Source organism: Perognathus longimembris, chromosome 13 (assembly GCF_023159225.1).
Source record: "Perognathus longimembris pacificus isolate PPM17 chromosome 13, ASM2315922v1, whole genome shotgun sequence".
Lineage (NCBI taxonomy): Eukaryota > Metazoa > Chordata > Mammalia > Rodentia > Heteromyidae > Perognathus > Perognathus longimembris.
The window spans coordinates 54,756,285-54,893,651 of NC_063173.1; the positions used below are offsets into that span (position 1 = coordinate 54,756,285).

The 137,367-nt window shown below is 56.4% G+C and overlaps 5 protein-coding genes across 10 annotated transcripts; 3 read left to right on the plus strand and 2 right to left on the minus strand.

Moving 5' to 3' along the window:
* Nucleotides 1-1,294: 1,294 nt before the first annotated feature.
* Nucleotides 1,295-60,845, plus strand: Dagla (diacylglycerol lipase alpha). 2 transcript variants are annotated; one of them, XM_048360629.1, is made up of 20 exons: nt 1,295-1,412; nt 36,817-36,954; nt 37,310-37,521; nt 38,967-39,068; nt 39,459-39,597; nt 43,816-43,903; nt 46,165-46,299; nt 46,980-47,057; nt 48,483-48,607; nt 51,455-51,608; nt 51,961-52,044; nt 52,138-52,215; nt 52,637-52,717; nt 53,342-53,484; nt 53,680-53,748; nt 54,323-54,395; nt 55,599-55,795; nt 56,908-57,037; nt 57,378-57,565; nt 58,204-60,845. In XM_048360629.1, exons 2-20 carry the CDS (start codon nt 36,860-36,862, stop codon nt 59,192-59,194), a joined length of 3,162 nt encoding a protein of 1,053 aa, XP_048216586.1. In that variant the 5' UTR covers nt 1,295-1,412; nt 36,817-36,859; the 3' UTR covers nt 59,195-60,845. The 2 variants fall into 2 exon arrangements, with proteins under 2 accessions (XP_048216586.1, XP_048216585.1); XM_048360628.1 differs by lacking the exon at nt 1,295-1,412 and adding an exon at nt 35,239-35,499.
* Nucleotides 60,846-65,501: 4,656 nt separating this feature from the next.
* Myrf (myelin regulatory factor) lies at nt 65,502-94,368 on the plus strand. 4 transcript variants are annotated; one of them, XM_048361145.1, is made up of 27 exons: nt 65,502-65,663; nt 76,811-76,898; nt 77,009-77,272; nt 79,759-79,820; nt 80,665-80,935; nt 81,688-81,938; nt 82,023-82,146; nt 83,706-83,901; nt 84,707-84,783; nt 84,961-85,071; nt 85,475-85,565; nt 85,862-86,062; nt 86,212-86,323; nt 86,846-86,955; nt 87,524-87,684; nt 87,769-87,841; nt 88,047-88,135; nt 88,394-88,462; nt 88,826-88,906; nt 89,054-89,142; nt 89,249-89,434; nt 89,644-89,895; nt 91,595-91,682; nt 91,864-91,938; nt 92,142-92,247; nt 93,461-93,535; nt 93,721-94,368. In XM_048361145.1, the coding sequence occupies exons 1-27, from the start codon at nt 65,618-65,620 to the stop codon at nt 93,799-93,801; spliced, it is 3,429 nt and encodes a 1,142-aa protein (XP_048217102.1). In that variant the 5' UTR covers nt 65,502-65,617; the 3' UTR covers nt 93,802-94,368. The 4 variants fall into 4 exon arrangements, with proteins under 4 accessions (XP_048217102.1, XP_048217099.1, XP_048217100.1 ...); XM_048361142.1 differs by lacking the exon at nt 88,826-88,906; XM_048361143.1 differs by lacking the exon at nt 88,826-88,906 and having other exon boundaries at nt 89,057-89,142.
* A 1,980-nt stretch (nt 94,369-96,348) lies between these two features.
* On the minus strand, nt 96,349-99,440 carry Tmem258 (transmembrane protein 258). The gene is made up of 4 exons (XM_048361158.1): nt 99,354-99,440; nt 97,377-97,486; nt 96,720-96,855; nt 96,349-96,454 (listed from the first exon to the last, which is right to left on the minus strand). Exons 1-3 carry the CDS (start codon nt 99,354-99,356, stop codon nt 96,729-96,731), a joined length of 240 nt encoding a protein of 79 aa, XP_048217115.1. The 5' UTR covers nt 99,357-99,440; the 3' UTR covers nt 96,349-96,454; nt 96,720-96,728.
* Nucleotides 99,441-99,681: 241 nt separating this feature from the next.
* Fen1 (flap structure-specific endonuclease 1) lies at nt 99,682-103,702 on the plus strand. 2 transcript variants are annotated; one of them, XM_048361157.1, is made up of 2 exons: nt 99,682-99,825; nt 101,903-103,702. In XM_048361157.1, exon 2 carries the CDS (start codon nt 101,918-101,920, stop codon nt 103,058-103,060), a length of 1,143 nt encoding a protein of 380 aa, XP_048217114.1. In that variant the 5' UTR covers nt 99,682-99,825; nt 101,903-101,917; the 3' UTR covers nt 103,061-103,702. The 2 variants fall into 2 exon arrangements, with proteins under 2 accessions (XP_048217114.1, XP_048217112.1); XM_048361155.1 differs by having other exon boundaries at nt 99,682-99,821; nt 101,900-103,702.
* A 2,308-nt stretch (nt 103,703-106,010) lies between these two features.
* On the minus strand, nt 106,011-120,348 carry Fads1 (fatty acid desaturase 1). The gene is made up of 12 exons (XM_048361153.1): nt 120,045-120,348; nt 118,290-118,400; nt 117,582-117,779; nt 116,510-116,611; nt 116,277-116,405; nt 111,663-111,723; nt 109,789-109,865; nt 109,067-109,164; nt 108,833-108,929; nt 108,569-108,648; nt 108,359-108,484; nt 106,011-107,833 (listed from the first exon to the last, which is right to left on the minus strand). The coding sequence occupies exons 1-12, from the start codon at nt 120,249-120,251 to the stop codon at nt 107,782-107,784; spliced, it is 1,338 nt and encodes a 445-aa protein (XP_048217110.1). The 5' UTR covers nt 120,252-120,348; the 3' UTR covers nt 106,011-107,781.
* Nucleotides 120,349-137,367: the final 17,019 nt, after the last annotated feature.

Sequence of the window (137,367 nt, forward strand, 5' to 3'; positions counted from 1 at the left end):
TTTTAGAGGCCATTCCTTCATGAAGCACGTTACTGCCCTTTCTGCTCTCATGAATTTTAGACTTGGCTGAGTCTCCCGTGACCACTAAACCCTGCACTACATTCAGTGCTCTTTCTCTTCTTCCCCCTACCCCCTCCTCCTCTTCCTCTTTCTTTTTCTTTCTTTCTCTCCGCCCCCCCCCCTCATTTTTGGTGCCAGCACTGGGGCTTGAACTCAGGCCCTGGACACTGTCCCTTAGCTTCTTTGCCGATGCTCTACCATTTGAGCCACACCCCCACTTCCAGTTTTTGAGAGGTTAACTGGAGATTAGCGTCCCACGGATTTTCTTGCCCAGGTTGGCTTGGAACCTGGATCCTCAGAACTCAGCTTCCTGAGTAGTTAGGATTGCAGGGTAAGCCACCAGCGCCCGGATTCCGTGTCCCTACTAAGGGCTGTGCAGGCGCTGTCTGGGCAGTGGCCGGCTTAGACTCTCTTGGGAACCTCCCTTCCCCTGGGGGGTGGGGGGAACTGGGGTCCTTGAGGGCAGGGGCCCCAGGGGCTGCTTCTCCTTACACCCGCCCACTTGTGGGGTTCTGCACAGCTCATGGACGCAAGCGGTGCCCCTCGCCGAAGAGCAGCTTTCAGGAAGGCGTGTTAAGTAACTTGCAGCGTGAATGAATGGGCGTGTGTGCAGAACGGGAGGGGCGCGTTTCTTCTTTTACCCAAATTTTCCAGGCTGACCTCGGCAAGCGTCCCTCTGGATGCCGGGCACGAGGCCGGACCCGATGGGAGGTGGAGGAGAGGGGGCAGATGACGATGATGATGCGCTCCGACTCCTCGAGCAGTGTTGTCACACACGCGCGCACACACACACACACACACACACACCGGAGGTGGAACCCATCTCTCCTCCTTCCCCCAAATGAACCAGTTCTGCAGGGATTCTACTTGCTATTTTTCCTCTCCCACGCTAAACCCGGTCACGAGGGGCCTGAAGGAGGAGGGGGGACTCAGGCAGCTCTCATTACCGCATGCAATGCGGTGGGTCCAACTCCTCCCATCTGCCCACGGAGCCCCCGCCTAGGCCAGGGCCCCGCGCCCACTGCCCCCACGCACCACCGGGGCCCGCGCGCGCGCACGCAGCCAAAAGGCTCCGGCTCGCCCGGGCCTCGGCGCCGCTCCCCTCCCCGACGCCAGGGGGCGCTGCCGCGCCGCGGCCGTCGCCATGGTCACCGCTGGCAGCGGAGTGGGTTTTACGTAAAGGACGCAGCGTCCCCCCGTGGGGCGGAGGCGGCCTTCGCGCCGGCGTCGGCGCCCTGCGGAAGCGGCGTTAGTGAATCGGGGCCTTGGGGAGCCCAGGATGGAGGTGGCGGTCGCGGCGGCGGCGGCGGCGGCGGCGGCGGCGGCGGGCCGAGCCCTGCGGCGGGCGGGAGGTAAGGGGAAACCTTGGGCGCGGCGGGCCGCGAGCCCGGGGCGCGGGCGCGGGCGCGGTGCGGGCGGCGCGGCAGGCTGGGCAGTGCCCGGGACGCGCGGTGCCCGGCCCGACGGGTCCGCGGGCGGAGGTGCAGCTGCCACGCGCGCCCCGTGGCAGGTGTGAGGTCCGCAGTGCCTCGGGCACGGGGGAGGGGGGTTGTGCACGGTGACATCGTGGCACGGGTGTGGGCAGCGTGGATCCGGCCCCGGGCAGCGTGATGTTCCGGGCACGCGTGTCAGGAGACTCACCCCCGCCTGGGTGTGAGGCGGGCGCAGCCCCCCCGTGCAGGTAGGTGACGCGCACGGCGCCGGGGCTGGGTCAGGGTGAGTGCCCGGGGGACGGGAGGGGGGCCCCCCCGCCGGTGAGACCGCGCCATGGGCACACGCGCGTGGAAAAGTGCTGCCTTGGCCTGGGTGTCAGGAGGGCTCTGGCCTTAGTCTTGACACGGTCTGGAGCCACAGCTCCGGGGACAGGGGGGGCTTGGAGGATCCGTGGGCACAGCGTGATTTGAACCCCAAGAGTGACTATGAGAAATGCCTTAGACTTCGTGCGATGCCATTGTGTGTGGGGAGAACTGACGGTCCACAGTCCCTGGTGGAAGAGAGGATGGCCGTGGCCATTGCCTCTGCCACGGGGCCCAGCGTGGGTGCACTGGACTGCAAGAAGGTTGGTGTCCTTTATAAACAGATGTGAATGAGGAATACTGGGAGATCATGGTGACCCAGAACCAAGACCCAGCCAGGTAGCATGTGTTGTTCGAGGGGGCTCCTGAATCCATCCCACTTTGGAGAAGATGGGAGGGGTGAATGGCTCTCATTGGTGGTCCCCTTCCCGGGACATGTCAGAACCAAAAAGGTGCATTAAGCCAGCAGGTGAGCGGGCTCTCGATCTGTCAGTGGGTCCCTGGGCTCTTGCCTACTCGCTGGGTTCACGGGGTTCACTTCTCCCTATCAGGAAGTTGGGTCTCTTTTGATGCTTTGGAAAACCTTTCTGTCCAGAGGTCCACTTTGGAAGGGGGGTGGGGGGAAGTGATGCTTACAAAAAAAGAAGCTTCAGTCACCAGGAGTAGGCTGGGATTTTGCCCATCTTCACCCTGCTCACCAATCCTTTGGGAAGGTTTGGGTGAGGTGTCGCCTGGTGACCTACTTCACAGAAGGGCCATTTCCAGATCCCCAGAGACATTGTAGGGTGTGGAGGAGATCTTCCAGGCTTTGTGGATCTCTTAGAAAAGTGGTATTGGGTGGGTCTGGGAAAGGCTTTTAGTAATGAATGCCTAAGAAGGCTGAGAGGTTTTGGAGATGGCGGTGTGGTTGCTCATTTGCCCAAGTGATTCTACTGGATTTCCTCACGCTGGCGTGCTGTCTGGGGCGTTTGGGTCCAGATGACTTGAATTCCAGTCTTGGCTGTGTGACCTTGAGCAGATCACTTCACTTCTCAGAGCCACTTTACCCAGCTGTTGGTCACAGAGAGTGAAAGTGGGGAGAGTCCACGTGGGAACCCTCTGCAGACAAGACTGAGGTCAGGGCTTCTCCTCAGGTAAAGGGACCAGGTGGCTGTAGCAAATGGCAGTGTGGACTATGATTGGGGAGGAAGGGAGCGGAAGGTCAAGGGCCTGTCATGAGGAATTAGAGGCCCTGAGCGGTCTTGCTTCTGGTAGGAAAAGTGGGATCTGTTGACACTGTGAGTCAGCTACTGAGCTGGAGCCAGGCCCTGGGTCTCCCGAGGACGGTTCGAGTGTGGCCATCGTAACTGTGGAATCCTGGCCCACACAGAAGGAGCCTTTGGCCCTTGGGCTACAGACAGGCTTCATCCTCTGGGAAGGTCTGGGGGGTGTCGGCGGCTGACAGATCTAGGGTACCTGTGTGGGAGGGAGACTTGGGAAGTGTGTGTGTTTTCTCATGAGAATTTCCCTTGGCTCCCAGTTCTGAGAATGGTGGGGGTGGGAGTAATCATATCAGCGATTGGGAGGAAGGGGGGAAGCTGCGGCCCTGAGGAAAGTGAAGTGGATGGGAGCGTCTACCCAGTGCACTCAGGGCTTGCTGGTCCTGCAAGGGAGGTTGAGGCCCCAGACACACGGTGGGAGAGATAGATGGTCCTCCTTAGAAGGTAATCCGACAGGTGCGGTGGGCATTCTCATGACACCTCTCCTGATGTGCTGCAACATCTGGTTGAAGGCCCTTCCCAGGTAGCGAAGTTGAGCCTCTCACCCCCACCGATGGTAGCTTTGGTGCCAGGCAATGTATGTCTGCTAAACAGGGCTCATTTCTCAAACGTTCCATGTGATTGTCGGCTGTAGACAGCGGCCCGTTTCACAAGCTTTACTCCCGGAGGCAGAACGTTCTTGCCTTGTGTCCAGGCTGCAGTGTCCAAACCATGTGAGTTGAAGGAGGACATGTGCCCTGCCAGGCCCAGGGTGGTGCACTGACCGCCCCCCCCCCCCCCCCCGTGCTGGAGACTCGCCCTGTCCCAATGGCTGCCAACAAGACACTGCCTGGCATTGCAAGTGTTTTCATGGTCACTCCAGGGCTGGTGCGAGGGGCGTTTGAGGCCCTCTTCGTGCTCCTGCAGTGCCTTTCTGTGTCTTGGGGGAATGATTTGGCATGTCAGCTCCTCCCTGGAAAGCGCTGGGAAATCGAGTCCGCGCAGGAGGAAAACCTCCAGCCTCCCTGCCAGGAATACGCCGTGCTCAGGTCCTCTCAGCTCACCCTCCGCACCGCCGCCCGTTGCTTCTGAGTTGTGGCTCAGCCTTATGGTCTGGGGCTTCAGGAACCCTTTGCCGCCACCCCTTGCCATCTGCTTGGGGCGTTGGGATTCTGCCCAGCTCGGCAGGCGGGGCAGATCGAAAGATGTGGGGAGGAGGAATTGGCCTCAGCTCCCCCAAAGTACAGCAAGCTTTCTGACCTAATCTTGGGGTGGTGGTGGGAGAGAGAGGATCTGAGGCCATAGAGAACCCAGACAGGTGACCAAGATGTTGTATCCAGATGTTAGTATGGACAGACTCAAGGAGCAAGTGGCATGGGAGTGGACATCAAGTGCCCTCCAGAGCTGATGCGGGTGGTTTTGGTTTTTGTTTTTTTTCCCCAATTCTGTTCTTTTTTTTTTTTTTTGGTCCATGTTTCTCCAAAAGTTGCTTTACTCAGCTTCTGGCAACCTTTTCTTCCTCAGCTGCCCATAAATCATTATGCCAGGCTGCTGTGCTTGAGGGGTGCCAGAGAACGGGGCAAAGCCGGCCAGCAGATGCTGATTAGAACTGGGGGGCACCAGGTCAGCTGGCTGTGGCTTGAAGGTGTGTCCCCAGGCCAGAGGGAAACCTCAGTGGTTAATCACCTGTGGGTCTAGCCTCTATCTCGGGCAATTCCTCACCAGAATGGCTTTACATTACCCTCCAGCGGCGCGGGCAAGGAGCGCTGGGGGAAATATCAACGAGTCTGTGGTCAGGGAAAGATAAATCTCTTACAACCACGGCGCCCGGGACGGGGGAGGATGTGGTTTCCTCCCCTGGAGCGCAGGGCTGAAACCTGTTCATCTTCATTTTCTTTCTTCCTTTCTGATCCAGACTTGGGCGATGCTTCATCTTTGGGGTTAGATGGGGAAGTAGAAAGGGGGGAGGGGCCGGATCAGCTCTGGAAGACCCAGAAAGTTGCTCAGAAATCGTGGGAGAAGGAGGTGGATGGAAGCTGGGGACCCTGTGGGTGAGGGGGTGAGGGTGTCGTGGTTGAGGAACCCGGGGATGGGCTGTCCCCTCCACAAGGGCGCACGTGTGTGAAGCCGCACACGTCTGTGGGATGTGAGGGGTGAGGGGGTGTGAGCGGCTGCTGCCGTGGGAATTTGTGGGCTCCAGTGTCTGGCTGGCCTGGTGGCGGTGGGTGTATGTGGAATGGGGTGTTGCTGGGCTCCCAGCAGCCTCCGGAGGGAACAGCGGAGCCCAAGGAGGGGGTGGCCTCGTTGGTGGGGAAGGGACATGGTTGGGGGGGGGGGAATTCATACTTCCCGTGATTATGCTTTCTCTGTATTTCTTTATTTTTTGTCAATCACGGGGCTTGAACTCAGGGCCTGGGTGCTGTCCCTGAGCTCTTCTTGTTCAAGGCTAGTGCTCTACTGCTTTGAGCCACAGCTCTGGCTCTGGTGGTTACTTAGAGATAAGTCTCACGGACTTCTTTTTTTTTTTTTAATTTACTTACTTTTATTTAGCACGATACAAAACAAATTTAGTGGTTGTAGAAAATTCTGTTGTCCAGGTGTCCATGATTTATGAGAGGTACACATGGTCCAAATCAAAAATAATTTTCACCTCTGCCCACCTCTGCCCTTCTTTCTGCTATTTGAGCACAGAGTTAGAGACAAAACACTGTCTCACAGACTTCTGCTTGGGCTGGCGCTTTGAACCTCGATCCCCAGATCTCAGCCTCCAGAGTAGCTAGGACTACAGGCGTGTGCCACCTGTACCCTGCCTTCTCTGTATTTCTTAGAAGGAAGCCCAGGCTGGAAGTGTGGCTCTGAACCAGCCATCTGTGAACTACCTGGGGGCAGCTCACACACGCCCACCTCCTTTAGGCAGCTAAACATAGGACGAGGAGTAGCGGTGGTGACCGAGATCTGAGTCTTGTTCTCTTTCCACACCTCAGTTTCCTTATCTGTCAAATGGGGACAGTCTCCACCCCACCCCACCCCACCCCAACAGACTTGTAAGAATTCCACCAGGCATTGTAAGAATTCCACCACCAAAGTCTGGCAAGCAGACATTCCGCTCAAAGCAAGCACTCAGCGAGTGCTCTGGGCTCTGGCAGCCAGAATCCTTCTTCACCAAAAAGGGTTACGTCATGATCGGCATAGTTTAGCACAGAGGTGTGACGGGTCCTGTGTTCCTCCCTGGCCTGGAAGTAGAACCCGCTTATCTGCCAGGTAGGGTTGCGAAAGGACAACCAGTTACTCTGGCATCACCTCCTCGAGACTCAGGGGCAGTTATTTCTGGAACACCTGCTGATGAGCCTGGAGCTAGATGGCATGGATTCTGCCCTCAAGGGATTCAAAAACCTCCTGGGAAGGCACTGTATTTGTAGAAAGAAGTGGGTGCTACCGGAGGTCAGATAAGAGGAAGTCATTCGAACTAGGGGTGATCTGGGGAGACTTAGGTGGCCATGCGTGGCCTTTGACCCAAATTCCCTCAGGACCAGCAAGAATGAACGCCAGAAAAGATGCTCCTGGGGGAGGAGGCACAGGGGGTCACCCGTGGCCGGGAAGGTGAGCTGCGGCGGGAGCTGGGTCCCCAGGGTCACAACAGGGGGACCAGAGGCTGGGGCTCCACCTGCAGAAAACTTGCCAGTCACTGAGCTGTCCTGAGCCAGGGGGTAGGATCCGATACCCTCCTGCAAGAGGCATCTGGCAGCAGGTGCCAGAGGGGGAGGGGACTGGAGCGGGGAGCAGGGGGTGGGGAGGGCGGGAGGTCTATGCTGAGGAAGCAAAGTCTGTCGAGCTGTAGAGGGGAGGTAAGCAGGCTCGGCAAAAGGTGGGAGGCAGGGCCTGGAACACTGTACCGGTTGCGTCTGACCAAGGGATTTCCCCCTCCAGCTCCCGGCTTTGACCTTCAGTTAGTGACTTCTGTGGTACCAGGCCAGGGTGTGAGAGGGGTGGTGGGGTTCGGGGAGAGGGGGTGTCTTTCAAAGATCCCCACGAGGCTCTCCATCCCCGAGGGCCACACAGAGGGGTTCTGATGTTGCTGGCACTTATTTCCAGTCGTCTGATCATTTTTCTCACCAAATTACCCCTTAAAATTTTGCCTGCCTGAGTTCAGCCCAGGAGGTTACTATTCTGGGAAGTTTCATCAAAACGGCTTTCAACAGTAGAGTTCTTTGAGCTGGGGGCTGGGTGGGAGGGAGTGCAGGACCCTGGCTTCCTAGCAGCGGAACTTTTGAGGTGTTACTGGAGCCTGACACCTGGTTCTAATGCCTCCCCAGTAGACTCATTGTCTTGGTCTCTTATGGAGCCATTTAATTAATTTATGATTGATGTTCCTGGACTCCCACTCAAGGTTCATTCATTATTGATATGCCTTCATTATGGGCCCTGCCCCTCCCCCCCTGGTGGACAGACCTCCTGGAGGGTGGGCTTCGTGCCCCTGGCCCCAGAGCCCCAGGCTGGGCTTGTGTCAATCCTTTCAAGCTTGGGGTTTAAGAAGGCACCAGGAGTTTATCTATAGGAGTCTTTGCTTGGCCACAAAATAACAATGATGACAATCATGGTGATGGTAGTTTGCATCTGTGAGTGCTTCAGGGACTGAATCCAGCTGAAGGACAGAGAACGGACGTCCTCCACATGGCCTCTTCTTATAGAAGGCTTGGAGAGGGTTGAGTCACGCCTGCTCAGGAACACACAGAAGTCTGGTGGAGAGCCAGGGTCTGCACTTGGTCCAGAGTCACAGCCACACCCTGCCTCTCCTGGTGTGGGGGGGGGGGCGGGGTCGGGGGCTGCTCAAGCCACCTCCAGGAAGCCTTCCTTTGTGTCCTGGGGTCACCGTGAGATTGTGCGGGGGGCGGGGGGGCTGCACTCCTGTGTGGCCTTCCTCCCTGAAGAGCGAGGACCCAGGTGACCTCGTGCTGGCTGCGCACTGATACCGGTGCCATGCTAACCACGTGCCTCTCGGTGCATCTTGGCTCCTCTCACGCTCTTAAGCTCCCAGGGGAGCAGGTGGCATGAGCCCATTTTATAGATGACGTTTAGAAATGTGCCCCGCTGAGGTGAGGCGGGGCCTGCGCCCACAGGCTCCCCTGGAATTTGCTTCTCTCCCCATCTCCTGCTTATTTGTCCGGTCTTGTTTATAAAACGCGCCTTCCCTGCCTCCTGTCTGGCCTGTGTCAGGCTCCCTTCTTTGCTGGGGGGGGGGGGGTGTGGAGGTTCAAAAGTGCCCACTCCCATAGGAGGGGTGATTTGGGAGAGAGGGCATGGAATGTGGGGTCGGGCCCCCGTTCTCGGCACTGTTGGATGCGTTGTTTATCATCCTTTCAAAGCCTCGGCCGCCCTGTTGGTGTAGCGGCAGCAGTGATGTTTATGCTCGCTGGCTGCGGCATGTTCAAGGCTGGATGGAAGGGGCTTGGGGAAGATGGGCTGGCGGAGGGTTCAGACTTTGTGGCCTGTCAGGCCAGGGATGCGTAAGGCTGGGCGCATAAACCCAGACCGAGGCCAGCTACACCCACCCTCCAATTCACCCTGGACAGGTTGCGAGAGAATTCTGTGGTTCCCCAGCCACCAGGAACTCGCCCCAGGACCCTGTAGGACCGGGAGAGGGTCAGGAGGCCCCTAGAGGGGGTGCCGGGCCCTGGCCTGGAATCCTAGTTGGCTGAGCCATGTCTGGAAGCACCGAGGGCCCTCTGGGGTTCTGAGCCCTACTTCCCCTCGTCTCCCATGCCTCCTCTTAACTAGGTTGATGCAGGCTGGGTTTGGTGAGGAGGAAAGATGGCTAGCTCCTGGAGCAAGCAGCAGTGCTCTGCCCCCCTCCAAGCATGCGGAAGCCTGGTTGAAGAGGTGAGTCCGGTCGGTGTCCATACAGAAAGCCAGACGCCCGCCAGCCTCCGCGTGCGAGGCAGGATGCCCAGGTCAGCCGCTAGGAATCTACTGCCTTCTCCTCGGAGCTCCACCGGACCCCAGCGACAGGGCCAGGGAGCCGGGGAGCACCAGGGAGCACCGTCGAGTGCCTGGTTAGAGCCCTGGGACGCAACCCATGCTACAAGGCTGCCTGACTCCCCCCACCCCCCCGCCGGGGGCCCTCTGAAGAGGGCTGCACCCTCAGTCTGACTCAGGGCAGGGGTGGGGCAGGCCTGGCACCCGTCACTGGAAAGCTGTGGTCCGGCTGCCGTTAGGTGACGGTCTGTTTCACTTCCCAAGTTTTCTTCCTGCTGCGGGCTGGGATGACATCAGGCTCCTCCGGCACGCCCTGCGGCCAGTTACCACTCCACTCATCCACTCAGCCCCCCCCCCCCACTGCCCTGTGCCCCACTGCTGTTTCTGGGCGGTGGGGGGGGGGGGGAGCATGGAGGCCCTGAGCTCTCAGCTGCAGGGGATTTGTAACCCTCAGTGTCCCGTGTGTCTCCAAGAACCGGCTGCCCCTGAGTGCCTGGGTCAGAGGCTTCTGGTTCATTCTCTCCTGTTTTGAATTGGGTCCAGCAGAGGCCCGGGGACAGAGGCTTCCCCAGGGACACAGCTTCCTCTGAGTCTTTCACTCCTTGGGCAGGCTCCTGACCTCTCTCTGATTCCTCCGCTCCCACATGGGATCCTCTCCCCTCGATCCACATGCCAAGTGCTGTCAGTCGTTCTCAGGACTTGGCTTGAGTGTTCTCTCAGGCCAGGTGGGTGCCAAGGCTGACAGGCCACTCCCTTTCTTGGCATTCGGGCCAGCCTGCCCCACTCCTGCCAGGCCAGGCCTCCTGGACGTCCCTCTCCTGCAGCATCCATTCCACTCCGCAACACTGGCAGGCGCCAGCCGCCCTCTGGCATCTTCCCTGCCCACGCCCGGAGTTCGCCAAGGCTGGCCTTCCCAGCCTGTCCCCCCTTCACCCCCCCGGCTTCTTTTTGGTTCCTTCCCTTTGGCGCCTTTTCCATCCGGCCCTTTCCTTTGTCTAACTTTTCCTCTCCTGGGGCCTTTGTGGGAAGCCGGTTTCTTCCCAGTGCCCCTGTGAGCTTCCCTGGGCAAAGCTGCTCAGCCCCTCGGGCTGTCCTAGGGCTGGGAGGGAACCGCCTAGGGGTCAGCTCATGCATCCTAGACTTGGGGGATGGGGGGGGCGCTCTGAGCTGACCCGCTGACCCCTCGCAGGCAGGAACACAATCAGTCCTCTCTCGTGACTAGGGAAGGACCCAGTGGACACCGGGGCACGGGCACTGAGACTTGAGGTTCCAGCACACCAGCATCTCCTGGTTTGAGGACACCGAGGAGTGGGGCCAGGGTGGCAGTGGGCTCCTGGGAGCCCAGACACCAGCCAGGTGGAGGCTTTTCCACTAGTGGGGCCAAGAAATTCTTCTCATGGGCCCTTTCACTTTTGTACTTCAGAAAACAAACTTGGTCTTCATCTGCCATGTCCCCGGGACCAGGGCCAGGCGGTGAGGAGCCCGGACTAGTTCTGTCACTTGTGACTTCCCGTTAGTGACTGGACCTCCAACGGAGGTTACAGCCCTGACATCAGCCACAACAGCAACACTTCCTGGGGTGTTCTCCCTATTGGGAGTGCTTCAAGTGTTAACAACATGACACAAAGAGCAGTGACACTTGCCCCAGGCCCTTTGCTCAGGACAGTCCCGGGGTCCCTTTGGGAGGGGACGCCCGTGGTGAGCCACAGTGGAACACAAGGACAGGACCTCAGCTTTCCTGAAGAAGAGTCGCGGGGAATGTGCTAGAAGCCTTGGATTTACAGCTGGTGTCTGGCCCCTGCTTTCAAGGTTATCCCTTCCCCCCCCCACCCCACCACCACCACCCCAGCCCAGAGTTTCCACCAAGGGAAGGCCCTCTTTGGCTTCCTTCATTCCCCCGAAGCCCCACGTCCATCCCCCACGTGTGGGTCGGCTGTGGCCAGAGTCCGCTCCCGCATCTGCCTTGCAAGCCCAGCTCTCCACAGACCTCGCATCTCCTGTCCCAGGCAGATGCCTTTCAGGCTCACACTGGATCGTTCCTTACCCCGCATGCCCCCTGCCAGTGCCACTGAGCTGTTTCGGATTGTTCTCCTTGCAGCCTGCCTGCTATACTGTGCAGTTTAATAAACAGGATAATGGAGGCCCTGGGCACCTCAGGAGCTGCCTTCTCTGTTTCTTGGCCCCTTTAGAGAGCCTTACACCCTCCCTTCCCTTCCCCAGGTGAACCCCATTCAGCAGGCTTCTGGGAGCGGTAACTAAGCCAGGCGTCCGGCCCACCACCTGCTCGGTACTTTATAAAAGTTTAACCTTAATGGTGTAATGAACTCCCATCATAAAGCAGCTGGAGCAGTGCATCCTGGGATGTATAAATTATAGGAGCCCTCTGAAGTTGTAATTGGAAATGGCAGCAACTGGAACGTTGAAAGAGGCCGGCCTCACTGGGCTGAACGCAGCTATTCTCTACTTCCTTTCAAAAAGGCACACAGAACTGGGGCTGGCTGCGAAGAAAGAATGTCCTCAGACTAAACTGAGCTCCTGGTTCCTCCGCCCCAGATCCCACTTCCTGCCCCCCACTGTGCCTTTGGGCTTTGGAGGCGGCAGACCCCCACCCGGGCTGCAGACTGCAGACAGAGCAGAGGCCGTGGGGAATGAATTTGGCTTCGCACAGCCAGTGAGGTCAGCTCGGGCCTGCCGTGCAGGGGAGGACCAGGCGGGCACCATTGCCTGCAGCCTGATCTGCAGGTGAAGGGGGCCTGCCTGGGAGGCGAAGGGAGGGGACAGGCCCTGGGGCAGGGCGTTAGGACCGGCTGGCTTCCTGTCACAGCTCCTGCTGTTGGTGGTAGTGAGTCCCTGGCGAGTCATTTCAGTTCAGCTGCTGTCCCCACCTGCACCATGGGGACTCTGTACAGTCACTTGGCCAGCACTCCGCGCGGTGCTGTTTTCACTCTGGCCTATTACAAAGGAAGTTTGCTGATGAAGGCTACAGCTCAGGTCATATGGACTTCCATGTGTACCCCTGACAAGTGCCTGGGTTTCCTTCCTCCCTCCCTTCCTCCTTCCCTCCCTTCTTCTCTTTCACTCTCCTTTTCTTTTTTCCTTTCCTTCTTTCTTGCCCTCCCTCCCTCCTCCCTCTTTCTCTCTCCCTTCCTTCCTTCCTTCCTTCCTTCCTTCCTTCCTTCCTTCCTTCCTTCTTCTTTCTTTCTTTCTTTCTTTCTTTCTTTCTTTCTTTCTTTCTTTCTTTCTCTCTCTCTCTCTCTCTCTCTCTCTCTCTCTCTCTCTCTCTCTCTCTCTCTTCCTTTCCTTCTGTGCCAGTATTGGAGCTTGAACTCAGGACCTAGGCGTGGTTCCTGAGCTTTTTCACTCGAGGCTGGCACTCTACCATTTGAGCCATTCCTCCCCTCCTGTTTTTTGGCTGGTTAATTGGAGATGACAGTCTGGCTTTAGACTGCAGTCTTCAGATCTTAGCCTCCCAAGTAGCTAGGATTACAAGCACGAGCTCCCAGCGCCTGGCTTGAATCTAATTTCTCAAAAGCAGCGGGCTGCTGCTGGCTCATGGACCCGCAGTGGGCCATGCCAAGGCATGGTGTTTGGTGTTTAGCAAGTGCTTGCAGCGATAAACCATCTAGATCAGCGGTGCCCATTGACTGCATCCGCTCAGTACCAGCACCGGCCCAGGTACCCACCTGGGTGTTACTCAACCTGCACCACCACCCAGGGACAGACAAGAAACGCAAACTCTCCCTCATTGCCCATCCATTTGGCTCTGGGAAGGAGCCCTGAGTCCACGATGTGCCCAGCTCTCGAAGCCACACTTCTGCACCCTCGGGTGGGAATCCTGGGCAGGATCACTGCCAGGACAGATAGCTTTTTTTTTTTTTTTTTTTTTTGGGCCAGGCCTGGGTCTTGAACTCAGAGCGTGGGCACTGTCCCTGAGCCTCTTTGTACTCAACAATAGCACTCTATCGCTTGAGCCACAGTGCCACTTCTGGCTTTTTCTGAGTAGTCTATTAAGAGATAAGAGTCTCATGGACTTTTCTGCCCGGGCTGGCTTTGAACTACAACCCTCAAATCTCAGCCTCCTGAGTTGCTAGGATTCCAGATGTGAGCCACTGGTTCCCAGCAGCAGGGTGGCTTTGAGTGTAGTTTAGTCAACCCTAGCACCAGAGCACCACAGGTTCAGCCAGAGTGGAATGTGATAAAATGCAGGTTCCAGGGCCCACCGTGGTCTCCATGATTGAGGTATGCTGGATGAGGACCTGTGAATCAGTATGTATGTCTACATATTTCCCTGATTGATAAAAGCAGACCGTTGAGAATAACCTGAATGTTCATTAAGAGGATGCAGAATATTAGCAGTCAGGAAAATAATAGAGAATCCATCTTCTACCTAGATAGTTGAGTCTTCTGTTGAGAGTTCAGCATTTAGAGGCTATTATGGTCCACAGCCTGCCTTCTGGAGCCTGCAGAGTACTTTGCAAAGTCTTCCCAAGGAATCTGCTATTAGCTGATGGGCTTGGTATCTCGTACAAGTTCAAGTTCGAGTGTCCCTGGGAATCATTTCCTTCCTGAGAGTTGTGGTGAAGGGAAGAACCCCCACTCCCTGCTCCCCAACCCTGTGCATAAAGTGTGGCCACAACCAAGAAGTACTCAGACTTTGGCTTGGTCCTGCTGTTGAACCTGGAGCCCAGAGCAGCCTGGCCCCGGGCCTCCCTGCAGGGGCTTTCTTGCAGCTAGAAGAGGGAAAAAGCCTGAGAGTTGAATGAATAAATTATAGTCATTCTACTGTAAGGCATGAAGATGGCGATGAAAAAAAAGGTTAATTTTTAAAAAGGAAGTTCACTTTTCTAGTTCTGTGGCATGGGAGGGGAGTGGTAAGTATGGCTTGGGCAGAGAAAAAAGAAAGACTTGGAAAAACGTTAATGGTTTCCTAGAGAGATCTCAGGTGATATCTATTTTGCTGTGTTTCTTCTGGCTTCTATTTTCTAGGTAGAACATCGTTCTGTAATAAGAAGGGGGGTGGGGGGAATGTGAGCATAAATCCATCGGGTCCCACGTGGCGACATCCCAGCCTCCCAGGCCCGGTCTGCCTGCATGCAGGGCTGACCCTCGCCCTGCTTCTCACCTCCGGGAAGTCCTGCGTGCTGTCTCTCCTGTCTATTCCTCTGTGCAGATGACAGGGAGGGAAAGTCAAAGCAGGCTTGCAAGACTCTGGGGACAGAGTGCTAATTTCATCACGGTGTCACCCAGATACCCAAACCTCAACTCCAGAGCCTAGGCACATAGGCCGCCTTGAGGATGCCATGGTGGATGAACGAGGCTGTCAAGAACAGGAAAAAGCCCAAAGCGTTGTGCTCTTGAGCGGCTCGGTGCACTGTTGTGGGCTCAGGGTCCTTATCTGTAAAGTTCTGGGGACTCGGGAGGCCCTGGACTCTGGTCTTCCCTAGGCCTTCAGGCTCTGATTTGGGGAGTTGCTCGCCTTCAGACACCTGCCACCCTGCCTGGTTTTTGGAGTAACTTCTGCTCGCTGTGACTGTCTCTCCTGTCTGCCCCTGTGAGGTCTGAGTGGCCACTGTGGCCAGGCCCTCCAGGCCAGGGCTTGAGCAGGGACAGCCAGGCCTCCGTAGCTATAGCTGCAGGATGGAGACGGGTGATTCTGGGACACAGGTGTGTCCCCTGACTGCACAGGGCTGGGCCTCTGAGCCATCCTGAACCTGAGGTTGGCCTCCCTCCCCCCCCCCCCCCCGCCAAGCCCCTCCCCACCCCTCACACCCTACACCCCTCTGCGGCCTCCTGGTCAGGTGTCTGCCTTTCATTCTTTCCTAGCCCCGGCTGCCTTGTGAGCTCCTGCCAGGCTTTGTGTCTGAGAACCCATTCCATCAGCCCCAGCAGCCTGGAGTCTCAGTCCTTTGAGCTACTGTTTTCCATTGAGTGGCTCCGTGGGGAGGGAGAGAGGGTGGGAGAAATCCATTCAAGCATTTGTTTGAAAGACATTTAAGTAAACCCAGGAGATTTGTGTGGTCACATGTTTTCAGTCTTCTTTCAAAAGAGCGGATGGGTTTCTGGATCTCTCCCACCACCCACTTCCTTGCCTGAGGAGTGCAAGAGGCCTGGGCTTCAGGAAGAATCACAGGGAGGGGGAAAGCCCAGCCCCAGCCTGAAGATCAAAGCCGGTGGGGAGCAGGAGAAGCCTGAGCATGAGCTCTGGCTGCCCAGGGAGCACAGGGCCTGGATACCCACAATGCCAGGAAAGCACCTCTGGGCCTCTGTGCACCCTCAACCTGTTACCACCAGAGGCGTCCCAGAGCAGGAGTCGGAAGCTGTGGTGGTGCTCAGCACCCAGGTCGGGGCTGAAGCATGAGGCAGGCTTCTGCTGGCCAGGGGCCCTGCACACGAGGTGAGAGAGATGAGCCATCCTTGCCTTCCTCTTGCTACACACCGTGGTCAGCTCTGCTATTCGTCTTCTCTGACGGCATGGCTGAGCAGTGAGTGGGCCCCAGCCTGGCATTGGTCTTAGGCAATGGTGCTCCTGGGTCTGCTTTCCCACCCTGGTCTTTGAACTCAGAGCACCCCATGACCTCACTGTCCTCATATACATGGTGGGAGGGGGTATAGAGTAACAAGGAGGAGGAGGAAGGAAAAACCATCCCCAGGCAGATCCAGCCAAGGCAGATCCAGCCACAGCCACCAAAGGCGGCCATGCTTCTTCTGTGCACCTCGTGCAGGCACAGGGAGCTGGCGGCCAGGTGGCCCTGAGCACCAACCGGTCTGGTGGGTTTGCGGACCTGGCCATTGCTCTCACTTCTCCAGGGCAGAGATGTCTTGCTCTGAGGCTTTGTACCTGTCTCTCTCCAGCCTTTCTTGCCCCTTTGCCTAGGGAGGGCGTTGGTATTGGCCTTGGCTTTGGCCTCCTCTCCATCCTGTATCCTTCTCTGGATCCAAGACAGCCGTCGGGGTTCTGGCTGGGGTGCTCATGGCCCTGGCAGGGCTCAGCTCCGGCTGTGACTTCTGCATGCCCTGGCCCCGCCTGGCTCCCCTGTCAAGGAGCAGGAAATGGGGGGTGGGGGAGCCCAGGTGTTCCTCTCGCCCCCTGCGGGAGGAGCTGGACGCCCCCTCTTAGGTGTCAGCGAGCAGAGCCTCCCCAGCGGTGGTGCTGGTGCGGGTGCTGGGATTTCCCTGGCTGAGTCACCCTCGGCCTGGCTGTGCCTCCGCCACCGAGGCAGGAGTTATTTGTGAAGGTATCTGTGGTGACAGCGACTCACACAGAGTCCTAGGATCGGGGCAAAGTGGGGGGGGGGGCTCCCCTTCCCTGTAGGTTGTGGGCAGCTCCCCTCCCAGAGCTCCCAGTGCCCCTCACTCCACTGGGCTTGCCACCCCCAGGTTCCAGCATAGGAGTGAGGGCCAGGGTCCCAGCATGGCTGGCTGTTCTCACAGATCCCCTGGGCCAAATGCCTTCCCCCATCTGCTCCTGCCAAGAGGCTGGGGGTGGGGGGTGGGGGGGGGAAATAGGGAAGCCAGGGATGGCTGCTGGAGGAAGAGGCGCATCATAGGCGGGCGGGTGGGCCAGGCCCAGCCCTGTGAGAGGCAGGAAGAGGGGGTCAGCACAGCGACCTCACCAGGGCCAAGGACCCCAGAGAGGAAGGAGAGACTGGAAGCTCTCCCCAGTCCCCCTTCCCAGGCAGACCCGCCCGGGTCTGTGCACACTGGGGGCACGCAGGCGCCGTCAGTAGGACGTAGGACGGAGGTGTCGCAATCACGGCGTGGGGGGGGGCGGGGGAGGACGAGCAGACAGAACTGGAGTGCTTGGTGGCTTGCTGGCAGGCCTGTGGGGGTGGCAGCCGCGCTGCTGGGACAAGCTGGGGGTGGGGTAGGATGTGCAGTTCTGGGTGCCTGGCCCCAGAGTCCCTGCCTCCCTGTTACCAGTGAGCAGGGCTGCCGGCCGGCCCCTGGTTTCTTGGGTTGCGTGGCAGCCTCCCCGGGTGACATTTGCAACCCTGGCATGGTTTGGATGTGGCAGGCTAGCTTCTCGGCTCCTACCCCACCGGCCTGGCCTGGTGAGAAATGCTGCTGTTTCTCTTGGCCCGGTGCCAGGGGGCAGCTGCCGCGACCGTGACGGCAGAGTGTCTAAATGCCCGCCGGCACATCTGGCCAGCCGATCTCGCTCATTCCTCCGCGTGCAGGCGCAGGGCGGGGCGTCCCAGGAAGGAGCTGGGCTGGGAGGCCCTGCTCAGCCTTCTGAGCCCTGCCTGGTTCTAACATTGGCGCACCGAACAGGAGTATGGGGAGCACCAAGGCCAGCATGACACCATGGGGGGAGGGAGTGGTGGGGGGGGAGATGTCCGGTGAACTTTCCAGAACCTTCTGCACTGGGCCTGTGAAGGGTGCTGCTTTCAAATGAACTGTATGGAGGCACTTAGTAGGACGGCATGGCGCTGAGGACCGGCGATAATCAAGTGGCCAAGCCTTCCCTTGGACCTGTATTTCTTTTGCCTCTGGGAATGATCAGGTGACGAGTGATCATGGCCAGAACTTCCCAGGACTGGGAATACATAAACACACAATAAACAAATACACCATAGCTGACGTTATTATCCTCGTTATTTTCATATTTAAGTTAGCATCGTTGACTGTGGACTTGCTTCCCCAGAGCTGGTGGCACCCCTAGAAGTAGCGGGCTATGCCTCGTGTCCTGGGCTGGGTCCCTGGATCCTATCTGGTAGAAACAGGTCGGGCAGGGGCAGCCCAGTGGGTCTGAATGGGTAGGACAGGCCCTGGTACCTCTCGGTGGCCTCTGCCGGCTTGGCTGAACCGCCCACTCCCATCTGCAGAGGGGCGGCGCCGCCCTCCCGAGTTGGCTGGGAGACCTCGCGAGGAGCGCGTGTTCTCCGAGCATCTTGCTCACAGCAGATGGCAGCCACAACTGCTTTTCTCCCTGCAGTTCCGGTGCACTTCCCTTCTCTTGCTCACCCCCGGTTAACTTTGGTTTCTGCGTTTGGGAGACGAGGAGGCAGCCTGCAGGTCCCCAGAGCCTCTTCTGGTTGTGGGTGAAGTGTGGTGCATGTTGGGTGGGCTGTTTCTAAAGGAGCAGGACCCTCATACTCACACCGGCTTCCTCGGGGGTGCTGGTTGCCCGCTGGCTGACTCGGAGGCTCTTTGACCCAGTGTGCAGGCAGCGTGACCTGAGCCCGGCAAGGAGGCGGGGTTGGGCCTTGTACAGCTGCTAGACACCAGGTGCTGTGTGAGGTGCCAGGGACCAGGAGATGCTATGTATGCAGGGAGCCCGGAATAGAGGACACTGATTGGTCCATCTGGAGCAGGGGCGGGGCTGAGGAGCTGGTGTATTTGGGTTAAGCCTGGAAATGCTGAAGCATTCCCTGGAGGACAACATTGAAAAGGGCATCTTGGGCCGAGAACAGCCGTGCAAAGGCACGGAGGCCCGAGAGCTCTCTGCCCGCAGAGTAGTCAGCGGTGGTACATGGCGGAGCAGAGGAAGAGCACGCTGCCTTCTCTGGGCCTGCTGTTCACTCTCACCTCAGGACAAGATTCAGTTAGGGTCCTCTAATCACAGAAGCCCCAGACAGAGCCATGGCGGCCCAGGTTTTTCTCTGTCCTGGTTTGGAGCAGCCCTGCTAGCTTGTCTTTTCCTCCTGGTCGGGTCTTGCAGGGGTGGGGTGAATATCTGTCCTGATTCCACCAGCATCCACAATGTGAGGTGCTTGTTCGTGCCGAGCCCTGTGCTGCGTGCCCCCACACAGGTGTCACTTACACAACCCTGGCCCCAGCAACCCAGCCATTGCTCAGAGCCCAAGCTGCCTAGCCAGCCTGTCTCCTATTGGGTCCTTTGCCCTGTCACCTTGCTCTGAGCAAGGGTGTGAGGAAGGGAGATGGCAAGAGCCCAGGCCCTGCCCCTTCTTCTCTATTGCCCACTGTCCCGCCCCTCTTTGGGCAGTGTGGTAGGAAAAGACCAGCACTTTCTTCCCTAGGTCACCTCCTCCCCCAAAAGACGGTGGCCAAACGTGATGGGTCCCAGAGGTGGCCGCATGCGGGACCACCTGCACACGTGTCTGGTGCCGCCTCTGCTGGCAGAGCGGAGGTCCCAGTGTTCGCTTCTCCCAGCCCTGCATCTGCCCTGTCTCTCACCCCTGCCTGGCTGTTCACCAACGACTTGCCCTTCTAGGAGACGGGCGGAGCTGGGTGAGGGTAATAAGCAGGTGGCCCATGGCTTCTGGGCACCCAGCATTTCTGCAGGCCTCATATCTACTGCTCCATTAGCATCGTGCCCACCCCACCCCACCCCACCCCCGGCCCCACCATGGCCTCTGTCGCTGCCCCAGCAGGGCCTGCACTCGCCCACATAGAGCATGTGACCTTGCAATGCCCGGGCCTGGCATGCCTTACATGCCTGGGCAGCAGCAGCAACAGCAACAGCTGGACTGTCAGGGAGGAGCAGGAAAGGCCCCCAGAGCCCTGTGCTAGGGCTCTGACCCCCAGAGCATGGGGGTGAGAGGCAGCATCAATGAGACTTTTGTAATGGCCAGGGCTGAGGACCACATGGCCCGAACCAGGAGCCCGAACAGACACATCTGCTCCTGACTTTCCCAGAACGGCCTATGTGCAGGCCTGCGTCCTCTCTCCCAGCAGGAGATGCTGCCTTGAGTCAGTGCATCCCAGTCCTGACCTTCTTTTCACCCCCTTTCAGATGAATTAGCCCCCGGAACTTAACACTTGAATTTCTCCAGTGTCTAACCTGCCTCTGAGGGTCTGGCCTTCTGCCACCTCTCCTAAGGCCGGTAGCTCATGGCCGGTGGCTCCTTGAGACCTCTGGTTGAAGGCAACAGATTAGCCATCCGTGCCTGGGGAGAGATGGATCCTCAGGGCCAAGAGGGGACCCTGTTTCTCTCACAGCTGGGAGTCCAAGATGTAGCTTGCATTAAACAGGCAAGGAGCTAGGTCCATCTCTTCCTGAAGCCATCCTGCCTGTAATCAGCCTCAGGGGGTGGCTCTGATCCTATTAGAAAGGAACTCCCTATTTTTAAAAAATAGTGCCAGTCCTGGGGCTTGAACTCAAGGCCTGGATGGATACTGTCCTTGAGCTTTCTTTGGCTCAAGGCTAGCACTCTACCACTTGAGCAGGTTATTTTGGTTTTAGTAGTTTAGTGGAAATAAGTATCGAACAGACGTTCCTGCCTTGGCTAGATTTGAAACACGATCCTTAGATCTCAGACTCCTAAGTAGCTAGGATTACAGGCGTGAGCCACCAGTGCCCAGCCCGGGGTGGGGGTGGGGGGCGACTCGTAAGTACCACATTGGAGTTGCCAATGTGGTGACCCTCGGCAAACTCAGGGTTGTGGCCTGTGTCCTCTTCTACCACTGGGTACCTACTTTCTAAGTCACACTAGGACAAGCAGGCCACCCCCAAGAGCCGGGGCTGTACCCTCCATGGGTGAAGGCTGTCACCTGATGACAGCCTTCCCCGGTGGGGACCGCAGCAGGAGGCCGCCTGCTCGCTCCCAAGCTGGCCAGGCCACACGGGCTGGGATTGAGGAGGCAGCGGGGCCTCGTGCCCGGGAGGGGATGCCAGGTGCCCCAAGGCCGCCCCTTGGCAGAACTTGGAAGAAAGAGAGTTCTGGTCTCCCTTCTTCAAGGCTGGGGGAGGGCTGGGTTGGGACATAGAATTGAAGACGGATACAGGTTCAGCCATTACAAAAGCCTCCTCTTCAGGCCTTTCTTCCTCTGTCCTGTGGTCATCCACGACAGGTAAGGGGAAACCCCAGCTGGATGCTCCCACCAGCAGCACCCACGGTTTGTTTATCCCCCTCTTTCAGGAACTGGGGCACCGAGAGAGAAGCTGCAGCAACGTGCCCCTACCTGTGAAGTGGCCGGATCCGGTTCCCACTTGCATTCTCTGACCCCAAGCCCTGAGCCTTTCCCACTCAGCTCCCGCAGTCAAGTGCTAATAAATAAGCGCGGTAATACATAATTAATCCTACCTCCATCCCTCTGGCCTTTTCTCTCAAAAGCGCTCTGAGCACTTCCCAGACGTGATTTCATGCATCCTGCTGGGGACCCCAGGAGAGCTGCAGGGAGGGCTGGCGCTGCAGAGACCGTGGAGTGGGGGGGGGGGAGGGGGGAACCCAGCCCTCCCCTTCCCAGGCTCAGCCCTGACACCAGCCCACCACCTTCCCTCCCTTGGTCCTCTGCCTCAGGGTGGGTGGTGCTGGCCCAAAGACTCACCTGCTCTGCTCCTCCGGCCTCCTCAGGGTTGTGCAGGTGTGAGTGGGAGGTGGAGAATGGGGGGGGGGGGCAATGGGGAGCTCAGAATCAGCAGGAAGTGGCTGAGGTTCATTACAGTGCTTTCCTGCTAAGAAACCTTCTGACAGCTACCGGGCCTCACATTCCCAGGAAGCTGGGGGAGAGGAGATTGGGGTCATGGGGAAGGAGACAGAGGGAGCCCCCAGAAACAGCCCCCACAAATCTTCCTCCCTTCCCTAGTGGTCAGGGAGGTGGTAGGTGCTCCTCTCTCCTCATCCTTGTCTGGAGAAGGGACTGGGGCTTAGAGCCTCACCCGGGTTCCGTGGAGTCGCAGAGGGGCTAGTTTCCAAAGGTCTTCAAAAATAGAGACCCTTGCCAGGTGTGGGTGGCTCACGCCTGTGATCCTAGCTACTCAGGAAGCTGAGATCTGAGGATTGTGGTTCAAAGCCAACCTGGAAAGGAAAATTTGTGAGACTCTTAATTAAAGCCAGAAGGGGAGCTGTGGCTCAAGTGGTAGAGTGCGAACACTGAGCCAGAAAGCTCAGTTCAAGTCTCAGGAACAGCGTGCGCGCATGTGCACACACGCGCACACACACAGAGATTCTTATAAGACTTGGCCACTGTGATGATTGCTAGCTATCTACCCTCCACCACCACTCCAACCCCAGGCACGGCAGGGTCCCTGAGAAAGCCAGCAGCTTGCTCAGCCTCCACATTTTCTAGAAGCAGGAAGAGCAAGCAAATCCTAGGGAGGCCATCTGGTCAACCCCTCGCTCTCCATGCGAAGACCCCCAGGATCTCAGAGACAGTCCTCTTCCTCCCTGCTTGCAGAGGTGGCTGCAGTCAAACTTGCTCAAATGCCCAGGGCTGGGAGGTAGAGGGGAGCCTCGCGGGTCACTTCAGGGGAGACCTCAGGCCACAGGAACTGGTTCCCAGTGTCACCGCAGGCCAATCACCCAACACTCCTTTCTGCAAACATTGCCTTCCACCAAAGATGAAGATGCTGAGTTTGTTCCCCCACCTGGCCCACAGTGCGCTGGCTGAACCCCAGTGCCTGTGCTGCAAAGCTGCTGCAGGGCCAGGGCAGGGTGGGGCTTTGGATCTCAGCATTGCATCCGGCAACGAGAAGAGAGCTCTAAGCTGGCAATCTGGAGCTTTGGGCTCTGGGCTCTGCTTTGCACTGGCTCCTACACGTGATCTGCCTCTGCCCCTTGGGGCTGTGTTCAGAAATGGTGGCCCCTCCAGTCGCAGGGACTTGGTGAACTACTGCCACCTGCCAAGCCATTGGCTGGGTGCTGGGGACACGACAGGGAAGACAACAAAAGAGACCCCTGCCCTGTTGAGCTGTACCCTGATGGAGGGGGACCACACGATTAACAAGGCAGAGGTAGATGGTGCTAAGTGCTGAGAGGAAAATGAAACAAGAGTCATGCCAAAGGGGGAGGGGCATGCTGGCTATGTGAGACAGGGTGATTAGTCCAATGAGGGGCCTCTGAGCTAGGAACTGAATGACACAGACAGCTAGGGATGAGGTGGATGTGGGGTGAAGGCAGAGACATTGAGAAAGGATACACTTGGCTCATTGAGGGAAGGGAGTAGGCTGTGTGCTTGGGAAGGGGTGAGCAAGGGGTGTGGAAGGAGGTGAGGGAAGGCAGAGTCCAGGTCCTGTAGGGCCCTCTTAAGCTTAAGAGGGAAATTGCTTTGTGATGGACATTGTGAATGAGTGGAAGTGGTGTGTGTATGAGGGATGGATGGATGGATGGATGGATGGATGGATGGATGGATGGATGGATAGACGGACTGATGGATGGATAGAGCTTGAATGACTGAATGGCTGGACAGACAAGTGAGTAGCTAGGTGGATAGTTGGATGGATGGACAGATGGATGGGTAGACAGATGGTCTGATGGATTGATAGAGTTTGAATGACTGAATGGATGGACAGACAAGTGAGTAGTTAGGTGGATGGTTGGATGGATGGATGGGTGGGTAAATGCGTAGGTAGATAGATGGATGGATAGATGCTTGAATCGATGCTTGAATGAGTGGGTGGATGGATAGATGGATGGATAGATGGGTAGGTGGATGGATGGATGGATTGATGGGTGGGTGGGTGGATGGTTGGGTGACTGGACAACAGATATAGTCTCCAATCACCTCCCTATAGGGGCTTCCACTTGCTCTGATTGTCCTTTGCCTGAGATCATCGCCGTGGTCAGGTGTGGGTCCCTGAGGAGCAAGGAATGGTGCTTGGGAGGTGGAGGCAGGCATCCCCAGGTCTCTGTTCCAAAGATGCCCCGCCAGAATCAGGTCCCCTCTGTCACTCTGCCACTCATCATATAGACCAGAAAGCCAAGGTTGCCCTTGGCAGTACCCTCCTCTGCCACTGCTTGGTCTGATGAGTGTCACTCTGGGGCCCTCCACATCCCTCCAAGTTCAGGCCCAAGACCTGGCCCATAAGGCTTGTTGGCCAGGCTGCCCTATGAGAATTCGGACTTCCTCTCTCTGCTCCTGGCCTGGTCTTGCCTCTGCCCACCATGCCCCATGAGCGGACGCCTGTGGAGGTTTATCTTGTCTCTGTCATCCACTCCTGTGTCCTGTCCACTCTGGCTCAGCTCCAGCCTCAAGACATCTGCCCTTACCAACTTCTTCAGGCTCCAGTGGGCCTTCCGTGACCATAGAAAGCAACAGAAGTGCCCTTGTGTGTGGAGATGAGGACTACAGGCTGCATGGGGCCTGGGCTGGTGCACTGCCATCCCCCAGACTCCTGGCACATAGTAGGCCCTCTGGTTGTCAGATGAGTGCAGGATCGCTGCCTGCAGGAATTTAGTTTTTATCCAGGCTGCACCAGTGTTCACGCCACTCAGGACCTGACCCTGGAGCTCTTTCCTCTCCCAGCCTGCTCCTTATACCAGAAGTGCCCTTATAGCCACCAGGTCTGGGGACCACCCCTGCCCAGTGCTCCTGGGCCAGCCAGGCCTGGGGCTCGGGGCCTGGGTTGTCTAAGCTCTCTGGGAAAAGGAAGAGCTCTCTCAGAAGCAGGCTGAGCTTTCTAGTGGCCCCATCAAAGTAGAATATGGCCCGTCAAGTTTCCCACAGTGGTGACAAGCGTGGAAACCAGGTTGAATCAAGAACCCTAGAGGAATCTTGAGACCGAGAAGGCAGTCAGAGGCTTCAGGGCCTAGTGACTTTAGGGCCTTCACCCCTGAGCAGGGCTCCAGTGAGAGCCAGAGGTGGGGGCTCTGGTGGGTGGATGGACAGGGGGGGTCTCCGTGGCCAGTTGACCTCCCAGGCTGGCCTTAGTGTCCTGAGTCCCCTGCCTGTGAAGTGGGTAGAAATCCCTATAGGAAACTATTAGGGAGCCACAGCAATGTCCCCCAAGGCCCAGAGTTTCTTTTTACTTCTGGGCCAACCATCCAACTCTAAGGATGCTCTCGTCAGACAGGATCCACTGGAAAAAGGGAGGCGGGCGGGGGTGGGGGGGCCCAGGAGGCCTCAGAGCCCACGATTCTAGGTCATCTCCTGCACCATCCGGAGACAGGAGTGGTATTTATAGCTGCCAGCGGCCACTGAGGGTGGAGAAGTCAGCACGGGCTGTGACGAAGGCCAGGGCCCCCCCCTCCCACCACCATCCCCCACGCCTGGGAGGTGAAGGGAGGGCTGTGCCTGCGGAGGCAGCAGGCATTGTCACATCGCTGCCCCGAGCCCCGGAGGAGACGAGGTGCCACTTTCAGCCTGGCAGGAGCCCCGGCCTCCGCCAGTCTCGCCAGGCCCTCGTCTGGCTTGCGAGCCCCAGGTGGGCATCCCATTAGCACTCAGCGCCTGCCCCGCCTGCCTCCCCCATGGTGCATGCCGGGGCCCCTTCTTGGCAAGGTTCGTCCTCTGGTGCGAGCGAGGCCTGGCTGCCCTCCCTGGGGCGGGCAGGGTCGGCACAGAGGCTGCCTCTTCCCACCGGAGGGGCCAAGGGCACTGGCCCCAGGCCGACGAGGACACACTTGCTAAATACCTGCCTGTCTCCCGCCGCGCCTGCCGCGGCCTTGCTAAGTACCAGCAGAGTGACACTGGGGCTGGAGCGGCGGCTCCGGCTCCTCCTCCCCCTCATGCCCTGCCACCCTGGAGCCACAGTGTACCCAGGCGGGGCCACCCAGCTCCTGAGGGCAGGTCCCCTGGGACACGCCTAGCAGCTGCTACCACTGGCATCAGGGATGTTCTGGGCCATCCTTTGCCAATGGAGAACGCAGCGAGAACAGCCTAGGTCCAGCCTTGGAATGGTCAGGCAAGACGCTGCCCCTCCTGAGGGGTCACCTCTGTCACAGAGACCGGCTTCCCTCCTCAGCTCCCCCCACCCCTCCTCGCCATTTCCCTCCCCCTGGGTTTCGCAGAACCTCCTGGCCCAGAGAAGAAGCAGGTGCAGGCCAAAGCACACCCCCAATCCCAGCCTGCAGTGTGAACGGAGAAGATGACACAGGCACCTCAGAAAGTGGACCGTGGGCTGGAGGTTGGGGAATGCTAGGAACACAGGGAGAACTCTGGAAGCAGGGGAGAAAATGCCAAGGAACCTGGACAGTCCTGGGGGCCAGGTTTTCCAGCCGGCAGAGATGAGCTGGGGGGTGTGGAGGGTGCTGGCGTTGGTGGGCAGGTCCGAGGTGGGGGGGTAGGCTGCTTGGTGAAGAGCTTTATGGCTAGTGGTTGAGAGCTTTAATTTTAGTTAAGAGGCATTTAGGAGCCATAATACACTTTTGAAAAGGGGACTAATTTAATCAAGATCATGTCCTTGTAGCGCAAGCACCCTGTGTGTGGCAGAGCCTGTTTTCCACACTTGGGTCACCAGGGAGTCCCTGTTATCATGGTCGTCATCATTATCATCATCCTCCTCACCATCCCGCTTACAGGACAAGCAAACAGCAGTTGACTCATCCAGGGAAGTGGCTAGCTCCTGCCTTGTGCTTTGAAGTCTTGGCCCAATGCGAGGCTGAGAAAATAGAGGCCCCAGATCAGCATCCAAGTTCGGCCCTGCCCTCGGCGCCCAGCCCCTGCTCCGGGGCCTGTGGAACTTGTACTTGGGTCCGGCTTTGCGCTGCTCACGGGTGGGACTGGGAAGTCTTAGGACTCCCGAGTGAGGCGTGGCTCAAGGTCAGTGGGTTTTTTGTCCTGTGACCCCTTTTATGTTTCCTGGCTCAGTCGAGAGGGGAAGACACCCAGGCACCTATGCAGAGCCCCGAACCCCTCTTTTCTAAAACACAAGGCATGAGGGGCTTGAGGGTTCATCCCGACAGGTGCTTTGGGACATGAGGCTGTTTATTTCAAGACCCAAGTGACCGGGAGCTAAAAGCAGCTCCAAATGACATGGACTCCGAGCCCCAGAAGCCTTGTCTGCCCTTCCTCCAGGGCCCCCCCTCACTGAGCACAGAAGCAAGGAGAGCCACCCAGGGGAGAAGACTGGCCACTGCCTGGGTGCTGTTGATGGCAGCAGATGCTACCTGCACCTCTGAGCGCCCGGTGGCTGGGAAAAGCTGGCCCCTGGTGTGGCCCTCCGGAGCTCTGCAGACCTCCTCCCCTGGGAACAAGCTCGTGTTTCGCTGTCACTCGATCTCCGCTGGCTTTGGAGATGCCCGGGGAGTGGGTGAACAGAAACCCAATAGCCCGAGTGGCCAGCTCATGCCCTAGATGGCTGCGCTTCCCCCATGGTGCCTGATCTGAGGACCCGAGGCCCACACGGCCCCCGTGGTCTGGAGGCTACCCCCATCTCTGAGCAGCCTCAGCCTGAGGAGATTCAGCGGAGGTGTCAATCACTCAGAGTATGTGGGGGGGGGCCTGGGGGGGGAGTCCCAGAGGGGAGGAGTCAGGCTAGGTGTGCCCACTTAGCACCTCATTAACAGCCTCATGAGGGGGCCCCTAATGAAGTGGAAGGTGCTAATCCCTCTTGGAGGTGTCACCAGAGGACCAGCAGTCTCTGCAGAAAGTGGAGCTTTCTGATGAGCTGCCTTAAAGGGGAGGGCAGGAAAATCTGAGGAGCAAAAAGCCCCAGCAAGAGGTTCCAAGCAGGGCAGGCTGGTGGTGAAGCTAGACTGGACAGGGGGCTTGAGGGGCGGGCATCATGAGATTGGGCAAAGCTAGACTGCTCTCTCTCTCTCTCTCTCTCTCTCTCTCTCTCTCTCACACACACACACACACACACACACACACACACACACGACATCTCTGCAGATTATTCTTGGATTATTCCGAGCAAAAGATCTGTGGTTTGAGCTGTCCCGTGGGGACTGGTTCCCATCTCCTTGATTTGTGGGGTCAAGATAACAGTGCAGGGGCTGGGGATATAGCCTAGTGGCAAGAGTGCCTGCCTCAGATACACGAGGCCCTAGGTTCGATTCCCCAGCACCACATATACAGAAAACGGCCAGAAGCGGCGCTGTGGCTCAAGTGGCAGAGTGCTAGCCTTGAGCGGGAAGAAGCCAGGGACAGTGCTCAGGCCCTGAGTCCAAGGCCCAGGACTGGCCAAAAAAAAAAAAAAAAAAAGATAACAGTGCAGGTAAGAGATTTCAAAAATTTGCGATAATTTTTAACTTTTCTTATGAAGTAAAAAAAAAAGATAGCAGTGCTCCTTGGAGATACGGGAAGGTAGGTCAGGTGCGAGAGAGAGCCCAGTCAGACCCACAGGGGTCAAAAAGAATAGGGAGCCATTTCTGCTTGGGAGAGCTGACCTAGATGGAGGAGAAGCAGGGACCCCGGCCACACCTCAGGGCAAGGGGCTTGGTGGCATGGAGCACACTGGGAAGACCTGATGGATAAATCCCAATGGGAGCCCCACCCTGGCCCCAGCTTCCCTTGAACGGGGCTCTCTCCGTGTGTGATTGCATTTGCTCCTCATGGTTCTTAGAGGGAACAGAACAGCCTTGGAGAAGTGGGGGGTCACAGACACAGAGAAGTGATAGAACTCAAGATTTCCTCTACTTGGGGGTTGAAGGAGCAGCCACCCTCTATGCACCTGGGAGAGGAAGGGGCAAGGGTGAGCCAACAGAGGTGGGCTAGCAGCGCCGGAGGAAGGCAAGAAGACCACCGGGGCAGACAGGAAGGACCCAGTCCGGATGCGAAGAAACAAAGCCAGGCCTGGTCATTGATCCGAGGCCCTGCACTAGGAAACCTGTGCACTCACGCAGGCCTTGAGTCCCCGGCTGTGGAGAGGCTGGAGGGGGCTGGGGTGAGAGGAGGGCCTGGCCTGGTGGCCCTGGGACACCCCGCCCCTCTCCCCACGCCTCCCTCCTCATTCCCAGCAAGCCGGCGCCCTTCCAGAACAGCCAGCAGGAAGCGAAAGGCCCCAATTGATTCCTGGGGAGTTGGCTAGTGGCAGTGGCACGGCCGGTGGCAGATGGCAAATTCTGCTCATTGTAGAGGACTGGAAAATAATTAGTGTGAGAAAGAGAGACTGGAGCCTGGTGATAAATTGAGCCTAGGGAGGGCCTGCTGGTAGGGGCTGAGCTCCGAGGCTGTGGAGCTTCGTGCCTGGATCCGTGGCGCACTGGGCACATGAAACTCTGTGGGCTTCAGCCCCCTCATCCATAAACTTCTCTAGGTCCCTTCAAAGTACCCACAGAGGAAGTCGGGGCACTGCTTATGGTTTGGGTTTTTTTAGGGGGGGCTTTGTTATGGGGGGTGGTGTTTGTTTTGTGCCATTACTAGGACTTGAACTTGGGGCCTGGACACTATCCCTTAGCTTTTTCTGACCAAGGCTGTGGCTCTTGAACCACGGCTCCATTTCTGTGGGGGGGAGGGGGTTATTGGAGACAAGAACTACATGGACTTTGAACATCTATCCTCAAATCTCAGCCTCCTGAGTCGCTAGGATTATAGGTGTGAGACACCTATACCTGGCCATGATATTGTTTGGTTAAGTAATTAGTAATAATAATAATAAAACATGTAGCCAAAAAATGGTTGGCACTGTTGGATCTGTTTCTGAGGCCAAGTGAGGACAGGCATCACCCCAGTGGGTCAGTGGCCCGTTCTGGCTCTCAGATGGCTCTTTGGTATGGGAGGGTCTCTCTGTCCACAGCCCACGTTGAATACACGGCACGCAGCACATACAAAGCCTGACTCTGGCTGGCTCGGAAGGTCGTTCACTTCTCGGGGCATCAGTTTCCCCACCCATGGCCTGACGGGGGATGATCATCTCTTAAGTGGTGAGGGGTGGAGGAAGTGCAGCCCGGTCCTTTCAGAGGCAATTCTGGAGTGGGGATGAGGAGGGTGCCCCCGTCCTCTGACCTTGGGGTGCAGCCAGCCCCGGGGGCCAGGGAGTGTGAGGACCCCTCTTGTGCTGAGATCCTGCCCCGGCCCCAGGCAGGCTTGGCTCTGCCTTCTGTGCCAGCACAGCTGATGTGTGAAACGCAACAGCTTTCAGGCCCCTAAGTTGGGTTGCACACACCCGGGCACAGGCTGGTGGCGCATGCGGGCCCCCAGCCCACGCCGCGTTCTCTGTCCTGTCGCCTCCTCTGCCGCCTTCTCCCTTCCTGTGCTCTCGGAGGCCAGCCCCGACGGGCTGCAGACCTAGGAAGAAGGGAAGGCACCCAGGAAGGGGGACCCTGGTGTTTGTGGGTACCCGAGAACCAGAAGACTGACTGGCAGGCAGAGAGAAACTCAAGGAGGCCATTTGGCATCCCAGTGGGGGAATCATTTCTTCTCCTGGCCTCAGTTTCTTCACTACAGAGTGCAGCCTATGAATCGGGCTGAACATGATGTCACAAGGCATGTCCCCGGCGGTTTCCTCCCGGCCTCCCAGGATGCCCTGGGCTCAGCGGCCCCCTCTGTACTGTGGAGATCCTCTCTCAGTCACGCTGGTCTGATTATGTGTCTGGGGTCAGGCAAAGCCCAGGGAGCTCTTTATGGGCCCTGAGGAGGATGAGGTCAGAGGCCAGCTCCTGAGTCCAGAAGCAGGCAGTTGGCTGAATCCACTGCCTCAGACTGCATGGAAAAGTTGAGACGAGGTCTCTGAACTACGCTGCATAGCCTTGGGCAAGTCACGTTCCCCCTCCGTAACAGAGATGCCTCTATCTCAGTGTTGTTAGGAAGATTAAAAGAGCTCCTGTTGGAAAGAGGCTGAGCCATGCATGGCAGGCCATTCTGGAGTCTTAGAAGAAGCTAGCTCCCGAGTTCTCCCTCGCCCCATCCCCGGGGCTGCCCACAGTCACCCACACTGCGTCGTGTTGATCTCGTCCCTCTGCTCTGTCTTAAGTCAGCGGAAGGGTTGCCTGGCCCCCTTGTCCAGCTCTGGGAAGGAACTGTGGTTCACTTGCCACTGAAGCCTCAGCCTGGCCAGGCTAGGCGCTGTTAGCACGCTCCACCCCTTTGGGGGTGGAGCCTCTCCTCTGTGGGGCCCCCACCTGTCCTGCTGGCTGCCCGGGGCCCAGCTCCACTGCCATTAGTCATCGTCTGTCCCCACCTCAAGACCATGTGCCCCCACCCCCCAAGACTAGCCAAGCCCTCAAACCCAACATAGGTGCTCAGCGCCAGGCAGAGGAGAGCTTCATTGTGGGTATGGGAGCCCACGCTCTCCCCTCTGGCCTCTCAGCCCCTGGCCAGTGGCCCTTAGCATCCAGTGATAACTTTGCACGCAGCGACTGTGCAAGTCATCGCAGAGCCCAGCAGTCGCTCTTCACTCAGAGGCACTGAGACCCAGGACTGGAAAACACGAACGGGGAATGGCTAGGCCCAGGCTGGCCAGGCAGGTTGTAATGGGGTGGGGGTGGGGGGTGGGGGGGGCGTGTCTCTGGATCTGTGAGTCCTCTCCTTCCTTGGCCCGACTGGCCGTGGGGGTCAGGAAGAAGGTGCCAGCTGCCCACTGACTACTGGAGACGGGCGCACGGCTGATGCGTTCCCTGAGATTCGTTTCCCCCGGCAGTAGAGGGTGGATTTTGTAGGCTTCTGCCGGGCTGTGCGTCTCTGGGAGCTGGACGGACAGGGTCTCCGCTCTGGTTCCCTGCAGGATGCTGCGAACCAAGTCACTCTGGGAACGTTGAGGCAGGGGCTGGCTCAGCGACACCGGGGACACACAAGGTGGGCATTTTGGGAAGAGCTTCAAGCCAGTTCCTTCCTGAGCCTCAGTTTCCTCACCTGTAAAAGCTATGGGACTGTCCTGACACCTTCTAACTTGACAACAATCCCGCCTGGCTAAGGGCTCTGGGGGGCACAGGAGTAGCCAGCGCCTACTGCCTGCTGAGCTCACTGTTTCTTTCTGAAGGTATCAGGGTAAAATCTTGGAGCTGCAGTCTCTTTGCTTGTTTCTTTCTTTTCTTTTTTCTTTTTTTTTTTCCTGGTCTTGGTACTTGAACTCAGGGCCTGGGCACTGTCCCTGAGCTTATTTTGTTCAAGGCTAGAGCTCTACCACTTGAGCCACAGCTCCACATCTGGCCTTTTCGGAATAGTTTATTGGAGATAAGAGTCAGGCTGGCTTCAAACTGTGGTCCTCAGTCCTCAGCCTACTGAGTAGCTAGGAATACAGGTCTGAACCACTGCTGTCCGGCTCCCCGTTCTTAGATAGTTAATGATGGAAGAAGTGCTTGCCTGTTGTTGCATGGGAAACTGGGTGGGTCCCGTGACAGTGCTGGGTACTTTTCTTAGCCTTGCTTTAGAAGTGAGGAAACTGAGGCACAAAAAAAGAGAAGTAACACGTGCAAGGTCACACGGCAATCCGTGGCCGACCCCAGCCTCGGACGCAGTGTTTTTAGGGTGTGTGTCCTTAGCCCCCCTCCCCTCTCTGCAGCCAGAGGGCAACACCGTCACCCTGCATTGCCCTTTGGAGAAGGGCAATTTGGAAGGCAGTTAGCCCAAGACGGATGCCACATGTGTCCCCCTAGCCCGGGCGCGGCAGTCACCTCCCCTTCAAGTTCCACCTCCAGCCCAGCTTGATGCCTGATGTCCCCGGCTACCTCTGACCAAGTAGGACATCTCATGGGTCACCCCCCCTACCCCAAGCCCATCGTCCTGTGCCCTCTGGATGGGCCGGGGGAGGACACCACAGCAGGCGGGCGACCAGTCCTAGCTGGAGCTCTGCACAGGGCCATCAGAAGTGCAAATAGCCCCCCACCTCCTCCCTACCCCCCCAGATCTCTACTCTGGGCTGAGACAGGTCTGGGAGGCCCTTAGCGTGAAGGTCAAAGTCCAGCATGGTGGGGGGGGGGGGGTGTTGTTGGTGGTAATTGCCTTTCATGGCCACAACTCATAGCCCAAGGCCCAAGGATGTAGATGCTTCCTGTAGTTCCAGCCGCAGTCCCCGCCTGGAGGCTCACTATTCACACAGTGCTGCTCACCCCCAAGCTTTACCAGGGCCCGTACAAGGTCCTGTACCAAAGTCTGCCAGGCACGGCAGGCGGTGAGACCCTCAGACCCCCAGACTGCCAGCAAGCTAATGGGGGGGGAGGGGGAGCGGCATTATGTGTCCAGGCTGTGTGGAGGTGAGCAGCCTGCAGACCACCTTGGAAGAGACCAACCCGGGGATGGGAGGAAGCAATCACGGAGGTTTCCAAGAGGAGGTGACTTTTGGCTGGCCTAGAAAGATGAGAAGAGCGAGCTCAAGGGTGACCAGAAAACCAATGGCGTGTCTTTGGAGGACGATCAACTTTTTTTTTGGGGGGGGGGCATTTCTGGGAGGGAGGGTGGATGCCAGGAGGGACAGGAGAGCCTCCCTGTCAGAGCTTCAGGTAGCCTGAGCAGCAGAGTGTGTGCACCTGATCCTTGATGACTGGGGAGTATCAGTGGGTAAGGGATGCCTGGATTCAGAGGGGGCAGGGCACCTGCCCAAGGCTGCACAGCCCTCGGGGGACTGAGCCTCTTGGCGGCTCACCTGAAGGGCTGGCCTCGGTCCTGTAGGCCTTGGGGGTGTCACAGCAAGTTGTAAAGTGTATTGCAGGGGGGATGTTTGCATTGGTAGGAGAAGGAACTGCCGGGATGGTTGAGACTTCACCCAGGGCCCTGAGTCATCAGAGTCGAGGGTCTAGGGGGACAAAGAGGCCCCTTGAGGCAAAGTTAGTCACTCCATCTGCAGGAGGGGTGCCCTTGGTACCCCCCTCATGTCTGCCTGGTGCGCTGGGGGTCGGGAGCCAAGGTCTGAGAAGGCCCCATCATTGCCCATGGGACCCCCTGCCGTCAGGTCCCCATCCTACCCCAGACCCTGGGGGGGGGGGTGTTGAGGCGGTTTGGGGGGTGGAGGAGGGGAGCTGGAGAGGATGCACATCCCCAGGCCAGGAAGTAGCCTCTTCCCGCCCCCTTGGGGGGACATTTCCTTGCGATGAAATCACAGCCAGAGCCAGGGAACAGGCCCCCATTGTGACGGGCCGGGGGTCTCCAGAGAAAAGGGCCTTTCAGGCTCTTAAAAACAGCAGCCCTGAGATGTATGAATCTTCCCAGAGCCTCCGCTGCCCCTATGCGGCCCAGACTTGCAGACTCCACCCCCCCACCCCACCCCCAACGACCACGACCTGTGGGTGACCAGCCCGAGACGCCAGTGGCTAGCCAGGGGCTCCCACGCCCTCCCTCTGCCCCGCGTGGCCTTTGGCCTCCCTCCAGCCTGGCCCAGGGCTCTGCAGATTTCTGTGGTCCGTGCCAGGGTTTCAGGAGCTAGGCAGGACTGGCATTTCACAGATGAGGCAACCGAGGCACAAGGAGGAACTCACGCCATCGCGCAGGTGAGACAGCCTGGATGACAAACCAGGCAGCCTAGGCAGGGGTCCCTCCCTTGTGCCCAGGCCTGGTGCGTGCTGGAAGGGGCGGGGACCCCGTGCCTGTAATCGGGCACCAGTGTGGTTGGCCCCACCACTGACCGTGGCTGTTAGCCACAGGCTGGTGACACCCTGCTCTTGACCAGATCGCTCCCACGTCTTCCTCTTGCGGGGCCCTGCCTTCCTTTCCCAGCCGGGTAGGGCAGGGGGCTCCCAGTGGGTATTCTTGGGGTACCTGCAAGATGAAGAAGTAGACTTTTAGACTTTTCGAAGGGAAGGGAGACAAGAGGAGGGGCCCCAGTGTCCCTGAAGGGCTGTCCTTGCAGGGTACTGGTGGCTCAAGCCTGTCATCCTAGCCACTCAGAGGGCTGAGATCTGAGGATCGTAGTTCAAAGCCAGCCTGGGCAGGGACGTCTATATCACTCTCGTCTCCAGTGAACCACCAGAAAACCAGAAGTGGAGCTGTGGCTCCAAGTGGTAGAGCAAAAGAGCTCAGGAACAGCACCCAGGCCCTGAGTTCAAGTCCCAAGACTGATGGAAGGAAGGAAGGGAGGGAGGGAGGAAGGAGGGAGGGAGAGAGGGAGGGAGGGAGGAAGGGAGGGCTATCCCTAGGGTCCTTTTGACATGAATGCTCTGGGCTGCTAGCAGGGGCAGAATGGGGGGCAGTGCAGGCAGGCAGGCCCCTCCCCCACCAGCCCCTCGAGGTGGGCAGTCCTGTGGTCCCTTCTCTTTGGTAACAGGATTGGGGCACAGTGCAGAGCTCTCTGAATACCTATCACTTGCATAGGGGGTGGGGGCTCCCGACACCCCCCCCAAAGCCTGACCCCCACCCCCACGCAGCCTCTGTGAGCCACCTGCAGGCTGGGTGCAGGCGGGAACACCAGCTGTTGGCAGCAGTGCCCTGCCCCAACCTGGCTGCCACCCACGGGGCCCCAGCCCCTCCCTCCTGTCCCATCACATCCAGTCCGAGCCGTGAAGTTGTCACCGACAAGGCCAAAGCCCTGAAGCGACCCCCCCCCCGCCCCCGCCGCCGCAGACCCCAGATCCCCTCCACACACACACACACCCCTGGCCACCCCAGCACCGCAGCCCGATCGCCCCGCATCCTTCTCCCCGCTTTCCCAGAATCGCTCCGACTCCTCCTCGAGAGTGGGATGATGTCACTTCCTGAGGGGGGAGGAGTAGGCACGACCCCAGCGGGCCAGCCCGCCAGGCCGCCGGCTCCCCGAGCAGCCCGGGAGCGGCTGCATGAAGCTGCCGCGCCACGGAGAGGGCGACAGGCCGGGGAGGGCACGCCGGCCCGCCACCCGGCCCCATGCCCCCTTGCCCACCCCAAGGCTGTGCTCCCAGGCCAGGGAAGACTTGCCTACAGCCTTCCCTAGAGATGCCCGTCTCCGAGGACACACGCTTTCCCCGGAGCCGTCAGCCGGGAGAGGAGGAGCTGCCGCCCGCCGCCCCTGGACCGGGCGTCATGTAAGCCTCTGGCAGCCTGGTGGGGGGGGGCGGGGCAGCGGCTGCCTGCCGGCGGGGTGCTCAGCCGCCCACACCAGGGGCCCCTCTAGAGCGCGCAGTACAGGAAATCTGCCTTGACCAACCCTCCCTCCCACCATGCTACCCATCTGGGGGCTGGAAAGGGGGCCCCTAGGGTCCTGGGTACGGAGCTACTTTGGATCCGCCAACTTCGGAGAGTTGGGCACGGGGCAATGAAGGATTCTGGGCTCGGGGTGAGCATGCAGTTGCATTGCTTTCCCTCCACGGAGGGGCAGAAGTCGCCCCAAGTACTCCTGACCAAGTCACCCTCTATCTATCTGGTCCTTCCCGCCCCTTGTGGCAGAGGGCGCCGTGTGTCAGGTGACCAAGCCAGAGGGCAGTTTACCAGGCTCGGGCAGGGCAAGGAAAAGAAGACCTCATTCAGCCAAGACTTACTGAGCACCTACTGTGTGCAAAGCCCCGGGCGTGACCCTCAATCACATCCTGCCGTCCATCCCCAAGGCCTGCAGGCCCTCTCCGGGCCTGCCGTGCTGTGCCGTGGGCATTTCTTCTTGGCCCTTGAAGCCTGGCCCCAAGGACAGTGCACTGGGCCAGGTCTCCTTGTAGAAAGGAAATAAGGGGTGTGAGGGCCAAGGGCCCCGTTGATGCCACACAGGAGGAGGAGGTGGGCCTGGCCACTGTTGGGGTGACTTCAGGCAGCATTGCCAGGGTGGGGGACAGGAATGACCCTAACGTAGCTGAAGTCCCTGTGTCCTACTGCTGAGGGCCTTGCTGTTGGCTATGGGTGTTGACAGGACCGGAGGCAGCTCTTCCTTGGGGACGGGTCAGAATGGCCAGTGCCTGGAGGTCCCCTGGTGATGGGTGGGGACTTGGGGGGCCTGTGTCCCAAGTCACTGTGCTGCTGACCATGGCTGGGACTGGCCCAGCAGCTCTAGACGAGTGCCTTGTGTGTCCCAGCCCTCCTGGGTACTGCAGGCTCGTGTGTGTGTGTGTGTGTGTGTGTGTGTGTGTGTGTGTGTGTGTTGGTACTGGGGCTTGAACTCAGTGCCTGGGTACTGTCCCTTAACTTTTTCATTCAAGGCTGCCACTCTACCATCTGATCCACAGCTCCACTTCTAGCTTTTTGCTGGTTAATTGGAAACAAGGGCCTCTTGGACTTTCCTGCTCTGGCAGGCTTCGAACCTCAATCCTCAGATCTCAGCCTCCTGAGTAGCTCCGATGACAGGCATGAGACACCAGCGCCCAGCTCTCAGTATTTTGGTAATTTTAATTTTATTTTTTATTACTGCTTGTTTTCAGGAGGTGAGCGCCAGGCCCGCTGAGCCTCCCCGAGCCCCCAGCCATGCCCGGGATCGTGGTGTTCCGGCGGCGCTGGTCTGTGGGCAGCGATGACCTTGTCCTGCCGGCCATCTTCCTCTTCCTCCTGCACACTACCTGGTGAGCCCCTGGCTGGGGCCACGGACCTGGAAGGAAACTTTCTGGCCATCTTGCTCCTCCCTGCCTGACCCTGTCCTGCTCCCTGGAGAAACCACTGGGGTTCCCTGGACCCTTGGGGGCAGTACCCACATAGAGACCGCTCCCCGCCCTTTGTGGATGCGGCCACCCCTGTACTGAACACGATCAGCACCTGCTGTGTCCTCATGCTGACCGTGGACCTCTCTGTTCTTATTTCTCACGGTCTTGGGGTGGGCGGGGGGTTGCTGCTGTCCCCTCCTTCCGCTGAGCCCAGGCTGGGCGGGGCTGGCTGGGGCAGGCCGAGGCCTCAGGCCCCGCTGACCGGGGCCCTCCGCAGGTTTGTGATCCTGTCCGTGGTGCTCTTTGGCCTGGTCTACAACCCGCATGAGGCCTGCTCCCTGAACCTGGTGGACCACGGCCGCGGCTACCTGGGCATCCTGCTGAGCTGCATGATCGCCGAGATGGCCATCATCTGGCTGAGCATGCGCGGGGGTATCCTGTACACGGAGCCCCGCGACTCCATGCAGTACGTGCTGTACGTGCGCCTGGGTAAGGGTCGCGCGCCTCGGGCCGGGGCTGCTCCACGCCACCCTCCGCCTCTGCCTCCTCCTCCCTCCCGGGCTCATGTGTCCCTTCTGCCCCATAGTCACCGGGCACAGGTCCGAGTACCAGACACCCCGAGCTAGCTCAGTGGTGGATTAGACCCGGGGGGAGGGGGGGTAGGTGGAAGCCATTCCCCTGTATGTTTTGTCAATAAAGTTTTATTGAAACACACCCACGCCCGCATGTATCCTCTCGAGCTGCTCTGATTCTCCTGTGGCAGAACTGAGCACTTGCTTCTAAGTCTGTAGAACCTCAACGTCTAAAACATTTGATCTGTGGGGCTTGAACGTGGGGCCTGGGTGCTGTCCACTTGAGCCACAGCTCCATTTCTGGCTTTTTTGTTGCTTAGTTAGAGATAAGTATCTATGCTCAACCCAGCTGGCTTCAAACCCCGAGCCTCAGACCTCAGCCTCCTGAATAGCTAGGATTACAGGCCAGCCTCCCAACTTCTGTTTTAAAACCCTGAGCATCTCTGCAAAGCTCTGTGATCCTTTCCAAACAGCCCCACCCACTTCTTGGGCAGCTCCTCCCCGCCCCCCAGGACCGCCCCTGCCCCATCCCAGCTGCCTCTCCCACTTCTGTGTATTAACCCAGGAGCCAGTAGTGGCAGCCTCATTAGGTAGATGCGGCCACTGGGTCCCTGGGAATTCATGAGCTCTCTCAAGGTCGCACAGCTAGGGAAATGTGGAAGTGTCTGAGCTGGGATTTCAACCCAGGCTGTCCAGATCCACAGTCTAGGCTCTCAGCTGCCACATTGTGCTGCCCTCGGTCAGCTTTCCATGTTTTCTTCTCAATCCCAAATCCAGGCTCTGGGTTTGGTGGTGCAAAGCAGCCTGGTTGCTAGGCCTCCTTCCACAGCACGCACATCCCGCACCGGATTCCAATACCCTGAAAAGACAGAGAGGCACAGGACGCCCGTGGCTCACGCCGATTTTCCCAGCTACTCAGGAGGCTGAGATCTGAGGGTCACAGTTCAAAGCCAGCCTAGACAGGAAAGTCTATTAAGACGCCTATCTCCCATTAATCATAGAAAAAGCCAGAAGTGGAGCTGTGGCTCAAGTGGGAGAGCACCAGCCTTGAGTTGAAAAGCTCAGGGACCGCACCGAGGTGCTGAGTTAAAGTCCCAGTAATGGGCACATAAATAAACAAAATAGGAAACAAAATAGGCAGAGGTGTGCATGTTCCTTAACCACCTTTGTAGTCGCCTTCACAGGGCAGACCGAGGCTCTGAGGGCCCAAGGCAGGGGACCAGGACAGACAGGAGGAGGAGGGCCCATAGGGAGCCCCCACCCCTCGCTCCTGCAGTCAGAGGGCTCAGGCCAAGGTTTCTGGGCCCTTCCCTGCTGGGCAGATGGCGGCCACCCTTCAGCCAGGGCCTGCTCTCCTCGTAGCCATCCTGGTGATCGAGTTCATCTACGCCATCGTGGGCATCGTGTGGCTCACCCAGTACTACACCTCCTGCAATGACCTCACTGCCAAGAACGTCACCCTGGGTATGTGTCCCTCCCCCTCCCCCTCCCCCTTTTCCCCCCTCCCACCTCAGCCAGCTCTGGGGGCCTGGCGACTGGACCGGTGTGGACAGAACGGGGCTCTGTATGGGCGGACAGGTGCTATGGGGGTGCCAGCCGATCACCTGGACGAGCCACTGCCTTGAGTGGGCAGCTTGAGCTCAGCTCCTCCTTAGTTGCCCGCAGAGCTGCCCGCTCTATGCCGGGGTGGGACCTGGGGCTATGTTTGCGGAAAGTCGGGCCAGTGGCTTCTGAGCCTAGAAAATACCAGGGGCAGGAAGTGACCAGGGAGTCTTTCTTAAACACGGCTGATGGCCCAGGGGCGCGTCCCCAATACCTGCACCTCCTGTCGCTTCCCACCCCCCCCCCCCACAGGGATGGTTGTCTGTAACTGGGTGGTCATCTTGAGCGTCTGCATCACCGTCCTCTGCGTCTTCGATCCCACGGGCCGCACCTTCGTCAAGCTGAGGGCCACCAAGAGGAGGCAGCGGAACCTGAGGACCTACAACCTGCGGTCAGTCCGCCGGCTGAGCAGAGGGTGGGCAGGTCCCCAGTGGGCTCCGCCGACCGGCAGCGAGGCAGAGCTGAGGCCCAGCCAGGCTGCGGGTGTGGGAGAGAGACTTCGCTTCTGCCTGCGAGTCACAGGGCCTGCCCCGGCGGGGGTGTCTGGAGCCTTACATGAGGTAACATAGACAAAACAGTGTGGTGGGTAGCATGCAAAGCCCACGCCTGTGACCACTCCGGAAAGGGGGGCAGTCGTGGCATCATCAGCTAAGAATAACAATGGTGCCACGAGATGGTGGCTCACGCCTACAATCCTGGCTGCTCAGGAGCCTGAGATCTGAGGATCACGACTCGAAGCTGGCCCAGGCAGGATAGTCCAGGAGACTCTTATCTGTAATGAACCAAAAAAAAAAAAAAAAAAAAGCCAGAAGTGGACCTGTGGGTCAAGTGGAAGACAGCTTAAGCAAAAAGAGCTAAGCGAGAACGAAAGGCCCTGAGTTCAAACGCCGGCACTGGCATACTCTCGCGAGAAGAGTAACACTGTTATTACAGTAGGAGACAGCCAGGCATTGACCGAGCAAGTGACTGCAGCCGTGAGGTAGTTGGCATTGGCTTTCTCATCACAAGGATGGAGAAACCGAGGCACCGATTGGTGATGAGGCTGGGAAGTAGGCCTCAGCGTGCCTTCACGGCTCTCACTTGTCCAGTAGGCTATGGGCTGCCCAGGTTTCAGACTCAGAGGAAATGAATCAAGGAAGACTTCCTAGAGGGGGTGAGTTTTGTGTGGTGTTTTTAAGGAAGGGGAAAGCTGTGCCAGGGCAGAGTCAATGAGGGAGTCTGTGGCTCCTGTTAAACAAAAGGGTGGGGTGCGCCTGTAACCCCTGAGAATCAGACTCGTGACCTAGGCCCCACGCTGCGCTCTGCAGAGGGGGAACCCGTTCATCCCTTCTACCAGCCCAGCCCAGTCGTGACCCACTGACAGAGGTCGTGGCCGTGCCAGGTTGTGCGGTGGGTGGTGGACGTGGGTCTGGATCTGGGGCTCAGTGCAGCCGCCTCTGTCCTTGGCAACCCCTCAGGGCCGGCAGCAGCCAGGCCCCGCCCCGCAGGGCTCTTCCCCACCCCCATGCCTCCACGCTGGGCTCCCCACGGACTTTCTTCCACGTCAGCTCATCAGAACCACACCCAGGCCTGGGCTGGCCACCACCCAGCCCCAAATGTCAAGTCCCAAAGCCAAGGCCCTAGAGCCGGTTGTCCCTCCCAGCACCGCTGACCTCCCCCCCCCATGCCACTCTGCTTGGGCATGCCCCCACCCTACCTAGTTTCAGGGCGTCCAGGGACCCAGAGGTAGCTGGCTTTCCAGACTCTCAGGTGCTGCCTTGAAAGCCCAGGGCAGCCAGCACCTCGTCAGGTGGCCGGGACAATTGCTATCATTTTAAATACAACACTTTCCATGGAGCCCACCGGTTGTGGGACGCTCAGACCTGTAATCCTAGCTACTCAGGAGGCGGAGATCTGAGGCTCCTGGTGCAAAAGTCCGCTGAGGCAGGAAAATGTGGGAGATTTTTTTTTTCTCTACTTAGCAAAATAAAAGCCAGACCTGGAACTGTGGCTCAAATAATAGGGTGCTAAGCCTTGCACACACACAAAAAAGCTAAGTGGCAGCACCCGGGCCCTGAGTTCAAACCCAGGTACAGGGCCACTCCTCCCCTCCAAAAAAACCAAGAAAGCTTTCCACGGCTTCTAAGCCCTAAGCCGTGAGAAGGCGGGTAAGAGGCCAAAGCCCGCAAGCCCTCTACCTGTGGGGGTTTCCTCAGATCTGAGGGTCCTGCCTGCTCACACCTCCCAGGCTGTCCCCCACCGGCTCTGAAGCTAACACGTTTTGTTTTGTTTTGTTTTCCAAGCCGGCAGCTTCCCAGTATAGAGACACGCTCACCCTGCCACCGCCACTTATTTTGGTTTGGGTTGGATGTCGGGCATATGTTAAAGGCCTTGGCCCCAGCTCTTGCCAGCGAATTGGCGGAGGCTAGGGAGAAGGAGAACTTTTCCCAGCCCTGCTCCCCAGAGCCCCGGCCTTGGTTTTTTGTTGTTTTTTTTTTTTTTGGCAGGAATGTCTGTCCCTCTTCCACTTTAGTGGACTGTTGGAAACCATGACTTTCTGTCCAGACTCTGTATGCGGGCCCCCTACTTAACCAAACCTGCCGCCAGCCTCACACCCTAAGATAAGCTGCCCCCTGGTGTCCATAAAGGGTACTGCAGGGACGGTAGAGGGTCCATGTGGCCACAAGCCAGGCAGCAAATTTTCCTCCGATGACCTGTGGGAGCCCGGTTAAAAGATCTGGATGCACTGAGACCCTAGCCTGGCCACTCCACTGTCACCTCATCTAGTCCCTGGAAGATAAGACATTGGCTTAGGATACAAGGCTGCCTGAATCCCCAGGGGCAGCCGGTCCTAGGACCAGTTCCTAAGCACCCACCTCCCATAGCTCTGGGTCTGGAAAGCTGCCTGGTGGAGCCGGGGTGAAAGAGCACAAGAGCGGTGCGTGGCTGCATGGGGAAACCAAGCAGCTCAAGGACAGCCGGGCCCACGTCACTCTGGATCCCTGCTGAGGGCCCTGAATGCACTGGAGGGCCAACCCCTCCTGCCCCATGACGGCCCCAGAGTTGGGATGGCACCCAAGCCACCCAGCCCCATGCTCAGTGTGGAGACTGCTATGGGTATTGGATGTTGGCGCTGTTAAGTTCCCCTAAGTAGAATATAGGAGCTTCTGGACTCCTTTGCAAGAAAAAGCAGGTCTGGGGCTGGGGATATGGCCTAGTGGCAAGAGTGCTTGCCTCTTTTTTTTTTTTTTTTTTTTTTGGCCAGTCCTGGGCCTTGGACTCAGGGCCTGAGCACTGTCCCTGGCTTCCTTTTTGCTCAAGGCTAGCACTCTGCCACTTGAGCCACAGCGCCACTTCTGGCCATTTTCTGTATATGTGGTGCTGGGGAATCGAACCCAGGGCCTCATGTATACGAGGCAAGCACTCTTGCCACTAGGCCATATCCCCAGCCCTTTTTTTTTTTTTTTTTTTTTTTTTTTTTTTTTTTGGCCAGTCCTGGGGCTTGGTCTCAGGGCCTGAGCACTGTCCCTGGCTTCTTCTTGCTCAAGGCTAGCACTCTGCCACTTGAGCCACAGCGCCACTTCTGGCCATTTTCTGTATATGTGGTGCTGGGGAATCGAACCCAGGGCCTCATGTATACGAGGTAAGCACTCTTGCCACTAGGCCATATCCCCAGCCCAAGTGCTTGCCTCTTATACATGAAGCCCTGGGTTTGATTCCCCAGCACCACCTATATAGAAAATGGCCAGAAGTGGCGCTGTGGCTCAAGTGGCAGAGTGCTAGCCTTGAGCAAAAAGAAGCCAGGGACAGTGCTCAGGCCCTGAGTCCAAGCCCCAGGACTGGAAAAGAGAGAGTGAGAGAGAGAGAGAGACAGACAGAGAGAGAGAGAGAGAGAGAGAGAGAGGAGAGAGAGAGAGAGAGAGAGAGAGAGAGAGAGAAATAGCAGGTCTGTCTGAGCGTTCTGTCATGACCCCTGGAATGAGGGGACACACAAAGAGACCCAGCACAGCTGCCCCCCTTCCTCCCCCAGGGCTCCTGGCTGAAGCCTTGGGACCACAGAGCAGTCTTTTACTTTGTGGAGTCCTAGCTCTCGAGCACACACACACACCCCCTCCCAGGGGCATGGCCTTGAGTCAGTCTTCCCAAAAGTCAGGTGTTCCCTCCCCTCCCCCGAAACCAACAGTTCATGGTTTTTATTTTTATTTTTTTCTAGTCCTGGGGCTTGAACTTGGGGCCTGGGCAATGCCCCTGAACTTTGTTTTTTCTTTTTTTCCTCAGGACTGGTGCTCTACCACTAGAGCCACAGCTCCACTTCGAGTTTTCTGCTGGTTCATTAGAGCCTCACACACTTGCCTGCCCATGCTGGCTTCAAACCCAAATCCTCAGATTCCAGCCTCCTGAGCAGCTAGGATGACAGGCGTGACCAGTGCCTGGCCGGCTCATGATTTAAAGCCAACAGGCTCCCCCCTCCAGGAGTGTCTCAGCCCGCTGACACCGGGGTCACTGACCACCCAGCCTTGGCTAGGCCCGGGCCCCTCTCTCCCCCCAGGCCTCCCTGCTGCAGCCCTTGAGGAACAGGCTGCATCTGGGCCCCTGACCCGGCACACACGGCCTCTCTCCATCCCCACAGGCACCGCTTGGAGGAGGGGCAGGCCACCAGCTGGTCCCGGCGGCTCAAAGTGTTCCTCTGCTGCACCCGGACCAAGGATTCCCAGTCAGTAAGTACTGGGCCCCTCGCCCTGCCATGCAGACCCTTTTATCCCTTTGGCAAAGCAGAGTGGACAGGATCGGGCGGGAGGAACTGGACTTTGCATGTAAGCAGGTGACGGCCTGCTCTCGTACGGCAGCCTGTTCTCCATTGACCGCCTCCCCGGCCGGGAAAGCAGCTGTCCACTTGCTTTTGTCAAAGGAACAGAAAGACACAATGCCTTTAGTTGCGGACAAATGCTCACGGGTCAGGCAACCTCCAGGCGGAACAGCAGATCCATTTGTCAGCAGCAAATGATCTGGAAAGTCTGGACTCGCGGTCAAGTGCTCTGTGCAGTGCTGGGCATCCGTTCCGTTGATGCAGACCGAGATCCAGGCTCAGGAGCACCGTGGAAGGAAGGCCGAGTCAGCCATGGACGACCCCCCGAGGGTGGGAGAGGAGACAGGGACCGCGGAGATGATTTAATCTTGTCACTCATTTTGCAGATTAGGCAGCTGGGGCTCAGATAAGGGTGCGGTTTGCTCTGTCTCCCTGCAGCTGCTGAGTAACAGAGCCGGGGAGGTCTGGGAGACCACCTGTGCCTGAGGCTGAGCGCCTAGTGCTCTCCTCGGAAACCACGGCAGCTCCTGGTGAGCCTCGTGGTTAGGGAGGCCTTATAAGGAGGCGCTGGGTGGGTGGGGAGCGCCAAGGGTGGGGGGGGGGCTCTCTGGGGAGGTCTGAGCAGTCCCGGGCAGTCCGATGGAGGCTGGGCCTGTCAAGGCCAATGGGAGGCACATGCCCTCCTCCTGGGCACATGTGTAGAGATGGGGTTGCTGCAGAGCTTAGAGCAAAGACCCCATGTCTCAGGGGAGCCCCTGAGCACCGATCCAGGCAGATGCAGACAGTAGACACGGACTCCCCTAGGGACAGGGCTGGTCCATGCTTTTAAAAGAACAAATAAGCCAAAACGAACCTTTGGGGGAAGGGACAGTACAGGATTGAACTCAGGACCTCATGCTTGCTAAGCAAGCACTCCGCCATTTGAACCACCAACACCAGCCCCTCTGCTTTTCCTCTGTTTTTTGTTTGTTTGTTTGTTTTTGGACAGGGTCTATAGCTTTTGCCCAGGCGGGCCTTCAACAGTAATCCTACTTCTTCCTCTTAAGCAGCTGGGATTACAGGCATATACCACCATACTTGACTCGAGTGATTTTTGTTTGTTGTTGTTGGTACAGGTACTAGGGATTAAACTCAAGGCCTGAGCATTATCTTTTAGCTTTTTCTGTTCAAGTCTGGTGCTCCACTACTTGAGCCATGCCCTACTTCTGGCTTTTGGGGGCTTAATTAGAGATAAGGGTCTCTTGGACTTTTCTGCCCAGGCTGGCTTCAAACTGGGTCGCTCAGGTCTCCGCCTCTTGAGTAGCTAGGAGAACAGGTGTGAGCCACCGCACCCGGCTTCTGAGTGCTTTTCAATCCATTTTTTAAAAATCTGGTGTTTACATAAACCCTGTTTTCAAGTCTAGCGCCTCAGTCCCTCTGGCTGCCAGCTGGAGCTGAGCAGTGGCCCACACTGTGTGTGGCCTTGGGCCTTTGACTCTTCAACTTTTGGTCTCTCTCTCTCTCTCTCTCTCTCTCTCTCTCTCTCTCTCTCTCTCTCTCTCTCTCTCTCTCTCTCTCTCTCTCTCCCCTCTCCCCTCTCCCTCCCTCTCTCTCTTTCTCCCCCACGTGCCAGATATTTCAGCAGGAGACCAGTGAGGCACACAACCATTTGCTATGACTTGGTTCCCCCTTGGCCTCTCCTGGGGCTCCAGGCCCTGGGACAGTAGGAAGCGGGGAGACTCAGATCCTCTGGGCATCATAGGGGACTCAAGACCCTCAAGGCTCCACAGAGCCCTGGGCGGGGGCGGGGGGGGGCTCCCAGGATTGTAGATGCAGGGGGTGAGGGCCAGACACTTCCTGTGGCTTCTCCACTTGACCCAGCCTGAAGAACAAGCTGAGCCATTGCAGCTGGTTCCTAGGCTGGGGAAAGGGCAGTGCCCTGGCTGGCCCTCGGGCTCCGGGGACACTTGAGCTATGGGCTGGCCTCCACGGCAGAGGTCTGGGCAGCGGAGGAGGCTCAGTATGGTTGACTCCTGCCAGGCCAGCAGGAATGGGGGCGCTCGAGGCCCCAGCTGCCCAGAGCCCACCCGGGTCAGGCTTGGTCCGGCGCCTGCCCTGGGGGACTCACGCGTGGTCTCTCGGCCTCTCCTGTCCCTCCGCCACTGCCCCCTGCTGCCTTCCCGAATCTCACAGGATGCCTACTCGGAAATCGCCTACCTCTTCGCCGAGTTTTTCCGGGACCTGGACATTGTGCCGTCCGACATCATTGCTGGTTTGGTGCTGCTGCGGCAGCGGCAGCGAGCCAAGCGCAACGCGGTGCTGGACGAGGTGAGGACCCGCTGGGGCCGCCTCCCTATCCCGTCCCCCCTCCTTGCCCCCCCCCCCCGCCCCATGGCCCTCTGCCTCCTGGGCCCTTCCAGTCTCCTCGCCCTGGGTGCCTCCTGTTTGAGTGACTCCCCCATCTGTACTGTGTCCCTTTTGTGCCAGTACTGGGGCTTGAACTCGGGGGCCAGGGCATTGTCCCTTAGCTCGTTTGCTTAAGGCTAATGCTCTACCACTTAAGCCAGAGCTCCACTCCCAGCTTTTTGGAGATAAGGCACTTTGCTGCCTGGGCTGACTTTGAACTTTGATCCTCAGATCTCAGCCTCCCGAGTAGCTGGGATTACAGGCATGTACCACCATGCCCTACCTTCCAAGGATTTCTAATCATAGGAGACACCTGATGACCAAGGCTAGCCCAGTGCTTTTGGCCTCTGGCTTTGCTGATCTGTCCCTGCCAGCACCCCAGTTCTGGCTCAACCAGTCCGTCCCAAATCCCTTCTCCCTGAGTGTAGGCCAGCAGTGTCCCTCGGGGTCTGGTGCTCTGGGTGGAACGGAAACAACTAGAAACAGGAAGCCAGTGCTGAATGCTGGATGCCATCTGCTCACTCTCGGGGCCCCGAGGTCTCTGGGAAACAGGTAGAGCCCAGGGTGCAACCTCTTCTCTCAGCCCTGTCTGGATTTTTCAGGCAAACAATGATATCTTGGCCTTCCTATCCGGGATGCCAGTGACCAGAAATACCAAGTACCTGGACCTCAAGAACTCGGTGAGTCGCAAGGCCCCGCCCCTCCGTCCCCGCCCCTCCAACTGCCATTAGCTCACCTGATGTGAGGGGAGCCTCCCCTCACATCACCCCCAAGGGTGGGCCCTGAACCCCTTCACCGGGCTCTTACGCCGTGAGACGTTAAGTGCTTCACAGGCGAGCTGGGATGTCCTTGCCGCCACTGCTAGTGCAAAGTGCACTGGGTGTGGCATGCTTTCTAGAACCTTTTCTCAAGTGCCTTGAGTAGAAATCGTGGGGATTAAAGGCTCCCAAGGAGCCCAGCCCTTGGCCGTGGGGCGCAACCTCACTCCGTAGCCAGCAACAGGAAGAATGGCCTTGTTGCTGGGACCTGGAGCAAGGCCTCTTCCTCCTCAGCCCGTCCCTGCCCAGAGCTCCGGTCCTAAGCCCAGTCCCACAGAGCGCCAGGCCCGGCGCCCGTCCAGGAGGGCTGGAGCAGCTTCAGCCTTGGGTGGTCTCCGTCCGTCTTCCAAAACAGCCCGGGCTCCCATCTGCTCCACTCCCCAAAGCGGGCACAACAGGTGCTCCTGCCAGCCATCTCCATCGTCCGGCCCGGGGGCCTGACACTGCCCTCCTAGGGGTGGGGCAGCGCCGGGCAGAGGCTGCCAGGGCCCCGCCCACCGGGGAGCTCAGGCATGGCAGAATCACCCCTGGGGTACCAAGGAAGGCCTGCCGGCCTGACTTCTCCAGATGACTAATGGCCCTCGTTCACTCTGACATGGTGACTAATTCCCTGTAAGTGCCACCATCCTCCAGTGCCCAGGGGCACGCGGGACTGACTGACCAGGACGTTGTGGTTACCGGTTCTGGTGTCTCTCTCCAGCCCCGGGGTGCTGATAGCACAGTTTTTCTGGGCCTCAGTCCCCCCCCGCCCCCCCGGGCTTCCAACTGGCACCTTTTTCTCCAGAATGATCCCAATCTCCTTGAGTCAGCCTCCCCAGCCTCGGAGGCTGAGACTCCCTGAGTCAGGCCGGAAAGAAGCCAAGGGCTGGAGACGTCGGACAGCTCGCAGCAGGACGCCTCCAGCTGAGGGAGGGCCCCTTCCTGGGACCCCATTGCTAGAATGGGGCTGTGGGCCACGCCTGCTCCCTTCCCCCACCCGCCCTCTCTTTCCTGGGAGGGGAAAGAAAAAGCCAGGAAATCGATCTACTGCTCCAAGTGATTTTCTGTCACCCCGTCATTAATTCTGAGATTGGAGCTACCAGGACAGGACTCGGGAGAATTCATGCCCTGGGTACATGGAGATAATTAGGCAAATGTGGTGTCGGGGCGGGGGGGGGGGGGGGGGGGGCGGGACACCCTGCCTCCTCCCCTCCCCCTCCCTGCAGTCCCACCCCTCAGGGAGCAGCCAGGCGGAGGCCATAGGCAGAAGGACTGGGGGCCACCGTCCCCATGTGCCTTGTCTTCCAGCACGAGATGCTACGCTACAAGGAAGTCTGCTACTACATGCTGTTCGCCCTGGCGGCCTACGGCTGGCCCATGTACCTGATGCGGAAGCCGGCCTGCGGCCTCTGCCAGCTGGCTCGCTCCTGCTCGTGAGTACCCCGCTGGGGCCCGGACTGGAATCGCACCGTCCCTTGCAGCCTCAGCCTGTGAAACGGGGTGACCGAGACACTGACATGAGATACTGCACTGTCTACACTGCTGGTTCTGTTCATTCCCTGCCCCTTCCGGCTCTCTCTGTACACATACACGCACACACTCACACACACACACACACACACACACACACACACACGCCATCCATTTCCCTTCTATTCACCTCTCTCCATCTCTGGCTCCCCTCCCTGGGCACTGCCTTTCAGGAAGAAAACTGTCTTGGGAGTAAGGCCCACTCTATGGAAGGTTCTAGAAAGGCATGGGAAGGTCCTTTAGCACAAAGCTCCAGTTCCCCCTCCCCCGCCCCCACCTGGGGAAGGCCTCAGTCGCAGATCTGGCTCCAGCCTGGCTCTGCCCTTGGCCCAGGCTCAGGGAGTGGGGGCCGGGGGGGGCCTGCTTTCCTAAGTGGGGCAGAGAAGGGCTCCAGGAAGGACCCTCAGCCATGCCAGGGAGAAGCAGGACAGCTCCCTGGGCTCCTGTTCCAGAAAGGCTGGCCTCTGGGTCAGCTGCTTCCTTACACCCCACCCCGGGGGCCACCGCAGTCACGCCTGCCCTTTCCTGGGAAAGCTGCTGGCTCTTGGGACTTGGTTCTTTTTTTCTTTTCTTTCTTTCTTTTTTGTGGTCAGTTGAGGGGCTTGAACTCAGGGCCCGGGCTCTGTCCTGGAGTTCTTTTGCTCACCATTAGCACGCCACCACTTTGAGTCACAGCCCCGTTTCCAGTTTTCTGGTAGTTAACTGGAGTTAAGAGGAGTCTCACAGTCTGGGCTGCGCTTTGAACCATGGCCCTTGCACCTCAGCCTCCTGAGCAGCTAGGACTGCAGGCATGAGCCACCAGCACCAGCAACTGCCTTCTTTTTCTTTCCTTGTGCTGGTACTGAGGCTTGAACTCAGAGCCTTGCACTCTCACTTGGCTTCTTTCACGCCAGTCCGGTACTCTTCCACTTGAGCTACACCTCCACGTCTGGCTTTGTTTTGGTTCCTTGGAGATAAAAAGTTTCACATCACAGACTTTCCTGCCCAGGCTGCCTCTGAACTATGATCCTCAGATCTCAGCCTCCTGAGTGGCTGGGATTACAGGCATGATCACCAGTGCCTGGCTCCCTCAGCCTTCTCTGTCCTTGGCCCTGGGTGGGTCCCGTTAGCCCCTGTCTGGAAGGACCCAGGTACGTGTAGAGCGGAAGGGAGGCAGAGCTGGGACTGAGGCCCAGGCCTGCCGCTGAGGGGAGCACTGGGGAGCGAGGAATGGGGCACCCTTCTCAGCACCTCAGTCCAGCCCCCCACTCATACAGCAGAGGAGGCCAGGGTTCTGGCGGGGGCAGTGCCCTCCAGGCCTGTAAAATCAGGAAGTGACGTGCCAGGAAGGGCTCCGAGTCCAGTCCTAAGTCCAAGGCTGCATCACTGCAGAGCCAGGCTCCGCCCAGGGGACAGAGGGCAGGAGTTCGGGCCCACCATCGCCACCGCCAGCACTTGGCCTGGTGGCCTGGAGGCTGCCGGTGACTGGCCCGGCTCTCGGGGGTGAGGGGGAGGTATTCTGGTGGATCCCACCCCCAGGCCTATTGGCTTCCAGACTTTGGATTAACTCCAGAGTTTCTCCATTGAGAAGCAACAGTTCCACGACCCTGAGAGAAGAAGAATGCCTCCATCTCACCAAACCCTTGTGTTCTTGATAGACTCTCACTCCGTGGGCAGTTTATGACAAGGGACAGCTCCGGGTCACCCCAGTGCTGGGCTGATCTGTTGGAGACAGGCTCCCTCTGGTGGCCTCATGTGGAACTGCAGCCCAATCCCGGGGCTCTGCTCAGAGCTGGCTCAGCCATCCTCTTTGGGGAGCCTCAGGCCCCAGCAGGACCAAGCTCCTTACGCTAGGCGAGGAGGACACCACGGTGGGGTCTGGCTTGACTTCTCTTTAAAGGGTCACGGTGCTGCTGTGGGTGAGGGCAGCCAGGCAGGTAACCAGCCTCTGGGAGGGGCACGCAAGCAAAGAGCGAGGGAAGGGGGGAAACAGGCAGAGGGTGGTGCTGAGCCGGAAGGCAAAGTGCAGCTAGTGAGAGTGATGGGAGGATGTGGGGGGGCCTGAGAGGGCGGGAGAGCTGGTACCAAGGCCTGGGCTTGGGGCCGGAAGTGCTTGGAGATCAGATCTGGAGTGGGCTCTAGAGTGTGTCTGTGGCATTTAGAGTCCAGGACTGGTGAGTGCAGACAGGATGCATCGCTGGAGGGAAGAGGAGACTCAGGCTAGACTTGGGGCCCTTGGTGGCAGAGGACAAGCCAGGGAGGAGGGCCAGTCTTGGAAGGGACCAGGAGAGGAGGCGTCTTCAGCCAAATGGAGAGGGGTCTATGGGTCAGGGCCTTCTGAGAGAGCCAGCAGTGGCCGGTGGATATAGCAACAGGATGGTCACCGGGGACACAGCAAAGACAATTCTGGAGATCAGATGGGACTATGTCTACAATCCTAGCTACTCAGGAAGAGGAGGGATCTGAGGATTGCAGTCCAAAGCCAGCTTGGGGAAGGAAAGTCCATGAAACGTATCTCCAACTAAGCACCAAAATGCTGGAAGTGGAGCCGTGGCTCACGTGGTAGAGCTCCCACCTTGTACTAAGAAGCTCAGGGACAACACCCAGGTCCTGAAGTCAAGCCCCAGGATTCACGCGCGCGCGCACACACACACACACACACACACACACACACACACACACACGGAAACTGAGCCCGATCCAGAGAAAATGGAGGCAAAAACTGCCCCTCCAGGGTCCATGACCCCAAGCTCATGGCCACCCCCCCCCAGATGCTGCCTGTGCCCCGCACGGCCCCGGTTTGCCCCCGGGGTCACCATCGAGGAGGACAATTGCTGTGGCTGCAACGCCATCGCCATCCGCCGTCACTTCCTGGATGAGAACATGACGGCGGTGGACATTGTCTACACCTCCTGCCACGACGCGGTGAGGGCCGGGCCGGGCTGCGCAGCGCACTGGGGGCGGGGGGGCGGAGCGTGGAGGGGGGGAGGTGTCCTCAGCAGGACTCGAGGGGCCTGAGGTGCTGAGGCCATCCTTCCAGGCTGGCTGCCCGCCGTGAGCTGGGCTGAGGCAGCCCCTCCTTTTCCACATCCTGGGCTGAGAAAGTGGGTGCCGACCCCACAGCCAGCCTTCAGGAAATGAGAAAAAAGCAAGGAGGCTGTGTATTGGGGTCCCCACTGGTCCCCGGCAAACCCCCCCCCCGGGCCTTGGCCAGCACGAAGGGGCCCCCTGGCCAGAGGAACCGAGGCTCTTGGGCTCACGGGCTGCCACCTCTTAGGTCTACGAAACCCCCTTCTACGTGGCAGTGGACCATGACAAGAAGAAGGTGGTGATCAGTATCAGGGGAACCCTGTCCCCAAAGGTATGCTGCCCGTGGCTCCCCGGGGGCCCCTCAGAGCCTCCCCCCCATGTTCCCATCCTCAGCCTCCTCTCACCTGCCTCCTCTCTCCCCAAGGATGCCCTGACTGACCTGACCGGCGACGCTGAGCGCCTCCCCGTGGAGGGGCACCGAGGCACCTGGCTGGGCCACAAGGTACCCGCGCTGCGCTCCTGGGGGGCCCTGGCTTTCTCTTCCCCGGCCCTGGGCCTGTTGGGGGTGTGTGTGTGTGTGTCAGTGTCTGTGTGTGCGCGCACACATGCACACATGTGTTCCTGCTTGCTGAACTACTGGGAGAGACCAGTCAGAAAGTTGTGTATTCGTCTGGAAGGTTCCTGTGGCCCATCCCCTGGTACCCCTCACATCAGCCCAGAACAGGAGAGCCCATTACCAGGAAGGCAGAAGGGCCTGGGGCCAAAGTCACACCAGTGTGTCTTGGGCCTGCTGCCCTGGGAGCCTCAGGCTCCTCCTCTTCAGGATAGGAGCCTGGGGTAGGGCAAGGCCTGGGGTAGGGCAGGGCCCGTGGGCCTCGGTCAAGGCTCACCTGCCGCCCACCCTGCCCGGCCCCTCTCACCAGGGCATGGTGCTGTCCGCCGAGTACATCAAAAAGAAGCTGGAGCAGGAGATGGTCCTGTCCCAGGCCTTCGGGCGAGACCTGGTAAGGCTTCGTCCATGCCCCGCAGCGCAAGGGAGGAGGGGCAAACCCTGGCCACACCCCTGCCTCCCCCCCACCCCCGCTCTGCCCCTCAGACTGCTCCTTGAGAGGTCCCAGTCTCCCCATCCAGTTACCCAGCCTCAGCATTGAGCCATTTGTCCCCATAAGAAATTTTAGTGGAGAATTCAAAATATAGAGCAGAACGACAGCGTTACGCTGCCAACTCTGCTTGGCCATCTGAGCCTGGCCTTCCACTCCCTGCACAAGGCGGCAACGGAGGCCCTGCCGGCCGCCCTTCCCTGGCCCCGCAGACCACGCTGGTAACTTAGGGAAAAGGGAGGGGGACAGCATACAGGATAATCATCATCGCAATAAGGCATGCCTAGGAGGGGATAGAAAATCAGGGAGGGCTTCCCCAAGGAGGAGCCGCTGCGCAAGGGTTTGAAGGATGAGTAGGAGTCGGTGCAAACGGTGTCCCTAAGCAGGCAGTCTGTGGGGACCAGGCTCCGTGCGGGACAGACTTGATCCCAGGACTCTGCAGAAAGCCCTCTGCCTCCCTGCTGTCCGCTGGGGCCCTGAGCTGGGCCGGCAGCAGGGCAGGGCTCTCAGGCTTTTCTTGGTGCCCAGGGCCGCGGAACCAAACACTACGGCCTGATTGTGGTGGGCCACTCCCTGGGCGCGGGCACCGCTGCCATCCTGTCTTTCCTCCTGCGCCCGCAGTACCCAACCCTCAAGTGCTTCGCCTATTCGCCCCCCGGGGGCCTGCTGAGGTGAGCACCCCTGGGCTTGCAGTCAGGTGGTGTGACCGGAGCCAGTGAGAGCAGGGAGAGTGGTGGGCCCCACACTAGGCATGGGGCTCAGGGGCTTTGTCCCCAGGGGTGTGGGAGCTCCTGCCACACACCCCCTCCAGGCCTGATCACCTGCCTTCCCCCTACCCCCCACCCCACCCCGGACTTCTCTTGCAGCGAGGACGCCATGGAATACTCCAAGGAGTTCGTGACTGCCGTGGTGCTGGGCAAAGACCTGGTCCCCAGGTGAGCCCCGCCCTGTGCCACCTCCCTAGGGATCCTCCTACCCTCAGCACCGCCGCCTCCTGCCTGTCATCCTAGCTACTCAGGGGACTGAGACCTTAGGGTCACGGTTCAAAGCCAGCCCAGGCAAGAAAGTCTGTGAGACTCCTATCTCCAATGAACCAAAAAATAAAAATAAATTAAAAAGCTGGAAATGAATTGGGTCAAGTGAGAAAGCATCCATCTTGAGGGAAAAAGCTCAGGGATAGCACCCAGGCTCTGACAGAGTTCAAGCCCAGTACCAGCATGCACACGCTCGCATGCACACACGCACCTACGTGTGCATGCACACACACACACACACACACACACACGGACACAGTCGCTGGCACTCATACCTTGCCTGGCTCCACCTTTTCTCCTCTCCCCTCCTTGGAGGAGTAGACTGCGTGCTACCCCTCTGAGCCGGTAGATCGGCCGTGTTTGTGGGAGCCAGGTATGGGCCAGCTCCCACGTCCCCCATGCCCCTCCCTCGTTCCCCTCCGCTCCCCTCCCGGGCCTGGGCAGGCCAGGCTGACACCGCCTCTCTCTACCCCAGGATCGGCCTCTCCCAGCTGGAAGGTTTTCGTCGCCAGCTCCTGGATGTCCTGCAACGCAGCACCAAGCCCAAAGTGAGCTCCCGCTTGGCACTGGGGCCTCCTGGCAGCCCCGGCTGTCCCTGTCCCCAGTTCCCTGCTGGCCCCCTGGGACAAAGCACCAAGGGCCCTGCTGGGGGGGAGGGGTCAGGAAACTTCAAGCCCTCAGTCCCATCCAGCCCCTGTCGTTGGGCAGGTGGGGAAATGGAGGCCCGGGCCCAGTGTGGGAAGAACCTGCCTTAGTTCATGTAACACGCTGCCAACCGTGTGAGGCCCGAAGAGTCAGGACCTAGTCCACGGAGCTGTCTGAACTCGGGTGGTCCTTGAGCGTCCATGTCTGGAGTGGGCAATGAAAGGCCCATTGTAACTCCTGCGAGGTGGCCCAGGCCCCAGGAAAGCTAGGGTGCTCTGTGGGGGGGGGGGTGCAGGTGGGGGGGGGGGTGCAGGCCCAGTCTGTTCTGGTCTTCTGCCAGCTCTCCTTGGTCTCTACCAGGTCATGAGGAATCCTCATAGGCCGTTGGCACCAGGAAAGGGAGGGCGAAGCTGGGTGCCATGGCCCTTGGCATAGGCCAGAGCAGCAGGAGGCCTACCCAGACTGTCCACGAGGTCTCATCAGGGGTGCCCTCACCCTCATTTACTCTCTCAGCCTGTCTGTGTTGGTCCCAGCCCTGATGCCTGTGACCTTCCGGCAGTCAGAGCCCGGGGTCTGGTGCCAGGTGTTGGGTGCCGGGCAGGACAGCCTGGAGGACCTGGTTCTGGGCAGGAGACATTGGTTCCATCAGAGCTCGGCCTGGGCGTTCCTTGTACCTGGAGTCAAGTGTTCTGGGACTTGACCCCGGATGTGGCCAGGCCTGGCGGGTACAGCCTGACCAAACTGAGGTCAGGTCTGCCTCCAACTTGCAGAATGATCTAGAACAAGTCCCTTCCCTCACTGGGCCTGTCTCCCATCCACTAGATGAGGGCTTGGCTGGTCCCCCAGCCCCCTTGCCAGCCATGAAATTCAACAATTCCATGTCATCTGTCCCTGGCATCTTATTGGCCATCTGGCCACCGTACACTCCAGTCACCGCCTCTTCAGGTGGGCACCGACCTTTAATGCTCTGGCCACTGTCCCCTCTGCCCCTGCACCATCCCCCTCCCCCTCACCTGTTGAGCCCTCCTGAGCACCCCGGGCCCCACCCAGACAGCCCTGCTGAGCCCCTGCCGCCTCTCTCCTGCCCTCCCTCCCCCCCCCCCCAGTGGCGGATCATCGTGGGGGCCACCAAGTGCATCCCCAAGTCGGAGCTGCCTGAGGAGGTGGAGGTGACCACACTGGCCAACACCCGGCTCTGGACCCACCCCAGCGACCTGACCATCGCCCTTTCAGCCAGCACCCCGCTCTACCCGCCCGGCCGTATCATCCACGTGGTCCACAGCCACCCCGCGGAGCAGTGCTGGTGGGTGAGGCCCGGGGCTCCTGTCCCACGGCCGCCAGGGTGCGGACAGGGCAGCACCTGGGCTCCTCTGTTTCAGCCTCCCAGTCAGCCTGTCCCTGGTGTTCCAAGCGGTGCTCACCGGGCTCTTCCGTGGATAGTGGGCCCAACACTGGTGGCTCATGCCTGTAATCCCAGCTACTCAGGAGGCTGAGATCTGAGGATCCCAGTTCAAAACCAACCTGTGCAGAAAAGCTTGTGAGAATGAGTATCTAATGAACCAGCAAAAAAGCTGCAGGTGGTGGTGTGTCTCAAGTAGTCGAATGCCAGCCATGAGTGGGGCAAGGTGGTGTTCAAGCCCCAGCACAGGTGCACGTGAACACACCACGCATACACACACAGAGTGGATGTTGGTCTAGGGATGTAGCTCAGTGGTAGAGTACTTGCCTAACATATGCAAGGCAAAAAATAAAAAAGGAAGCTGGGCGCCAGTGGCTCACGCCTGTAATGCTAGCTACTCAGGAGGCTGAGATCTGAGGATCACAGTTCAAAGCCAGCCGGGGCAGGAAAGTCTATGAGACTCTTATCTGCAGTTAATCATGGAAAAAGCTGCAAGTGGAACTGTGGCTCAAGTGGGAGAACACTAACTTTGAGCACAAAAGCTCAGGGACAGAGATCAGGCCGAGTTCAAACCCCAGGACCAGCGCGGGGGGGGGGGGGAAGCACAAAGCCATCCTGGCTGCTCTCTGTAGGGCCCAGGCAAGGGTGGGCCCAGGCCCAGTTAAGAGCAAGAGAGGAGCAGAACCCAGAAACAGACTTTATCAACTTCACACTCTCGAAGCGTGGGCCCTGGGCCCCGCCCAGTGTTCACTATCGCCCTTGACAAAGAGCTGGGTGCTAGACCCCATGGGTCTGTGCCTCAGGCGTGTTTCAGGTCTAAAGCAGCAGGGGGTTATGTGGGGTTCCCAGGCTGAGAGCAGAGCAGATGTGAGGAGGCCTGTAGCCCTGTGGGCCAAGCGGGGCATGGGGTCTTCAGATCCATCGTCCAACACCAGCCCTGCTAAGCAAAGACACAGGGAAGAGCCACCTGACACGCCCCCCCCCCCACTTCCCTCTGGCCCTCGTGTCCCCCTCAGCTGCTGTGAACAGGAGGAGCCCACATACTTCGCCATCTGGGGAGACAACAAGGCCTTCAATGAGGTGATCATCTCACCTGCCATGCTGCATGAGCACCTGCCCTATGTGGTCATGGAGGGGCTCAACAAGGTGAGCTGTGGGCTGCCTGGCCTCAGCAGCAGTCAACACCCCACATTGCCTTGGGATGGGGAGGCCAGGAGACTTCCCCCTGCCCTGTGCCAGGGCCTGTCCCTGGCACAGGCTAATGGGCAGCCCAGAGGGCCAAGGGAGGTTTCTGCCTCCTCAGCTCCTGGAGGTTGGGAATAGGACAATCAGTTCCACTTGTGGGCCAAGCATCCTGTGTCACGTCTCAGGCTTGCCTTGAGCAGAGCCCCTCAGGAGGAGAAGGGGGGCCCACTGGGCCCACCACACTGCTCTGGGAGCTTCATGCCTGTGGCACCTCCATGCCAGCCCTGCATCCTGCCCCCAGGTGCTAGAGAACTACAACAAGGGGAAAACCGCGCTGCTGTCTGCTGCCAAGGTCATGGTGAGCCCCACTGAGGTGGACCTGACTCCTGAGCTCATCTTCCAGCAGCAACCCCTGCCCACAGGACCGCCCCTGCCCGCCGGCCTGGCCCTAGAGCTGCCGGCCACGGACCACCGCAACAGCAGTGTCCGGTAAGTCCCCGGCCCCCTGCGCCACCCTGTCCCTCCCTTCCCCAGGGGCTGTGATGTGGGGGGTATGCACACTCGGGTGTGCGCACATCCTGTGTGCGTCCTGGGCTGAATTTCTCCCTCTGCTCGGCCTCTCCTGTTCTGCTCCAACCAGCAGCCTGCCATCACAGAAGGGGTCTGTGTCTCAGGTTTCCCCCATGTGGGCTGGGGGCCTTCGAGGCACCACACAGACAGACGACTAACATGTACAGACTCACTCATTCTCACTTAGACTCAAACAGATGGGCACTCACACGTGTGTATATGTGTGGACTCTCATTGGGGCCTGTGCAGCCATAACATATGTGTATGTACCATTTTTAGCCATGAGTGTAGAGATTATTACATGCACACGTACAGATCTACAGGACACACTTGGACAGGTAGATATGCGTGTGAATGCACGAATTACCTGTGCTCCGCACACAGGCATCACACACACGCCCTGCCCTGGGTGCACGGTGCCCCACCTTGTCCCCTCCTCGGTGGGGGACCGAGGGGCTGACTTTGCACACACACACACCCTGCCCTAGGCGCACGGGGCCCCTCCTGGCCCCTCCCCGGGTGAAGGAGGGGCTGACTGCGCCCCGTGTCCCCCGCAGGAGCAAGTCACAGTCGGAGATGAGCTTGGAGGGCTTCTCCGAGGGGCGGCTGCTGTCGCCGGCGGGCGCGGCGGGCGCGGCGGCGGGCGCGGCGGCGGCGGCGGCGCGCGCGGACCCCGTGGAGCTGCTGCTGCTGTCCACGCAGGAGCGGCTGGCGGCCGAGCTGCAGGCGCGCCGCGCGCCGCTGGCCACCATGGAGAGCCTGTCGGACACCGAGTCCCTGTACAGCTTCGACTCGCGCCGCTCCTCGGGCTTCCGCAGCATCCGGGGCTCGCCCAGCCTGCACGCCGTGCTGGAGCGCGACGAGGGCCACCTCTTCTACATCGACCCCGCCATCCCCGAGGAGAACCCGTCCCTGAGCTCGCGCACCGAGCTGCTGGCCGCCGACAGCCTGTCCAAGCACTCGCAGGACACGCAGCCGCTGGAGGCGGCGCCGGGCGGCGGCAGCGGTGACGTCACGCCGGAGCGCCCGAGCGCGGCCAATGAGGACGAGGACGGGGCGGGCGCCGAGGGCGGCGGCACGGCGCCCCCTGCCGGCGCCGAGCTGGCCCTGCACAACGGGCGCCTCGGGGACTCGCCCAGCCCCCAGGTGCTGGAGTTCGCCGAGTTCATCGACAGCCTCTTCAACCTGGACAGCAAGAGCAGCTCCTTCCAGGACCTCTACTGCATGGTGGTGCCCGAGAGCCCCACCAGCGACTATGCCGAGGGCCCCAAGTCCCCCAGCCAGCAAGAGATCCTGCTCCGGGCCCAGTTTGAGCCCAACCTGGTGCCCAAGCCCCCGAGGCTCTTCGCGGGCTCGGCCGACCCCTCCTCTGGCATTTCGCTCTCGCCCTCCTTCCCACTCAGCTCCTCCGGGGAACTCATGGACCTGACACCCACAGGCCTCAGCAGCCAGGAGTGCCTGGCCGTGGACAAGATCCGGACTTCTACCCCCACTGGCCACGGGGCCAGCCCCACCAAGCAGGATGACCTGGTCATCTCAGCACGCTAGCACTCCACAGCCGCTGCCAGCCAGGCCCTGGCCCGAAGCACAGGGCCCCGTGCGCCCCTGGTGGCCATCCCAGGCCGGGTAGCTTTGAGGAGAGGCCCCAGGGGGGCCAGCTAGCCTCAGGCCTGGGGCATTGCTGCTGAGCTGGGGGTCCACATCCCTACCTCAGCTTAGGACCCCCAGAGCCAAGGTGGCTGGAGAAATAAGGTAGAGAGGAAAAGGATGAGGAAGGGGTTAGGGCAGCCTGCCAGGTAGGCAGGCCACACTCAGCCCCCTAGCCTGACTTCCCCACAGGGCACCCAGACACTCTGTGCTGGGACAGGCGCTGAGCAAGCTAGCTCCCCCTCACTGCCCAGGGCCTAGGACAGAGCAGTACTCTCCCATGATTCTCATATGCCCTGGCCACTCTCCCCAGATCTGGTGCCTGCTGGCCAGCCCCCCTGGGGGGACACCCCCACCACCACCACCTAGGTGGCCCACAGTGTTGTACTTGTTTACAGAAACTGTCAGGCTTGGCTCCAGTTATATCCTGGGCTTATATATCTGAGCAGGGCCTGAGGCTGTCAAGGAGCTGGGAGGGGCCCAGAGGAGGTCAGGGTCAAGATGGTCCCTTCTCTGCCTGGTGCCCCTTGTGCTGGCCCCTCCCATCCACAGATCCTGGGCCTTGCAGTTGGCTTCCTCCCTTCCTGGCTTCCCTTCTGCCCTAGGGACCCTGGCCACCAAAGGGTGATGGGCAGTGCTGTGACCACCCCTGGCTGCAGAGTCACGGCCCTGGGAGGAAAGAAGGCAACCAGAGCCCCCCTCCTCTAAGGGCCCCACTTGACCCCCTCTGTGTCACCCCACCATGCCTAGGCAGCACCAGGCTGAGATCTGAAACCAAGCAGCCTCTCCCTCTCCCCACTGGCCTGGTGGCCTCCTGGGCCCTGGGCTCTCACTCTGCCATGTTTTATCAGTAGAAGTGGGGCCAAGAGTGGGGCATTGTGGAACCTAGCTGGGGACCCTCTGCCCAGGGCCCAGGAGAGAGCCCAGGAGGGCCAGGGGCTCAGGGGCTGTTGCTAAGTTAGGCTGAGCCCCGCCGCCTTGGGGTTCCCTATGGGTCTAGGAACGCAGTTGGGGCTGTGGGAACCCGGCCTTCCCCTCCCCCCAGCCAGGCAGGGGTGGGGGAGGTGTGCATGCTAATGTCAGGCGTGTGTGTGCATGCGCATGAATGTGCACCATTCCTGAGGAAGGGGCTCCTGGGGGCTGCCTGCCCGCCCACCTCCTGCCTGCTGCCCCTCCCAGCCTGAGAAAGCAGCCCTGGAGCCCGCGTGGGCCCAGGAGGTGTGCAGACTGCCCTGCTTGTGCCTTTGTCTACTCAGAGGCATGGCCCCACCCACTCTGGTCCCATCTGGCCTCCGTGGGCTGCCAAGGCTTTCCCAGCCAAGACTCCCCCTCCCACCCAGTGATCACTGGTTTTAGGCCTGAACCCCAACCCTCAACCCTACACACAGCTGAGGCTGGCCTAGACAGCTGCCCACTCCAACCGAGGGGGACAGAGACCTGGAAGCTGGGCCTTCCCTCACTCTCTCCCACCCTCTCTGGACTCCAGGCCTCCCTGTGCCTGGCCATGTGCTATGGAGGCAGAGCCTCCGCCCAGCACCGAGCAAGACAAAAATAAATAAATCACAGATTCAAACGTCAAGACAAAACTCATCAAGAAAAGTTCCAGCAAGCCCTTGGGCCAGTTAGCAGGGCAAGATTTGGGCCTGGCCTTTTAATTTTCCCCTCTGCCAGGGTGGATCTGGGGACCTCTAGGCCCAGGACTGAGCCATCAGGGACAGACCGCCCACCCCCAAGACTGCAGCCACACCCAGCGACAGGCTTGGGGCTGGGGCAGGCTCGGACTCAGCCCTGGACCCCAGGGTCAGCCCACCCTCCCTTACCTGCCCCCTCCCTGCCCCTGAAGGATGGGTCTGCTGCACGTCTCTCCCATGTAGTCCAGGCCGCATCTTGGGGGGGTCTGAGCCACCCCCCTGGGCCCAGCTCAGCTCAGACCCCCCACACACACACACACTGTCCCCCAGACCCACAGCACAAGCTCTCCCAGCCACGCGCTGGCCTGCCCTCCCTGGGACATGGGTGACCTCCATATGCAATCCGTAGCAAGAGGCTGGGCCCCACACACCCTCCCAAACTCTCTACGTGCCATTCTCCCATGACCTTTTTTTTTTGTACTTAATGTATGAAAGATCCACACTAATATTGCTGTACAAAGGAGAGACAAATTAATATAGCTTATTCTATAAATATATCTGTATATAAAGGTTTCTGTATATTGTATAGAACTGTGTATAAACTGGATGTAGAAGCATACGAGCCCTCTGGAGTGATCTCTCATCAGGGGACAAGGACAGGGTGGGGACCTGCTAGGAGGGTCACAGCAGGGTGGGGGTGGAGACTACACCTCTGTAGCTGCTCCCTGGACCCACCGCAAAGCCTGAGGGAGACCCAGCCTCTTCTCCCCCTCCCCTAATGCAGATGTGCTTCTCTGGGCTATGTACTGTCCAGAACAGAGAGGTGAGCTATAACTGTGTGACTCCACTGGCTCCAGTGGGTTCACACCCGTAATCCTAGCTACTCAGGAGGCTGCGATCTGAGGATTGCAGTTTGAAGCCAGCCCAGGGAAGAAAAGTCTGTGAGACTCTTATCTCCAATTCATCAGGAAAAAGCTGCAAGTAGAGCTCTGACTCAGTGGTAGAGCTCCAGCCTTGAGTGAAAAAGTAAAAGGACAGCACCAGGATGCCCCAGTACTGGCACACACACACACGCGCGCGCACACACACACACACACACAGTACTGGTTTATAGGGTTGGGGTGGGGCTAAGTGTCTGGAGATTTTGCCTGCTTGAGCTGCAGCAGTGCCCAGGCCCAGAGCCACAGTGGGAGTTGCCCCAGGGGGCAGGGGTGGGGCAGAAACTCTGGGCACCCTCTGTGCCTTAAGTCCTGCCAGTATGAGATAGGCCAGAGCCTTGCTCTCCACCCATCATGGCACTGAAGATGTGCCTGCTTAGTCCCTTTTCCCTCCCTGAGGGTTCTGGAGTTCAGAGGAGTAAGTCACTTCCCAGATTACAGAACCAGTGCTTGGAGTACTGAAATTCAAGGGCTACTCAAAATTTGCTGAGAGCATCCCTAAAAGGTCACAAAACATCTGGCCATCCCTTGGAGCCCCCTGGCTCCAAGGTAGTGCGACATGAAAGTGGCTGGGGACCAGGCCTGGGCCTCCTGCCAGGCCCCAGGTCCAGCCCTGCCTCCTCCGTACAGCAGAGGGCACTGTTCTTCCCACCTCAGCGGAGTGTGGCACTGGCCCACCTCCCCCTTCTCCACTGAGCCCAGTCCCCCAAGTCTTGAGGGAACCCCCCCATTTGGTGAACCCCTGTGAATGATAGGACAGTTCCTGGCCTTGGAGTTTGCCTTCTTCACAGCCTCTGGAGCAGGAAACATGCCTGTTCCTGGCCACTCAGGAGATGGGGCCGTCCGGGGGCCAGGATCTTGGCCTCCCAGTCTAAGACTCCGGCTTTCCCTCAAGGTCCTGGGGCTCCTTAACCAGCTCCAGCGCCACCCTGCCAGTCTCTGTCTTCATGGTGGCTGAGTCCTTATGTCTAGCTGCGTTGGAGCTCTGGTGATTTTTGTTGGTGGTGGCAGTGGTGGTGTGGGTGTGTGCACATGCACGCACACACATGTGCTGGTACTTTGGCTTGATCCCAGTGTCTCAGAGCTACTCCTTATTTTTTGCTCAAGGCTGGTGGTTGACATTATACCATTCAAGCCACATCTCCACTTCTGACTGATTCATTGGAGATCAGAGTCTCATGGACTTTTCTGCTCCAGCTGGTTTCAAACCTTGATCCTCGGATCTCATTCTCCTGAGTAGCTAGGATTACAGGGATGAGCCATGGTGCCCAGCTGGGCTGAGCCCTGTTATTTGAGATATTTCAGCCTCTCGACTTCTCTCAGCCCAGGCACTTTAAGGACAGCTAAGCCTTTGCTCAGTGTCCTGGTAGAATGGGTGGCAGGGCCTGAGCTCCCCCTCACCAGATCAGTGAGTGCCCATGGGTCTCATGCCCCCAGAGATGGAATAATCTATTTTCTTAATAATGAGGCAGATAAACGTGTCTCCTGCTTATCCGCAGCTGATCATGGGGGAGCAGCAATGTTTGACTCGCCACTGGGCCCTCAGGTCCAACTCTGAAGACAAATCCATTACCAGGTGCTGGTGGCTCACTCCTGGAATCTTAGCTACTCAGGAGGCTGAGATGTGAGGATCACGGTTCAAAGCCAGCCAGGGCAGAAAAGTCCATGACACTCTTATCTCCAATTAAACCAGCCAATAAGCCAAAAGCAAAGGAAGGCCTGGCTCAGTGGTAGAACAGCCCTCTGGAACAGAAAAAGTCAAGCAAGAGCAGGAAGCCCTGAGTTTAAGTCTCAGGACTGGTATGAAAAGAAAAATAAATAAATGCATCTTCCCAAACTGCAAAGTGTGGGCGAGTGTCCACTGACAAGGCCTGGTCCTGGGGGGGGGGGGGGCGGAGGCCAGCGTGGAGAATAACAATTGTCTTAGGGAAGTCTGCAGAGGGAGTAAACCTCTGGATGCCTGGGCTAGAAAAGAATGAGTGGCTCAGTGTGGCACGGTCCTCCCTCAGTGCTGCCCCCACAGGGGAGGGGGGGCAGCCATCAGCAACACACAGCTGGGCCTCCAGCAAAATCCCATTCTATATACCTAAGAGCAACAGCTCGGAGAGGCCCCCAGAAGGACAAAACCTCATTGTGAGGCACCCGGAGGCCCAGCCACCCCCTCCCCCGAGCCCAGAACTGTCGTGGCATTGACCCTCCTCAGTGGGCCACCACCAGCCTGCTGACTGGGCCACATCTGGAGCTCAGGCACTGGCCGCCCCTCCCCCAGTGCAGACCATGGAGGAGAAAGGAAGAGGAGAAGAGGGAGCAGCCCACCACTCTCTCTCATCCAGTCCCCTGCATAGCCAGTCTTGTGTCCCATTCCCCTCTGCCATTCATTGCCAGGCAGAGTGGAGAGTTCTAAGCTGGCTAGTCTGGCATCTTGATCCGCCCCCAGGACGCTCCCTCCTCCCTTCCTGACCTCTCTGGGGGCTCCATTTTGTCGTCTACCCAGCAGTGGTGGGGGGAGGGTGGGTGAGTCTTTGCCCCTGGGCCTGGCTGAGTGGAAAGTCGTGGATTCACCCACCTTGTACAGGGTTCATTTGTTGGATCTGGTCTCTGTTGCCAGACTTTTCCCACTCTAGGATTCTGTAGTTTCCCGACGTCATCATCCATTCCTTGAACACATATTTAATGGAGAACTGTGTGTCAGGCCGTGCTCCCTGGGTGTTGATGCTACAGCAGTGACTCTACAGAAGAATCCCTTCCCCTCATAGGCCTTCCATTCTGGACTGAGAAGGATAAGAAGAGAGACTAAAGAAAAATCTGCATGTAGCCGGGCAGTGGTGCTCACGCCTGTAATCCTAGCTACTCAGGAGGCTGAGATCTAACGATCAGGGTTCAAAGCCAGGAAAGTTCATCAGACTCTCATCTCCAATGAACCCCCAGAAAACCGGAAGTGGCGCTGTGGCTCAAAGTAGTAGAGCCCCCAGCCTTGAGGGAACAAGAAGCCAAGCTGGGGAGAGCGCCCAGGCCTACATTTCAGTTGCCACTCGACCCTGCTAGACAGAAAAAAGATGTCAGAAGGTTCTGCCAGACCGTGCTCCCTCAGACAGGCCTGAAGCTCTTTCTGTAAAACTCAGATGGTGCCCGTACCTTCTTGGTAAGGGTCTGTAAGAGCTGCCATGGCCGCTGCGGAGCGCCAGGGCAGGCTTGGTGCCAAGGGAGGTTCTTCAAACGCAGGATGCTGCTGAAGAGAGGGGGGTGAGTAACGGAGAGGAATGCGGAGGCCATCGCTGAAGTTTGGCTCCGAAGCCGCTGACCCCAGTGATACCTACAGAGCTGGCGCACTTTCCCTCTCCACCCTAGCCCTGGCCCTGGCCCTGGCCCCGGGCCGAGCGTTCCCTGGAGGCGGCGCCGCGTCCTGCCGCGTGGAATTGCCGGCAGGGGGCGCTGGGAGCGGCAGCCGGGGCGGAGCGCGGACAGGAGGCGTGGCCATCGTATCGGGGCGTGGCCAGGGCAGCAGCGCGGGGAAGGGGGAATGGGTGTGTCTGGGAAGAGGGGCGGGGCTGTGGCTGCGGAGCGGGTACGGGGCGGGGCCGGGCAGAGGGGCGGGGCCGAGGCCGCTCCGAGCGAGCGCACCGCGGGCAGTGCGGAACGCCAGCAGCCGGGAGCCGAGCCGGGACGACCGCGCGGGCTGCGCCGGCGATGCCGCGCCCCCGGGCTGGGCTGTAGCGGGGGCGCTGCGGCTGGAGCGCACGCCGGGCAAGCCGGACATGGAGGTGGTGGACGAGACGGAGGCGCTCCAGCGCTTCTTCGAAGGTGAGAGCAGGCGGGCTAGCGGGGCGGACTCCGTCCCCCGGGAGCGGACGCCGGGACCCCCAGGACGCCTCCCCCGGGCAGGGCCTCAGCCCTTCGAGCGTGGCCCGCATCGCGGGGGTCTTCACAGGCGTGGGCTACCTCTGCTCCATCCCCCGGCCACGCAGCTTCTTTGGGGCTGTGTCGTCCTCCCGGCTCTGTCCCCCTCTCTGGCGGTCCGGGACCTGTGATCCCCTTCCATGCTGACGCCGAGAACCCCGCACACTTTCCCATCCGTAACCTGGATCCCCATGCACCAGACCTCCATCTCTCTAAAGGCTGGTTGCCCGGTGCCCAGCCTGCTGGCCTCCCTCAGCCAGACTCCCACGGCCTCCCTGCTGGGCTTCCCCGGGCTGGGCTGGGACCACCCCCCCCCCCGGGCTTGTCATGGGCCATGGGCAATGCCATTTCTCCCCATGGCTGAAATTACACTGTTTGGGGCCCGAGGGGAGAGGGCTGTTACTGGGGTTTGAACTCAGGGCCTAGGCACTGTCTGACCCTTAGCTTTTTTCACTTAAGCCTGGTGCTCTACCACTTGAGCCACAGTTCCACTTCTGGACCTTTCCTTTTTTTCTTTCTTTTTTTGTGTGTGGTTAATTGGAGATGAGTCTCACAGACTTGCCTGCCCACACTGGCTTCAAACCTCTGTCCTCACATCTCTTCAACTTCTTTCCTCACATCTCAGCCGCCTAAGTAGCTAAGATTACAGGGGTGAGCCACAGTGCCCAGCTGAAATTTCACTTTGAAGCAATTGATCCTCCCGGACTTGAGGCAGGACCTCCCTCTCCAGCATGCTTCCTAGGCCTATAATTTTCTGTACACACACATACACACACACACACACACACACACACACACACTGTTCTAGGACTTGAACTCTGAGTCTGGGTGCTGTCCCTGAGCTTTCCTGCCCAAGGCTAGAGCTCTGCCACTTGAACCACAGCTCCATTTCCAGCTTTATGGTGGTTAATTGGAGATAAGAGTTTCAAGGACTTTCCTGTCTGGGCTGGCTTTGAACTGTGATCCTTAGATCTCATACTTCTGCGTAGTTAGGATTACAGGTGTGAGCCACCAGTGCTGGCTTGGGATAGAACTTTCTCTTTTTTATTAAATATTTTGTAATTTATTTATTAATTAAACACAAATTTTTTGACAAGGTGTTGTGCAAAAAGGGTACAGTTACATAGTAGGGCAGTGTGTACATTTCTTGTGCTATCTTACAGCCTGTTTTTCTTTCCCTTCCCTAGGTCAGGTAGACATATATACAATACACAGTGTACCAAGAACATACACAGTAGCCACGTGGCCTACGCCCAAGAAAATTCGCCTAGGGCTTTAAATGTAATGTCGACATTAGACAATATGTCGACAGTAGTCTTGTATGAACGTACATACATAGCTTTTGAGCTATTGTAGGGATAGAACTTTCTTGAAGCTGGTATCCCCTACACCAGCTACCTCTGCTCTTGGAGATGCCCCCCAATACTGAGAACTGCATCCCACCCACCAGCTCCCTTAGACTGCTCTCCCAACCAGTCCTGAGAGCTATGCCTCTTCCCAATGAGGAGTGACCCCACCCTATTCTCCCTTTAACCTGAAGAGACCCTCCCTCCCTCACGGTGGCATCTGTGCACACCCCATCATGTTTTCTTCACCCCACCCCCACCTCAGTTTTAGAAATGTGTTCTTGTGTCTATCCACCTCCCCGCTTTTTATGAGCAGTCCCTGCCTCTCCTCCAGGGCTGCTCCTCCTTTTTTGAGTACTCAGGAGGGAGGGGAGGAGGTGTGGAGGGGAGGAGGAGAGGAGGGGAGGTGCAGGGTGATGTCTCCCAGCCCACTAGATGCTTCCTGGGACAGTGAGCCAGGACCACTGGCCCCTTGTGTCCCTCGCGGCTATCTTGGGGATCCTAGTTCCTATCCCCAACCTCTCCCTTGGTCCCTAAGTTCCTATGCTGCTCCTTAGTAGGCAAAGAGCCTTCCTTGGGGAGGATCTGTCCGGGCACCTGCTGTCCTGGGACAACAGGGTGCAGGGCTAAAAATGGGGTCCGGGTTTCATGCTCAGTCCCTGGTTTCCTGAGGGGAGTCCCTTGGGTAAGAGAGGACAGCCTTTATCTGCCTCGGTTTCTCTCTGTGTGAACCGGGGAAGGGAGGGGGGGCTTGGCAGGAACCTTTGTTCTTGCTAGCTGAGCAGTCAGGCCAGAGCATCCCTAAGCCCCAGCTGCCCCCCTGCAGGACACCCAGGCAGACCGACTGGGACTGTCAGAGGATGGGTCCCCAGGCACCTGGACTACTTGAGGGTGCTAAGTAGCTCTCCCTCAGTCCCAGGGGCTCTTATTCTCCACAGACATTGTCCTCCAGCAACCTTTTAGGCGGAGCCCTTGGAAAAGGGGATGAGGTCCCCAAGTAGTGGGGAGAAGACACTGGTCCTTGATGGGTATAGAACCGACTTGGCATGCCTGGTACCTGCAAAACACCCAGACGACCTGTGGGCCACATCCCCTCAATTCCTAATGATATCCCTACACTGCTTCTCCTGGACCCCTGCTCCTGAGCCAAACACCTTCCCTCCTGGCCTGCAGGCAGGGTGGGGGGTGGGGGTGACGCCATGGCTCAGCCATGCAGCTGCCTGGTGGGGAGGTTGCCCTGCTCCCTCCAGAGAGATAAGAGGAGACTCAAGAATGTCTGTGGGGAGCAGGGTGGGGTGTGGGGCTGGCTGCCCAGGAGGGCCGGGCTAGGGAAAGCTCCAGCATCTGAGCTGGGGGCAGGGTGGTAGGCACTGAGGACTGCTCTCTGAGGCCATTTGGAATGGGAAGGCTCCCCAGAGCATCAGGGGATGGGGTAGGTCGGGATGGTAGGGTCCCCGTGGGGGTGTGGCATCCCTGAGAGTGAGCGCAAAAGCCTGAGTGGGAAAGAACTAGGAGAGGGAGTGGGAAGCGGTGCTTTGTGCGTGTGTGTGTGGCTGTCATTTCTGAGCTCATGGTGGGGGGGACCCCATGTATTCTCACACTCTGGACAGGGGACCCCTGGAGTCCTGTCCTTGTCCCCTTGTGGGCTTGGTGGCTCCCTCTTAGACAGTGGACAGAGGGCCCCAGGCTTTTGGCTCTGGGATGGGAGACAAGAAGGGGTGATCATGTCAGAGACACCCCCCCCCCCACGCACATACACACACACTAGACCTGGTGTGAGTGCCTTCAACACAGGCCTGGTCCTGCTGGACGGGTAATGGGACTGGAGGGCTAAGGCGCTTTGGGCCTCTGGTGGGAGGCCGGGACAGGGCGGCCCCTCGAGGCTGGTACAGCCGGGCCCTTGTGACCATCCGGCTAATCCCCTCTCGAGAGGCGAGGACGGCCCATATCGGCGGGCACAGGGCCGTTAGAGGGAACCCTCCTGGCAGGATGCACTGGCTCTCAGCAGGTAACGGGGATTTGGGAATAGGTGTGTTTCTCATCACCTAACTGGCAAGGTCATGAGGGCTGTGTGACTCTGGGCAAAACCTGTGCCTGAAAAATCAGAGGTGGTGACAGAGGTTGTCATGATGCCTTCAGCCCCGGTGAGCCCCCTCTCTCAGTCCTGAGAAGTGGGGGACACAAGTAGGACTGCCTGAGTCTGGAGGGGTGGGCTGGCCTCCAACTTGAGGGTATGAGAGGCTGGGATGAGCAGCAGTGCCCCCCCCCCCAAATACAGGCGTGGAGGGGCCTTAGAGACTGCTGGGGATTTGGCTTGCAGCAGATGTAAAACAGCTACCAAGAATTTCGGGGCTGCCTCCTGGCCTTTAGGTGGGAAGGCTGGGTCTCCACTAAGGGTTTGGGGGCCTCCATCTAACCTCTGGAGTCTCCCAGGCTGGATGGGGAGACCTGGGCCTCACCCCTGCTGACTCTGAAGGGCAGCCTGGGCTGACTTCCTTCTCTGGCCTCAGTTCCCCCCAAGTATGGGGAGTTGATGGGATCCAAGCAGGCTTTCGGTGTAATCATTTCACATGGCCTATGACTGGACATACAAGGCACACACTGGGAGCTGGACTCTCCAGAGCCTCAGGAGCAGGGTTTAAGAAACTTCTCGCTCTGCAATGGGCAGGATGAGGTATAGGGCCAGCTCCTTTCCAACAGATTAAGAGGGAGGCTCATAGACAAAGGGGTGACTTAGCCAGTCAGCCCAAGCTGACTGGCCCCCAGCTCTCTCTTCTGCCACCGGGCCTGGGGGAGGAGCTACTTGAGGACAGCATCCTTGCCTCCCCTCTGGAGGGCCCAAGCCTCAAGAGGAGGCTGCCTGGTGATTTGAGAGGCTCCCACCTGTACAGAAGTGTGGGCTGAGGCAGGCCGTGTGTACTGGTGGCTTTGGGATCCTGTCGATCGGTTGGTTGGTCTGTCTGCGGTATACCCAGAAGGAAGTGGGTAGAGTGAGGGGTGGGATGAGATGGCAGGGGCGGGGGAGGGGGGGAGGCGGAAGGCTCCTGTCCCAGCTCCCATCCCTGAGCTGAGTGGCCAGACCCAGCCCTTGGGCCCTAGGCCAGGTGAGAGGGGAGATGACCCCACAGTCTGACTCATCCTCATGTCCCCACCCCCTGCACTGGGCCAGAGGGGTGGGCAGGAAATGTCCCCAACCAATGGAGGTCACCCTGGAACAGAGCGCTGGGGTGGAGGGGGTGCGGTGGGACACAGCTCTGGAAGGGCCAGCTGAGGTCAATGCTAGGGGTCAGGAGCAGTGTCACCAGCCCCTGTCCTTGGGGCCTAACCTGAATCTGAGGGTCTTCATAGCGTGTTCCTGGGGAGAGGCCTTTGGCAGAACCAGAAGGAGACAGACTGGCCGCTCTAGGCAGAATGGCCTCTCCCTGGGGACACCCCCCCCCACCTCAGCTCCTAAGGGGTTACAGCACTGGAGGGGGGTGGCTGGCAGCAGAGACTTCTGGGTAACAGCCCAAATGGGGGCTGCCGATTGGCTGCTGCCCTTGGACTTTGCCCTCCCTGATAAGGCCGGGGCAGAAATCATTAACTGAATCATTAACTTGGGGTGGCCCCACCTTGCCCAGGTAGCCTGCCTCCTTTGATTTTCCTCTTTCCTCCTCCCCAGAGCTTAGCCACTCCTCTGGACCTCAGTTTCCCTCAGTGAGGGGCTGCTCTCCCCTCTCAAGGTCTCCAGGCCCCACTGTTGCTAGGCACAGGCGATCTGTTGGCTGGGCGCAGGGAGGACAGTGGATTGGATTGGCAGGCACTCTGTGCTCTGGGCTTGTCCTTGCCACTCACGACGCCCCCTCGTCTCATCTGTAAAATGGGAACTCGCTTGTCACCCTCATCAGTGGTCACCTTGGAGGAGACTCTGGGAGACTGGATAAGACAGGGCCTGCAGTGCCCGGCCTGGCTACCCCTCCATAAATGGCATCCGATGCCTGGTCCAGAGCAGGTGCTGTGTCCCCCAGGGTAGGTTGTTGCAGTCCAGACTCAGGCTTGGGCCCTGATAGTCAGCACTGTGTGTTTCAGGAAGACTCCCCCCCACCCCCCAATCTCTGATCTCCTCATTATTCCAAGGGTGAGGGGCGCCATCCACCTGTTTGGTACATTCCACATGCAGAGGGACTACACTATGACAAGTCTGGCCCTGGTGCTGGTTTCTGGTCCTCACCATGTCACTCTCCATCCCAGAGATGCAGAACTTGTTCCCGTGGGACACGGGACCTGGGTGGGCAGCCGCCTGGAGTTCTGGGGGGTGGTGGATGGCCTCTCTTTTCTGAGGCAGGATGGACGCTCACTCAGGGTGGCACCAGCAAGGCTGGGGCAGGATCCAGTCAGAGAAAGGGGCTCTTGCTGCATAACTGAGGTTCAGCCAGCCTCTCGGGACCTCAGGGCCCTGCACTCATAGGGTCAAAGCTGTGCACGGCCACACCTCCAAAATGCCAGGCCTCAGAGTGCGAGGGAGAGGACGAGCGGGCTCATGGTGGGAGATGGTTGGGTCCAGAGCCCCCCACCGGCCCCGATGTCCTGCCCCCACTTCCTGGTTGGAGTCTGGGGGTGGGGTGGGGGGGCGAGTCTCATCTCTGCCCTGGTCACTTGGATGGCCACACCCATGACTTGTTGGCTCATTTGGACCTGCTGGCAGCCAGAGTGGAGAGGGCCTGCCCACAGCCACACCAGTGGGGAAAGGAAGTGGAAGGGGAAAAGAAGGGACAAGGTCCTTGTGGGGGACCCTGATTGGCCCGATGGAGCTCTGTCTGGGGGTGGGGATGGCTGGAGCCTGCCTTTCCTTGAGCCAGGTTCACTTGTGCACGTGTGTGTATCATCTTCCGGAGAGGTGGCATGCTTGTACCACACCAGGGCCTTTTTGGCTGCACCATCTGGAGCCTTTTTAAATGCATTGGGCTCTCCTTCCCTATCTTGTCATCTGTCCCCTAGCATGTCAGCTCCCTGGGGGCCTCAGGTCTGGCCTGGTTTGTTTACCACTGTGGCCCCGAGCTTAGCTCTCTGCCGGACACATAATGGAAACTTTCCAGATGGGTGGAGGTCGCGGCAAGTGTGTGGCGGTGTGCAATGTGGTCAGGAGAGCATGTTGGGGTGTCACAGACAGGCGGACGTCACTCTGGTGGACCGCTGTCTATCCCCGTCTCCGCCCCCCCACCCCCGACTTCAGAGCCACTACTCAGTGTGGATGGCCTTCCCATTCTAGGTCCATCAGAGGTATTGGGCGGGGGGGATACAAGTTGGTCCCTTGGTAAAGGTTCTGGAAAAGTGTGGGTTTCCTAAGACCCAGCCATCGCTGGTGGCCTCAGTTGCCCTGAGCTGAGAACCAGGACCATCTTGGAGCTGTGAGCTCCATTCGTGTCCCCCTGAGGACCAGGGGGCAGGGAGCCGCAGGCCGGCTGTGGAGCTCTTGTATGCGAGAGTTGCGAGGAAACAGAAACAGCTGTGACTTGGATTTGAAGACCTGGGGTGCGGGGGGCAGTGACCCGAGAGCCATCCATGTCTTCCATCCAACATGGCCACTGGACCCGATAGGAGAGTCGGTGCAGAGTTGCGAAGTCTCACTGCAACGATCCCACAGAGGCAGGTCGAAAGTCCTGATCAGGGAAGGCGAGAGCCCTTGCTGGTGGACATGGGAGGACAACCCGCCCCCGTGGGGCTGGCTGCGGCTGGGGTCACTGAGGGGGGACTGCAGGCCTGTGTGTACGCTCTGGGCAGGTGGCAATATCTGGGGTTCATGGCGTAGGATATCGGCGTAGTACTGGTCATGCCTTGGACAAACAGGACAGGTGGGGGCCTTTGAGGGTCTCAGAAACTTGCTTGTGGGAAGGCTGAGAAGGATGGGTGCCACCTGGGCTGAGGCGGGCTTGAGGCTCAGGCCCACCCCATGATGCACCCCATTGGTCAAAGGGAAGCCGAGGCTCAGGGTGGTCAGGTCCCTTTCTGAAGGCCACACAGCCGTGCCAAGTGTGTGACCCCAGTGGCTGCCTGGAGCCAGGGCGCATCTCTGATTCTGATGCCATGAGGGAGCACGCAGCGTCCAGGCCTGGGCCCCCTCATGCCCTGTTCATCCCCAGTTCAAACCCACCCGGCAGGCCTCTGGCCCATGGATGCTCAGGTCTTTGCCCACCCTAGCCACAGCCACGTGGCTGAGGGGATTTCCGCCATGTTTGGGCATGAATTGACAAGTGCTCCCATTGACTGGCAGGGGAGGGGGTGGGCAGGGCACAAGCCTCCCACTGTGCCGTGTCCCCACCCTCCCCCCGCCCCCAGGACAATGGCCGGGACTCAGCCAGCAGCCACAGCTGGTGCTGGGGGTGGGGGGGGGCATGAGCACGAGGAGGGGAGGCAGGGAGGGGCCGGGCATGGAGGGACCACCTGGGGCCCAGCCTGCCCCGTGCCCTGCACCTGGCTTAGGTCCCCTCCCCGCCGCCTCTCCTCTCCTGCCCAGCTGGGCGGCCTTAAAGGGAGGAGGGGAGAAAGGGAGGACTCTACTTCCCCAGCCTGCCTGCGAAGGGGCAGAGGGGCAGCGTCGAGCTCCTGTTCTGGGCAGGTGGTAAACAGCCGCATGACCAAGGGCAGGGAGGAGCGGGACTGGAGGAGCTCCTGCCTAGTCCCGGACCCAAGGCCCAGCACGCCCCCCCAAGTTCCTCAGCTTGCCACGTGGGCACACTCATTCCATGTGTATCTTTGGCACACCTACTGGGTGCTAGGATCCTTACACCCCGGAGAGCAGGGGTGGGGGATAGATAGCCAAGCTCTTGCGCTTGGAAGCCATGGGCAAGGTACCAACCCTCAGCCTCAGTTTCCTCATCTGTAAAGTGGAGCGGCCACCCACCTCATAGGAGAGGTTGTTAGGAGAGTTCACTAGGAGCCACAGGAAGGGTACGGTCAGAGTCAGGAGCACCGGCCACGCTGTGGACACTCGCCCTCCCAGGAAGTATGACCTGGAGAGGAGAGGGGACAGTCTGATTGGGAAGTAGAATTGAGGCCCAGGGGGGGGACAGTCAGAGGATCTTCCTGGAAGGAAATGAGAGCCTGCCTGTTGCAGCCGAGAGAGTTGCATGTGCAAAGGCCCTGTGGTGGAGGTTGCATTTGCCCTTGGCTGCAAAGGGTCTGGATTCCTGAGAGTTGTGCAGAGGGAAAGTTTGCAGGAAGTGCTGTGACCAAGAAGAGAGCCACCCATGCTGGGCCTTGGGCAGGGAAGGGCTCAGGGTTTGTCCCAAGTGGTGGGACATGGTTGGAGGCTCTGAGCTGGGGAGGGTCTGTGGGGGGGGGGACAGAGGTGCTGGTTGGCCACCTTATGGTGCCCCTCTCTGCTTGTGGGGCTTTGGCAGCCTGCTTCTCAGGCCCTCTCAGGGGATGTCTTGATGATCGGGGTGGAACCCCTGCCTTCCCCTGACCCTCAGGGGATCCAGTGACATTCCAGGGGCTTGGGGCCACGGTGGGGAGGGGCACCCCAAGAGCATCCCAAGCCCTTGTTTGCGACAGACCCCCGGTGTAGGTGGTGGGGTGGGCCGAGGGTCGCTGCCAGATGGCGGCTGGCTATACAGCATGGGTCAAAGACAAGACAGGCCTCCAAGGCAGGCTTCCAGCGAGAAGAGGTGGGAGGGAGGGGGTCGGCATGCCTCGGGAGGCCCTTCAACATCTCCCCCAGTCCTGCGCCCACCCCTACCCTGCCATCAGCCCCCTGCTCCCCCCTCCGTCCACCCGGCCCCTGGCACGGAGGGTCCCTCCTCCCCCTAACCACATCTGGTTCTTGTTAGGGTCTCCCAGGATGCCTCTGGGGGGGGAGGATTAGGGGCGATTAGGAGTGCTCCTGGCCGGCAGAGGAGGAGGAGGAGGAGGAACAGGAGATGAGGGCTGGGCCTGTTATAAATAGCAGCATCCTGACTGCAACAGCCCATCATTCATTCACTCTCCATTCCAAGTTCAGTCTCAAGAACCTGCAGCTTGGGTGGTGGGGTGGGGGCGGGGTGGGGAGGAGCTCCAGTCCCTCCTCCTGACTCGCTGCCTCGATGGCTTCATCTTCCCTTCCAGCCATTAGGTGGGACTGCCCACGTGGGCCGGGCAGGGGTTGGGGGGAGGCCCGGCACCTCCCCACACCTCCCCTAGAGTCTGACCCTGTATCTGCGGTTGATTCCTCTTTGCTCTGCCGTCTTGGGCAAGATTCGAGCTCTCTGAACAGCGGTCAGGCGCACGGAGGTGTTTGGGAAGTCAGCTACAGAAAGCATTTAGAATAGTGCCGGGTCAGTCAGTAGGACCTGTCCCCATAGCACTGTCACCGTCACTACTGAAAGCCAGTGGGACGCAGTGACTTGGGACACCAAGAGCTTGCAGGTATCACATGCACATGAGCTCCCAGGGCTCAAAAAGCAGGTGGCACACAGTAGGTGCTCAAGAAACGGGAACTGCGGTTGCCAGGGGAGGTTGGGGTGGGACCGAAAGCTGGGGCTGCATCGGGGTCCTTCCCAGCTCCGCAGGGTGCAGCCTCCGGTCCTGCATGGTAGGTGACCTTGGCTACCAGCTGGCTGAGCGGGTGGGGGTCAGCAGGAGGGCCTGGCCTGTGCTAGCAGCTCGTGACTCCTAGGAGGGCTTAGCTGCTCATTAATCACCTAAGCGGGGCTCAGCATTCTTGAAATGCCAGCTGGGGCCAGGGAGGGGACTGGGCTGGGGGGCTTGGGGTCCCCAGGGCTCTCAAGGCTGGGAAGCCATTCCAGTTGCGGAGTTCCCAGTGGGTGCTAGAAATCACCTAGCTCCGCCCTGCCCAACGAAGTGCTCGCTGCCCACGCCCCCATTCTACCAGTGAGAAGACTGAGGCTCCCTGTGGGCTCAGCCCGCCCCCCCCCCGGGTCACATGACAGGGAGTGGCTGAGCTCTGAGCTGAGATTCACTCCTGAATTGCCTGAGCTGGTATGGGGTGCCCCCCCCCCAACTCCAGATCCCAGAAGAGCGTGGGCCGGCCTTTGCCTCGGTGAAGCTGGCCGGCCCAGGTCAGCAGTGTGGGTGGGGCCCGTCTTCCATTATCAAGGTTGACGCATCTCCCTACGTCAGCCCCCTTATCACCTCACCCTCCAGCTCCCCACACACACAAGGTGACCCTGGGAGAGAAGAGGCCAGCACCACCCCCTCTCCTCCTACAGGATGCCCAGGAGTCCTGGGCCACCTTTTCTGAGTCTTCCCCGTCACAGGCCCAGGGCCGGCAGGGAAGGCCCAGGAGCGAAGGCCTCACGCCATGCCTGGCTGGGTGATCTGCGGTGGGCCGTGGGCCTGGCTTCCAAGGGTGGGCTGGGTCCAGGCATTCCTGATTCTAGCCCCCTGCAGCTGGGGGCTAGGCTGCAGGGGCTCCTCTAGTCTCTGGGCCTCCAAGATGTAGGCTCCCACCATGCAGGCCCCGTGCCTCCACGCGCCCACAGTGGGGCCACCTGCCACCGATCACGGGGGACAGGGCAGCGCACGCCCTGGGTCTGAGCACCTTGTGAGAAGACCGAGGGCGGAAGCCTCGGGGATGCTGATGAGAAGCAGAGAGTTGCTTCTGTCTCAGCTGCTGGGGGTGGGGAGGGGGGGACAAGAACAGCTGGCCTCCTCCTGGGATACTAGAGGATGGTGCCCAAGGCTTAGGGCTCCACAAGGCACCACCTCAGCCCAGCCCTTGCCCTGCAGGCCATGACATCAGCGGAGCCCTGGAGCCCTCCAACATCGATACCAGCATCCTGGAAGAGTACATCGGCAAGGAGGATGCTGCCGACCTGTGAGTCACCCCAGCTGCCCCAACCCGCCCCCCCTCCCCCGTGCAGGTCCTGAGGCTGACCCCTGACCCCCCGGGTCCCCCGGAGACTGAGCCTCCTCTCTTCCCCACAGCTGTTTCCCTGACATGGCGGCCCCGCCTGGTGTGGCCTCCTACCCCCACGGGCAGCCCGCCATCCCCAGCTCCAGCGGGCTTCACCACCTGAGCCCCCCAGGAAGCGGACCCTCCCCGGGGCGCCATGGCCCCCTCCCACCCCCAAGCTACAGCACCCCACTCAACTGCAATAACAACAACGGCATGGGGGCTACTCCTAAGCCCTTCCTGGGGGGCTCTGGGCCCCCCATCAAGGCTGAGCCGAAGGCCCCCTACGCCCCAGGGTGAGTGAGGGCAGGAAGTGGGCGGGAACAGCATGCAGGTGGTGGCAAGGGCCCAGGTACTGGGCTGCCTTGTGGGGAGTTGGGGCCAGGGGGGACCCCAGGCTGAGGGGCTGCGTGGGGGGTGGGGGGGGACTTTGTTCTGAGGCAGTCGGCAGACACAAGTGTTCTGAGCAGGGCAGTGATGAGGGCCGGGAGAAATGCTAGGAAAAAAAATCTCTCAAAAGAGCAGCGTGCTGAGGGGAGGGAGTGGGTGAGTCCGGCCACGGGACCTTTCATACACACATGCACAACCATGGGATACCCCACACGTGGCCACGGGACCTTTCACACACGCATGCACAACCATGGGACACCCCGCACATGGCCCCCGTCTGTGTGTCCCAGAGAATGTGGGTGGTGGCTCAGGTGTGGTCCTTCAAGTCCCCCCGGACCCAAAAAAGGCGTGTGGAGCCAGGGCCCTGTCCCCGTCCTGCCAGGGCTCTCTGGGGAGTCTAAGCTCTGACCCAGCCCTGCCAGACTCCAAGGCAGCCCCCAGGCTCATGCTCAATGGTTCAAGGACTTGAGGAAAGTTCTGGATTTCCTGGATCAGAGCCCGGGACCTGTCTCTGCTGAAAGAAGCCTATACTGCTGGTGCCAGCCCTAGCCCTAGCTCTGGCTCTGCCTCCAGCATTTGCCAGTGCCCTGCCCTGGTGACTTATGATCTTTGACCTATATCAGGTCATAGGTGAGCCCCATATGTTTCCTCCACAAAGCCACGATGGAAATGAAGTCTAAGTGGGTACCATGCAGGATGGATTATGATCAATGATAGCCTCTCTTGAGACCCTAGCTTCTGGGAGACAGAAATGGAAGCCAAGATGCAGTCCCTAAGCCCCCAGCCCTAGGATTTACTAAGCATCTTCTAGATGCTCAATACCTCCATTGGGGTGGGTTCGTCTGCCTTCCCCAAGAGCCAGCTCTGGAGGTCCCAAAGGCAACTCGTGACAGGACTCCAATGGCTCCTGGAGAAAGCGGGGTTTGTCCAGAGCCTTCTGGGGGTCCTGAGACCAGGTCTGCTCCCAAGAGGGAGGTGTTCTAGGTGATGGTGGAGAAAGAAAGATTACTTAGTACACCACGGGGCAGGGCATGGTAAAGCAATGGCCCTGCATGCGTATGTCTGTGTTTATCGCCCAGCCTTGAAACACCAAACCAAACCCCACCAAATAGAGGAATAAGGAGAAGTCACAGCTTTTTGTTGTTGTTGTTGGTGGTGGTGGTGGTGGTGGGTGTATGTACTGGCTTGAACTCTGGTCCTAGGTGCTGTCTTTTAGCGTTTAGGCTCAAGGCTGGCACTCTACAATTTGAGCCACATCTCCCCTTCTGGCTTTTTGCCAATTAGTTGGAAATAAGAATCACAGACTTTCCTGCCTGGGCCGGCTTTGAGCCCAGATCCTCAGATCTCAGCCTCCCGAGTAGCTAGGGTTACAGGCGTGAGCCACCTGCACCCGGCTTGATGACAGGGTTTTATGAGGACAAAATACAAGGTCCTACGAACTTGGGGTATTGATTCCAGGGACTGGAGGCATGGCACATTAGAGAAAGCCAACACCATGGTCACAAAGTTCAGGAACAGGTGGGAGATGGTGTTGGAGCTGGGTCGGTCGGCAGGACTGGAGGCTGTAGTGAGGGGTGTAACACTCTCCTGTGTCACCCTCACAGAATTCAGTGTTAGGTCCACATTCTTGATTCAGTTACACAGATCTGTAAATGGGGGCACACAGGTGGTGGTAGGGGCTTATCCAGGAAGGGACTGTAGGATCAAGCTGTGTCCATGAGAGCTTGCTGGCCTTTCTGGTGTTTCCGTGGGCAGAGTGAAGAGGAGGCCAGGGGTAGCCACATTGCTGGAACCCCAAGTGGCCACAGCCTCTCCCTGGACAAGCATAGGGTTTGTGCAGGACGTGTTGACCTCTGGGGCTGGAGTTTGTTCTTTTCCCCCGAACCACTGATAAAACAAAACTTGTAAGAAAAAACTAAGCCCAGGCCTAGCAGAATTGGCTCCCTGCCCGGCCCACACCTGCCCCTGGCAAAGTAGCCCCCAGTGACCCAGTGAACCCCACCCCAGGTCCAGCTCCAAGGGCCTCAGGTCTCCAGACAGCTGAAGGGCCTGGTGGGTCCAAGAAGGGCGGTCAGGCAGGCCTGGCCCCTGGGCTGGGGTCTGTGGCCTTGAATCTCCAGATTGTCTTCCGGGAACTGGTCACTAACTGGCCTAGAGTGGCCATTTGGTCTGAGGGGATCCGGGATAGGACTCAGGAGCCCCCTACCTACAATTTAGCCCTAGGCCCAGAGGTAGGTGTGAGGAGACCTCTGTGCTCCAGCTCTAGAGGGTCTGGGGACCCTCTCTCTAGAGGCACTGTCCAGAGCTTAAGGGCTGGGGGGCTCAGCTGCTAGCCCAACTGCCTCTCTCTCTCTCTCTCTTTCTCTCTCTCTCTCTCTTCCTCCCACTCTAGCACACTGCCAGACTCGCCCCCAGACTCAGGCTCCGAGGCCTACTCCCCCCAGCAGGTGAATGGTGAGTCCAGCCAGAAGCGCCGCCTCCCCCTCTGGGTTTGGGCAAAGTGGTTAGGGCTGGTTGGGGCGGCCTTATCGAGGGAGGGAGGGAGGGAGGGAGGGAGGAGGGCAGGAGGGGGCCAGCCACTGCCCAATGGGCCAGATTATCGCTGGCCAAATACTCCCCTGGCGCTGGCTATTGTTTCCCCACGAGCGGGTGGGGAGCCTGGCCCTGCTTCTGCTGGTGATGCCACCGCCTGGCCGCCCGCGCCATGATGGACGCGCCCTTCGGGGGTAAGTGGACAGCCGGGGAAGGCTGAGGGTGCAGACTGAGCATGGGCCTGTCGTCCGCTGGGCCCACCTCACCTTACAGGGTGCTCAGGGGGTGCCACGGCCCCCAGGCGGTCAAGAACAGAATGGCCGTGGGCAGCTGACTCCCTGAGCCTGAAGAGGGGTCAAGAGTTCTGTTTATCTTACCAAAACATCCCTGGAATGCCTCCGGGGGAACAAAGGGAGCTGCAGGCCCCCTGGAGCCAGGAGAGGGGCTGCTTACAGGAAGGAATCCCGACTGACCACAGCCCTGGGGTCCCGGGAGAGTCCTTTCGGGGACTCTGATCTGAGAGGACTTGGGGCTGGAGGCAGGCCGAGCCTGGCCAGCCCTGGGGAGAAGCTGGTTGAGATGGGGAGAAGGGCAGACACCCCCTGCCCAGGCATTTGCTTCCCTCCCCAGACTTTAGCAGCCCAGCCTCCTTAGCTAGCCTCCAGGTATGACTCAGGAGGGGGCCAAAGACCCTGCCTAGGGAGAAGAGGGTCCCCATGCCAGAGTTCAGTCTCTGATGCCCACTCTCCGTCCATCTCTCCCGCAGACCCCCATCTCCTGCGCACCATAACCCCAGAGACCCTGTGCCACGTGGGAGTGGCCTCCCGCTTGGAGCACCCGCCCCCACCTCCAGCCCACCTGCCAGGCCCCCCACCACCCCCACCTCACTACCCTGTCCTGCAGCGGGACCTATACATGAAGGCTGAGCCTCCCATCCCCCCCTACGCTGCCATGGGGCAGGGTCTGGTGCCCACAGATCTCCACCACGCCCAGCAGTCGCAGGTGCTGCACCAGCTGCTGCAGCAGCACGGAGCCGAGTAAGACCGGGCAGGTGGGGTGGAGGTCAGTGTTGTGGGGTGGGGTGAGGGGGTGAGGGTCTGGGCTCATCAGGGTGGAAGGACAGGGGCAGGAAGGGCAGGGGCTCTGCAGGTAGGGCAGAGGCTGGTGCTTTTATCCCCATTGTCCAGCAAGGCCATAACCAATCGCCAGCAGTTGCCTTGTGGCACCGATAGGCCAACCAAGGTTCTGAGAGGGGGGAAATGGCTTGCACAGAGGGTGGAAGTAGGGAAGGGCAGAGCCAGGACCTGACCCCGGGGCCTGAACACTCGATCCCAACAGCAGTAGCTTTTCCACCTGTCTCCAGTAGTCCTCAGGTTTCTGGAAAGGTCTAGGCAGGGACTCCCTACTGACAGTTTGGCATAGTGAAATGGTATCAATTATTGAAAATTGATCAAGGATACATTCTGCTGGCTGCGACAGTTTTATAAAGCAGAAGCGTGCTGCGGAGATGCCCCCAGAATCTCTCCACTTAGCTCCAAGGAAGGGCTCTCTCCCTGGCCTTTGTGGTCCAGGCCTTCTGGCCTCTTTCTAACCCTGGAGATCCCCCACCCCGCGCCACCCCCACCCACAATGAAGAATGACACCAAGGAGAGCGGTCCCCAACAAGAGCCATGTGTGCATGAGCATAGCTTGAAGAAATAGGGTTGGAGGGGGGAAAGTGTGGGTACTGCCCAGTAGGAAGGGGTTCAGGGAGAGATCATCACCATGTTGCACACCTCTGTCCCCCCAGGCTCCCCACACACCCCTCCAAGAAGAGGAAGCACTCCGAATCCCCCCCCAACACCCTCAATGCTCAGATGTTGAATGGAATGATCAAGCAAGAGCCGGGCACCATGACGGCCCTGCCCCCGCACCCTGCCCGGGCCCCGTCCCCACCCTGGCCTCCCCAGGGCCCCCTCTCACCAGGCCCTGGTTCCTTGCCCCTCAGCATTGCCCGCGTCCAGACACCGCCTTGGCACCCCCCGGGTGCACCCTCCCCAGGTAGGTGGCCAGCCAACCCTTGGCCCTTGGAGAGTGGAACCCGGTCATCAGGGCTCCATGTGGGTGTTTGTTCCTGCCGTCCAGGTCTCCTGCAGGACAATGATAGCCTGAATGGCTCCTACCTAGACCCTAACTACCAGTCCATCAAGTGGCAGCCACATCAGCAGAACAAGTGGGCGACGCTGTATGATGCCAACTATAAGGAGTTGTGAGTGACTGAGGCCCGCACTCCCTCATTCCTCATTTTGGGGCGTCCCAGGGCTCTGCTGAGTTCCTCAGTCATAGACTGGGAGCACGTGGGCACAGAGTGGCCCTATTTTGCGGAAGAGCTTTCCTCTAGGAGGAGCCAGGATTGTGCTTGGCCTGCCTGACCCCTCGTTAGGCCCAGGCCTCCCTAGGGAGAGGGCATCTGCCAGGGCCGGGCTTGGCAGCCAGGTCAGGAGGAGGTGGGCGGGTTTGTGTTGTGTCTGCCCCCCTCCGTCCCCGCCTCCTCCACCCTACCCTCCTGCATTCCAGGAAGGTAACAGGAAATGGAGTGTGAGTGGGGAAAGGCCCTTCCAGAAGCCCCCTCCCTGTGGAAGGAAGAGGTGGGGGGGGGGAGAGACTGGGTGGAGGACTCCCAGGCATTCCCGGCCCACCCTCACTACCCAATGGTTCCCAATTGCCAGCCCCGCTGGGCCCCACTGCCCACCCCTCGCTCCCCCAGGCCACAGGCATAGCAAGGTGACCTCACCACCACAATGGCCTGGGCCACTCCAGCCTCCTAGAGTTGGGTGCCCCAGGCTGTGGGATTCGCTGGGGAAGGGGTTGTCCACTCCCTATGGCTAATTGTCTTATGAGGTCTGGGGAGGGGTCTATACAGTGCCTTCCCCATGGCCTGGGGAAGAATCTCCTACTGTCCCCTCCACACTTCTTGGGCCAACCCTGCCATCCCTCCTCCAGGCCCAAGGCTCAGGGAGTGGGCGCGCAGGGAGCCAGTGTGCCCGAGGCACTTTCTGAATGCTTTGCTAGAGGAGGCAGGTGGTGAGCCTGGGGAAAGGGGTGCTGGTCCAGGCTTTGCTGTAGAGCCTGGCCTGGCCCCCAGCCTGCTTCCCTCAGGTGAGCATCTTCTTCCTGCCCAGCTCCCTCCAGGCACGTCCCAGGCTCTCCTGGAAACCCACCCCGGCACCACTGGTGCCTGGGGACCTGGGGGGAGACGAGCTGAGCCACAAGCCAGCCGTCACCCCCTAAAGGGTCAGACCCAGCACGCCATGGCAGCAGCAGATGGCAAGCTTCAGCTTGTGGGGGAGTCCAGAAGGGCCCCTCTCCCTGTAGGGCAGAGCAGAGGGGGTCAGAATGAGGGTGTCCTGGGGGTTTGAGCACACTGGTGGGCCGGGGCCGGTGTGTGGCGGAGCTGGCGCCTGGTTCCACCGTTTCCACGGCAACCAGCTGTCAGGTTCCCTGAGGTTCTGCAGGCGCAGCCCCTCCCACCCCATCGCCCATGAGGGAGGGGGCTACCAGCGGAAATAGCCACGTAGTACGTCCCTCAAAGGTCTCGCCTGCGTCCCCCCCCCCCACTACCTAGTGGTGCCCCCCCCCGCCCAGGCATGTAGAGGAAAGACTTGTGTCTCTCCTTTCGAAGACTCAGTTTCTGTTTCTGGAAAATGGAGCCAACCCATTGTTGGTTTGAGGATCATGGGGTACAGGCTAGGAAATGGCCCATCTTCGGGGGCTCCTCTGGTGAGTGAGTGCCCTTACCCACCTCCCCCCCCACCCCCACCCCCGCAGGCCTATGCTCACCTACCGCGTGGACGCTGACAAAGGCTTCAACTTTTCGGTGGGTGACGATGCTTTCGTGTGCCAGAAGAAGAACCACTTCCAGGTGACAGTGTACATTGGCATGCTGGGCGAGCCCAAGTACGTCAAGACGCCGGAGGGCCTCAAGCCCCTCGACTGCTTCTACCTGAAGCTGCATGGAGTGAAGGCAGGTTTGGGGGTTGCGAGGAGATGATGGCCAGGACGCTCAGGAAGCCGAGAGGTTCCAAGATGAGGGGAGCACGCACGAGTGCCTGTGTCTAAATCCCACCCCGCCTCATGCCAGTACTGGGGCTTAAACTCAAGGCCTAGGCACCGTTCCGGAGCTTTTTTTCCCCTCTCAGTGCTAGCACTCTACCACTTGAACCACAGCTCCGCTTCCAACATTTTAGTGGTCAATTGGAGATAAGAGTCCTATAGACTTTCCCGTCCTGACGAGCTTCGAACTGTGATCCTCAGATCTCAGCCTCCTGAGTGGCTGGGATTACAGATGTGAGCCATGACACCTGGCTCCACTTCTCCCTTGTACTGACAAGTGTCCGGCTTCCTAGCCCTCTCCCTCTCTTACACCCTGGGAGTCCCAAGTGTGCATCCCCAGCCAAGAACCATCTCTGGCCATCTGCCATGTGCCTTCACCCTGGCTGTGCCCTGCCCTTCGTGCCCATAGCCTCTTCCTTCTTCCATGCCTCTCCCTTTCCTTGGGACATCTTCACAGCAACCCAACCCGTTACTCCTGGCGGACTCCACCCTGTGCCCTGCCTAGGGACATGATTAGCTCTTCCAAGGTGTCTCCAGATGGGGCTGTGTGTACACTCAAGGCTGGGGAATGGGGAGGGTGGAGAGGGGTGTGGCTACTTTGGGTGATGAGGCTGTTCCCCTGTGGGTTCCAGCTAGGCCTGGGTTCCAAGGGTGAAAGCAGGCAGGGCTAAGCGGGGACCTCACCCTGCTGTGTCTTTGCGCCCCGTCTTCCGCAGCTGGAGGCCCTGAACCAGTCCATTAACATCGAGCAGTCGCAGTCTGACCGGAGCAAGCGGCCTTTCAACCCTGTCACGTGAGTGTGTGGTGACCCCCACCCCCACCCCCGTGGATGAGGTGCCTGGGAAGGACCCACCTGGGGGCTGGAGAACTGGAGGGGTTCATCCTAGGGGAACCCTGCTTGCTCCCAGCCAGGGCCTCTCCCTCCCTGTTGTCCCCCAGCCCGTCTGAGCAGGCTGCCTCTTCTCTTCAGGGTCAACCTGCCCCCTGAGCAGGTCACCAAGGTGACAGTGGGGCGGCTGCACTTCAGTGAGACCACGGCCAACAATATGCGCAAGAAGGGCAAGCCCAACCCTGACCAGAGGTGAGCAGCCGGCCCTGACCCCAAGCCCCCACTTCTCAGCAGTGACCAGGGCTCTTTCATCCAGGAGCACGCCAGGCTCAGGGCTCTAGACCTCCCCTACCACCCTTTGCAGAGCCCGCCCCTGACTTAGGGACGGGACGGCAGAAGCCTGGCTTCTCCAATCAGGAGCCGCTCCGTGGGTTCCTGGGGATTTCTGCCCCCTAGTGGCAGCTCAGGTTCCTCCTCTGTAGGATACCAGGTTAATGTCAACTCCTTTTTGGGGGGGGGGGGGAGGGGGCAGGGGGATGAGACAACCAGCATGGGGAACTATGTCTACCGGGAAGGATGGCTGGGCTAGGTGGGTAGAACCCAAAGTGCTTCACCCACTCACCCCCACCCCCGTCCCTATCTCTGTGTATGCCAGGTACTTCATGCTGGTAGTAGCCCTCCAGGCGCACGCGCAAAACCAGAACTACACGTTGGCTGCTCAGATCTCAGAGCGCATCATTGTGCGGGTGAGGGCAGAGGCCTCCCCAGAGGGAACTAAGACAGTGTTTGTGAATCCCACAGTGGGAGGGTGGGGGCGGGGGCATGCCTGTCGCCCTCTGTGAGCAGCAGTGTTTCCTTCACAGGGAAGCATGGAGGTGGCTCAGACCCGGTCACGTCCCGGGGGCTGGACGGCTTATGTGGGGCCTGGTGGAGCCAGGAGACCCGGGCTGGACTAGGAGGGGTGGTGGTGGGTGGGGTTCTGCCTCTTAGGCCCTGCAGGTTCCTGATCCCCCAGGACTGAAGCAGCCCCCACTTGTCCTAGGCCTCGAACCCGGGCCAGTTTGAGAGCGACAGTGATGTGCTATGGCAGCGGGCTCAGATGCCCGACACCGTCTTCCACCACGGCCGAGTGGGCATCAACACCGACCGGCCAGACGAGGCGCTGGTTGTGCATGGCAACGTCAAGGTCATGGGCTCGCTCATGCACCCCTCAGACCTGCGGGCCAAGGAGCATGTGCAGGAGGTGGGGGCAGGGCTCCGGAAGGGGTGGGGCTGGGTGGAAGGGGAGGCTGCCCTCGGAGCTCACCCTGTGACCCCAGCAACAGGTCCCCACTTACCTCCCTCTGGATGATCTCCAAAGGGAGGTTCAATCTGGGCCCGGTTTCCTGGCAGGTGGACACCACAGAGCAGCTGAAGAGGATCTCACGCATGCGGCTGGTACACTACAGATACAAGCCTGAGTTTGCTGCCAGTGCGGGCATCGAGGCCACCACGCCAGAGACTGGTAGGGACCCACTGGGTGTGGGTTGGGGATTGGAAACCCAGTGATCTTGGGCCTCTGCCCACAGGCTCTGGCCCTTCTGTCCCCCCTGAAATCCTGCCTCCAGAAACCCTTCCCCTTAACCCCTGGAACTGCCTCCAGAAAGCTCACCCCTCTAGAAGTCCCTAGAATCACGTTCCGCCCTCCCCCCCGCCCCCAGGTCCTGGAACCTCACTTCTTGGTCACTACAGAGGCCCATGGCCCTGGATCCTTGCCCAGTCTTCCCTTTCCCCCAGAATCCTGCCTCCACCCTCCCAGAACCATGTCCCTTCTTCTAGCATCCCTACTTCCAGGATCCTTCCCCACCCGGCAGCCTCAAGCCTGGCCCTGCGGGCTCTGGGTTGTCTGAGCGATCTCTACAGCTCCAGGGTGCCAAGGCCCAACTCTCTATACCTTCGCCATTCAGGTTGTCCTACCCCATCCTTATGCTGGAGAGATGTGGGCAGCCCCCCACCCCAACCTTTGGTGGGTCCCACCCCTCCCCAGGTGTCATAGCCCAGGAGGTGAAGGAGATCCTGCCGGAGGCAGTGAAGGACACAGGGGACATGGTCTTTGCCAACGGGAAAACCATAGAGAACTTCCTGGTGGTAAACAAGGTGGGCTGGGTGGGGAACAGGAGGGGCCCAGGGGCACTGCGGGCTGGAGGGGGAGCAGCCCTCTCCCTACCCCACAGAAGGAGGGGCAAGTATTCAAGGTGGAGAGCGAGAGGGAGACAGCCAAAGGTCATTCTCCTCCTCCCCCATGTCAGTAAGACACTGACACTTTGATCTCAAGGCCTGAAGGTGGGACTCGCTCATCTTCTGGCATGTTGGAGATCAATCCTCATACATGCTAGGCAAGTGCACTGCCACTGACGTGCCCAGACTGTGCCCTGAGGAGACAGGGCACATGTTTTACACCCCCCACCCCCCCAAATGTCAGTCAAGTGCCCAAGAAGGCACCAGAGGTGGCTGGTCACAGGGCCGAGCTCGGGCTCTGAAGCGTGTGGGGTTCTCCGGGCAGTTGGGCCGGCCTGGGCAGGTGGGCAGGAGGGGAGCCGTGGGGCCGGAGTGGACAGGCCCAGGCCCAGGCCCAGCCCAGGCTTCCGTGGCTGTGGATTGTTGGGCAAGGCTCCCGCCCCGTGGCTCCCGGGCTGTGAGCCCTGACGGCCCCTTGTCCGGGCAGGAGCGCATCTTCATGGAGAATGTGGGGGCTGTGAAGGAGTTGTGCAAGCTCACCGACAACCTCGAGACCCGCATCGACGAGCTGGAGCGCTGGAGCCACAGGCTGGCCAAACTGCGGCGCCTCGACAGCCTCAAGTCCACGGGCAGCTCCGGCGCCTTCAGGTGGGGGCCTGGCTGGGAGTGGGGGTGCGAGTGGGTGGGACTCCCTTCTCAGAGGCACCCTTGACCTTCGTGTTCTTGCTGCAGCCATGCCGGAAGTCAATTCAGCCGAGCAGGCAGCGTCCCCCACAAGAAGAGGCCCCCCAAGGTGGCCAGCAAGGTAAGGGGGGGCACACTCCCCATGGCCTCCCTTTCCAGCAGGTACCCCTGCAGCCTCCCTGACGCCCCCCCCCCCTCGCCTCAGCCCCTGTCTGCCTCCATCTTCTGCCTCACCTCTGGGAAAGTGGATGGTGCTAGGATTGGGTGGAACGGGGCAGGTCCCCTAAGTCTGCCTCTTCCGCTCTTCTCCTCCTCCGGGCCCTCAGGCGTCCTCGGTAGTCCCGGACCAGGCCTGCATCAGCCAGCGCTTCCTGCAGGGGACCATCATCGCTCTGGTGGTGGTCATGGCCTTCAGGTAACTTAACCCCCCCCCCCAGTGGAGCTGCCTGGTGGGGTCCGCCGCAGCTGGGCCCCGGCCCCAGGGGTAGGGATGGCTTGGGGAGGGCTCAGGAAGGCAGACTGCTTCCCGCGTCTCCCCTTCCCGGAATGGGGAGATCCCATTCCAGCTGGAAGTCCAGCGCCTGGGGCCCAGGACCACAGGGCCCCCCCACCCCACCCCACGGAGCTGGAGGGCCGCCCAGCTCTGACTGTGGCCCTGTTTTGTGGCTCCCAGCGTGGTGTCCATGTCCACACTGTATGTGCTGAGCCTGCGTGCTGAGGAGGAGCTGGTGGATGCAGACGGGTATGTCCCTGGAAGCCAGGCAGGGCTCTGGGGGGCAGCCGAGGGCCGGCCACAGGCACCGTGAAGCTATCAAAAGGGGATTCCATCACACACTCATTGCCCACTGCAGGCTTGTTAATGTGGGAGGGAGGATCTCTCTGGAGGGTGGGCAGCCATTCCCAGTCCCTCTGTGGCCTGCTTCTCCGGGGAGGCCATCATGGAGCGCTCTAGTAGAAACAGGAGGTGCAGGGAAGGAGGGCCAGGGCGGGACCTTAGGCTCTGCGTGCCACTGTTTACCTCTGGGCTCTGGGGACCATCTCTGATTGCATCTTCTCTCTCTCCTCCCTTGCCTGCCTCCCTCTTGGTCTCTCTGTTGTCCCTTAGCTCTTTTGCCGTGTCCACTTCCTGTCTTCTGGCCCTGCTCCGGCCCCAGCACCCTGGGGGGAGTGAGGCCATGTGCCCATGGTATGTGTCTGACCAAGTACCCATCCTCCTCTGACTCCTGGGCCCTTCTTCCTGCCTCCTTTCCACCTGCCCTCTACCTCCTCCTCCGTCCCGGGGACTCCAGGCCTGCCTCCCAGCCCCTCTGAGCTCAGCCCACCCTTCCCCCAGCAGGTCCAGCCAGAGCTTTGGGGCCACTCAGCTCCGACAGTCCCCTGTGACCACTGGGGTGCCTGGCGTCCAGCCATCCGTGCTGCTGGGTGCGTGCCTGGATGGGGCTGAGGGCTGAAGAGAGGGACAGGACAGGTGGCTCTGCGGGGGGGGGGGAGGGACACCTCCAGCTCATATAGCCCCTGGCTTCCTCAGTTACCACCAGCCCAACCAGCTCAGCCCCAGGCCCCCCTCTCCGCACCTTGGACCTGTGCTCCAGCCAGCCCTGCCCTGTGGTCTGCTGCTCTGCGCCCACCCCCGGCCCTGCCTCAGAAGCGAGCCTGGGCCCCAGCTCTGACCCTCGTCCCAGTGCCAGCCCCAGCCCTGCCACCAACCACTCAGGTATGACTACCTGGGGTCACCTGCATCCAGAGAAAGGGCCCCAAAGACTCACTGATGGGAAGAGCTCCTGAAGACCGGAACGGGGGCTAGGAAAGGATTGGGGAGTCTCCCTCACGGAACCAAGAGGCACATGGGGTTCACAAAGGAAGCTAGCTGGACAGGAGGCAGCTGCGCCCCTCTTCTCAGCCTGTCCCTGGTTCTGTTCACAGGCTCCAGCCAGATGGCCCTGCTGCCTGTCACCAACATCAAAGCCAAGTCCTGGGGGATTTCAGCCAATGGCATTGGCCATTTCAAGCATCCCAAGAGCCTGGAGCCGGTGGCTAGCCCCGCAGTCCCTTTCCCCGGGGGGCAGGGCAAGGCCAAGAACAGCCCCAGCTTCGGTTTTCGTGGTCGGCCCCGCCGAGGAGCCCCCGAGCCTAGCGTGGGCTCTGCCCTGCCCACTCAGAGCCAGGCCCAGCCAGGTACTTACCACACCCCAACACTTCCTACTCCAGCCTAGTGGGGCTCAGTGGCCAGGGCCTCATTTCAGCCCAGTCATGTGGCTGCCTGAGCATAGAACTGTCAGTCAACATAGTTTTACTGAGCATGTACTAAACCCCAGGAATCAGGCAGGAGCCTAATCTCGCGCCATTCAATCACTTCAAGAATTCTATCCTGTCTGCCCTGGCTCATTTGTCATTGTGGCCGAGTGAGGAAGGTGCTGTCCAGGGTCCTCCCAACTTTTCCTCCAACTCTGTGTGTGTGTGTGTGTGTGTGTGTGTGTGTGTGTGTGTGTGTGTGTGTGTGTGTGTACTGGGGCTTGAACTCTGCCTTGCACTCTCATTTGCTTACTACTTAAGCCACACCTCCACTCTCGGCCTTTTACTGGAGAATCTCAAAGATGTTTCTACCTAGGCTGGCTTTGAACTGTGATCCTCAGACCTCAGCCTCTTGAGTGACTAGGATTACAGGCCTGAGCCACCAGCACATGCTCCAACCTTTGGTCTTAACAAAGCTAGTTTTCCGACTGGCCTCTGAGGCACTGAGGCTGCCTTGCATTGCGGGGGGGGGGGGGGGGGGGTCCAGCCCTGTGGCCGGCAGCTCTGAACTAGGATGGAAGTCTTTTCACCCTCACTTGGTGGCATTTGTGGATTAAAAAACAAAAGCATGGAACTTGTGGCTTACACAGGCTGAAGTTCAAAGTGAAGGGGAAGCCCCAGGGGGAGAGGCTTCTGGGACAGATGTGTCCTGGGCCCAGCACTGCAGGTAGCGGGCAGTGAGATGTGGCCCTGCCCTAGAGCTAGCAGAGACGGAGATGTGACAGCATGGTGTCACAAGGCTGTTCAGGGACTGGTTTGCGAGTGGGGAGAGTGCGTCATCTGAACAAGGGAACAAGCAGGGAGGGGACCAGGGAAGGCTGCCTTACAGGAGGTGCTGCTGGAGTTGTCTTTGAAGGACATTGGAGGTCTGCCCCAAAGTGGGAAGAGTGTGTCTGATACCTGCCGCTAGCTGCTCAGCTCAGGGCATTCTGGGTCCTGCTTGGGGGTCCTTGGGTTGGGCTTCAATGAAAATGCTGAAAATGTGGTGCCAGGGCCAGCCATCCCATCTTCCCAGTTCCTGGCTCCAAGAGTCAGCAAACCCAGGAATGAAGCGCCATGAACAAGAAAGCCTCGTCCCCTCCACCCGCCCCCACCCCCGCCATCGCACGCTTCAGTCCAGTATCAGCCAGCCAGGCTGGCGGGTTCGCTTGGTAACTGCCGCTAGCAGGGGTGGGCTGGCAGATGTCCAAGGGGGCTCTGTGGCCGGGAGCAGCCCGATTTGTGCACAGGGCTCCCTCCCGGCCAATGTCACCCTCCCAGGGCACCACCACTGAACCTAGAGTGGGAGAGTGAGTGCAGGCAGGAACAGAGGCCTAGGAACAGACTCCTGCCTACCCCTGTCCAGGGATACCAAGCTGTCTCTCTGATTCCCAGCGTTCTGGTTCAGGGGAGCAGGCACACCTTAAGCTCCTGGAAACTACCTGCTCCAGGACTGTGGCGAAAGAGACATGCAATGGCCCCAGACATTGTGGCGGTCTAGAAACAATCTGATGCTCATTCCCATGAAGGTGTGAGGAACACTTGACCTTTGTGTGTGTGTGTGTGTGTGTCTCCTGTTTGGTCCCCTTCCTAGCTGTTGCAGACCCTGTGCCCTCCCTGACCTCCATCCAGCTTCTGGAGAATTCCATGCCCATCACCTCCCAGTACTGTGCCGCCGGGGATCACTGCAGGTAGGAGTAGTTCCCTCCTGTCGCTCCAAATAGGGTCCTCAGGCAAGGGGACCTTAGGTGGTGTCCAGACCTCAAGCCCTGCGGGGGGTGGGGGGGACCTCCTCCACCAGGCAGGGCAGCCCCTTTCCTCTGAAAGGCTCCCGTGCAGATGGAGGCTGAGGCCTCACCTTTGCCCCCTCAGGCCTGGAAACTTCACCTACCACATCCCTGTCAGTGGCAGCACCCCACTGCACCTCACCTTGACCCTGCAGATGAAGTAAGTGGACCTGGGGGAGATAGAGGGACGAGTGTGGGAAGAGGCCACGCCCAGAATTGCTCAGTGGTGGTGATGGTGGTGGTGGTGGGCAGGGCCTCTTGTTCGACGAGGTGTGTGCTTCACAGGCTGGGTGGTGCTCATTTCAGGGGTGGGGTTGGGGTGACTCAGAAGCCCAACTCCCTGATATCTGGGCCTCTCCCCAGCGCCTCTAACCCCGTGTCCGTGGTGCTGTGCAGTCTGACGGCCAGGGAGGAGCCGTGTGAGGAGGGGGGCTCTCTGCAGACTCTGCACCCCCACCAGGACACCCAGGTAGGGGCAGCTGGGGAGCAGGCTGGCCAGGCCTCTTCCTGAACGGTGTCTTCAAGGCCTGAGAAGAGGGGGCCTGGGTGTGGAGGAGCCGCAGCCACGGCTGGCGGCCGGGGCGCTGGGAGCTGGGGGCCAGGGGAGGCAGGCTGGGTGCCGCACTGGAGGAGCCAGCAGGCTTCAGGCCCAGGGCTGCCTCGGCGAAGGCTGGCTGGCAGACTCTGGCTCCTCCTTGGCCCGAGAGGCTGTGGGAGAAATTACAGGAGGTAAAGGTAGTTCTGGCCTATTAGTGCTGCTGTTTTTTTTAAGGCTTGAACTCAGGGCCTGTGTGCGGTCCTGTAACTTTTCCCCTCAAGGCTGATGCTCTACTGATTGAGCCACAGCTCCACTTCTGACTTTTTGGTGGTTAATTGGAGGGGAGATAAGAGTGTCATGGACTTTCCCACCCAGGCTGGCTGCGAAGCATGATCCTCGGATCTCAGCCTCTGGAGTAGCTAGGGTTCCAGGCATTGAGCCACCAGGGCCCGGCTCCATGTGTGCATTTGATCAGCGGGTACTGACTGAGGCCTCTGACTCAGGCCCTGTGCAACCAGGCACTTGTCCCTCTCTAGCGAGGGACAAATCATGGTAAAAAAGAGTTACAATCAGGGCTGGGAACATGGCCTAGTGGTAGAGTGCTTGCCTCGTATACATGAAGCCCTGGGTTCGATTCTTCAGCACCACATATATAGAAAAGGCTAGAAGGGGCACTGTGGCTCAAGTGGTAGAGCGAAAAGAAGCCAGGGACAGTGCTCATGCCCTGAGGACTGACAAGAAAAAAAGTTACAATCGTACAGGGCAAGGGAAGGGAGAGAGAACACGGAAGAATAGAGGGGCTGCCAGCTAGCTCCTTCCTTAGACATGGAGCTTGGACCTGAGGCCAAGCCCTAGCCTCATGACTCCCTTTCCTTATCTGTCAAGACAGGGTTCATGAGGTTCTTCAGGAATATGGGGGTGAGGGGACAGTGACTGAGAAGGAGACAGGACCCAGGGAAGGTGACTGTGGAGAGGTTGCAGGCACATGTGCAGTGTGGCTGCCATGTTCTGCAAAGCAGAACAGCCTCAGGCCCGCTCTTCACATATGCACACTGCATATCCTGATGGCCCCGGTGAGAGGGACGCTGGTTAGGATGGGGCCGGGGCTGCTCTGACTGCCCCCCGCTCTGCCTTCTTCCTCCAGGGCACCTGTCATCAGTGGCCAGTGACCATCCTGTCCTTCCGTGAATTCACCTACCACTTCCGAGTGGCAGTGCTGGTGAGCGCGGCTACTTTCCCCCAAGGCCCAAGTCCTCCGGGTGCAGGGGGTGGGGGCGGATGGGGGGAGGGGCTTGGGGGAGAGGAACAGGGCTCTGCAGAGTCTAGGGCAGGGAGTATTAGCCACAGGGTCACCTGCCTGTACCCCTCGAGCTACCTCACCTGTCCCACTGCTCTTCCACCCAGGGCCAGGCCAACTGCAGCTCAGAGGCCCTGGTGCAGCCAGCCACAGACTACCACTTCCACTTCTACCGCCTCTGTGACTAGCCGTGCGGGGCCGGGCCCCGCCCTCCACACTGGATGCCATGGTGTTAGCCTGGAGCCTGCTGCCCCGCGGCTCCGGGCCGTGCCCGCACTGCTCTCCCCGCCTGGGGAAACTGGAAGTCTTCACACTGGAGCAGCTGTGCCTGCTGGCGGCCCTCGCACGACCGAGGGCGGGAGAGATGGACGACCCTCGTCCTGGGCCGGCCGGTCCAGACCCAGTGGCCGGCAGGGGACTAGGGGAAGCGGTGGCCCTGACTTCTCCAGATCCACTCGTGCTGCCTCCGCGTCCGAGGTGGGAGAGAAGACCCGCCAGGAACTCGGGCCCACCCCTCGAAGACGTGGCTGGAGGCTAACGTCCATCTTGAGCAGGCAGCCCGTACCCTTGGTGCTGTTTGTTCCCTGGGGGACAGTGTGATAGTGGATTTAGGGGTTTGACTGTTACGCTGGACTCGGCATTCTAAGCTTTAAGAGCATGGCTCCCCGGCATTCCCAGGGCAGCCAAAGCAAGGCCAGCCCCACAGGGCTGGCGACGACCAGCGACCGCCTGGTGAAACCACCCACAGTCCTTTGCAGGCCTAAGAGGAAGGGCAGTAAGCCGGGTCAGCCTTGGACCCTGGAGCTTGGCATGTCCTCGAAGGGGTGGCACATGGTGGCCGTCATTCTCTCTGAGCAGTGGAGCAGGAATCCCTGCAAGCAGCCGGCTGGCCTGGGCTGGGCTGGGTGCAGATACTGCTGTCATGAATGAGGTCCTCACTAGATGCACTTAAACCAGGGCAGGAAGGGGTGGAAGGCTGGAGCTTTGGGGCGACGCCCGCCATGACAAGGCTGCGGCACTGGTCCCTCCCAGGAACCCCAGCCATCCATCCCATCCCAGTGTAAGGCTGGATCCCCCCCCCCCCCCCACTGGCCCGCAGTGGCCTTGTCTCCTGAAATCCAGAGGCAGGGGCATGGCACCCTTCCTGGGCTTGGCGTCAGGCTGGAAGGGCTCAACGGGCCCCACCTCTGCCAGGAGCAGAGCAGTGGATTTAGGCTTAGGAAGAAGTTTTCTCTAAGTGCCAACTTCATTCACCATTTTTTTTTACCAAGGCCTGGAACATTCCAAGGCTACACGCAGGCTCATGGGAGAGTGTGGCAGTGACTTAGCAAGAAAGGGAGTGGCCATCCTTGTTCTGTGCCGTCCTGCCATCTCTTTGGGAACGAGGCCTTGCTGCTCTCCTGCTCCGAGTGGGAGGCTTTCCTGTGGGGGGCTCTGGCCCCCTTCTGCTGTGGATCTCAAAGCACTTATCTTCAGGACAGGGAAGCACTCGAGGGGCTCAGGGACAGCAGGCTTGCCTTCCCCCTTGCCTCCTTGCCCCTTCCCAATGTGGCTCAACCTCCTGCCATAGGAAGCATGGGACTCCCTGCCGCTCTCAGAACGCTCTTTGGCCCACAGTGCCTTCAACCGCCTCGCCCCACACCCATTAACTGGATGTTGGGGTTTCCTCACCAGAGGGGTACTCTTGGATTGCAGCCCCTCAGTCCTTAACTGGAAAGTGGCCCTCCATTGGCCCCTGGAGTCCCCGTGGACAGAGCCCGGGTCCCACGGCAGCTGGCTGTTCCTATGTCTGAGGGAGGGTCCTCCGTGCAAGAGTTGGGGTCAAGTCCAGGCTCCAAGCTGCTTGAGGGGGGGTCAACTCTGGACCAAAGTTGCCTTAAGCCCAAGGTAGAAAAGGGCTCAGGGAGGGTGAAGGGGCCAGCTGCTGGAGGTGGACGGCCGGGATGGCCCTCCCTGGGTCCCCCTGGCTGCCCGCCCTTCCTCTCTCCTCTCCGGCACCTATTCCCTAGGCCCTGGGCGAATTCCCTCCTAGCTCCAAGCTGTACATAGGCTTCCTAGCAGACCCCTGCCCACACAGCCTTAGTGACGCGCACACGCACAGAGCGCCCCTAACGCCCCGTCTTCTCCCCGAGCGCTGACTCATATTTATCGTGTACCCAGTCTGACTCTGAGGTGGGCAGAGGGGAGCCGCTGAGGCCTGCTTGCTCCCCGTCCCCCTGGATTGTCCTTTTCTGAAGGAAATATACATATATAAATAAATGTATAAATACTGCTTTGTATCCGAGCTCGCCTCCTCTCCCTTCTTGCGACCGTCTTGGTGGGAGAGGACGTCACCTGCGGGGCTGGAGAGCTTCATACAGCGTCGGCCTCAGACATCCCTTGCCCCGGCCACATCTCCCTGGCATACCTCTCCTGCCCGTCGACCCGCCAGCCCACCTGTCAGCTGATGGAAAAGCGGCCTTGGGAGGGAGCGTGGTGAAATCATCCAGCCGGAGCAGGCTGGTGGAGCTCCGAGGAGGGGATTAGCCCAGCACAAAACCCGACAGGTGCTTATAGAAATTGAAGAGGGCAGGCCTGGACCCCTCCTATCCACAGGTAAAGTCCGATGACAGGCTATCCCAGCCACACAGGCAGTCCGGCCCTGAGGCAGAGCCACGTGTGAAAGGTGAGGCTAGGGCAGTCTTGTGAGTCCCGGCCCCACGCACCCAACACCCAGAAAAGACAGGAGATAGCACTGTCACACATCTGCTTTTATTGGAAACAGCAGGTGGGGCTCTTCCAGCAACAGTAAAAAAAGTTAAATTACAAAAGCAGGGATTTGGTGAAGCCTCTGGTGGGTACCTGAAAAAGGGCAGGGTGTCAAGATTAGCCAGAGCCCCCCGCCCCCTACCCCCCACTCCTTTTTATGAAACCCTGTGCTCCTTGGAATAAGCTGACGGGTGCATGCCGGGCAGGGAAAGAGGCACATGTGCCGAGGGTCGCCAGCCATGCCACTGAGTCTGGACTATGAAGTCTTGCAGGTGAGAGCCTGCCAGAGTGGTGGCTACAGGAGGCTTCTCCAGGTTGTACCCCAGGGTACAGAGTGTACCACCCTGTCACCACTTACCGTGGAGGCTCATACATAGATGCCAACCCAGAGGAGGAGGAAGAGGACTCCAAAGCCCATGAAGAGCGAGGCCACCAAGGAGATGAGGAGCTCTTTGTAGATGTCCCGAGTGTACTTGGTGGAAGTAACCTCATAACTGGGCAGGGCTGCTAAGGAGAAGCACTGCTGGACTGAGGATACAGGAGGTTGTCCAACAACACCACAAGCTGTAAAACAGGGGCTTTCTGGGAAGCTTATCTGGCTCAGTGTATCCAAGAGATTACTTGAGAGCTGGTACTCCGTACCATCAACATCCTCTATTCTCTCTGAGGAAATCAGACCCCCCCCCAAGGGCCACGTCGCTGGTCTCAAGTCATAAAGCTCATGGGTAGTAGAGCCAGAACAAGCTGGTTCAGGCTTTTGGAGAGCTGAGCACACTCTTCCTTATTCCAACCTCAGCTCTTCTAGGACAGGCCCTCCTAGAAGCCTGAAGAGCAAACTGAGCTCACCTGAACTTGACCAATAAGAGCATGCCCCATCCTTGAACATCACCAACCTTCCCTTTCCCTATCTCATACCAATGTACAAAACTAGCAGGGTGCACGGCCCTCACATGGTTTCTTCCTTAGCTTCCCACATCACTAATCCTGGTCTACTGACTGCTCAATAAAAGGATACACGAAGAACCAGGCAGTGAAGAACATGCCAATGGCCAGAAGCACCACGGTGAGATGGGGGAAGACAGCTGGGTTGACAGGGCTGGTGTATCTGCTCATGGCCTCGAGCTCCTAGGAGAGGGCAGATCAGAGCTGTCACAGAATCCCATCATCTGTCTGGGGAAAACACTGAGCAGTCTTGTGCTGCTGGGACTGCCAGAGGCTCATTTTAGCTCGGGAAACGCAGGAATCCTTCAAGAACAGACATCAAGCAATTCCTTGTTGGAATGACAAATACACTGGCATCTTGAAACAGAGGTGGCAACTTCTCTGTAGTATAAGACAAGAGACAGCTAGGAATGAGACTTTGTCATGAGTGGTTGGCTGCAAATCAATGGTCCTCAGCAAATTCTGAGGCCAATGTCCACTATGAAAAGGTGATCGATGGTATAGAATCTGCCTGGGGAAAAAAAACCACACAAAAAGTGTACCTACCATTTGTGGAGCTGTATGGACCTGTGTCTATAAACTCCACACTACTATCCGTGCTATAAAGCAGAACCTAGATTAACACCCAGATCACTACTTCTAATTCAATTGCACAACTCTCACTAGTTATGGAATCTTAGGATCCACCAGCAAAAGCCATCAGTTAAAATTCTTGCTCTAGGGCTGGGAATGTGGCCTAGTGGTAGAGTGCTTGCCTAGCATGAATGAAGCCCTGGGTTCAATTCCTCAGCACTACATACACTGAAAAAGCTAGACGTGGCACAGTGGCTCAAGTGGTAGAGTGCCAGCCCTGAGCAAAAAGAAGCCAGGGACAGTGCCCAGGGTCTGAGTTCAAACCCCAGGACTGGCAAAATAAATAAATAAATAAATAAATTCTTGCTTAGATGTGTGTGGCACTCTCCATGACTCTTGCCATGTGATGACACACTGTACCACCTAAGATTCTATCATCAAGGCCAACTGCAGATGTGCCCCCATGGTTTGGACCTCTGGAACTGTGAGCTAAAATAAACCTCTTCTTTAAAAGAAAAAGAAATTCTGTCTCTACTGAATCATCTGAGTTCTCAGTAAAGTGGTTATAATCAAGTCTGTTTCACAGGGCTGCTGTATGATTTAAGAAAGATGAATAATGACGCATCTATTCAATGCCTGGCATAGAGTAGTTTGCTCAATAGGTTTGTTTTTGTTTCCTTCCTAAGGTTGCCCAGCCGTTTATGAGATAATGCCCGTGAAAGAGGGCTATAAATGTAAAGTTCTGTACAAATGTTAGCTTCCATTGTCACCCATCAGCCAAGGCTGCGCAAATCCAGAACATAACAACTCCACAAGAAGTAAATGGACCCCATTGTTCTAAGAGACACAGGAATTCAATTCAGTAAACAATTATGTCCCCCTGACCCCCCTGAAAGCGATAAAGACAATTGCTGTCCTTTATTGAGCTCCCAATTGCAGGCCCTGTGTTTGACACTGGGAATACAAAGATGAATAGACATCATCCCAGAGCTACAGGCATGTCGGATGGTAGTCACTAGGAGGCGTGGCAGCTCACAAAGAAGTCCATGAAACGTGGCACTAGGTCTGCACAGACTGGGGGCTCCTAGGAGACCGTGGCCAAGTGCCTCGCTGAAAAAAAATGACATATGCCCAGGACCTCGTAGGATGAGTTCAACGGGCGGATCTTTCCAGACAGAGATAACAGATCACAGGACCCAGAAATACGAGCTGAAAGGTACTTACAGCGCTCCCCACACCTCTCACCCTTACAATCACGGGGTGGGTAAACTCAGTGAGATGTAAATCTCAGCCCCAGGAGTCCCACGCAAGAGGCCTTTCCCGCCCCCACACCCCAATTCTGGCCTGGGGTTCAGGGGCATCCCGCCCTCTGGAGCCCAGGCGGCGGGGGTCTCCGCGAAAGAAGGTGTTGTGTGGGGGTCGGACGCTCAGTGGTCCCGGACCACAGCCCCGTCGGGAACTCCCGTAGCCCTCTCACCATCTTGCCCTGCTCAGTGTATGCTGCGTCTCCGCCAACCGGAAGAACACGTCGGCGGGAGCTAGCGCCTAGCCCAGCCGGAAACGGAAGTGCCTCGCGCAAGTGGCATTGTGGGAAATGTAGTCCCGAGCTTCCAGATGTGGCTGGAGCCGGGGCTCTAGAGGCCTGCCTGGTGTAGGTAGAGCAAGGATGGACGGTGGGAGGAGGTAGGACAGGATCACCGAGAGGGCCAGCTGTCTCCGAAGTAACGTCCCTGAAAACGGACTCCGAAGAGGTGGGCCGTGTACTACCCTCCCCAGAAGGCAGTGCGCGGCGCGCGGGTCACGTGGCGGCAGCGCGGGCTTTGGAAGACTGCAGAGTGTGAGCGGCGGCCGGCGGCTCCTGCGGAAGAGCGGGGCTTGAGACCGTCCTGGACGCCACCGCTCGGACCCAGCGCTGCCTGCCGAGGTCTCGCGCCCCATAGGCCAGGTGAGACCCCGCGAGTGACGCCTCCGACGGAGACGGGGTCCGCTGTGCACGGGGCGCCGCGGGGAGCCGGGGCCCTGGCGCGCGCGGGGTTCCAGGTCGGGAGGCCCCCGCCACTTGTTGCAGGCTTCTGAACCTCCCCTTTTCCACCTGGAAGAGGATAGTGGCGTCCACCTTATGGGATTGTGGTGTCGTTTTCCGCGTACTAGGAACTTCTGAAACTGGGCTTCCTGCCTTCGTCTGTGTGGGGTAACCTGGCAGACCGTTGTTTTCTTTGTACACATTGAAGCAGAGAAGCCAGGGTGAGGCCTGAACCGAAGGACCGTTGTTTTCTTTGTACACATTGAAGCAGAGAAGCCAGGGTGAGGCCTGAGCCACAGAAATTTCAACCTAGGGCTGAATGACTACAGCATACTGGCCCCTAAATTAGAGCCTTGGGTGGGTGTAAGTACCGTGATACCACATTTGGACTGTAGCAGGGAGAAAATACAAAGGGAATTCCCAGCAACATTCTAATAAGTCAGAATCTAGTAGTAAACTAAAGGGAATACGGAGGATAAAGAAAACAGTGTGTGAGACAGCCCCTCCCCTCCCCATTCAGATATATTGTTCTTGCTAATCCTTTGAGGATGCTTCATGGGTCAGAGCTTCTTTGGAAAACAAATGAGATGCACATTGCATTTGCTTAACTGATATTAATGCTGTTCTTTAGGACTTTAGGACTCAAGTCTACCATTAAGGCCTCTGGACTCTTAATGCTGAGCCATGTACTTGATGCATTTTTATGTAGCAGTATGCTGGTTTAAGCCATTGCCTTATCCACAGAACTTTTACTTTAAAAAAAATTACTTTATCGTTGTTTTAGAGGTGATATACAACGGGATTACCTTTACATAGTCAGGTAATAAGTACATTTCATTCCTTTTGCATAGTATCATCTGTTCCCTCATTCTCTCTCATTCCCTCCCTCCCATCTCCGTCCACGAGTTGCGTGGTTCACTTCCATCAATGTCCAGGGCAGCCAGTGGGCTACCCTGCTATACTTTTTCACCCGTTTTCCACTGATTCTATGCCCTTCCCCCACCTTCCCTCTGATGTGCACGTGTATGCTCTGTATATGAGGTAAAGAATATAGAGTCATTAGAAACCAAAAACAAATTAAGAAAAGGCCCTTTGTTTCCTTATCTTTGGAGTTTGTCTCAGTATATATATTATTTATATATATTTTATATATATACATATATATATGATTAGGCATTTGGGTGTTACAGCTTGGTGCTCTTCTAAGACTATACTCTTTTGGTCTCACTATATATGGGTGGCTAGAATCCTGTATAATTCTGTTATCCTGTTGCATTTTAAATCTAACTTCTGCATATCAGGGAGAACACGTGCCATTTGTGTCTGATCTTGATTTACCTTGTTCAACATGATTTGTTCTAGTTCCATCCATTTCCCTGTGAATGACATTATTTTATCCTTTATCCTTTCTAATGGCTGTATAAAACTCCATTGTGTATAGATACCACATTTTTTGCATCTACCTATTTTGTGGGGCATCTGTGTTTCCATGTCTTGGGTATTGTGTCGTATAGCAATGAATATGGATATGCGGGTGTCATGATCATATCCCAGCTCACGATGCTCAGGGTAGAGGCCAAGGAGTGGTATAGCTGGGTTGCAGGGAAGGTCTATGTTTAGTTTTTTGAGGAACCCCCAGACTGCTGTCCAGAGCGGTTGTATTAGTTGACATTCCCACCAGCAGGGCTTCCTTTTTCTCCACATCCCCACCAGCAACTTGTAAGTTTTTTTAAAAACAAAACATCCACAGTATCTCATTCCTCTAAGCACCAGATAAGTTTCTGATGTAGTAAGCCTTAGTGCTGAGTGACTGCTAAACTATAAGTCTCTTGAGCGAGGGTTCTGGTCTTGTTCATCTTCTCTGCTTTGCTGGCTTGGTGCCTTTTTGGGGGAGCGGGGTTGATGAATTTGATTAGACATGAAGTTGGTGAGATAGCACCAATTATAACCTGTGCTCCTTGTACATCTTTAAAGTCCTCTCACTCATCTTTGTTTTGTAGCAATCACTCTGTGTTGCCATGGGAATTCAAGGCCTGGCCAAACTAATTGCTGATGTGGCTCCCAGTGCCATCCGGGAGAATGACATCAAGAGCTACTTTGGTCGCAAAGTGGCCATTGATGCCTCCATGAGCATCTATCAGTTCCTGATCGCTGTTCGTCAGGGTGGGGATGTGCTCCAGAACGAGGAGGGGGAGACCACGAGCCACCTGATGGGCATGTTCTACCGCACCATCCGCATGATGGAGAATGGCATCAAGCCCGTGTATATCTTTGACGGCAAACCACCGCAGCTCAAGTCAGGTGAGCTGGCCAAGCGCAGCGAGCGGCGGGCGGAGGCTGAGAAGCAGCTGCAGGAGGCTCAGGCGGCTGGGGCCGAGGAAGAGGTAGAAAAATTCACCAAACGGCTAGTGAAGGTCACCAAGCAGCACAACGACGAATGCAAGCACCTGCTGAGCCTCATGGGAATCCCATACCTGGATGCCCCCAGCGAGGCCGAGGCCAGCTGTGCTGCCCTGGTGAAAGCTGGCAAGGTCTACGCCGCGGCCACCGAAGACATGGACTGCCTCACCTTCGGCAGCCCAGTGCTGATGCGACACCTGACAGCCAGTGAGGCCAAGAAGCTGCCCATCCAGGAGTTCCACCTGAGCCGGATTCTGCAGGAGCTGGGTCTGAACCAGGAGCAGTTTGTGGATCTTTGTATCCTGCTGGGCAGCGACTACTGCGAGAGCATCCGGGGCATCGGGCCCAAGCGGGCCGTCGACCTCATCCAGAAGCACAAGAGCATCGAGGAGATTGTGCGGCGGCTTGACCCCAACAAATACCCGGTGCCAGAAAACTGGCTCCACAAGGAGGCCCAGCAGCTCTTCCTGGAGCCCGAGGTCCTGGACGCAGAGTCCGTGGAGCTCAAGTGGAGTGAGCCAAACGAAGAAGAGCTGGTCAAGTTCATGTGTGGTGAAAAGCAGTTCTCTGAGGATCGAATCCGCAGCGGGGTCAAGCGGCTGAGCAAGAGCCGCCAAGGCAGCACCCAGGGCCGCCTGGATGATTTCTTCAAGGTCACCGGCTCGCTCTCCTCCGCCAAGCGCAAGCCACCGGAACCCAAGGGCTCTGCTAAGAAGAAGGCCAAGGCCGGAGCCGCGGGGAAGTTCAAAAGGGGAAAGTAAATGTTTCCCTATGTGGTCCTTCCTTAACTCCAGAATGCCTGCCTTAGACCCCCAAGAGCTAGAGCTAGCACCTTCCAAGGGGCGGGGTGGGGATCCCATTGCTTTTTCAGTGCTGCCCTTCTCAGTTGTGTTTCTCTCCCTTTACACTTGAATTAATGGCAGGAAGGCCACAAGAGTGCTTTGTGTTTTTATTTTTTGGGTTTAGCTCAGGAAAGTGTGTTGGGCTCAAGTCACTTCTCAGGCAGCTTAGTGGACACTGGACCCATTATTAGGTGAGAAGTTTTCAAGAAGGAGCTAAATGGTAGGCATGAATAGACAGAGAGGACTTCCTGGTTGGCCAGCTTGTGGCTAATGGGAAGTGACTGCGAACGAGGCTGCTTCTTCCTCACCCTGCAAAGAGCCCGCAGGAAGGTCTCTGCTTAGCCTGTGGGAAAAGACAAGCAGAGCACAGTAGTCTCAATCATGGGCAATAAAGGTTGGCTTACTGTGAGGCAGAAATTTGAACTTGCTGTTCAGAGGAGTAAAATGTTCTGTGGCCTTTTGAGGCATCTACTGAGTTGAAACCTTGGGATAAGACATTGGTTTGTGTGTGTTGTTTTTATTTTGAAGCTATGAAGAAAAAGAATGAATAAAATTGTATTAGTCACCTTTGAGGACTTTTGCATTGCTGGCGGGGATCCTTGGGTGGTTTGAGCATGACCAGGAGGTGGCGCCACGCTCCATGCAATGGCGGTAGCAGGTCTGGCGCATCCTTTGCAGGATGCAGTTTGAGTAAGTTGATCTCTGATGTCCCACCTTCTTGCTCTGAGGCAAAGAAGCTCCTTTGGGAAAGCTTTGTAATTTACATCAACTAGCTCCCTAACAGCACTTATTTTGCCAGTTCTCTTACCATTCAGAAGCCATTCTATGATATCTGAATTCTGGTTGCTGTTTCCTAGAAATGAATGTTTTGAAAACTTTAGAGTTTGGTGGAAGCTACCTTCTAGAGTTTGGGGTGTTTTTTTTGTTTTGTTTTGTTTTGTTTTGAGGATTAATATCACTGCCGTTTGAAGGGAATTAACTGTCCAAAATGTGTCTTGACATACAATGCACAAAACTAATGCCATTGGTTCCTAATCTAGGTTTTTTGTTGGTCATAGGGCGTGAACTTGGGGCCTGGCTGCTGTCTCTGTGCGCATGGCTAGTGCTCTGTCACTTAAAGCCACAAGACCACTTCTGGTTTTCTAGTGGCTCATTGAAGCTAAGAGTCTTACAGACTTTTCTGCCTGGGCTGGCTTCGAACCATAATCTTCAGATCTCAGCCTTCTTAGTAGCTAGGATTACAGGCGTGAGCTACCAGTGCCTGGCTTGGTTCCTACCCTTTGAATGGTGCAAACAATTGTCCAAGTGAAATCTTAGGTAAAACCTCAGGATGAGATTTAGCTGAGGCAGGATAGTCTTCCCTAACAATGGCCCCACAGCAAGATTGAGACACCCCCTCCAAGACATACATTCTACCCAGGGAAGGAACTTAGGTCACTTCTACTTCAGCATTTTTATTTTAATTTTTGGTGCTAGTACTGGGGCTTGAACTCCAGACTTGGGCACTGTCCCATAGGTTTTTCACTCGAACCACTGCTTCCTTTCCTATTTTTTGTGGGGGAGTGGGGAAGTCCTAGGGCTTGGACTCAGGGCCTTAGCACTGTTCCTGGCTTCTCTTTGCTCAAGGCCAGCACTCTTCCACTTGAACCACAGCACCACTTGTGGCTTTTTCCGTTTATGTGGTGCTGAGGAATTGAACCCAGGGCTTTGTGCATGCTAGGCAAGCACTCTACCACTAAGGCACATTCCCAGCCCCCCCTTTCCTATATTTTGTTTTTGTTTTGTTTTTTGCCAGTCCTGGGCCTTGGACTCAGGGTCTGAGCACTGTCCCTGGCTTCTTCCCGCTCAAGGCTAGCACTCTGCCACTTGAGCCACAGCGCCGCTTCTGGCCATTTTCTGTATATGTGGTGCTGGGGAATCGAACCTAGGGCCTCGTGTATCCGAGGCAGGCACTCTTGCCACTAGGCTATATCCCCAGCCCTCCCTGGATTCTTTTTGCTCAAGGCTGGCACTCTACCACTTGAGCCACAGCGCCCCTTCTGGCCATTTTCTTTATATATGTGGTGCTGGGGAATCGAACCCAGGGCTTCATATATTCAAGGCAAGCACTCTTGCCACTAGGCCTTATTCCAGCCCTTTCCTATATTTTAATAGTGGTTAACTGGAGGAGTCTCATGGACTTTATTGCCCTGGCTGGCTTTGAACCGTGATCCCCAGATCTCAGCCTCCTGAGTAGCTGGGATTCCAGGTGTGAGCCACAGGTACATGGCTTGAGCTCCATTTCCTGACTTAGAATACTTGGCTGTAAACTGTAGTAATGATGATGGGTAGCACTAAGTAGGGGTGATCAGACTTCACCCCCTCAGCACAGCAGCACTCACTGGCAGTATCCAGTGATAGGTTTTCTTTTAAAATCAGAACTACTTGGTCTTGTAGAAGCCTGCTCACCTGGAGCTCTGCATGGATCTTCTGCAGGATCACTTCTGCCTGGAAGGTTCTATTGTTTTTGCTGAGAGCTATTTTAGTAGGCAGTGCTGTGGAGTCCAGCTGAGGCATTGTGTTTGCAAAGGCAAAGAGGACCTAGGGGAATGAATCACGTAGAAACTGGAAATATTGATGGGTAAGGGCACCGAGGAGGCATTGATGCCCACAAAAGCTGGCAAGCAAGTGTAGCTAAGTAGTCCAACACTCCGCAGGTGTTACTGGAAGGACAGTTCTTTGCTTCACCTAACCTTACAGAGTCGTGATCCTCAATACACACATAACGAAGCTTCCATAAGGGGCTTAGGGGTGACAGTGGTTTGGAAAGAAGCACACAGGTGAACACAGGAAATGTAGGGAACACGTGCTGACAAACAGCATGGATTTAAAAACCAATCGTTTTTATTTGGTCAACATTAACTTTATGTTTTAGCTTTACTTCATCAGGATGTGCTAACAATGACATAGAAGACACTGACATTGGGCCCAATTAAAAAGAACACCTCATGACAGGAGAAAGGTGAAAGTCATTTAAAAAAAACAACAACTTTTGAAATCAGAGTCGTAAAACAGTGAGGTATGTGGACTGCCCGTCACCATCTAAGACGCAGGGCCAGCTTTTCCTCAGCAGTCCATCTGAGACTACCCGCTTTACTATTTCTAGTCTTCTGTCACTCCATCTCCCTGTGACCGTGTGAGGCCACACAGGTGAAGGCCGAGAAGGCCTGGTCTTGGCACAGTAGAGCAGGTGCACCAGTGTTTGCTCTGACTGGTGGCTTGTGCCCAGAGCTAGCTGGCATGATTGGCTGGTGCCACCATTCACATCCCAGGGGGCAGGGAACAGGAATGTAGAGGGATGAGCACCTATTCTGGAGGGAGATATTTACATATTCCTATGTTTGCTTTGGGGCCAAGTGTTCAATGGTTCTTATCTTTTCTGACCAGAGGATTAAGCAGACTGTTTCGGTGTTAGACTGATAGGCTTTGGGAAAATTATCCTAAATTCCTATCTGATCTTGACAGTAAGATGCGGAGCAAGAGTGGACAGAGACCTGACTGCAACGACAATCATAAACCAGTGTGTGAACCTACTACAACTAGGAAGTGGTTTAACCCAATGCTAGAATTTAGGGAATACAAGTTGTTTTTACTTATCACTCATACACTTTATGACTCAAATTTTTATCATTTGTGCTTGCGTCTATTTTATTAAACATGGAATTACAGAGTGGGAAGCAAATGAAACAATGGGGAAGCCCACTCGTTTCTGGGGAAGAAAGCAAACTCTCCCCTCTCCTCCTTGCAAGGAGCATGCTCCCAGTCTTGGCAGATGTCTGTTCTAACCAGAGGTCAGAAGAAGATCAAAGGCATTTTTCGCACCACCCAATGACTTGTCTATCTGCTCAGCAGAAAAACATGCCTCTCATTCCCTCTGGAACCAGGGTACAACACAAGCAAAACCAGAGGTGCCAGGATCATCAGCCCAATGACTCCCAAACCACGCTCCTGGCCTTTGCCCTGGCTGCTCCTAAGCTGGAAAATGACTTGTGGCAGCCCCAGCTAGATGTGGGTGGACACCTGGCCAGGGCATCAAGCGGAGCTCCAAGACGAGGGAGGCTGGGTCAACACTGAAAATTCTACACAAGTGACTCGAAGCCTTTTCACATCTTGCTCTAAGCATTCAGCTACTCAGTCTGAGGTTAGCAAGTGGGGAGTGAGAGTGGAGAGGGAGACATGCCCCCATACATGAGTTTTAGGGTACATTTGCCTGACATTGGGCTCAGGAGGTGTCCCCTCATCTGAACCCTCCCCTTTTGCCCTTTGCTCACGAACTGTATTACCAAAGTAGAGAAAAGAAGCAATCCTGGGGCTTGGCTCAGGTGCTAGAGTGCCTGCCTTGCAAGCCTGAGGTCCTGAGGTGCAAGCCCAACCCCACCACCAAAATAAGAAAAGAAACAACACAACAGACTTCCACTCCCTGGGGGAGTTGTTCCAAGTGCCCCCATACCCTGCTAGTCCTAGATCTGTGCCTCTAAGGCAAGGGGGAGGTGTGAGCCCAGATCTTTCTGTCCCTGAACCCACCCTCCTCCATAAGAACCAGTGGTGATGTCCCTCGTGTCCCTCTGCTTTGGCTCCAGTCTCCCATGCGGAGGGGTCTGTTACTGGTGAAGGTAGGCGTCCAGCCAGAGCTGCCCTGACTCCTTCAATGAGCTGCAGGCACACAGGAGGGGACAGTGAGGCAGGCAGGCAAAACAGAGCCCACCAACAGTGGGGCCCAGTCCCAAGAAGTGGGCCCTCTGACCACCTGGAGGCATTCTTCCCTTTGATTCTGTTTTTGTTGTTTTTTTGTCAGCCCTGGGGCTTGAACTCTGGGCCTGAGCGCTGTCCTGGAGGTCTTCAGCTCAAGGTTAGGACTCTACCACTTTGAGCCACAGCACCACTCCCGGTTTTCTGGTAGTTAATTGGAGCTAAGAGTCTCACAGACTTTCCTTCCCTGACTGGCCTTCAACTGTAATCCTCAGACCTCAGCCTCCTGAGTAGCTAGGATTACAGGCGTGAGCCACCAGCGCCTGGCTTTCCCCTTTGATTCTTTACACCGTGGTGTGGGCTGTGGCACTGAGATCCCCAGAGAGCTGGTCCTGAACTACCTTTGTTACCTTCCTGTCACCCCCACAGGCAATATCCCTGCCCCCCCCCCACCACCCTGTTAACCCCGTCCCTCCAGCCAATACTCACTGGACAATGTCGGCGAAGGCCGAGAACAGAGGCTTGGACTGGTATTCGATGCCATACTTGTTACATAGGGACTGCACCAGGGGTGCTACTTTGTGGTAATTGTGTCGGGGCATCGTGGGGAAAAGGCTTCAGGAAGGCAGGAGGAGAGAGTCAGTGCCTGGTTCCCCCCCCCACTCCCCAGCCCTGCCCCCTTCCTGCTTCACCACTCACTGGTGCTCGATCTGGAAGTTGAGGTGCCCGCTGAACCAATCGTTGAAAGCAGATTGGTGGACATTGCACGTGGCCTGGAGCTGGAGGTGAGGGGAGAACGTGACGCAGTGGGAGAGGGAAAGGTGGGTTCTGCCTCTCCAGGGGGAGCTAGCTGCTCACTCCCTTCGTCCTGCAGGACAGATGCCTCAAGAAGAGGACTTTGCCCATGACCCATGTTTTCATTAGTTGTGTTCTACCCAGGTCTTCTGGGTGACTGGCCCTTACCTGCGTGGAGACCCAGTCCTTGTTCCGGTCATGATCAATGTGCATGGGAATGTGGTTCATCTGTGTCACCCACACGAACCAGTTGCTCTCCAGGAACCTGGTGGATGTGGCATTCAGACACCAACAGGACAGGCAGAGCCCAGGGTTCCTGCCCTTCCACCGACAACCACCCCTGCTGCGCCCCAGCCAGCCCCTGTGCCTTCCTGTGCCAGCCCCGCCTGCCTTTCACGCTACCTGACAATGAAGAACAGGCCCAGGAAGCCTTTCAGCCCCAACAGCGGCATGTATGTGAGGAAGACTCGGATGTAGAAGGTGGCCATCCAGGCCAAGTCCTGCGCAAGAACACCAGCGATTCTTCCCACCTCCTGTCCCCAGGCATGCGCAGCCCTTGGCCAGCGCCCTCCCCCATGACTTCTAGTGCCACTGTACCTTTCTTCTGGAGGCACTGCAGCCTCTTGCCCACCCCCTTCCCTAGGGTTCACAGGGTCTCCCTGCCTCCAGCTCCTAACCTGTCTAACTGCTCACAGAAGGATCTTCTGGAACCATGGCCCTATTCAAGCCAGTGCTCTGGCAAAGTCCCAGTTCCTGTCCTGCACCATCAACCAAGCACCACAATGGCTCCAGCCCCACCACTTGTACCCAGTGGGCCAGTGGCCGAGCTCCTCCTTCCCCTCCCAGCTTCTCTGCCCAGAGCCAAGAGTCAGACGTCTCTGTCTTCCCCAGGATTCTCTGCTGGCTCTGGCCCAGCCCAGGACCGTCAGGGACACTGACTGCAATGTTGGGGAGTCGGGTGACCTACCAAGCCCAGGTCACATTGTCCTGCCCGAGTACCTTACACCTGCTTCTACGATCTTCTCTCAACTGGACCTGGAAGCGGGACGTGCCACCTGCAGAGCCCCGTCTCCCGCAGGGCACTGGAGAAGCTAGCAAGAGGGCCATGGGCCGTGGATACTCACCACCCATTTCTTCCTCTGAACAACAAAGTAGAAGATATACCACTGGAAGTAGAGAGGCAGCAAGGCTGGAGGCCCAACTGGAGGACAAAGGAGACAGGGAGGAGCCATAAGCAGGGTCACAAAAGGGCTGTCATGGAGAAAGGGTCCTCAGCATGGCTGCCTCCGGTGCCCTTCCAGCAGCTCCAACACAGCAGGCACTGAGGAGGGCATGGATACAAGCTCTCCATGATGGTGCCAAGAGAGGAAAGTATGGGAGGAGTTCCCCTTTCCCGGAAACTCAATCCCAGGCTTGGCACACAGCCTTTGAAAAGACACTGCTAATTCCCCCTGCACCGCCTGGGCCACAGCCTTGGCTCTGAGTCACCTGCCTTAATCCTGACTGCTCCACCAAACTGGTTTAAGGGGCAGCAAAGTGTGTGTGTGTGTGTGTGTGTGTGTGTGTGTGTGTGTGTGTGTGTGTGTTAGGATGGACCTTGCTGGCCCTCCCAGACCTAGAGACGCACCTGATGCTATCTTTAACCCCACCTACCCACAGTGGAGCTGGTCCTGGAGCTTGAACTCAGGGCCTGGCTACAGTCCCTGAGCTTTTGTATTCAAAGTTCACACTCTACTATTTGAGCCACAGCTCCATTCTAGCTTTTTGGTGGTTAATTGGAGCTAGGGGCGTCACAGACTTTCCTGCCCAAGCTGGCTTCAAACTGTAATTCTCAGATCTCGGCCCCTTTAAATGTCTAGGATTTCAGGTATGAGCCACCAGCGCCCAGTGACTCCTGTATCTTGATGTGCTCTGGATTTTTATATTCTTTCTTATGGAAGCCTCTGTTCTACCCTTCTGCTCTATCCACCTTTCTCAGTAGGAACTGTTGATGATAAATAGTTGGGATTAAATTCCTTCAAACTTATTTATTTTGCTGGTCCAGGGGCTTGAACCTGGGCCTGGGCTCTGTCCCTGAGCTTCTTTTGCTCAAGGCAAGTGTTCTACCACTTGAGCCACAGCACCACTTTAGCTTTTTCTGAATAATTTACTGGAGATAAGAGTCTCATAGACTCTCCTGCCCAGGCTGGCTTCAAGCCATGATCCTCAGATCTTAGCGTAGCCAGGGTTACAAGCATGATCCTCCAGTGCCCAACTGCCTTCAAACTTTAAAAGGAGTTTTAAAAGTCCAATTTTGCAGCATTACGGAGCAGACTTTCAAAGCAGGAAATACAGAGCAGGTTCTAGAAAGAGCTTACGTGACAAATTCTTTTGTTCACAAGCCATACTCCCGCTCAGCGATGAGGAATGGGCCCTGTCAGTTTACCATGACATGACCTCCAGTCTCTGTTGGACAAGGCTGAGCACTTTAGCAAGGGATCCAGGTACCGGCGGCTCACAGCAGTAATCCCAGTGACTAAGGAGGCTGCAATCTGATTGTTACACTTCAAAGCCAACCCAGGCACACAAACTGACATTCTTTTGAAATAGCCAATCAAAAGACAGAAGTAGAGGTGTGGAAAAGCACCACACAAGTGCCAGAACACCAGCAGTGAGTGAAAAAGCCTAAGTGAGAGCCCAAGGCCCTGAGTTCAAACCCTAGTATTGGTGTGTGTGTGTGCGCGCACATGTGCACACACACACTCACTCTGACACAGACACAGTTCTAGCAGGCGGCCCCTATAAACAACTCGGTTTCTCATGGGAACAAGGTTAAGACAAGAACCCATTTGCCCCCAACCTAAATGAGTAACAAAACTGTAGCCTGTGGCCTTTGCTCAGTGGAGAAGGCACCTGTTCCCAGGGTAGTTGGGGAGCCATGTGCTCCCTCCCCATGTCCCTCAGCACCAGCTCCCCAAGGCCACTCCCTGGGTGACTCACTGAGGAAGGTGGTACTCACTGAGGAAGAAGTACTTGTGCTGGTGGTTGTAAGGCATGTACTTTTTCTTTTGTTTCCCAAGCTGTGAAGCAGAGCAAACACAAGGCAGCAGTTATCATTCACAAACCAGTCACTCACACCCCTCCTGTAACCTAACCACACACCACCACCCCCAGAAGCGGAGGCTTATGGGAAGGTATCCACAGGCCCAGACAGGCCCAGCAGCTGGAGCAAGAGGCATGGGCCGCCCTCAGTGGAGGGTCACATGATACAGCCCACATGAAGCATAAGTTGCCAACAGATGTTCAGGACTTAGCACTATAAGGTCCTTCCCAGAGGGCTTCATGCAGACATCCCCACCTCATTAAGTCTCCACCCAGTTACCTGGGTAACCAACAAACCTGGAGGCAGTTACCTCCCCCTTCCCGAGGTCATATCCTAATCCACCTGGCCACACCCCCCCACCCCCCCCACCCCCATCTTAGATAAGGCAGGGCTGGGTGGGGGTCGCCCCTTCTCTCCCTTCCCTCTGGCCGGGCATCATGTCAGCCACAGGTTAGCAGTTCAGTAATGAACTCTTCTCTCCTGCCTGAATAAAGCGTGGCGTTCTCCTTTACCGGCTACCTACTTTAAAAACCTAACAATCACATTCATCTAAAGACTGTCCTGAGCTTCCCAGGTTCCCCCACCTCCGCTTGCTATCTCCCACCTTGTAGTCTTGGGACATCAATGTCAGCAAGGAAAGCTATCTCACCCTTGTGTGGGTAAGTACTTGAAATATGTCTAATCTCCATCAATACCTTTTGATCTGGATTTACATTTTAAAAGCCATTTGAAAGCCAAGCAAAGTCTAACAAGTATTTGTGCAAAGGTTACTGAGCACAGTAGGCCGACTGAAAATTCCGGCCAGTGCTCTTCAGTGGACAGTAATTTTGTAAGCTGGGCCATGGAGGGGATAGGCAGAGGCCATGGGACCAAATGGTCAGTGCAGAGCTCCAGAGTGGAGAGAACCTCATCTGCTGCTCTCTCCGTGGTTCCTGAATTTCTTGTCCCAGTTAGTCTTGGCGACCAGCCAGAGTTTTGGCCTCTCCTCTCACATCCACCCCAGTCTCAGGTCATCCACTGAAAGCCTGGGCTGCACAGAACGCTTGAACTAGACAAGCATTCCTTGTAGATGCCAGATTCATTCAGCAAGCATTGGAGGGCCTACTCTGCCAACTACTGTTCTTCATGCTGGGGTACAGAGCTGAATGGCACCCTTCCTGCTCATACAATGCTTGTAAGTTAAGGAATGGAAGCTCAAAGTAATATACAGACTGCAGACAAGAAACATGGACAGAAAAGCAGCGATTTGGAAAAGGTCCACAGGTCTGACCCCAAACTTCGACTTAATGTCACAAAAGGGCAAGCAATGTAAATGCTCAGGGGAGAACACTTAAAAGCAAAAAGAACAGCCAGAACAAAGGCTTTTGGGTTGTCTAAGAGTAAACTCAGAGGGAGCCAGGCCAAGGAGCACCTCGGGAAGTAATGAAGTCCAGAGGTGTTGCATGATCCACTTTATGCTTGAAGAGAGAGAGTCATCTGGCCAGATGTGTGGAAATGAATCACAGATGTAGAATCCTTCCCAGGATACACCAGACTAGATGCTAGTTTGACATGGTTTGGGCTCGGTCAATGGGAAGCTATTGGGAGGTAATGAGGCCTTCAGAGGTGGACAGCAGTGGGAGGGAATTGGGTCGCCAGGAACCTTCAGAAGAGGTGAATGAAATTCTTCTTGTGGGAGCCCCTCGTTGACTGTCTTGGAGTGGCTTGCTAAGAGCCTGTCCTGGCTTCCTTATCTCCTTGGGTGACTATTTCTTTTTTTTTTTTTTGCCAGTCCTGGGGCTTGGCCTCAGGGCCTGAGCACTGTCCCTGGCTTCTTTTTGCTCAAGGCTAGCACTCTGCCACTTGAGCCACAGTGCCACTTCTGGCCATTTTCTGTATATGTGGTGCTTGGGAATTGAACCCAGGTCCTCATATATACAAGGCAAGCACTCTTGCCACTAGGCCATATCCCCTGGGTGACTATTTCTTACAGGCACTTTGTCATGGCACCTGCCATGAGATTACTTATCAGAAACCCCTCTCCTGAACTCTCGGGGGCTATGAAGAATACCCAACCCAGGACATTTTATTATAGCAATGGGAAATGGTCTAACACACCAGGGGAGAGGGGGCAGTGGAGCTGCAGATTTGATGGAGTTGGGCTATATTCTGGAGGCAGGGAAGTAAATATGGCTTGCTGATAAGCTGGAGAAGGGGACAAGTCATGCCAACCTAAGCAACAGAAACTGAGAGGAGGGCTGGGAATATGGCCTAGTGGCAAGAGTGCTTGCCTCGTATACATGAGGCCCTGGGTTCAATTCCCCAGCACCACATATACAGAAAATGGCCAGAAGTGGCGCTGTGGCTCAAGTGGCAGAGTGCTAGCCTTGAGCAAAAAGAAGCCAGGGACAGTGCTCAGGCCCTGAGTCCAAGCCCCAGGACTGGCCAAAAAAAAAAAAAAAAAAGAAAGAAACTGAGAGGAAGCCCAGAAAGGAAGCATTCTCTTAGCATGATGAGCAGAGAAACTACTAGGTAAAGGGGCCCCTCCGCTGCGGCCTCCTCAGTTGGCAACCAGAGGCCCTTAGGATTCCAAGAGCTTTGCCTTACTGGATTTAGATGCCCGGAGGTCAGAAGGGTTCTGTTAAGGGCAATGCCCCTGGCACCTCCTGTCCTCCAGGAGAAGTGGGGGGTGCAGATGCCGAGTTCCCAGGAGGGACCAAACTAAGCCCAAGCAACTTATAACAAACACATGTTAGGCTAGGAGGAAAAAAAAGTGGAGTTACTTTGGTTCCCCAATCATGGCTGCAGACATGTGTCCTCAAAACCCAGTACAAGCAAGCCAAGTAGGCAGTGGTAGGAGATTCTTTTCACTTGGCCTCCCCACTTCTCAGCTGTAGAGACAGCTCAAATGCAGACAACTGATGTTGCTAATAAGTAACCCAGGCTGTGCTCAAAGCAGCTGTGGGATCCGGGAAGGGGCCGGGGCAGGTACGTCCCCCGGTGCAGGGCTGACCCTCACACAGCACCGGACAGGAAACAAACCATAAGGAAGTTGATGCTGGGGCTGGGAATATGACCTAGTGCTAAAGTGCTCGCCTCATATACATGAAGCCCTGGGTTCGATTCTTCAGCACCACGTTATACCAGAAGTGGCGCTGTCAAGTGGTAGAGTGCTAGCTTTGAGTAAAAAGAAGCCAGGACAGTGCCAAAGCCTTTCTACAGCACTGTGCTTCAGGCCGGAGGGAGTTAGGACAGGCTGCCTTGAACTCATGCCTGAATCCCAAACATATCCCATAAGCGATGCATTCCTGGCAAGCTCAAATGTCATTAGGTCGGGGGAAGGGACCTGGCAGAACTCTTGATGGCAGCATGGAGCCTGGGGACACAGGGTTTTAAATTAACTTTCCAAGGAACTCTGCTGGCCTTTGGAACTTTAAACTGCTTATACTCCCTGAAAACATTCATTAGGTCTCCACTCCCAATCACTCTTCCTTCAGCAGCTGCATTCTGAGACTTGCATTCAAGGCCTTGTGCTTGCTAGGGCAGGCACTATACTACTTGAGCTCTACCCCTAGCCCTGCATTCTGGTTTTTACTCATAACCTCAGATTTGATAAGTTATCTGGAAATCAGGCTGGGAAAAAGTCCACTTCTCCCTTGGTATCCATGGAAGTGGTTCTAGGTGTTTGAATTTCTTCTACGAAGAGGCATGCGATTTGGAAATAACAGAAGCACAGCCATGCAGGATACTTTACATGGAGTCCCATGAGGCTAGTGAGATAAAGCTCTGATTGGTTGCTTTATGGTTTTTTGTTTTGCAATGCCAGGGATTGAACCTAGGACCTCACTCAGGCTCTAGCGTTCTACCACTCAGCTATACCCAGCCCACTCCAATATACTGTAAATCCTCTCGTGATTACTACCTAACACAATGTAAATGCTGTGTAATTAGTTGTTCTGTGTTAAGAAATAATGACTATGAAAGGTCTGCATGTTTGGTGCGATGCAGCTTTTTCCCACTGAGTATGTAGATGCATGGTTCCTTAAATGCCCGGATGCTGACTCAAAGCATATGGCTGGCCAGCTGCTCAGTGGAGGCATGGTCCCAGAATGGGCATCAAAGCCAAGTGAGAGAGACTTCCCCGAATGGGGAGGCCTTGCAGCACGAAGAGAAAACACAGTCCAAGAGAAAGAAGCACCAGGCACTGGAGGGTGGGTGGTGACACCTGCCTGCAACAGGGTGTCAAACAGTCCCCTGGGAGGCATTACGCATCGTGTGCAAGAATGAGCAGGGGCCTGCATGAAGTCTCCTGTTACTCTCTGGATCGTATGCAGCATGTGGTGAACTATTTTCCCATAGAACTCACAAGAAGGGATGGTGACTCTCTCCTGGATGACCATGGGGACTGCCTGTCACCTTCCAAACTTCCCAAGGTCAAGGACCTCAGTCAGCACAGCCCATTGCCACCTACACTACCAAAACTACTGTTTTCCCCAAAGCCCTCCAGACCGGCTACTCTCCCTTCCCCAGGACCTTTGCACCTCCACTCACCTCCACAGAAAGGACTTTCCCCAGGGCAAAGAAGAGGGGATGCATGTTGATGTCTGGGTCTTTGCGGAAGCAGTTGGGCTTGGCATGATGCTGGAAATGCATGTGGTTCCACCAACTGGCCGGGGCTCCCTACAGGTGATGAAGGAAGAGGAGGAAAACCTAGCATCAAACCCCCCAACACACCCCTAGCCCTTTGTTCCCTGGAGTTTCAAAGAACTGCCCACACCACTGACCTTCAAGTGGCCAATCACGAAATGATGCAGCAGGTGGTTCCAGGTAGAGGTGCCAAACACTGACAGATGCCCAAAGTCGTGCTGCAGCCACCCAGCCTGGGCCTAGGGAAAGCAAGGTCAACACGGGGCGTGGCTCATCCACCCACAATCCCTTGGGCTGCCCTCAGCAGTCCCTTCAGCCTCATCCCCCAGACTGTGATGGCCGCACTCCCCCAAGAGGAGAGAAAACCCAGTCCTCGATTCTGCCTGTCAGACCCTGACTTGCATGTGTGTGGAAGCAAGTTAGTTTCCCCAGCTCTGAAGTCCAATCAACATCCACAATACAGTAAGAACTCAGAAGCCAGGAGAAGGCTTGCTGAATGAGTTCTGACAGCCAAGTACAGGCCTAACGATGATTATAGCATGTCCAATAAAGTCAGGGTAGGGAGAGAACCAAGTACTGGTGAAAAGTCAGGATCTTAGTTCTTGGTGTACTTGGGCTATAACAGAACCCTGAACTTGAAGTTTCAGAGAACAGATTCTACATGAAGAAGGGAACCATGTGAAGAGCATGGAAAGGGAAAGAGAGAAAATGAAGATAGCCACATGGTCTATGAGCAGGTAAGAGCCATGGCTGGCCAGCCAAAGTGGCTTACACCTGTAAATCTAGCAACAGAGGTGACTGAGATGAGAAAGATCAGTTTGAAGCCTGCGTGTGCAGGAAGTTTATAAGATCCCATACAACCAATCAAAAGCTCATGATGCTACACTCCTATCGTTCTGGCTAGTAAGTAGAAGGATCACAGTCCTGGCTAGCTTCCAGGGGAAAAAGTGAGACCCTAGTTAAAAAAAAAATCACAAAAGCATAAAGAACTGAGAGTGCCATGTGGTAGACTACCTGCCTGGAAAGCACATGGCTCTGAGTTCAAACCCAAGCACTCAGTGCCCAAATAAAAAGACAATAGAATATGTATTTTCTTTCTGCATCAGCTCTCCTGACTATCTTAAAATCTGCAGGCAGGATTCCTGGCCTTCTGAAAGCTTTCCCCACAATGCCAAGCGTTGCTCTGCCTGATCAGCCGAAGGCTCTCACCTGAACTGTGCTGAGCAGCACCGCACAGAGCAGGAAAGGCACCAAGGACGTCCCAAAGACCCACAGGGTAAGCCAGGCGGCCACGTCCAGCAGCAGGATGTGCAGCAGGTAGAGCAGGAAGAAGAAGTGGTTGGCCTTCATGAGTCCCATTCGCTCCACCGTGGCCCGCAGTTCTCGGAACTCATTAGTCAGTTCTTTCTGTGGAAAAGTGGGAAGTGTTCGTTCTTTCTACCCCTGAACCTACAACCCAAGCCTGCTGGACACAAGGGCCCTGTCTCGCTCGAGTACCTGTGGAAGCTGTGGGAAGTCCCTCCACAGTCTGAAGCAAAGATACCATGACAACAAGGAAGTCTGACAAAGAGTTACTAATCAGAATGGACCCAGGTCCAGCAGCTGGGCACACCTGACTCTGGTTCTTTGCCATTTACTGTATGAGATCCCCACTGGCTGTGTGGATTAACTTTGAGCCTCAGTTTTCTCATATGTAAATACATGAGAACTGTTTGAGTATATGCTAATAGGAAGGTCTCACGATGATGATGATGATGATAGTGCTAGTGGTGGGAGCCTTGGGAGAAGCAGAGGTTTCAAAGGCCTGCTTGGTTTAGCCCATGTGAAAAGGACCACATGACTCCTGTGAACTGTCACCTGTAATCCTATCTAGGTTTTGTCCCTCTCCCCCTTCCCCAACAGCAAACAGGGTCTCACATGTTTGGTGGGTTCAAAGCTGGGCTGCTCTGGAGACAGTTCTCCAATCAGGAGAGAGTTCATATACTTCTTCACAAGGCCCTTGTTGATGTGGAATGCTACAAAGGGATCCTGTCAATGTGGGGAGAAGACAGATAAGTGAGAGGGGGATCAGTCCCAGGCTCCTGGCATTCACAACAAAGGGCACTCTCCTGCTAGCAAGTTAAAGAAGAAGCCACCTCCTCCTCCTGCTAGCTTTTCTTCCCTAGTGATCGGGCATTCCCGGTGTTTGAGTTCCCCTCAGAAGGCTGCTACACAGAGGGTCAAAAGCCTCCCCTGAGGGCCATCCAGAAAGACCTACCTGGACTGATCCCTGGGTCTGAGGGCAGTTTTTACCCAAGGATTTAGCATGGGTTAGAAAAGCCAGAAGGTGAACTATGCGATTTCTTTTCTAGCAGAATGTTCAACAAGTGCTTTACCTTCTTAGCCAGCTTCTCCATAAATTGCCATGAGGACGAGGAGGATCCTCTCTCTATACCTGAGCTGGAGAAGCTGCCCAGATCTCCCATCTCCCCTCCATAGCTGCTCTTTGCAACTTTTCCTATTTTTCCCAGCACCCTGACCACTCCTTGCCCCCACAATAATTAAATTTCAGTTATGTAAGGTAGGTTCCTCCAAGATAAGATTCTTGTCTGTAGATGGGGGAGACCTCAAGCCCAATAAACCACAGAAGGGGCAATGGGGAGGAGCACCCCCCCTCCCATAATGGCATCGACCACTTCTAATCCCACTTGGGTGGGAAAGCCAAGTGCTGGGGTTCCCTCTGCACATGCGCCAACCTAGGTAGGACAGCACGGCTATCTGGGTTCCAGAGGTCACCAGAATGACCAGGTTGTGGTCTAGCCTCTAGGCTACTTGAAAGGGAGAGGTGGGTCCTCTTTTTTCCCCAGATTCTAAGTTCAGGGGCAAATAAAAGGAAACACTCTTGCTGCCAAGGGGGAGTGGGGATGGGGAGGGCATTAAGACCTCACCCCAAGGCAATACAATTCACAGGATGACAGAGGAATCCAACAAGAAATCATCCTGAGTGGGTAATGAGTTCAAACAAACGCCCCAACTTTTGGATCCCTAGGGGTAACTTTCAGCTCTATCCCAGTACTCTGGTCCAAGGGAAAAAGCTCTGAGGATGGATGGTCTGGAGAGAAAGACAGCAGCAGGGCCGAGACCGGGCATGAGGGAGGAGGAGCCCGTCCCTTTCCCATCTCAGCACCGGGGATCCCAGGGCAGCCGGCTCCCCCCAGGCGTCTGGGGGCCGGGTGCGCCCCCCCACCCCCACCCGCACACGAATCCGACGCGGCTGCGCGATCCCCGCGGACGAGGCTCCCTCTCCCTCCCCTCGTCCCCCGCTCCCAACCCCGTCCGGCGGGCAGCACCACCCTCCGCCCCCGGCGCCCTGCCCAGCCTTCGCCCACCCAGCTCCGGCTCCGGCTCCGGCCCAGTCCCGCAGGTCGCGGGCCCGGACTACGGAGGAAAGGCACGGCGCGCAGCCAGCCGTTTCTTTGTGTGTGCACGCTGCCGGCCTCCATGCCCACCCCAGCTCCTCGGAGCCCCAATCCGGTCCGCCCGAGGACTCCCCCCAAAGACCGTAAGGAGCAGCGGATCGGTCCCCGGGGCGGCTTTTCTCCGGAATCAGCGGGAGGTTCCGCCCCGAGGGCCAGACTTCCCGTTTCGGGCCGGGGCGTCCGGGACCGGCGTCCCCCGCCTGCAGGCGCTCACCGTGGCATCCTGGCCGGCGTAGTGGCTGATGACCCGGGAGCCGCCCGGGTGCCGGCGGGTGAACTCGCTGATGTTGTACACCTTCCGATCGATCACGAGCCACCGCTCCCGCTCGCGCCCCGAGCGCTGCGCCACCTCTTCCCAAGTGAAGTAACGCGGGCCCGGCCGCTGGGCCTCGCTGCCGGCGGTCACCGCGCCGGGGGTCATGGCTGGCTGGCTGGCCGGCGGTCTGGAAACCCACCCAGTCCGTCCGTCTGTCAGTCAGTGGCGGACGCGTCAGGCGCGCGCTCGGGCCGCCGAGGGGAGCGCCCGCCGCCCGCCGGGAAGAGCTCGGGAGAAGGGGGGATCCGCTCGTGCGCGCCCGGCCCCCGTCGCCCGCGCCTTTGGGTTTTCAGCACCCGCGGCGCGGACCGCCGGGAGGAGCAGCGCGCGCTCCCATTGGCTGAGCCGCATGGCGTGGGGAGCTGGCCCCGCCCACTCTCCGGCCCGAATGGGCGGGAGGGCGGGCATCCTTCCCCCCCAACCCCCCCACCCACCCCATCGCCGCCGCCGCGGCCACCTCCGCCGAGCGCCTCCGACGATGACGCGTGGTCCCCGGGAGGGCGCCCCCTAGCGGACGCCCGGCGCGCCCACCGCCCGAGGCCGCTTCCTGACGGGGGAGCGAGCGGCCCGGGGAAGCCCTTCCTCCCCCGCCGCGGGCCGCGGCGGGCGCCCGGAATAACGGTTCCTGCGGAGCCCTTGGGTGCGCTCCAGCTGGACGGCCCAGGCCGAGGCCCGGAGCACAGACGGGAGCCTGGCGGGGGCCCGCGGGAATCCCCGCTTCCCTCCCGGTAGGGACGTGGGATGGGAAACACTTGGAGCAGCTTGAAAGATGGCGGCGTGAGCTAGGAAACGTCCTCCTGACCCAGCAGGGGTGAGGCGAGGGAGCATTATACACCTGGAAAAAAGGGGGTGGGGAAAGAAGACTGGCGGCGGGGGGGGGGGGACGGGGGGGGCGGGGAGGAGAGAGGAAGGAACGCGCCGGAATCCGGACGGGCTCGGGCCCCGGTGGGCCGCCGCCGTCTGTGGACCTGAGTGAGGCGAGCGGGTGGAGAGGCCCGGACTCCCCGCGACGAAACCATCGCCCGGTCAAGTGCATAGGCTTCGTGGGATGGCACGGCCCAGCGCATCCACACGAGGCGCCACCGCACACGGATCTCCAGCCTCGTGGGGGGAGCCCTTCACGTCCACGCGACACGCGAGAGCCGCGCAGGAGGCGAGGCCCTGCATACAGACCCACCACGTAAGCCAACTCGCTCCCTCCTACCGTCTCAGAATCTGGTGACAACTTCGCTCCCACTTTGTGATTCCACAGATTATTGAGAGCAGGCGCCATTTAGCAGAGTGACCTCCACGCCCTGGCATGTGGTTGCAAATGACGGGGTTGTGTTATATAGCTTGTGACTGAGTCGCATTCTGAAATATATATACATATATATATATATATATGTTTTCTCTATCCAGGTACCCATTGGTGGACGCTTAAGAGGAACTCATATCTTGGCTATTGTTAATAATGTTGCAATACAAATAAGAGTGCCTCTCTGTCTGTCTCTCTGTCTCTGTCTCTCTGTCTCCCCCCCCCCCCCCCCGTGTCTTTCCTATCATTTGAGATTCTGGCTTTTCCTTGGTTAATGGGGGAGTCTCATGGATTTGTCGGCTGGGGCTGGCTTCAGATCTCACTCGTGAATAAACAGGATTACAGGGGTGAGCCACCTGGCCAGACATCTCTTCAACATACAGATTCCTTTCCTTGGGAGATAGTCTCATTAGTGGGGCAGCTGGATCATACAGTAGCTCTTTTATTTAAAAATAATATTTTGAGGAACCTCCATACAATCACTGTAGGAGTGACTTATGTTTCCACCAGCAGTCCCACAAAAGAATTCCCTCATGGTGATCATTATTTTCACTAGAGGGAAATCTCATGATTTTTTTTTTGTTCTGTTTTTTTTTTTTTTTGGCCAGTCCTGGGGCTTGGACTCAGGGCCTGAGCACTGTCCCTGGCTTCTTTTTGCTCAAGGCTAGCACTCTACCTCTTGAACCACAGCGTGCCATTTCCGGCTTTATATATATATGTGTGTGTGTGTGTGTGTGGTGCTGAGGAATCAAACCCAGGGCTTCATGTATACGAGGTGAGCACTTTACCACTAGGCCATATTCCCAGCCCTATCATGATTTTACTTAGCACTTCCCTGATGATTAGTGATGTTGAACATTTGAAGAATATACCTGTTGACCATTTTTATGTCTTCTTTCAAGAAATGCCTAACCAAGTGCTTTGCCTCTGCGTATGTGTGCGCATGCGCATGCGCCTGAGCTCACTTTGAGCTAGAGCCTTGCTATGTAAGGTTTGTCTTAACCTCACAGTCCTCGAGCTTCTCATAATTGCTGGGATTCCAGGTATATGCCACCACACCTGGCTTATCTGACTACTTCTAACTGTATTTCTTGTCTAATTGTCTTTGAGATAAGTTCTTAATATATTTTCTTGGATATTAATAAACTCATTAACAAGTGTGTGATTTACAACTATTTTTTCCCATTCGTGTTGTTGACTGTTTCCTTGGGTGTGCAGAAGACTCTAGTTTTGCATAGGCCTTGAACTCAGAGCCTGAGCACTGTTCCTCAGCCTTTTGCTCAAGGCTAGTGCTTTACCCCTTGAGACACGATTCCACTTCTATGTTACTTGTGCTTTTGAGACTATATCCAAAAATTCGTTGCCCAGTTCAATGTCATCAGGCTGTTGTGTTGTGTTTTCTTGTATTAGTTTAGAAGATCATTAGGTAGACACAGCATGGCTGCATATGAGTGTTTAAAATGAAACATATGAGGGAAACTGTTATGATAGTCTGTCAGGAAGATAATACCAAGAGACTAAGGTATTAGGCTCATTAATAGGCATGAGTCACTGTGCCTCCATTCTTTTCCCATGCTTTTCTTTTTCTCATTCTACTTTAGGACTAAATGATTATCTTCCCCTTAGCCAAACAAAACATCCTCATACCTTATAGCTTTATCTTCCCAACCTTGAACATGCCTAATTTTGGCAGCTAAACAAAGTTAGTCCTAATTAGTATTTGGATGGGAGACAGTCTGGAAATATGGGGGTGCTATAGGCTTTTAAAAAAGAAAGAGAAAGGCCAGGCACCGGTGGCTCACACCTGTAATCCCAGCTACTCAAGAGGCTGAGATCTGAGGATCATGGTTCAAAGCCAGCCCTGGCAGAAAAGTCAATGAGACTCTTATCTCCAATTAACCACTAGAAAACCGGAAGTGGCACCGTGGCTCAAAGTGACAGAGTGCTAGCCTTGACCAATAAAGCTCATAGACAAGGCCCAGGCCCTGAGTTCAAGCCCCACAGCCAACAAAAAAGGGGGTGAGGAGCAAAGGAAAAAAATCTGACCCTCTTATAAGCTTGCACATTGTTTTCCTTTCTGTTTCTTTTTGTTTGTTTTTGTTGCCAGTCCTGGGGCTTGAACTCGGGGCCTGAGCACTGTCCCTGACTTCTTTTTGCTCAAGGCAAGCACTCTACCTTTTGAGCCACAGCACCACTTCCGGCTTTTTCTATATATGTGGTGCTGAGGAATCAAACCCAGGGCTTCATGTGTATGAGGCGAGCACTTTACCACTAGCCCATATTCCCAGCCCTTTCTGTTTCTAGGGAATTTAGTTACATATATTAATTAGAGTTTTTAACTCTTAGGGACCTTAATTTGTAGTTGTCATCAGGAAGTTAGCTCTGACAAAAGTTGGAAGCCAACCAAGCAGAATGAGATTTCTATTTCCAACTAATCACCCAAAAGTCTGACATGGATCTGTGGCTTAAGTGTTACCTTTGAGCATAAAAGCTCAGTGACAGTGTCCCGGCCCTAACTTCAAGACAAAAACCAACAACAGCACACCTGGAAGTAGTGGTATAGCTCAAGTGATAGAGTACCAACCTTGAGTAGAAAAGCCAAGCAAGAATAAGAGACCCTGGGTTCAAGCTTCGGTACCAGCACAAAAGAAAAATAAAAGTGAAGAAAGTAATTGTGAACTGTCACATCTTCCTGTGTACCTATCAGACCTAAGTCCTAGAAGCATGAGGGTTCCACTGAACCGGTCTTTCTGTAACAAGGGACTTTAATTGGATCAAAATTTTGCCTCTATTCTCTTAGGAATGTTGGTTTGGGTTTGGTTTGGTTTGGTTTGGGCTAAGTCTGAGCTTTAAATGGTTGTTTGTGTAACTTCTCCTCAGCCTCAGCTTTCCATACTTGAGAATATGTTTAAGTTTTCTAGTACAGAAAGGCCATCTTTTACATGGAAATGGAGGTTTTATCTCACAGCTATGTAACTCACTTTGTGTGTGTATGTGTATGCATGCATGTGCACGCATGTGACAATACTCAAGCTTGAATTCATTCTCACACTCTTGCTTGGCTTTTTTGCTAAGGCCGGGGGTCCTTTACCACTTGAACTACAGTTCCACTTCCAGCTTTGTAGTAATAAATTGGAAATAAGGATCACCCAGGCTGGCTCTAAACTTTGTTCCTTGGATCTCAGCCTCCTGAGAATTTAGGAATAGAAGTGTGAGCCCCTGACACCTGGCAGCTCACTTAATAACAATGTTTGGATTGCTTTTAAAAACAAGGTTCAACAGCTAGCCTTCAATTGAATTAATTGTTTCTTGTTGACAAGTTTGATAATATAGGGCTGGGAATATGGCCTAGTGGCAAGAGTGCTTGCCTTGTATACATGAAGCCCTGGGTTCGATTCCCCAGCACCATATATATAGAAAATGGCCAGAAGTGGCCCTGTGGCTCAAGTGGCAGAGTGCTAGCCTTGAGCAAAAAGAAGCCAGGGACAGTACCCAGGCCCTGAGTCCAAGGCCTAGAACTGGCAAAAAAAAAAAAAAAAAAAAAAAAAGACAACAAAGTTTGATCATATAGGGGCTGGGAATATGGCCTAGTGGCAAGAGTGCTTGCCTTGTATACATGAGGCCCTGGATTCGATTCCTCAGCACCACATATACAGAAAATGGCCAGAAGTGGTGCTGTGGCTCAAGAGGCAGAGTGCTAGCCTTGAGCAAAAAAGAAGCCAGGGACAGTTCACGGCCTAGGACTGGCCAAAAAACAAAAAACAAAAAAAAAAAGTTTGATAATATAGTGATAGCATAAGCTCACTTTGCCAGTAAGTCTACATAGGAAAACTGTGCATCTGTTTTATGATTAATACTAAAAATTCTGAAGACAAGCCTATTTTAGTTTAACACCTATCACTTAATAAAGATTACCCAAGTCACATGAACTTGAAATGCACGTATGATGATTTTTGTTGTTGCTGTTGTTGTGCTACAGTTGGAACTTGGGGCTTCCTGCTTGTTAGGTAACATAATCTACTGCCCTCCTTCCTTCCCACTTCCTTCCCCCCCTCCCTCCTTCTTCCTTTCTTTCAACCCTAGGAATTGAATCTAGCACTTTATAAAGCACCTACTCTGTGCCAAACTCTGTTCTTAGTGTTTTACACACATTAGCTCATTTCATTCTTACAATACTATAAGTATTAATAACATCATTCCAGATGGAGAAATTGAGTTCAGGAGAGGTTCATTGTTTTGTCAGACAGCTAGGAAGTAGTAGGGCCCAGTTTTATCCATGGCCTATGGTCTGAACCCATCAACTCTGCTCTCTTTCCTGTAATTTCATTAGTTTGGAACACTGCAATGGGACTCTGTATCTGAGGAAAGGGAAGTACAACTCTCTCAAATACCACGTTACAGTCTGAGCCTCCCCTGGTCAGGGAGAGTGGCACAGAACAGACTAAGAGACCTTTGCTTGGCTTTCTAGTAGAGAAACACCCTAATCTGTTCAATCTGACTCCCTTGTTATATAAACAGAAAACCGAGGTTCAGAACAAAGAAGGGACTTCTCCCATTTGTTCTTATGGGGAAACTCAGATGTCCTGGCTCTTAGTGGAGATGCCAGGGGCACCCTGCCCAGGAGTGATCCAGCTGATAGTCCTTCTTACAAAACCCTGCCCAAGGTCTTGGCAGTGTGTACCAAGAGCCATGAAATGGCCTGAACTCCTTTGATCAAAGAATTTCATTTTTAGGAAAGTAGGGGGTGAAAGACAAAGCCAAGTCACTAAAATAGCAAGCTGAATCTCTGAAGTTGAAATCAACCCCAAGTTCTGACCATTAAAAAAATAAATTCTCTATCTTAATCGACTATTCTCAGCACAGCGAGAATTAAAGAGTGAATAAAATGACTAGCATGTGAACGATGCTGATGGTTAGAAAGTACTTTCCAATGAGAAAAGAACCCTCAGGATTATGACTCCAACTCTGTGGGAAACCCACAGGTACTAAATATAAAAGAAATCCTTGCTTCGATGCTTTCTCATGCACCAAGAATGCACTGGAAGAGAACAGCTCCCTATAGTTACTGGTGAGAACGGAAAGTGCAAAATGGTTACCCTTTCTCTGTGTGTCTCTGTGTGTGTGCGAACGCGGGCGCACATGCACGCACGCACATGCATATGCTGCTGGAGATCGAACCATACATATATATATATATATATATATTTACAATGAAACGGTTCACTAATGGCTTACACCTGTAAATCCTAGTTATTCAGGAGGCTGAGCTCCAAGAGGATAGCCTTGAGAAGCCAAACCAGGCCAGACCTAGCACTACTCACTAGAGGGGGGAAAAAAAAACAACCTAGAAGGAAATGATAGTAATTGCTTCTGGCTGGGTAGAGCAAGGTGACTTTTCTTGAATACCCTCTGAATATTTTATGAGTGTGTAGTACTTTTGTAATGAAGGGATAAACAGAGTTTTCCAGGAAAAAAAATTCATAATGAATTCTACCTACCAAAGCCCATTCAGGAAGTTTTTTATTCAACATTTGTGGAATGTTTGCCTTTTTCCAAGTTCTTTTTTTTTTTTTTTTGTCTTTTCTTTTTTTTGGTACTGGGGATCGAACCCAGGACGTTGCACTTGCTAGGCAAGCACTTTGCCACTGAGCTACATCCCAGCCCTTTTTCCAAATTCTTGACCAGTGATTGGACCACAAAATCTACTAGCATAGGGGCCAGGACTAGCCAAGCGCTGTGAAGGGGGAAAGGCAGGTGTATTGGCAGTAGGATAGTTGTGAATTATTCCATTGTTCTCCATCTCAGCATTTGAACAGTTCACTTTTTTTTTTTTTTTGGTGCCAATCCTGGGGCTTGAACTCAGGGCCTGGGCACTGTCCCTGAGCTCTATTGCTCAAGGCTAGAGCCTACCACTTGAGCCAGAGCTCCACTTCTGGCTTTTTTTTTTTTTCTGTAGTTAATTGGGTATAAGAGTCTCACGGATGTTTCTGCCACTGCTGGCTTCTAATCACAATCTCAGATCTCCTGAGTAGCTACGATTACAGGTGTGAGCCATCAGTACCCAGGGCTAGCAGTTTGCATTGTTATATTATAGGTCAGTTACTTGCCTAAGCTGATGTAATCTTTTTCAGGCAAGGATTGGATCCCTTTGAGTACTTCTCTGTTAACTTTTTTTTTTTTTTTTTTTTTTTTTTTTGCCAGTCCTGGGCCTTGGACTCAGGGCCTGAGCACTGTCCTTAGCTTCTTTTTCTTCAAGGCTAGCACTCTACCACTTGAGCCACAGCGCCACTTCTGGCCATTTTCTATATATGTGGTGCTGGGGAATTGAACCCAGGGCTTCATGTATACGAGGCAAGCACTCTTGCCACTAGGCCATATTCCCATATTCCCAGCCCCTCCCTTTGAGTACTTCTCAAATATAGTCATAGACCGCATAACAAAACACTGATCACCAACAGAGAACCGTAAAATGGTAGCCCCATAATGATGCTGAAAAAAATCCTATGGTTTAGTGAGGTTGTAGCTGCTGTTCTGTGGTAATGTGATGGGTTACTCGTGTGTTTGTGATGATGCTGGTGTAAACAACCTACTATGCTGCTGGTCATATAAAAGCATAACGTAGGGCTGGGAACATGGCCTAGTGGTAAAGTGCTCGCCTCGTATACATGAAGCCCTGGGTTCGATTCCTCAGCACCACAAATATAGGAAAAGCTGGAAGTGGCGCTGTGGCTCAAGTGGTAGAGTGCTAGCCTTGAGCAAAAAGAAGCCAGGGACAGTGCTCAGGCCCTGAGTTCAAGCTCCAGCACAGAAAAAAAAAATGCAAAAGCGTAACACATACATGTATGTGTAGCACATGAACTTTGATAATGATAACCGATAACTATGTAATCTGTATGTAAATGTATTTATACTATCCTTTTCGTCATTATTTTAGAGCGTAATTCTGCTTATAGCGAATCAATTTTAAAGTCAGGTGTTGGGGCTCATGCCTGAATCCTAGCTACTCTGGAGGTAAATTGGGAGGATCATAGTTGAAGATCAGCCTGGGCAGAAAGAATCTTGGTGCAGTGTCATCCCAGCTTCACAGGAAGCGTAAATAGGAGGCTCATAGTCCAGAGTAGCTACGGCATAACTGTGAGAATCTATTTGAAAAATAACTAAAGCAAAAAGGGCTGGGGGCATGTCTCAAGTGGTAAAGCACCTACCAAGCAAGGATGAGGCCTTGCGTTCAAACTCAAGCATTAAAACAAACCAGGGCTGGGGATATGGCCTAGTGGCAAGAGTGCTTGCCTCGTATACATGAGGCCCTGGGTTCAATTCCCCAGCACCACATATACAGAAAATGGCCAAGAAGTGGCGCTGTGGCTCAAGTGGCAGAGTGCTAGCCTTGAGCAAAAAGAAGCCAGGGACAGTGCTCAGGCCGAGTCCAAGGCCCAGGACTGGCCAAAAAAAAATAAAAATGAAGTTTACCATTAAGCAGTACACCATGTTATTCCAGCAGCAGCCTCATGCTCACCTGAGTGTCTTGCTTATGTTATTTTCTCTTGTACTTGATTTAATTTTGTGTTGTTTGGTCCATCATGGCTCTAGGAGCAATGTATCCATATGTATATACATATATATGTATGTGTATATATATGTATGTACATATCATCTAGGCTAGATGTATAGGCCATAGATTTATGATTGTGTAAGCCTGGCCTAGGATGTTCCCACAGTGATGCAATTGCCTAAATGATTCATTTCTCAGAGCACATCTCCATGGCTGAGCAATAGGTGACTGGATATTCAAAGAATTCCAATTTAGACTTCGACATGGAATCTCACATAGCGTTGTCAACCATGGCTTTCAATCTGGAAAGAACGCACATCAGCAAGCATCAGTAGGCCCTCATTGCACTCTCCTGTTCCTCCCCTTCTATACAGATGGTCACAGCCTCAAAATAATCTATTTCCAGTCCTGGGAAGGGCCAGCTAGGTAAACCCTTTGTTTTTATTTTTGTTTTTTTTTTTTTTTTCATTTTTGGAAGGATAAAATTTTAATTGTGTCAGTTTAAAATCTTTTTTTTTTTTTTTTGAAAATGAAATGCTGTGCTAAAACATTCCAAATTGGGGCTGGGGATATGGCCTAGTGGCAAGAATGCTTGCCTCATATACATGAGGCCCTGGGTTCAATTCCCCAGCACCACATATACAGAAAATGGCCAGAAGTGGTACTGTGGCTCAAGTGGCAGAGTGCTAGCCTTGAGCAAAAAGAAGCCAGGGACAGTGCTCAGGCCTTGAGTCCAAGCCCAGGACTGGCAAAAAAAAATTCCAAATTCATTTTTTAATTTATTTTTTATTAAATTTTATTGACAAGGTGATGTGCAAAGGGGGTACAGTTACACAATAAGGTAGTGAGTACATTTCTTGTCTTATTTGTTACACCTTTTCTCATTTTTCTTTCCCTTCCCTAGTTCAGGTAAGCATATATACAATATCCAGTATTAGGTAAACCCTTTGACTCTTGGGCTTTGCCAGTCCTAAGCTAGCTTGCCTTATTAAGGATATGAATCACAGATTTAACTCTAGGTTGGCATTTGTGAATACTAATGGTTCTGGCTAAATTTACTACTCTAGAAACAGAGTGAAATCAGATTGAGACTCTAACGCTGGTTCTAACCAAACTATATTTGAGTAACATAACTGTTAGCGACCACGGGGCCACCTGAGATGGGTGTTTAAGTCTGAGTTGGTTTTGACATAATTCCTGGATGAAGGCCTGGATCCTTTATAAAGTCAACAGCACAGGAGGAAGGATGCAGGATGGGTGTATTCAGCCCTTCCTGCGTTCTTCCTCTCACTGGACAGCCTTTGGAGACCAGAGCCATGTACCTGGTGTTTTGTTTGACCTGGGGCAATAAGATGGGAGTCAGTCCTTCATATTCAGTCTCTGGATAGATAGGAAAATTGGACTGAGCTGAGGCTAAAAGGGTTGAAGTTCATCCTTCTTCCTGCTGACCAGGGGCAGGGACAGCAAACCTCTATGGCTTCTGAGGTCCTTAAGGGAGTGAGAGGTGAAATGTGGAGAGAGCTGTGGAGAGAAGCTTTTTGCATCTCCGGGACTCTAAGGGCCACAGCTGCCAGGGTGTGGAGCTAGGGAGGCCATCCCGAGTCACCATGTCTAGTCATTTTGAGAGAGACGCTAGGGGGTAGAAGAATGTCTCCTTCTTTTTGGCAAAGAATAGCTAATACCTATCTTTTGTATATAAGAAGAGAAAGAAGAGCTTGTTGATGTTGGGGAGGGACAGGGAGAGTTTCAGCTGATGTATAGGGATAGAGATTGGGGAGACAGAAGGAGTTCATCAAGGGACCCTTTGGTGTATAGAAGGTATGCTATAAGGGAGCAATTGGGTGTACAGATACAGAGGCCAAGGAGGGCCAGGAGGTCTCATTTTTGTTGGGGGGAGGGGTGGGGACAATTTAGGAGTTCCTGGATTCCATGGGAAGGTATAGGTCATCCCTGTTGAATGTCCCAGGGAGGTAACAGACTTATCTTCTGGCCCTGTATCCCCAGGCAGCGAGAGTTAAGAAGGAGAGCTGAATGTTGGAGGTTTAGGTCAGCTGAGGGGCTGCAGGGGGGGAGGCCATCTACATATTGGAGAAGGAAGCTGGGGACAGGTCTAGGGTAGCCAGGTCTTGTTGTGAGGCCTGTCCAAAACAATGGGGACTGTGTAAATCCTTGGGGGAGTACTGTCCAGGTTAACCGTTGGGCCTATGGAGCGTGTATCTAGGTCCTCCCAGGTAAAGACAAAGAGTGGCCTTGAGTTGGGGTGTATGAGGATGGTAAAGAAGGTATCTTTTAGGTAGAAGAATGAGAAGAACAGTGAGTTAGAGGGTATGTGGGAAAGGAGGATGTAAGGATTGGGGACTACCGAAAAGGTAGGGGTTACTGCCTGATTAACTTTACAGACATCCTGAATCAGGCAATAGGACCCATTAGGTTTCTTGACTCCAAGAACTGGGGTGTTGTGAGGGGAGTTGTGAGGGGAGGGGAGTTGTGAGGGGATGGGGGTTAGAAGGGAGGTTAAAAGAGGGCGGAGGATAATGAGGCTTTAGTCTTCGGCGGGTTACAGTAGGAGAAAGAGGGTCTTGGGTTATGAAGGTCAGGGGGTCCTTGAGAGAGATGAGGACAGGTTTATGGTGGGAGGCCATGGCAGGATGGTTGGTATCCAGATTAGGGGGTTGGCTGGGGATATGGCCTAGTGGCGAGAGAGCTTGCCTCGTATACATGAGGCCCTGGGTTCGATTCCCCAGTACCACATATACAGAAAACGGCCAGAAGTGGCGCTGTGGCTCAAGTGGCAGAGTGCTAGCCTTGAGCAAAAGGAAGCCAGGGACAGTGCTCAGGCCCTGAGTCCAAGGCCCAGGACTGGCCAAAAAACAAACAAACAAACAGATTAGGGGGTTAACATCTAGGGAAGGGATTGGGGAGGCAGAAGATTGGGGTTGGGACAGAGGTCCCCCCAAGTCTGAGCCCATGTGAAGAGGAAAAATAGTGGTACATTTTAGGAGAGATATGTAGAGACTCCCTGAGTTTAGTGAGCAGGTCTCTTCCTGGCAGAGGCAGGGGACATTGGGGCATAATGAGGAATCAGTAAGATCTCCAAACTGAGAGGGAACAAGAGGAGTGTGGAGGGGCTTGATGGGGTGTCCTGTGACCCCCGTAATTGTTATAGTAGCAGGAATAGAGATCCTTCTCCAGGAAGTTAGGAGCGGTAGGGAGGCACCAGTGACCAGGATAAAAGGGATGTTTTCTCCTGCCACTATAACCTTGCACCCTAAGTGCTAGAAGGCTGAGAAAAGGTTCAGTTTGGGGCCAGGAACCCAGGCCCCCTCCTTGTATCTGGGCCCAAGAGGAGGGGGAGGAATGGAAGTCAGGTGGCCTGCCAGGGTGGCAGGAGGACAGTCCATTTTCCAGTGTCCCCATTGTTTATAGTTGGGGCGGGCCCTAGTGGGAGGGAGGTCTTGGGTTTGGACACTCTTTGGCCCCGTGCCCTGTTGGATTGTACTCAAACAAGGACAGGGTAGGGGGGCTACCCTGTGACTGACCAGCAGAGTCTGAATCTCTCTCACCTTTACATGTGACTGGCTGAGGCTTTTGGGGGGCAGCAGCCAGGAGGAAAAGTTCAACCTGGGCTCCTCATTCTTTTTATGCTCCTGTACCCACTCCTTTTTGGCTTCCTCCACCCTGTCTTAAGGATTTTGAAAGCACCATCTAAGCTCTCGTTTTGAGAGCTCACAGGTCCCTTTCCTAAGCAGTATAATGTTTGCCCAATGTCTGGTGCAGACTGGCTAAGGAGGGAACATGAAAAAGCAGGGTGCCCTCTGGGGAGTTGACGTCAAAGTTGGTGTACTGAGTAATGGCCTCCAAGATGTGGTTACAGGAGAGGACAGCGTTTTCAGAGGGGTCCTGAATAACTTCCTGAAGCCATTTCAAGTTAACCCTAGAGTGGGCATTTTGGAGCATGCCTTCTGCCAGGCATGTGCTCATAAATTCAGGCTGTTTAGGGCCACTCCCAGCAGGCTGGTAACTCCTGTTTCGGTCTACTGCAGGAATTGCCTCATTCCCACTGACAGGCTGGAGCTAGGGTTTTCCTGATTAAGCCTGTCAGCGTGGGCTCTGGCTGAGCTGAAAACAGTCTTTTTCATCAGGGTGTCTGGGTCCTCCCAGTTAAAGAAGAGTGGATCCTAGGATCTCAGTTCAAAGACAACCGGAGCAGGAAAGTCCATGAGACTCTTATCTCCAACCAACCACCACAAAGCCAGAAATCGAGGTGTGACTCCAGTGATAGAACACCAGCCTAAAGCAAAAAAGCTAAGGGAGATCACCCTGGCCCCAAGCTCAAACCCCAGTACCACACACACACACACACACACACACACACACACACACACACACACACACACACACTTCTCCTATTTTATTCCATTCAGATACTGCAGGAATTTCATAGTTGTCTCGCTGAATATGAACTAATGGGGTTCCTTAATGCAATCTTGTTTTTGTCATAGAGGGTAGAAGCGTGTTAGAAATGTTACATGGGAGTTCAACAAGATACAGAGAAGTCACACTTTGAGAGGTTGAATCAGGAGTCTGTTAGAAAGCTGGTGACTGGAAGCAGACTCACGTCCCCCCAAAAAACTTGCAGGGTCAAATGCAGTTATTATAAAGTTATTATAAAGTTATTATAAAGGCAAAAACCACAAGACTGGTGTGAAACCACAAGACTGGTGTGAGTAGCTAAACCTAACAAAAGTGTGTTCTACATAAGCAAAGCAAACTAGGGGGAACAATAAAGGGCAATCAAGGGCAAGTATTCTCTGGAGCAAATCTTTCCTGGATTTTAACAGACCATGACACATCTGCAATTCAAAAAATGACCTGTATCACTCCTGTCGTGCTTAACAACCCAGGCCATATCTGGGATTCAAAAGAATGACATATATCACTTCTAGAGTTCTCAGAAAGTCCTCGCCATCTCTTAAAATATAAAGATGGTGGGGCTGGGGATATGGCCTAGTGGCAAGAGTGCTTGCCTCGTACACTTGAAGCCCTGGGTTCGATTCCCCAGCACCACATATACAGAAAATGGCCAGAAGTGGCGCTGTGGCTCAAGTGGCAGAGTGCTAGCCTTGAGCAAAAAGAAGCCAGGGACAGTGCTCAGGCCCTGAGTCCAAGCCCCACGACTGGCATGCATAAATAAATAAATACATACATACATGCATACATACATACATACATACATACATACATACATACATACATAAATATGGTGGTGAGGACAAGATGGCATTAGGTAGACCCAGTCTCCATATCTCATTCCCCACAGGCCCTGAGTCCAAGGCCCAGGACTGGCATAAATAAATAAATAAACAAACAAACAAACAAGGTGGTGAGGACAAGATGGCATTAGGTAGACCCAGTCTCCATATCTCATTCCCCACTGGTTAGGTGAGAGGGCTATATTGGGTCTTTAGAATCATGAGCTTATAAAACAATGGAGAAGATGTGGACTTATAGTTACACCAAAGAGAAGTAGAATTAAGGACCCCATGGCTGCAAAGTTATTAGCCATGGGGACCCTCTAAACAATTTTTGGAATCAGTTCTGGGAATTTGCCAACTTAGGCTTTCTTGTTTCTGTGTTTTATCTCACCATGGAGAGGCTCTCCTGTATTAGACCTGTTTTATTAGCAGAAGACATGTTTCTCCTAAGGCTTTGCAGAGTCCCCCCATGTTGTAGAAACAGAAGTTCCCATCCTGTTTGGTTTTGCCTGGGCTGATCCCAACTGCTATCTGAGGAGGCTCCAGCAGTTAAAATTGGCTCAGCATAACAATGCCCATATAGTAAGGAAGCCTTGAGCTTTAACATAGCCGGCAATCCTTTTCCAGATCTCAGGTTGGGTAAGGTTTACAAACCTCTGTTCCCCAGAAAGAGTGTCAAGCAAAGACGGCTATGGGGAAAGAGTTGACAGAAAGTGTAAAGTGTTGGTGTGATGAGAGAGTCTTAGCTTCAGTGGGTCTGAAGTGGCATGTGCCTTCCTTCCATCCTGAGTCTGTGGGAGAGCCAGGCAGGAATCCTGTCTACTTTCACCAGAGTGGCAGGGAGCCGGATGATGGTGCTGGGTCCCTTCCGGGTGGAAGTGAGGCCATCTTTAACCCAGACAGAAACTCCAGTTTGCGGGGGCTGGAATATGGCCTAGTGGTAAAGTGCTTGCCTCGTGTACATGAAGCCCCTGGGTTCGATTCCTCAGCACCACCTATATAGAAAAAAGCCGGAAATGGCGCTGTGGCTCAAGTGGTAGAGTGCTAGCCTTGAGCAAAGAGAAGCCAGGGACAGGGCTCAGGCCCTGAGTTCAAGCCCCAGGACTGGCAACAAAAACAAAACAAAACAAAGAAACTCCAGTTTGGAAGGGATGGACTGGGTCTGAGCTGGCAGTGGCGGTGTCTCCCGGACCTGTTGATGTACCTCCCACTGAGTTGCCTCTAAGTTCTGCAGAAACTTAAGTAAGGAAGCATTATGAAGTCTAGCCAGTATTTCAGAGGGGAGCCTGGGGAGTCAGGGAAGGACTCTTCCAAACATTATTTTAAATGGGGTAAACCTTGCCCTGTAGGGAGTATATCAAGTTTTTAATCACAATCATAGCTGTTTCCTGTAGAAATGCTTCTTACCCACCCTGAAAAGGTGTCATTGAAAACTAGAAGATATTTATAACCTAAGGTGGGGTGGGGCTAATAATCCATCTCCCAATGCTCCCCTGGAGTGCTTCCTTGGGCCCATACTCCTGGGGTTGGCTTTTTACCTGGTTTTTTGTTGACATGAGCACAGGCAAGGCACCTGGAAGTTATTACTTCAGCTATCCGTCCTGATTTCGGAAGAATGCAATGTCCTTTTAGAAGGCTCACAGTCTTAGTTGCTGATTTGCTTGGTGTACCTGGTTGCTCAAGGTTCAGGTAAGAAATTCCTACCATCTGGCAAGATCCACCACCCTTCAGTGTTTTGTTCTCTGTCCAGTGCCTTGGCTAGATGTTGTTCTTCCTCTGACTGTGCCAACTTTGATGGCAGGCTAGGTCAGGAACAGTCAATAAAATATCCAGGAGCCCCACTGGGTTTTGTTTGTTTGTTTGTTTTGTTTTTTGCCAGTCCTGGGGCTTGAACTCAGGGCCTGAGCACTGTCCCTGGCTTCTCTTTGCTCTACCACTTGAGCCACAGCACCACTTCTGGCTTTTTCTATATATGTGGTTCTGAGGAATCAAACCCAGGGCTTCATGAATACGAGGCGAGGACTTTACCACTAGGCCATATTCCCAGCCCCTGGAGCCCCACTGGCTTTAAGGCAGCTTCTTGGGCAGTGGCAGCAGCTGTGTGATTCCCTTTTACTACTACAGGATTCCCTTTTTGATGCCTGGGACAATGTACTAGGGCAGCAACTTTGGGCTACCAGATTTTCTCCAATAAGACTAAAGTCTCCTGGGAAGACATAGAAGGGTTGGGCCAGTAAATCATTCCTCATAGGTGAGGTCTCCACACTCAAGGGGGTCTGTACACGTCACCACTGTTTTCCTATGCCTATTTTTTCTAGTCTAGTCTGCCTCATTTTTCTAAAACCACAAAATGACAACAAAAGAAAATAACTTCATGGCTGGGAGTATGACTCCAGAAAGAGTTAGTGGTGTGTCAGGTGTCCATGGTTGGGCTGTTGGAGTGGTGAGAAGGCCACAGGGCCCTGCCATGTCAAGTGCCCCTTAGCACTGGGATCTCTCTGGAACCTCCAAATGTTTTTACAGAAGTTCGATCGGGGAGATACAGAGAAGCCGCACGTTGAGATTGAATTGGGAGTCTTTGTTAGAAAGTTGGCAACTCACATTGCCCAGAAAACTTGTCATCTTGCCATCTCAGATGCAGTTATTATAAAGCTTATAAAGGAAAACACCACGAGATTGGTGTGAGGAACTAAACCAAACAAAAGCATGTTAAACATCAGCAAAGCAAATGATCTAGGAGGAACAACCAGAGGCAAGAAAGGGCAAGTATTCTTTTTTCCTGGAGCTAAACAATCTGTGACACATCTGCAGTTCAAAGAAAGACCTATATCACCTCTAGAATTCTCAGAAAGTCCCCATCATCTATTAAGATGCCAAGGTGGCAGTGAAGGCAAGGTGGTGTTATGTAGGCCCAGTATCCATATTTCAGGAACATGTATATTCAACCCACTATTTTACAGAAAAGTGACCCAGGAACTGGAGCCACACATGAGAATTTGGTGTCTGAGGCTAGAATTTGCTCCTGGACGCCTTCCTGCTGTTTATGTCCTCTCTGCAGAAGCTCCTAAATAATGAATTCAGTGCATGCTTTTTGGTACCCACCCTAAGTTGAGAGAA

Bases quoted from the DNA above. Each gene is read 5' to 3' on its own strand.
- Fen1 (XM_048361157.1), top strand. From the start codon at position 101,918: ATGGGAATTCAAGGCCTGGCCAAACTAATTGCTGATGTGGCTCCCAGT.
- Myrf (XM_048361145.1), top strand. From the start codon at position 65,618: ATGGAGGTGGTGGACGAGACGGAGGCGCTCCAGCGCTTCTTCGAAG. The intron at 85,566-85,861 runs GTGAGGGCAGAG...CACTTGTCCTAG, and splicing joins CAGAGCGCATCATTGTGCGG to GCCTCGAACCCGGGCCAGTT. The intron at 91,939-92,141 runs GTAAGTGGACCT...GCCTCTCCCCAG, and splicing joins ACCTTGACCCTGCAGATGAA to CGCCTCTAACCCCGTGTCCG.
- Dagla (XM_048360629.1), top strand. From the start codon at position 36,860: ATGCCCGGGATCGTGGTGTTCCGGCGGCGCTGGTCTGTGGGCAGCGAT. The intron at 39,069-39,458 runs GTATGTGTCCCT...CCCCCCCCACAG, and splicing joins TGCCAAGAACGTCACCCTGG to GGATGGTTGTCTGTAACTGG. The intron at 57,038-57,377 runs GTGAGCTGTGGG...TCCTGCCCCCAG, and splicing joins TCATGGAGGGGCTCAACAAG to GTGCTAGAGAACTACAACAA.
- Tmem258 (XM_048361158.1), bottom strand. The intron at 96,856-97,376 runs GTATCCTTTTAT...AGCCCTGCCCAG, and splicing joins TTCACTGCCTGGTTCTTCGT to TTATGAGGTTACTTCCACCA.
- Fads1 (XM_048361153.1), bottom strand. From the start codon at position 120,251: ATGACCCCCGGCGCGGTGACCGCCGGCAGCGAGGCCCAGCGGCCGGGC. The intron at 111,724-116,276 runs GTGAGTGGAGGT...TCTGCTTCACAG, and splicing joins GGAAAGTCCTTTCTGTGGAG to CTTGGGAAACAAAAGAAAAA. The intron at 108,485-108,568 runs GTGAGTGGTGAA...GCCTTCCTGAAG, and splicing joins AACTTCCAGATCGAGCACCA to CCTTTTCCCCACGATGCCCC.